The sequence below is a fragment of the Canis lupus genome, chromosome 2 (assembly GCF_003254725.2).
Source record: "Canis lupus dingo isolate Sandy chromosome 2, ASM325472v2, whole genome shotgun sequence".
In the NCBI taxonomy this organism is placed as follows: Eukaryota; Metazoa; Chordata; class Mammalia; order Carnivora; family Canidae; genus Canis; species Canis lupus.
The window spans coordinates 75,524,713-75,629,299 of NC_064244.1; the positions used below are offsets into that span (position 1 = coordinate 75,524,713).

General features: G+C 52.6%; 1 long non-coding RNA gene across 5 annotated transcripts; it reads right to left on the reverse strand.

The window, feature by feature from the left end:
• Window positions 1-5,305: 5,305 nt before the first annotated feature.
• On the reverse strand, window positions 5,306-85,427 carry LOC112660230 (uncharacterized). 5 transcript variants are annotated; one of them, XR_007408443.1, is made up of 8 exons: window positions 85,108-85,311; window positions 82,204-82,313; window positions 61,161-61,244; window positions 36,618-36,757; window positions 30,870-31,034; window positions 27,865-28,065; window positions 6,086-6,152; window positions 5,306-5,603 (listed from the first exon to the last, which is right to left on the reverse strand). It is a non-coding gene; the product is annotated as an uncharacterized LOC112660230 (long non-coding RNA). The 5 variants fall into 5 exon arrangements; XR_007408441.1 differs by lacking the exon at window positions 30,870-31,034; XR_003136778.1 differs by lacking the exons at window positions 27,865-28,065; window positions 30,870-31,034; window positions 85,108-85,311 and adding an exon at window positions 85,389-85,427.
• Between the last annotated feature and the right edge of the window lie 19,160 nt (window positions 85,428-104,587).

Consider the following 104,587-nt stretch of genomic DNA (forward strand, 5'->3'; position numbering starts at 1 on the left):
TCCGTGCCTGTTTAGGTGTCTGCCTCCCCAGCCAGAGGGGGGTCTTTGAGGGCGGAAAGCACGATGATGCATCCATACCTTCAGCAGATCCCAGCACGGGCCTGGCTCAGAGCATGGGCCCCGGAAATTTGTTCTCAGAATGTGAGAATGGGATGGGAAGGGCATACAGGGGCCTGGACCAGTGGCCAGGGTCCTGGGTCACTCACTACTTTGCTTGTGACCCTGGGCAAGTCACCCACCCTCTCTGTCCTGCCATCCCTACCAGGGCTGCGGGGGCCTGTCCCTGAGACCACTGTCCCTTTCTCCAGGACTGCTGCTGTCTCACCCATTATTGTGCCAGCACCATCATGAGCACCCACACACCTTCTACATCACCCTGTCTGCACGCAGGGGTTTTGTTTTCCAAAGCAGAGCTGCACCTTGCCCCTCTCTGGACCCCTATCAACCAGCAGAGATCCCAGCACATTCTGGAAGCTCCATGTTGTAGACAGAAGGAAGCACCCTTAGTTTGGTCCCATTCCCTTGAGCTGGCATTCCCAGTAGAGAAAGCTAGAACAGGGCAGGGCCCAAGCTCTAGGATGATCCCAATGACCTCATGTTGCTGCCCCGGCCCTGGCTGCCTAGGACCAGCAGGGCCACCAACTGAACGATTTCTCTCGGAGTCCCTATGTTATTCTACGGGAGCTGGGGAGAACCTCCAGCCCGAATTTCCAGACTCACAGAGCATGTGAGTCACAATGAGAACTCAGAGAGTGAAGCCCCCAGCCTCAGTTTCCCTGTCGGTAAACCAGAGGCCATGTTCCTGCCTTTCAAGGCTGTTGGGAAAATGAAGGAAGTGACAGCAGAGGAGGCAGCTGGCCCAGTGCCTGACATCTGACAGGAGACACCCCTCAATCCTCCCAGCCCCTCTCCTCAGTGCCGCACGACTGCTGGCAATATGAGTACTGGTACTTCTCTAGGGTTCGGGCTCTGGGTGGGGGGGTGTTACACCTTAAAATGCTTTATTCTTGTCCTAGACATGGTCCCTAGATTATCTCATTGGCCTGTCACATCAGCCCTAAGAGGAAGAGTCTGCATCCCCATTTTACAGATAAACAAATGGGGACTCACTCAAAGTTACCCAGCCAAGAGCAAAGAGCCTGAGGCGATCGGCTCCCGTGACTGCCTCGGCAGGGAGGGGGCTCGAGGGATGTCATGAAGGCCAGGTCAGACCTGGCGCCTGGACCCAATGCCACCACCCTGCTGGGCAGCAGGACACTGGAGCCTGGAAAGATCCAGCGTGGATGCCGCCTAGGAAAGAGGTCCACACAGCTGCTCAGACTGGTGAGCCCAGGCTGCGTGGGGAAGCTCTTCCCACCCAGTAATCTCAGTCAGGATTTGGGCAACTTGTGGTTCGGGGGTCATCCCTGCTGCCCCCGACCCTCACATTCATCAGGGCGACAGGAAGACAGAGATGCTAAGCCAGGCCCCACCTCTTAGACCACTTCCTCTAGAAGATTAGGATGCCTGGGTACCCCCACCCCCCACCCCACCCCACACCCCCCCACACCCCCCCGCCTGCCTCTCCCACCATCAGTGCAGGAATAGCTTCCTGTTTTGCCAGGATGGGCGCCTGTTGCTACGGTGACGGCAGGAGGTGCCCCCTCCAGGTGGCTGATACCAGGCTGGGCCCCTCCCTGGACCTGACCTATCACTGCCGCAGCCTCTCTAGCAGCTGGGCTGGCAAAACCATCTGGTCTGCGATCAAAGGGGCCGCAGACGGGCACTGCCCTGGGGCCTGGGCAAGGCACCCCTTATCTCTCCCAGGCCTGGGGAACTTTCCAGACTCAGGACAGCAGGAGCCCAGTGGGGCAGGAGGGGCAGGCTGGTGTGCACGGGAAAGACACTCCCTGGGAGTGGCAGGAGGGACTTGAAACTTGCCAGGAATGAGGCCTGAGCCCAGAGACAGGACAGGTCGGTGGCTCGTCCTTGTGGTTCTCTGTGCCCATGTGCTCCTCATCCTGCGGGAGCCCCAGCCAGCTGTGTGATGTAGGGCACAGCACTCCACTTCCCCGAGCCTTGGTCTCCTCTGCTGCTAAGTGGGAATCAATGCAACGGTTGTGAAGACCCCAATGTGAGAGGTCTATAGGACATTGGGGTAGGGGGACTCAGCTGTAATAATAAAGATATTAGTTACCATTCATTGATGATAAGCCCTTAAAGAGCATTATTCTCATTTCATCCACATGGCCACCTGAGATGTGGTCCCTACCATCACCCACATTTTACAGAAGAAAACACCAAAGGTCAGAGATGTCAGGAAATTGTCCCAAATAGCACAGATCCTAAGTGGCTAGTAAATGTTAGCTGCTAATACTGCTTTTTCCCTTCTACCATATTTTGGCTAAACTCACAGCCACCCTGAGTGGTCCCTGACTCCATCCTCTCTCCTCAGTCCCTCCTACTAGACCACCCACACAATCCTCATCCATTGGTTCATTTTTTAAATCCACCTAACAATAATAATAATTATTATTATTGTTAATGAATAACAATGATTAAAGATTGATATTTGCTAACCCTCGATAATAGCCGGCAAGTGCTGAGCTCAAGCACTGAGCTAAGGGCCCTATAACCTTAGTGACAGCCCTAGGAAGTCAGAACCATTATAGGGCATGAGGGATTGGAGGCCCAGTGTCTACACACACACACACACACACACTGCTCCAAATGGACTGAACTTCCATTTCTGGAACATACTTCACTCTGCCTCACCTCCTGGTCCTTGCCATGCTATTGTCCCCACCTGGAACAAGCCATCCACTGGCAGTCTGCGTCTAGGCTGGAGGCTGGGCTCCTGGAGGACAAGGAGGATGTTTTCACTGTGCACCGTGCCCCAGTGCAGGACCTAGTGCAGAAGCTCAGGCAGATGAAGTTTTGAGTGTGGAAACAGTGCAGGACTAATTAATAAAGGAATAACAACTTTGGGATCTTATTCATAGAAACCTGACAAAACCTAAGAGACAATACCCAAACCCCTGTGTTTTCTGAGTTCTTTCCAGATAAAACAATCTCAGCTCCTATAGCATTTCCATATGATAACGGTCAGGATGCTGAGATTCCAGCAGAGGAATAAATGAACGAGTGAGTGAGCGGCGGGACGAATCCTCGGGTGAGTGTGTTAGGAAGCAAACAAGTCTGTGAGCTAGAGCATGAACTAGAAACTTGTTGAAACGGCAAAGTCAGTGGGTGAATAAAAGATGAGCCAGTGAATGGATGGGGCGGGAGGAAAAGGAAATGAAAGAAACCCCAGCAGCGTCAAGTACACGAGAGCAGGTCAGGGGCCTCCCCTCCACAAGCATCGCAGAGGGTCACCCCAACACTGCCCAGGGAGTCCAGCACCACAGGCTGTATAGGGTTGGCAAACTACAGCTCCTGGGCCAAGTCTGACCCGCTTGTAAATAAAGTTTTATTGGAACACATTTTTGCCTGCATTCTTTTTTATGTGTTGTGTGTGGTCACTTTCATCCTGCAACAGCAGAGCTCAGTAGCCACAACCATGACCATACGATCTGCAGAGCCTAAAATATTTTCCACCTTGCCCTTTCCAGGCAGAGTTGGCCCGTCTCTTTAGCAGAGCCCCTTGCTGGAGGGACCCGAACAGGCATCCTGCCTGGGATCCTCCCAATGCTGGCTGGACTCCTCCCTGCCTTCAGGGGGTCCTCGGGACCCCACCTGCACGTCTCCGGGCCTGGGCCCACCTTGCCTCTCAAGGCAGCCCTTCTTGCTCTAGGGCAGCTCAGGCCATCAAGAGCTCTTCCTTCCGCTGAGTGGAAATGTTCTGTCCTCTTTCTTGCCCCCACCCTCATCCCGACCTCCCGCCTTGACCGCGGGTGTTTACCCTGACCTCTGCCCTGTGTCTCGTTCCCCACCAGCCAGGACGGCTCAGGCCCGGCTGGATCCATTTCTCAACCAGGGAGGCAAGTGAGTCACCGAGTCCAGAGAGGGGACATCTGCTGGGCTCCGGCCTTCAGCTAATCTCACTAATTCTCTGAGGGAGGCCCAAGCCACCCCTGCTGCTCCGTGTATGCACTTGGACATGGCGTGGAAGCCAGCCGGCTTGAGAGGATACTTACTTGCCCAGAATTGTGGGGTGTTTCGGCCCCGAGTGTTTATTTCAAGTTTGGTTTTGTCTTCGGCTCCTGGGATCATTTCCCAAAAGAGCTGCAGAAATCTGGTCTCGACTGGGCATGTGCACGGGGAGGCAGAGGGGCTCCCATTTGACCCCCACAGACTTCCTGGGCCCACTTCACAGAAGAGCACACCCCAGTTATCCAGTTACTGGACAAGGGTGCCTGTTTTCCTGTTGCCTCTCTCATTCTGGAATCTTCTAGAATCATTCGAGACCCATACAAGCCTCGGTAGGTTGCTTCGGACCCATTTCCATGGTATTCTACTGACACCTTAGCCCCATGGCACAGATGGGAAGCCTGACTCATGTGATAAGCGTGGCCTCAGGACCCTGATTTCCATGAGCAGGTCACAGACCAGTGGGTACCCAGACAGAGGAGCAGGGTGTGCAGAGGCAGGCTGGGGGTTACAGAGCATGAGGCCCGGGATCCTAAACCCAGTGGGAAGAAGCGAAGGCATGTCAGGAGGGAGCAGCCCGGGGAAAGGTGTGGAGGGTCTGAGGAGCTTCCTTCCTCACCGACAACATGCCCATTGCCTCTGTAACCATGACTACACGGAAAGGATCTGGAGACAAGAGGAGGGAGAGAGAAATAAGAGAAGGGAGAGCATAGTAGTGATGCACACGGGCTCTGGGATCAGACCGACTGGGCGCAGGCCTGGCACCGCTGCTTTTCAGGCGAGCCTCACTGGCCCCGTCCGTCCAATGGGGCTCATAATGCTGAGCTCACAGCTTTTCTCAGGGCGAAATGAGGTAATGCGTGTCGAAGCCTGGGCCCAGGGGCTGGCACGGGCCAGGCGCTCGGCCAGTGGACACCCTTTCCTTCCCCACGGACTCGGGGGATCACTTGCTGTTCGAATCTAAAGCTTATCCAGAGCCAGGCGCTATCACCGTGGTGTGAACCCTCCACCATCACCCATCCGACCCAGCGAGTCCGGGAGGGGGCCACGCCGCCGCGAGAGCATACCTGGCCTGCGTCTGCCCCCGTGGCGTCACCTGCGCACATTAATGAAAAATTCACGGCGCGGAGCAGAGCCAGGCCAGACCAGGAAATTGCAAAGTCGCGGGCGCCTTACCTCAGCCCCGCTGCACACTCTCTGCTTTTATAGCTCCACGTGTAATAACATAAAAGCATAATTTATTAAAGTATCACTTTAAGTGGGGATGGCAGGAGGGGGTCCATGCCCGAGGGACCGTGAGTGCCACATTGACTGGAGATGCCAAGGGAAAGCGGGGGGGAGGCAGTCTCGGGGCGCTCGGGCTGCCTGCCCATCACGCTCACCGTGCAATGGGTGGACAGCCCGGGAAGTGTCCAGAAGCAGTGAGCAATAAGGGCAGCACGGCCGGGAGTCGTGAGCTGGGGCGTGTGGGTCTGCGCCCTGTCTGCGTGACCCTGGATGGATCACTTCTCCCCTCTGAGCTCCAGTTTCCTCATCTGTAAATGAAAGGGTTGTGGAGAGCTCCTGAGTCCCCCGTCAGCAGCTCTCCTACTGGGCCTGCTCCTCCCATAGCGAAAGAGACTTCCAGGCACTGAGCCGTGCCAGGAAATGGCCCTGGGATTGCCTCATTAACCACGGAGGGGTATTTACACTGGGAGAAACAAATATTTATCTCTGGACCAAGTAGGAGGAAGGTCTTTGGAACCCCAGTCTCGTATCTGGCTCAGCCCCACTTGGGAGAAAGGGACCAGGTGGGGAGGGGAAGGGAGGAGGGGGTGGGAGGGAGGCTGCAGGGACAGAGGCAGGGCTGGGAGTCATGCAAGCCTGGGTTCAAGTCCCAACTCTGCTGCCCTCCAGGGTCGTGACCCTGAGCGCAGGTCCTCATGCCCCTGTGCCTCTGGGCCCTCCCAGGAAACGTGGCTCTCAGGACACAGTTAGCTTTCAGGGCGAGTGGACGTTTCAAGGAGATAACGTGTACCTGAAACAGGGTAGGTGTTCAGTTATTACTGACTCTGTGCCAGGCACTGTCCGGGGCTCTCAAGATCCTGCGAGGGGGGAAGGCAGGCAAACAGCAGGTATTATTAGGAAAAATGAGGTGGGGGGAAGGAGGGTCTCACCCAGAGACCTACAATACTCTAAGCTGGAAGCATCAGGGGGATAGCAGCCCTTTAGCACATGGACCACACAGACTTTTTTTAAATTTTATTTTATTTATTTATTCATGAGAGAGACAGAGAGAGAGAGAGAGAGAGAGAGGCAGAGACACAGGCAGAGGGAGAAGCAGGCTCCATGCAAGGAGCCTGACGTGGGACTCCATCCCGGATCTCCCAGGTCTCCAGGATCAGGCCCTGGACTGAAGGCGGCGCTAAACCACTGAGCCACCAGGGCTGCCCCACACAGACTTTTTAAAAAGCGATAAATATACACCAAATGATGAGACACACAATAGCCCCCTTCTGACTTTCATTCGCCCACCTTCCCAAAAGGCATAGTGGATGGGGTGCCTCACAGGGACAGGATACAAATTTTCCGAACCGAATTCAGGAGCCTTGGTTTGTCCAAAGAATTATATGGTGTTTCCTGCTTGGGGTCTGGTTAGTGAAATGGGAGAACTTCTGGAATCCGGCTGGTTCTCTCTACCTGCACCGGGGCTACCTCCCCAACCCAGGCCAATATCCTCTCCTGCATGGCTACATGAGCAGCATCCTGGCTGGTCCCCCCACTTCTACCCCCACCCCCAGTCTGTTCACAGATGTAGTGTGTTCTTGTACCTTGAAACCAGTTGAGGGTGGTTGGGGTTGGCTGACAAGATGCCCGTGAAAGGGCTAAACTAGGAGACATGGACACAACACTGGAGATGAGGTGGTTGGACGTGGGAAGAACTTCTTGACTTCAGGGAAGAAGCACCTGTAACGTACCCTCAGGGTAGCTGCAGAGACTTGAGCTCCCAGTTCTGCACGACGGCGTCAGGTAGCTTCTCGGTGGGTCCCCGACATGGGGTGAGCCCAGCAGACCTCAGAGTGTTGTGGACACCAGAACAGCGCCAGGCTGGACAGATGGGGGCAGAACTCTTTCCCGAAGCTTCTGGGGCTGAGCAGTCACCTCACGTACCAGAACTTATTTATTTAAAGTTGTGGTTGTTGAGTTTAGTGTTTGTTGAAATGACTCTGGGGCCCTCCTCCCGCAAGCTCCGGGCCCCACTGAGAACTTGAAAGTGACATTCCTCAGGCCAGCTAAGAGGAGTGGGGGGGAGACACCTCAGGGTGCTAGCAGAAAACAGACTCGTGCAAAAGGGATAACAGAAGAGGGGTTTCAGAGGAGTGGGTCCATTCCCATCCAGCAGGGGATGGTGTGGTGCCCAACTGGCAACAGTGGGGAGCTGTTAGCACCCGTCTGCCCCAGGCGGGTGCCAGGACTGGGGCAACACACCATGTGGAGAGCTGCAGAGGACTAAGGCCAGCCCCTGGGAGGGAGGCCGCAGGGAGGGAGCAGGCCCCCCTTCCTGCTCCTACCCACCCTCCTCCCCTCCCCCTGCTGGCTGGACCCAACCGGAAGCCAGAGAGCAAGGATCCCGGGGATGCAGAGTGCTGTCAGGTCCCAGAGCCAGGAGCAGGCCCGGACGGGGTGGACTGGGGTGGGGGCCGGGGGCCACTCACACAGGCCCCAGGGCTGCTCCTTTTATGGAGTAGCTTGAACAGGGCCTACCACACGTCTGAAGTTTCTATTCTACCATGGTTCCCGATTCTAGGTCTTTCCCAAAGACCCCGGGCCACAGGTAGCTCTGTTCCCCGGGGGACTAATTAGAAGCCCACCTCCCTGCTTTTGCTCAACCTGAGGCTTCCGCTGGGGTCCCCTCTCCCCTAGGCTCCCCCTGGAGAACCTGCTCCTTTTGTACAAACTGGTTCGACCCTGCTCAATACTCATCGCCATTGCACAGAGGGGTCAGGAACCCATTAACGGCCAAGCTCACCTGAAGTCAGTCCGGGCTCCGCCCTTCCAGGCAAGCGACCTCGCCTCCAGAGCCTTCTGTCTGTCCCTGAAATAGTCCCGCCTCCCTCAGGGGTGGATACGGGACTGGGTGGGGATTGGGTGAGGCCCCAGCACTGGCCTCGTGTTGGAGGTGTAGGAAGCTCAGGGCTGTCGGCTATGGTTACCGCACTCCCGTTCCTCACAGGGGAGAAACCGAGGCTCCTAGAGGCCCGTGACTCCCCCGGCGCACACGGCCAGGGGACCAAGCTGCGGGCCCGATCCGGTCTCACCCCAAGCCAGCCTTCTCGTGGCACCAGGCTGCTGCCTTCTGCGGGAAGCCCTCCCGGGTGGCTCAGTGAGAAGAAATCTCTCTGTCTGGGTGTGGTTGCTCTAAGTACAGTAACAGCTGTCACAGCCACGGCCTTACGGCGCAAGGCCCCGACACCTGGATGCTTCGTGACAACTCTCTACGGTTGTCCCGCCGTCCTGCCCTTGTGAGGACTCGGGCGCGCAGAGAGGTTAAGGCGCAGCGCCAGTTGGATCAGCACTTGAACCCGGGCGGCCTAGCTCCGCGCCTGGACCCCAGCCGGCCTGCCGCCTGCCACACTGGAAGGAAGCTACCGGAGGGGAGAGCAGCTCCTGCGCACGGCCTCTCTTGGCTATGGCTGGGTCCACCTGTCTTGGGGGGAAGCTCATGCGGAGGCGGTGAGCAGTGACGAAGGCCACAGCTGGGGGGGCCTCCACTCGGCAACCCTGTCTCCCCAGCCCATCAGACCCAGCTCTTGCCCAGAGCGCGTGCAGCCTCCTTGGCGGCCAAGCCATCCCTCACCCCACGGACGGCAGGCTCGGATCTGCAGCGGCCCCAGCCCCCCAGCGCCGCCCGGGAGCCCTCGCGGCACCCCTACGACACCCCGCATCCGCCCCCTTCTCTGGAAGCCCCTCCAGGTCAGGGATGATGCTTCTCAGCCAAGCAGCCTCGGCCCCTTCCTCCGCCCCGCCCGGCCCGCCCACGGGAGCCCCCGCCCGGAGAGGGGCTCTGGGCCGCCTGGTGCCGCTAACTGGTCCGGACACACCCCCGCCCCTCCCCGAGCCTCAGTTTCTCCCCACGAACCAGGAAGGACGGGAACAGCATAGCATGCTCCTTGGGTGGCTCCCATGCTGCGGAACGCTCTCTCACCCACACTCTCTCTCACGCACATACTCTCTCCCACACCCCCCACACACACACAGTCTGCCGCACACACTTTCACACTCCCACACACACCTCGCACACTCTCACATACACTCACATACTCTCACACTCATATACACACTCTCCCATACACGTTCTCACGCTCAGCCTTACACACTCACTCACACTCACATATACACTCTCACACACTCACATACATTCTCACTCTCACATAGTCTTACACACTCACTTTTTCATTCACACAGTCTCACACACTCACATATACACACTCTCCCACACACATTCTCAGTCTCACATACAGTCTTACACATTCACACTCTCTCACACTCACATAGACACACACACTCACATACACAGACTTACACACACACTCTCACTCACACAGTCTCTCACACTCCCACACACATTCTCATTCTCACATACACACAGTCTTACACACTCACACTTTCTCATTCACACAGTCTCACACTCACACATATACACACTCTTCCACACACGTTCTCACTCTCACACACACAGTCTTACACACTCACACTCACTCAGTCTCTCGGGCTCCCACACACATTCTTACTCTCACATACACAGTCTTACACATTCACACTCTCTCACACAGTCTTTCACTCTCTCATACACACTCTCACTCTTACATACACACAGTCTTACACACTCACAGTCTCTCACACTCATGCACACTCACATCCTCACTCTCATACACACACTTTCTCACACATACACATGCTCTTTCTCACACACACACACAGACCCACACATGCACACACAGCCCATGCCAACCTCTCCCCAGGACACTGAGTCTCTCCGTGGATTGAATTACCAACATTTCCTAGTGGGAGGAAGGGAGGCAGGACAGGGGAAGGAACTGTGAATTCCGCACGCCAAGCCTGTCCCCAAAAGGCCTGGACCAAATGCGACAGCGTGTCTGTGCCCCTCTGCCCCTGGGTGGGGAACAGCGTGGACAGAGCACAGACAGGAGAGGTTCCCCAAAGCCAGAAGGCCAAACAAAAGATGCCCAAGGAACCTCACACAGATTCACACTCACTCCTTCCTCGTTGATATAACCACACACCCACACAGTCACACGTGTGCACACACGGGCTTAAACACACATGTATGTACCCTACACACATTTACCCACATACACGAGCCTCTCTTTTACTCAGTCAACAAATATTCATTGATCCATTCTGCTATGAAAACCTCACTCCCCATTTCTCACTCTCAACCTCACACTTGGTCAGACCCTTACACACACACACACACGCACACGTTCCCCACACAGACTCACGCATCCCAAGGCTTAAGCTGTGGGCTCCTTCCAAGACCCTGCAAGGGCCTAGCAATGAGTTCACATGATGGTCAAAGCCAAAAAGAGGTAGGGAAATCGGCAAGACAGGAGTGTGCCAGGAAGTTCATTAATAAAAATATTATGATATTTTCTGGATTTGGTCATGTTTGTGGTATCTGTCAACTTTAAAAACCATCGTAATTTGTTGTGGTTTCTTTACTCATTTCACAGTTTTTAGCATTCACAATTTGTATTATTTTTCACAAAGGAAATCCCCAAAACTGAATACATTTTTGGCCACACCAGGCCTGATCTGCCCCCGTAAAACCCCAGATGTTCAAACAATCATACTCACCATCTCTCACATCCGCAGTGTCACACAGGTATTCACATCACCACATCCTCTTTCGAGTCAGAGCCAGTGTCACACACACACCCTGGACACACTCGATCTCTCACACCTGCCTTCTCATTCCCACTTCAGGCAGGTGGACAGGCAGGGCACCTGCGGCCCACCTGGCATCAGGGCAGATCCCATCACTCCATCTTTCCCAGGCTACTGTCCTGACCTGCGAACATTTGGCCGTCCCTGAGCCACCCCCAGCACTCACTGAAGCACACAACTAGTCCCCAAGATGCCAGCCACTCGCCCTCCCACGTCATCCCCAGGACGGGACCATCACACACCCTGACTCTGCCCCCACACTGCTATGTGCCCACTGCCACCTCAGCAGGAAACTGCCAAAACCCACAGAACTTCTGGAATTTTCTTGGAGACCCCCCTCATTCCCCAAAGGCAGCGGTATTGATAACAGGATCTGAGAATGGGAATTAGACAGTCTTTCCTGACTCCAACACCTGTTCTATGCTCACCGGGAAGTGAGTCAACCTCCCAGAGCCTCCGTTTCCCCGTCTGTAAAATGGAGCCAATAAGCATACCTCATAGGCATGTTATGAAGATGAAGCAAACCCATGCAAAGCACAGAGCAAGAACCCAGTGCATGGGAGTACCCATTCTATTTTCCTCTCATGACGGCAGTAAGGCGAGATGGGAGCCCTGGCCCCTCCGGACCGGCTCCTCCTGCGTCAGTCGGCCAGTCCACACCCGCCCCCCAGCCTGTTGCCTCAGCCACATCACCCTCTCGGCCACCCGAGTGCTGGGATCACCAGCGCACCTGCTTCCAAGGGCTCTAATTTCCTGTAAGTGTAAGAATTCAGGTCAGACACGGCCCGCAGCCTGGGGCCCCCCTCCCGGCGGAAACCCATAAATAGCCGGGCTCAGGCTGCTGGCCCGGGCACGAGACTTTCTCTCCTCATGCACGGGCACCCCGGGCCTCAGCACGGGTGTACAGGCCTGTACACAGACTGCCGCTTACACGTGGGGACACTGAGGCTCTAGGGAGGAACCAGTGTGAGAGCCTGACCACCCTTAGGATATCCCCCCGCCACCCCCCGATAGAGGCCCTCCTGTCAGCCCCCAGCTGGCAGCGACTTAGGCCTGAAAGGGAAACTATTCTATTTTCAGGGTTTGAGGGCCACACGGTGTCACAATGACACAACCGTCGATGGAGCCACAGACGATCTGTAAACGAGCGGACGTGAGTGTATGGTAGGGAACGTTCTTAAAAAACCAGGCGACAGGTCTGAGCAGCCTGGCTTGCCCACCCTTGGTTGGTGCGCCAGGCCCCCCACCACACTGGGTAGAAATCCAGTCTAGAACTTGGCTTGTGGGGCGCCTGGGTGGTGCAGTGGTTGAGCGTCTGCCTCTGGATCAGGGCATGATCCCGGGGTCCTGGGATCGAGTCCACACATGGGGCTCCCCGCAGAGAGCCAGCTTCTCCCTCTGCCCGTGTCTCTGTCTCTCTCTGTGTGTCTCTCATGGATAAATAAATAAAATCTTTAAAAATAAATAAATAAAGAGAAGCTTGGCTCGTGAGAGCCCAAGGGGCCCTGAGAGTTAGAGGTTTCAGTTCGGCGCTGGCCAGAGGAGGACACAGCTTGTCCCCCCAACACCTTCCTCAGCGTCACGGATCCTTCTTCAAGCAGAAGATGCCTGCTGGCTCCTCTCTGGGCTCCCCTGCTCTGGGGGTCGGGAAGGAGCCGGGCCCCTGTCTGCCTCTCACACTGGTCGGGGGCGGAGGAAGCAGGTCCTGAGCACCAGGATTAGACATGGGGCCGTCTTGGGTCTCCAGCATCCAGTTCGGGGGTTCACCACAGCGAGAGGCTTAAGGAGAAAGTGCAGAATGGGGGCCCCAAGCCGCTGCTCTAGCCCTAGGCCTGGATTCCTCAGGTTTGGGGTTACTGACATTGGGGGCCAGCTAATTTTCTCGTGGGGGGTATCAGTATAGGAAGTTTAGTTGTTCAGTATAGGAAGTTTAGCTACTGGCCTTTACCATCTCGGTGCCAAGAGGACAGTGTGTCTCTCTCTCACACACACACACACACACACACACACACACACACACACACACGGTTGTAACAACCCAAAATGTCTCCAGACGTCTTGCCCCTCACACCCCCGGTTGAGATTCACTGCCCTAAGCCGAGGTGAGGGCAAAAGCACACCCCACATGAAAGGTTCTCCCCTTCCCCTGACTCTGCCCTGGCACAGCTGGGAAACCCACCCCGCGGGGCCTCAGTCTCCACAGCCTGGGATGGGTCCGCAACGTCCGGGGCAGCTCCGGCCAGAGGGGGGTGGAGAGGGAGGAGGAATGTGGCCACAGCTGCAAGGTCCGAAAGTGCCGAGGAGACACGAAGACATTTCTCTGTGAGTCAGGAGCCAGGAATGTGTCGCCCAGGGTGGCCACGAGCCAGAGCCCCCCGCACGCTACCCCCGTCCGCCCCCCAGAGCATCCGCCTTTAATTAGAACAGAAAAGGCGGCAGGTGCCAGGTCTCGGAGAGCCCGTTAAGGACCCAATAAAGGCTGAGAGCGTCAGGGAGGAGGCGCTGGGGGGTGGCGCCCCAAGGAGGAGAAGCATCGTGGGCGCAGAGATGGGAACCCCCGATCCCACTCCTGCTCAGTCCTGCTCCTGTCCTGGCCTTGCCACCCCAGGCCAGTCGCTTTGGCTGCCTCATCTGCATTTCCTTCTTTTTAAGACTATTGTTTTTAGAGATGCCTGGGTGGCTCAGCAGTTGAGCGTCTGCCTTTGGCTCAGGGCGTGATCCCGGGGTCCTAGGATTGAGTCCCATGTTGGGCTCCCTGCATGGAGCCTGCTTCTCCCTCTGCCTGTGTCTCTGCCTCTCTCTGTGTGTCTCTTGTGAATAAGTAAAGTCTAAAAAAAAGATTACTGTTTTTAATCTTTAACTGGGGATTTTTTATTCCAATTTTGCTATGACAAAGCCCAATACACCACAAGCTGAAAGCCCTCCCCATCTCTGTGGGGCCACAGGGTGACTAGCTACCCGAGAGCCCTCTGTGGGCCACAGCTTTCATACCTGTGAAAGTGGGGATCACGCATGTGTCACCCCTCCATCCTGCTCCCTGTTTTCAGACAGAACCCAGCAAGCCCATCCTCTTGCTCCCCACATACTCCTCAGGGCCAGGCCAGCAACTCCTGGACCTCCCCAGAGCTCCCCACCCAGGAGTCTCCTGCCCTGCTCCTCCTCTGGGCCTTATCTCCAGGGGCTCCCACCTGAACCCTTAGAACAGCTCCAAAAGCCACACCTCCTGGGAGGAGCCTATCTGGATGGCTCGTCCCCGACATAAGTCAAGTAGAAACTGCAGGAAGCATCTCTGAGGACCCCGACCCTCAGCAGGGACATGGTCCACATGCCAAGTGCCAAGCCAGGCTCTTCCCAAATACCACCTCCCACAACCTTAACATCACGAGGCACAAACCACTCTCCCCAACTTCCAGATGTGAACACTGAGGCTCAGAAAGGTAGAGTGACTTGCTCACAATTCCATTTCCCATGGTGCCAGGAGGCCCAATCCAAAGGTTTCAAAAGTTCCCACTATAGAAACTTCTGATTGTTTTATACTATTTATTCAAATTAAAATATTTCTTAGAGCTGCATCAAACCCTTTATGAAGCCCGACAGATTACATTTAAAGACACTACAGATAGGTGATAGGGTAAGAATGATAGGCAGTCAGGGGCTCCTGGGGGCTCAGTTGATTGAGCATCTGACTCTTGGTTTCAGGAGTCACCCTCAGGTCATGATCTCAGGGTCAGAAGATGGAGCCCTGCATAGGGCTCCGCACTGGGTGTAGAGCCTGCTTAAGATTCTCTCTCTCCCTCTCCCTCTGCCCCTTCCAGACCTCCTCTTCTAGAAGCAAAAAAAAAAGAAGAATTATATGCAGTGAGTTAAGATAGCACTCCTGTGTACACACACACACACACATGCATGCACACCTGAATGTGCCCCAGGACATGCCGGGGCTCAGCAGTCCCCTCCTACTTCTCAGGGTCTCAGAACCACTTGAAGATTTCCAAGTGTTTCTCCTGGTGGGTCTGCCCCACACGGCAGATCCAAGAATCGTATCTTCAATCGGCTGCTTAGACCCAGCCCCACAGCCAGCTCCTCATGGACTGGTTAGTGGGGAGTTTTCACCAAAGGGAAAGGCAGCTGTGGGGCCTCCGGACCGAGTCCCAGGCCTTGACAAGACAGAAGGGCTGAGGCCTGGCCCTGCCGCATGGGAGGCACTGGAGGTCACGGTTCTGAGGCACCTCAGCTGGCAAGTCCCCCTTCCCTCCCCATAGGTTGCCCCCATCTCTACCCTGCAGGGTCCCATGAACATTGGGTCTGCGAGCCATGGTCCTCTGTTCAGCTCACTTAATGCAGGAATGTCATCCCCATCTTACAGATAAAGAAGTAGGGGTTCCAGAAGGGTCATGTGGGTCATGTGCCTGGGGCATGGGACAGGGGTGGGCTGGGCAACCTTGGGGCCTCTCCCCCATACCACCACCCCAGATCTCACCCAGGCCAGACCACTCTCCCCTTCTCCCAGAAGCCCTGACTCAACGACATTCAGTGAGATCACAGGCCCAAGGAGACTTTTCCTGGGGTCCAGGTGACCCCCGGGAAGGCAGCCAGCACCCACCCAGAAGGCTACAAGGGAGGGGCAGGAGCCCGGCCGTCCCTAGGGGCTCCCATGTCCATGCTAACGCTCTCACTCTGCGCCTCTGGCGGGCACTACCCCAAAGCGGCAGCCCAACGGCAGCTGGGTGGGTCCTGGCAGAAAAGCCGGGGCAGGCAGCAGCATCAGCTGGTTTCCTGGCCTCAGCTCAGCACCAGAATGGGCCAGCCCGTAGGGCCCATCTGTGCCAGTTGTGACTTCCAGAAACCAACTGGCCTCCGCTGACCCTGCTATCCCCACGTCCCCCCACTCCCGGGGCCCTGCACTCCTCTGGGCTGTGCTCTGGAGGCACACATGCCTTCTGGACCACCTAGTGACTGGAGTCTTAGCTACCTAATCATCCCCCCTACAACCCAGAGCATTTGAATTATTCTTCTTATCCCTAGTCTTAGAAAGTCAGAATTCTTCCGTTGATCTTAAAATATTTTAACCATCCCCTCTGTCTCTAGAACCTTAGAGCATGAGGCTCTCCTTCTTTGTCGCCAAGATGATGGAAGCCCAGAGCTGGATAGGACCAGAGATCTCCCAATAATACCACTGAGGCCCAGAGAGAGAGAGCGACGTGCCCAAGGTCACACAGCGAGATGGTTGCAGGGTTAGGACAAGCACCCAACTTGGGCCCAAGGCTGGTTGGTGATTCCTCAGTCCACACATGTGGCCCTGGAGCCTCCAGCCCCTTGAGCAAGAAAAACTTTCTCTACGGACCCCTGCCCCACCTGCCAAAGCTTCTCAGCAAGCACCAGGAGGAGGTTCCCACTCCCTGCGCTTGTCCTGACCTTCTGGAACGGCCTACGGTCCAGGGCCTACATCTTATGCCTGCAGCAGGGGCAAGAGACACCCCTTCCCCCAGTCATGATGCCTGGGCCTCCGGTGCCACCCCCAAAATAGCCCAGCTCTCCGGCCCACAGATCATGTTGCAGCCTCCCTGTCCAGATGGGGCGCCTGGCAGGGCGGGAAGCGCTCCCCCTCGCATTGCTTCCACCTGCTCCCCTCTCACGCGTCAGCGCTTGGGCCCAGCCTTAAATCACGGCCTCCCTCCGGAGGACCAGCCTATTTTGGAGGCTGTGGGGACCTGAGTGTCTAGAGCTCGGGGAAGGGTGAGGAGTGTGTGTGTGACTACTGACAAGGGGAGCACTCCAGAGAGACCAATTTAAAAGTTCCTGTGCGGCCGAGGATCTGCTGTGTGGTGGCCAGAGAGCCAGTTGCCCTCTCTGAGCCCGGGTTTGGCCGTCTGTACCATGGGGAAAGTGCTTGGGGCTGTGATACAGCAGCGACCAGATAAAAGGCCCCATCTCCAAGAAGTCCACAGTCCACGATCAGCAAACTCTGGCCCAGGCTGGCCGGGCTCCAGAGCCCACGTTCGTAGCCCAGGTAACAATGGGCCAATGGGATCTGGGAGCCAGCAGGAGAAGGGGTGGTGCTATTTTATTTAGAGTGGTCCAAGAAAGATTTTCTGGAGATCCCCACCCTGGACCAGGGAGGTGGAATTATGGGTGGGCCCCAAGGGACCTTCTCCCTTCCCCCGGACCAGCCCTGTAGGGGTGTGACTTCTGTTTGCAAGCCTGAGCTGCCTTCCAGTTCCCTGAGACTCAAGACTCAGCAATGCCTGGCCCCTGCTGTTCAGAGAACCTAGCTAGAAAGGGGCTGGAGAGTCCAGGTCCAATGGACTAGAGCGCCCAGTCCTGACTGTTCCCAAGGCCCAGGAAGTAGTTGGAATCCCAGGTGAGAAGTCACCTGGGGAGAAAGCAGGAGGCCACAGCGTGAAGGCAACTAGCCTCGAGGACACCCCTGCATTACAGGGCTAGGGCCCCAGAGCTTCAGGGGTACAGGTGTCTGCGGTGGGTGGGAGCTGGGACAGTCCCGTAGTGAAGAGCTCCTACCCTCCACAAGCCTCACCCCTACTCCAGGGGCTTGAATGCAGTATCAATACCCCCAAATTCAGTCATTGCCCCATGCGACCCTGTAAGGTTACAGATGGTTTGGAAATTCAGACTCAGGGAAGCAAAGTGACTTGCCCGAGGTCACACATCTGGGAAACAGCGGAAGTCGGAGTCCAAAATTTACATGCTTTACTTTTTAGGGAGAAAAAAAGATGAATGCAATTTTTTTTTAGATTTTTTAAAAATTTATTTGACAAAAAAAAATTATTTGACAGAGAGAGAAACCACAAGCAGGGGGAGCGCCAGGCAGAGGGAGAGGGAAAAGGAGGCTCCCTGCTGAGCAGAGAGTCCCCCCCAATGACCCTGGGATGATGACCTGAGACCAAGGCAGACATGCAACCGGCTGAGCCACACAGACGCCCCTGAAGAATGCAATTTTTAAAAAACTCATGCTGGGGGGTTTTGTTGTTGTTACCGTATTTGTTTATTTAACCTCTTTTTGATTTGAAGATTTTCTTATCTGCTTGTTCAAAACACAAAATAACAGATGCATTTTGGGACAAGTGGCCCAGCGTCATACCAGATGCAGGAAGGCAAGTTAGCCATCTCTTCCCCACTCCTGGTGTTAGCAGCCCGTGAGTCTCCTTCCACACCTTTCTCTGGACCCAAGCACCCCCAGCTCCACCTGCCTTCCAGAAGGTTCTTTCCCTCTGCAGTAAGGAAACTTTTCCTAAGAGCCTTCTGTGTGTCCAGCTTTGTCCTGAGTACTGGGCAGGCTCACAGCAAAATCTCCCCTCCCTGGAGGCTGTGGGGGCAAACGCATGAATAGAAAAGCACTAGTGGGTCAGCGCCCCAAGGACAGGACATGTAGGTCTGTTTGCTCCCTGGTGTACCCCACGCACCTAGAGTGGGATCCAGCACATGATAGGTGGTCAATAAATGTTTGTTGAAAGAATGAATTCGCTGAGATGGAGAACCCAGAATGTGAGGCAGTTTAGGGGGGTTGAGATAGAATTTGAGATTCCCAGGGGCCATCTATGGGGTGGGGCCGTCAGGTACCCACAATGTCGCATGTCCAAATGGGGCTCAAACTCAGCTTCCCTCGCTGGCCTCCAACACCAAACCAGAGCTGTCCTCTCTCCCTGATGCCCCGCACCCCCCTTCCCAGGGAACCGAGAGGGGGTTCTGAACACTGCCCCTCCCTGTGGAGCCCCTCCAGCCCCAGACTGGCCAGCCCTGCCGCCCTCCCTCCCCTAAGCTGCCCCAACAAAAGCTGCTCTTGTAGGAGCCAAGACCATCGTAATTAAAAAGGAAACATAATAAAGCCTCGCTCCGAAGCCAAATCCCCAGCCCTAGAGCAGCCGCCCGGCCGGCCCGGCACTGCCCATGGAGGACACATGGCTCTTTTGTGAGCCCCCCCCCGGGTGAGGGCCACTCCTGCCCTGCCCCGCCCAGCCACCCTCCTCCCTCCCCTCCCTTCCTGCACCCGACCCCTGATGGGCCTAGCTCCCCTGCTGAGAGGGCCCAGCCTCCTCTTTCCACAGGTAAGAAACTGAGGCCCCAAAGAGGCCTCCTGACTCTCTGCTCAGTATCTACCCAGCGAGTATCCTCTCTCCTGGGCTCCATGCTCCAGAGCAGGGGACCTAGATGGATAAAGAAGAGCTCAAATCATGGAGCCCTTCTCACACAGCCAAGCTGAAGGGGACTTCAGCAATTGAGTGGCACCCCCCACCCCAAGGGACAGGATGCTAAGGTCACAAGCAAGGAGGAGGAAGCCCTAGGACCAAACCCCTAGTGGCTGGCTTGTCCTGAGCACAGAAGCCAGAGAGCCGGGCTCCAAGCATTGGCATCATCAGGTCTCTGGCTGAAGAAGAGGGTTAGAGAGGAGGAGAGCTTCTAGCCCTCTTCCTGTGGCTGGGGTCAGGACTCTTGCAGAAGGATACGAGAACTTCCAGGGGCTTCCAGAGCTGCAGGCAGGCCTCCCCACACTAGCAAGAGTGGAGGGCGGACCAGGAGCTTTCAGTGAAGACCACCCTGGGTCATCTCTTCTGAACTCCCAGAAGCTAAGGAGTCCTTGCAAGGCCCAGCTCACCATCTTTTCCCCAGATCTGCCCACCCAGCCACCCTGGCCACCAAGTGGCCACGGACAGGGAGATCAGAGCCACCTGGCCCTTTGGCTTCATCCCAAAGGGTCCTTTCCCATCATCCCTGGGGACACAGCTGGGAAGAGCCTGTGGCAAAAGTGTGCCACTGGCTGAGGCTGTGTGGGTACCAACTCCCTCTTCCCTCCCCTTGACCCCCGCCTGCCTCACATCCTGCCACACCTAACACCCACTCTCGTATCCTCCCTAGGCTGTCAGGGACCCCACACACAGCGGTCACAGCCAGCAAGGAGACACCATAGTCTTCATTCAAGTGACCAGGGAACAAGCTCCCTCCCTCATGGTACAATGTTAAGGGATCTCCCGAGGCTGGTGCACCTCGGCCAAGCCAGGTGAACACATCCAAACAGGTGTCTGCCTGAGGTGGGGGCATCAGTAGGCATGTAGAGAGGCAGCTGCGTCCCGCACAATTAATTAATAAACTAAACCACCACCGTTTATTTGCATTTACTCCAAGAGCTCTATTTTGCATTTATGTCCCCCACCCCCACCCTTTGGGGGAAAACACTCTCATTATTCTCAATTTATAGAGAAGGAAACTGCCCAATGTCACAGAGCAGTGGGTGGGGGAGTCTGGAACCAGAGTCAGGCCTGTCTGACCCCGGCCCCTGCAGGGGTTCTACAAGTGTTTGTCAGCAGCGCATCTGGTCCAAGCTGGTGTCATCTCACCAGCCCTTGGTACTGCCGCCCCTTCAGAACTAAGTATGGGCAGGGGGGCAGGGACAGAGATACCAGTCACCTGCCCGATTTATTCATGCCAGCCCACTTCCCGAACCCCAAGACGTGTGCTCAGGGAGCTGCTGGCTGGGCCTGGTACTCAGAGCCCATCCACAGCCTGCCAGTCCCACCTCTCCCCATGGTCCAGCCCCCTTGGCCGGAAGGAGTGAGGAGGGGACACCTCTGGGCACCCAGGGCCAAAAGCAGCCAGGAGGGGGGACCGCATGGGCCCCACCTACGCCTGCCCCCACCCAAGGGGGAGCCAGCCAGGGCGGGTAGGGATTAGATAGATAATGCCTCTTGTACGAACAAGGGATTGATGCAAAGGGGATGCGAGAGTGGGGGCGGGGGGGCAGTTCAGATTTCTCCTGGGGTGAAAACCGAGCCCCCCGGAGGAGGTGCCCCGCCTGCGGGGCCCTAATCCCTGTCGTTCTTACCAAAACCCCAAAGAAGTGGCTGTTCACAGGCAGCAGATTCCTGGGATTCATTAATTCGGGATTTGCAAGAGGGATGGCCTGGGGTTCCTCCTGCAGACAGTAGCCTGAGCAGAGCAGGTGGGTGCTGCTGGGGGGTGGTGTGGGGAGCACCCTGGGAGCCATGGTGAAGGACCCCGGGGCTGAAGGCTCAGGCCTTTCTGGCAGAGCTGGGCCCTCCTGGGCTGCCATGAGAGGTGTGCAACAGGTGGCCCGAGGGTGCAGAGTCCACTCCCACCCTTGACCACCCCAGTCTCCAGCTACCGAATGCACTTCATAAGCTATGATTTCCACCCGGGAAAACACACAGGTCTTAGACAGTTTGAGGAGTCTTGAAAAGTCTCTGTAGCCAGGTAACCACCACAATGAAGACTGGAACATTTTCAACCCCGTAGAAGGTTCCCATCGATCCTCCAAGCTGGCACCCACCCACCTGCCTCCTGTGCTCAGCTGTGTCTGCAGATCCACCCACGTGGTTGCATGAGACACCGGGTTTCTGTGGAAGAGCTCACCTGAACAGAGGGCTCCCTGGCTAACATTGGTCCGCAAACCCTGGGATCTTCCCCGGCCCCAGGATTCTGGGCTCCTATGTGTCCAACCCTGTGGGTTCACCCCCTGGATTTTTTCCAATCCTCGACCGACGTCTGTCCTCACACCAGGTCCAGGTCAGCACCTGCTCCTGCCACAGCCACCTTGACCTACTGCACCCCTGCCAGGAACCCCCGCTGCTCACCCCATCCCTGCCTCAGCTCTCCCCATTTCCACCCCAGAGCAGCTTCTCAAATGCGTGTTACTCTCCCTTCTAGACGCTTCAGTGTTTCTCCACAGCCCATACAAGGTCCACACTTCTTTACTGAGCAGGCCAGGCCTTCAGGGTCCGGCTCCTCCATCTCTAAATATCACCCTCACATCAGCCTTGGGCTCCACCCACAGAACCACTCCAGGAGGCCAAGCCACTCTGTTCTTTTTTTCCTCTCTTTTCCATGGCTCTGCCATGCTGTTCCCTCTGCCAGGAATACCTTCCCCAGGAGCTGTCCAGACCGAGCTGAAGTACTGCCACCCCAGGAAGCTTGCCTCTACTCCCTAGCCCCAGTAGGGTCAGGGTCCCACCCATCCCTCTCTCTGTCACCAGGCCTTCCGTGCCAACCCCGCCTTGGTCTGCTCCCCTCCCCCAGCTTGACTTCCAGCCTCCAGGGATGGTGTCATGTTCAGATCTGGATCCTGGGGCCCAAGCCAGGGTTGGCACATAATAAGTCTCACCAAGGTCCTGCCCTTACCCTCTCCTTAGCTCTGCCTGGCACATGCCTGGACACAGAGAAATGGAATGGAATGGAATGGAATGGAATGGAATGGAATGGAATGGAATGGAATGGAATGGAATGGAATGGAACTGAATTGAATCAAATCGAATAGAATCAAATTGAATCGAATTGAACTGAAACATGGCATTGGGGCAGAACTGAGACCCAAGAAGGAAGGAAACGCAGGAAGGAGGAGGGAATCATGTCCCATTCTCCAAGGACCTGTGTTCAAATTCTGCCCCAGCATTTGCATGACTTGGGGAAGTCACTTCAACTCCCTAAACCTCAGCTTCCTCATCTGCAAACTGGGTGTGCATATAGCATCTGCTTCACTGTTTGGTTTTACTTGTTTGTTTTAGGATCCGTTGCTACTCAGTGTGCAAAGTTCCTGGCATCATGTTGCCCCTGACTGTCACTGTCAAATGGATAGGAGAGAGAACAGGGAAGGGAGGTGTGGATGCGAGTGGGAACAAATGAGGAGGTCCCACCCCCTCGGCTAGCTACCCCTTCCCCCCCAGCCTCCAGAATCCCGTTGATATACAGAGTCCCTGCTTGTCTAACTGTCCTCCATGACTGGCCTTCCTGCCTCCTAACTTGGTTCAGAGGTCAGAGGCTAAAACGATCAAGTCAGGCATAATCAAGTGGAAAGTAAGGGCTCAGTATTCATAACAGTGCTCTTCACGGTAGCCAAAACCTGGAAACCACCCACACGGCCATCAGCAGGTGAGAGGGTAAACAAAATGCGGTACATCCATACGGTACCCATAAGAAGGAGGCCCTGAGGCAGACTACAACATGGATAAATCTGGAAAACATTAAGCTCAGTGAAAGATGCCAGCCACGTAAGAGCACATATTATATGATTCCACTTACACAAAACGTCCAGAATAGGCACATCTATAGAGATAGAATGTAAATTAGTAGTTGCTCAGGGCCGGAGCGAGGCGCTGGGAGCGAAGGGGGTGGAGGAGACGAGGTTCCTTGTGGCGGTGATGAGAATGTCCTAAAAGTGACTGTGGCGATGGTGGCACTATCTCTGAAGATAGTGAAAGCCATTAAATTGAGTGCCTGGGTGGCTCAGTCGGTGAAGCGTCCGCCTCTTGATTTCAGCTCAGGTCATGACCCCAGGGTCGTGGGATACAGCCCTGCATTGGGCTCCCTGCTCAGTGGGAAGTCTGCTTGGGATGCTCTCTCTCTCCCCCCTCCTGCTTGTGCTCTCTCTCTCTCTCTCAAATAAATAAATAAATAAATAAATAAATAAATAAATAAATAAATAAATTTTTAAAAAATTGTGTGCTTTAAAAAAAATTATCGGTACGTGAATTATAGCTCAATAGAATTGTTTTTTAAAAAGAACATATGAGGGCAGGGGAGGGAGTCAGCCTCCAGCTGAGGGAGAAGAGAAACGGGGTGCCGGCTCAGCAGGAAAGCTAAGCTCTGGATTTCACAGAGTCTTATTTCGTTCTTCCACCACCACACAGGGAGTGTTGTCATCATACTCATTTTACAAAGAGGTAAGCTGAGGTTCAGGACATGCCAGCCAAGATCACATGGGAAACTGGAATTTGCAATTACAGAGATGGGTCTGGCCCATGCCTGCCCACCGTGCCCGCCCTCGGGCTTCCCCAGCACTCCAGGGGTGTGAGGCTGGGGTCCCCCATCGGGCAAGAACTGCCCTCCCTAGGCTGGCACCAGCCCCAGGCAGGTCAGCCCAGGTGCAAGCATCCTGGCACAAGCATCCTGGCTCGGCCACACAGCTGCTACCCAGCCCCGCACCCCGGGCCAGGGCCGTGTCTGCAACCTGGGCCAAGCCCAAGCAGCTGGAAACCCCTGCCCCACCTGAGGGGAACCAGCCTGGTGCCCGAGTTGCCCAGGGCCCTCCGGGTGGTGGCCACCAGTGAGGGGTTCCTGGGTGTGTGACTCGGGAGGAGACATGGGCCCTATATCTCGGGAGTGTCTCCTCAAGGGGAGGGCACCAGTGATGTGTGTGGACACGCGGGTGAGGACAGGTGTGCCAGCTTGAGGGTGGGAGTGGATCTGGGGTGGCAGGGCCTTGAGGAAAGGGGGGAGGGATCAGAAGTATGCACCTGCCGGGGTCTAAGGCATGAGTGCAGGATCCCAAGCGTGAGCACGTGTGAAGGGGTGAGGCTGTGGTGTGCCTAGGAGATTGGGTACCCTGAGCACCCGGGGTGCCAGCGGGCCAGGGACCAGTGAGTGTGGAGTGAGGTGCGCTCTCAAAGATGCCTTGGGACCTCCATACTCACTAGTGTCTCCTCCTCTAATTGCCATCACCCCGCAGGGCCTGCCCAGTGGTTTTCCCCTTCCTCTTGACTACCCCTCAGGCTGTGAGCACTCAGAGGTCGGACACATCCCTCCAGGCCCACCAGGTCAGACACATCCCTCCAGGCCCACCAACCACCTCTTACAAACTGGGAAAGCACTTGCCCTTTGGGTCTCGGCTTACACATCTGTACAATGGAGATAAAACAACTCCTTCTTTACGAGGGTGCTTGAGACAAGGACAAGAGTAAATAGCGAAAGCAGGTAAAGAATTCAGCAACCAGGGGCACCTGGGTGGCTTAGTGGTTAGGCATCTGCCTTTGGCTCAGGGCATGATCCCGGGTTCGGGATCGAGTCCAGCATTGGGCTCCCTGCTCAGCGGGGAGCCTGCTTCTCCCTCTGCCTAAGTTTTTGCCTCTCTCCTTGTGTCTCACATGAATAAATAAATAAAATCTTTTTTTAAAAAAAAAGAATCCAAAAAAATCCAGCAACCAAATGAATGAACAGACAAATGACTGAACAGAGGGGCCAGTCAGCAGCAATCTCCTGCCCTAATCTGGCCCTGGCCACCCCCCTATAGTCAAAGCCCCAGAAAGTTCGAGGCTCCAGCTCTCTCCCTGCCTAGACAGCTCAGGGAGGTAGGAGATGTCTGGGGTCAGGACCTACCTCCAGGGAAGACAAGGACAGGCCCCGCAGAGCCAGGGCTCCTGGGGACACGACGCCCAGAACCCCAGGCACTCTGCCCCAACAGGGACAGGTGGAGATCACAGGACAGGCTCTGGGCTCATTACCAGCATGTATTCATTCAGCAAACCCCTCCTGGGCACTAACTCTGTGCCAGGAATTAGGGATGCCAAAAACAGGGCCCCCACCCCTGCCCTCAAGGGGTCTGGCAAGGGAAGGTACACATAAATGGAGGTTCTAATCCAGTGGGGTATGTGATGGAATCGCAGGAGCCTAGAGGAGGGCCCAGCCCCAGCCTGGCATGGTCTGGGAGGAGGCAACACTCCTGAGTGGCAGGGAGCCAGGTGTTCTGGCAGAGGGAAGAGCTTGAACGAAGGCCTGGCACCACCTGTGCATCCATCACAGAGCGAGGAATTGCTGGGGAGGCCTTCGGGCCTGCACATGGAGCTAAGGCCTGAGGTTGGGTCCCAGCCATGAGACTAGACACTGATCTGCAAAGTGCTTCCACGTGCAAGATCTTACTTGGTCCTGGTGGCAATCCTTCCACGGAAGTAGGATAAAAAGCCCACTTATCCCTTTTTACCTTGGCCACTAGGGAACTCGAAGACTAAATTGAACCCTTGCTTGAAATACAAAGACTTCCCAGAAGCCTCTTCTCTTTCTGAACCCTCTCTGATGTCTCCTTTCTCTCTTACTTCGTTTCCCTGGAAATCTTTTGGGGAACAAGGGAGTGAAGGAGGGGGTGAAGGAGGGGCCAAATCAACTGTCACCTGGTGGTATATGTTGCTGGGGTCAGGGAAGGCTGTGTGTACGCCCAGGTACACACGTGATCATTCATATGAGCATGTGTGTGTGTGTGTGTGCAGGGGTCCGCATGGAACTGGGGCACACCTCTACTCACTGGCAGCATGTGCATATGTGCACGGGCACTCAGGCAGCCATGTGACTGCAGGCGTGTACAGCTGTGTGCAGAAAGGCCTCTCCAGAGCTACACGCAGCTGAGCTTGGGCTACACCATTGCATGGGCGATAGTGTCTGTGGGCCTGGCGGGGTCAAGGGACACGCACCCTGTGGCGCCCGGGGGTGCTCAGTAGGTTAAGCATTTGCCTTAGGCTCAGGTCATGATCTTGGGATCCTGCGATCAAGACCCACGTTGGGCTCCCTGCTCAGTGGGGAGTCTGCTTCTCCCTCTGCCCCGCCCCCCACTCATGCACGCTCACTCTCTCTCAAATATAGATAGATAGATACATAGATAGATAGATACATAGATAGATAGATACATAGATAGATAAAAACTATCTGTAAAAAGAAAGGGACACACACCCTGACCCACCCAGGCTCCCAAATCCCTCCTGCTCTATCCCACCATTCCCTCTGGTGGACCCTCATTTCACTCTTTGCCTGGCACATGGTCAACTCCAAGGGAAACAGAGAGGCCCAGAGAAACGATGTCACCTGCCCAAATCCCTCAGCAAAGCCATAATCTGGGTCTGTCGAACCCCGGTTTCGGGGTGTCCTACCCTTCACCTATAGGACTAGCCCTTCCCCGCTGTGTAACCTCTCTGAGCCCCTGATCTGTGCTGGCTTCCACGTGGACTGGAAGCCATTCAAAGAGCTTGGAGATGCGGCTTGTTAGATGCTGGGTGAATGCAAATAATGAAAATGCCCCCCTGTTCCTCCTCCAAAACAGTTTTCAGCCCCACAGCTGTGAAGAGGGTGTCTGCAACCTGGCATAGAAAAAGCCCTGGCCAAGGGGCCACAGGACCTCAGGCTGTGGTTCCCCTCCTCTGTGCCTCAGTTTCCTCATCTGCAAAATGGGAACGGGAATGCTCTCTAGGTACATGCATGATCCTTCCTGAACTTTTTGCAGATGGTGCCTCATTCCACCCTCCCCAAAACAACAGAAAGAGCTGCTACGGTGCCGCGATGAGGAACCCGAAGCTCAGAGAGGTACCATCACCAGTCCAGGCCACACAGCTGAGTGAACTCACAGCCCACTACCCTACACCACCTCTCAGAGTGGAGTCTCCTGTACACAATGGGGGCTCCCTAAGGGTCAGAGGCCCCTGGGTTCCCCACTCCCATCCAAGAACCTCAGGGAGGGAGCCACTGGCCCCATTGCGGGAGCCCCTGGGCTGGGCACCACATGGGCTGAGCCCCATTAAGGACTTGTCAGCCTTGAATGGTGCTGGGCAATTACACTGCCTAATGGGGAGAAGGTGCCAAAAACACATGTATTTACAAACCAGCCAAGCTGCAGCCCAGGATGGTTGCGAAATGCAGCCTGGCAGGCACTCCTCAGAGTGGCTCCTTCCCGGGCCAGCGCCGGAGCCCAGACTGGCACCATCTGAGCCAGGGAGGCTAAGAGCTGACCAGGGTCATGGCAGGCAAGCAGGTGACACCCCGAAGGCAGTCCCACAGGGAGGGCCAGGCACAGCCGTCCCCATGCTCTCGGGCTTCGTGGGCCCCTCGTCTCCCAGCTGGGAGGCTGGAGGCAGAGCTGAGTCAGAGGGACTCCTAAGGCTCCTTTTGCCTCCATCTCTTCAAATGTCAAGTCCAGCCTCCATTGTGGGGAGAGGGGGACAAGGGAAGGGTCAGGACCTGGAACATCCCCAGCCACCCCTCACTGGACCCCCCTCACCGGAACCCTCCTGCTCTGCTGCTTGTTCTAGACGGAGCAGATAACCTAACTCCCTGGGTGCTAACAGGGCCGACCTTCCAGGATGACGCTGACGGCACGATGCCCGCAGAGCCTGATGCCACCCGGATACCGGGCTCACGGAAGCTGTCGCTGAATATCATCCAGTGGTGTGACCTGGTGAACCACCACCGACAGGCTGTGGCTGTGCTTTGCACCCCGGGCCCACGTCCACGGCATAGACACTCTGCAAGCTGAGTGCCCCTCTGAACACGAGGCTGGGGGAAGGGAAGGCACGTTCTGTTACACGGTGTTTCTACCCCACAGATAGAAGCAAGCCGACTTCAGAGGACAGGTAACCATTAGACAACTAGCAAGTAATCAGCTTTGAAGTTTACTTTTTCTTGGTAATGCAATTTGTTTAATTGTAAGTGCATATAATTTAATTTTTAGTGATAGCTACGCCTAACAACCAGTGTGCAAATACCTGCACATTTAACCAGCAGCTCAAGCAAGCCAATGCAAGCCACCTCCAGCCCATCGTGGATTTTTGCTCTTCATACTGTGTCCCACCGCTCTGCCTCTGCCATGAGCCCTTCCCTCTGCTGGGAATGCCTTTCTGGCTTTCCTGTCCTCTTGGCAAGCTCCCACCGTTTCCTCAAGGATACGGTTCTCTGTGAAGACACCAGGTAAGGTTCATAGAATCTCATGACCCTGTGAGGTAGGCGTTTGTGAACCCATTTTTCAGATGAGGAAACTAAGGCTTGGCAAGGTCTGTCCATTGAATGGTGAGCATCCTGGGTGGGGATGGACCTTCCACACTGACCAAAGAGGCAGATGCCTTCCCGGCATGGTTGGAAGAACGTTCCACTTGCCCATTTGCGTTTTCCTCTCTCACGCCTTTGACTCAAGCATTGGGCCTCCATTCTTCTGGGCTAAGTGCTGGGCCCAAGAAGCTGCGGGAGGCTCCCGGGATGGATCAGGAGAGCCCTGCAGATCCTGGATGAGACTGAGAAGCCAGGGGAGCCCTGGGACCCACCGCCAAGACCTGGCAGCAGAGTGGGAGGGGAGGGCTGTGCACAGGGAGGTGCTGACCCGCCCGCCAGCCTGGGGGAGAAGCTTCTGGAGGAATGTGAGCTATGAGGAAGGAGGGGCAGGCAGGCCCAGGCAGTCAGTCACAGTATGGCCCCCTGGGGAAAGTGATGGGGGAGGGGGACCGAAGGCTGGGGAGGGGGGAACCCTGGCAGGGCCTTGGCCTTGGCAGCGGCCCTGGAAGGAAACATCCCCAGACCCATCCATCATGGGGGCTGGGAACCCTGGCTGGGCCTGAAGGGAGAGGCGCACCCAGTGGGCCCGGGGCGGCCCAGCAAGGGTAGATCTGCCCTCCTCCGTCTCTGCTGAGGTGGGAGGTGGCACCGGGTAGCCAGCCAGGTGCGGCAGACATAGTCAGACCCTGCCCAGTCACCTCCTGGCTATGTGACCTGGAACGTGGTACCTCCCAGCCTCAGCTTCCCCCTCTGTAACCCACCTCTCAGAGTCGTGGGGGAACACTCAGGTGACATTCAAAGTGTCCAGCCCATGGCAGATGATGATCATAGCCACACTAACAACCACGCCAGCCAGCCCCTCTAGACAGCTTACCTGGGCATGGCCCCATGCCGGGGACCTCACCCAGGTCCACGGCCTCCAGGGAACACTAGGAGGTCCTCCCCCAACAACTGCCCCAGACAGGCGAGAACACAGAGGCACAGAGCTCACGTGATGCTCCCATAGTCCCGCGGCCCAGCAGGGAGGCAGCAGGGAGTCTGGCCCTGACCCAGGCTCTGGAGCCCGCCCCCCACAGGCTCCCCCACAATAGAAATGTCCCATTTCTGAGTCCTCAACCCTGAGCATAGGACCCGGCAGACAGCAGGACTCAGTGACGTGGAATGAGCAGATGTACCCTCCCCAGATGTGCTCCCTGGTGCCCACATTATTAGACCCCTGCCCCAAAGATCCTCAAGACCTGGGACCAAGTCTGTTTGGGTCTCCAACCCAGCAGCCAGGCCTTCCTTTGCCAACGCAGACCTAGCCTTTTGCCCCCAAACCCAGCCACGGCATCGAGGGGCTGTGCACCCTTGGCCAGGTCTCATCCCTTCTCTGGGCCTTGGCTGTGGGTGTTGTGATAGGAACTTTAGACGGGGTGGCGGGGGGAGCTCCAGGGGGGCTGCAGTTGGAGAAAGAGCCAGAGGGGGGTGAAGGGACGTTCTTCCTGACAGGGACTCAGAACTGAGCAATGCGTCACTCCCCAACACAACCTGGCAGTTTCCATGTCATCATTACAAAACCCAGAGATGACCCACAAGTGCCCCTAGCCCCTGGGGGACAGCAGGAAGCTGGCTGAGTAAAGACAGCCCAGGAGAGGGGGAGGAAAGGACGGCAGTGAGCAGGAATGACCGTGGCCACCAGGCCCCAGCCCTCCGTGCATGAAACACTCACTGGCTCCCACATTCAGAGTCAGGCCTGGGGACCCCCTTCTAATGTCCTCCAAGCTGTCTCTCCTTTCCATTCCATACTTCCTTCTAAGGACTGGGACCCCAGGAGCTCTCAGCTGTGCTTCCTGGGGGCTTTAGGGGTCCTCACAAATGCCTTAGGGGTTGCCAGCAAAGGGCAAGGGGGTGGTCTAAGAGATAAAACACCCACTCAGCTCTTATGGGACCAAGTCCATGGTTAGCAGCTCTCTGTGTTGAAATCCAATGTACTGCTTCCCTTGGAGAAAGAAATCTGTGCCCCCAAATCTGAAAGCCACCAGGCCGGGCTCATACGAGTCTCTCCAGGCAGGGAAGAGGCCATCGTCCTGGTTAAACACCACCGGCTAATAATCAGCGCCTCCATGCCTCAAAATGCATACACATAATCTGAGTCTTTTTATTCCTCTCCACTTATTCAGGGAGCATCTATGAACCAGGCACAAGGCACATGGCCCTTTGCACATCTTGTCCCATCTCCGACTTTTGTTCTATCCTCCCGGCAGGACAGGTGCTTATTCCTCCCTATCCACTGATGAGGAAACTGAGCAGCTCAGAAAGGTGAGGTAACTCACCCAGGGTCACACAGCAGGGAAAGAGCAAAGCCGAGACCAGAACCCAGGTCTGTCCTACTCCAAACTTGTGCTCCATCTGCCAGGTGACAGCTGTGGCCTTTGGGGGCTACTTGTGCTTCCTGGACCCTCCATCGCGTTCATGTGGCATGGGCTCTCGAACTGCAGCTGCTTGGGAGGGAAAGAGCCATTCAGCCCGCCTCCACCCAGGCGACGATGATGATAGTATTGAAGGACCAGGATATGAGCCCGGGGCAAACTTTGTCTAAGCAAGTGGCTTCCGCAGGCACTGAGATAACAGAGAGGGAACCTGGTGCCAGTAGCACCCATAGCCCTGCTCAGTTCCTCAAGGCTGCCCAGCCTTTAAAGACCCAGTGGGTGTCCTCAGCCTGAACCAGGCCCCTGTCCCCATGAGCTGGCCTGGCGGGAGAGCCAGGCACAGAGCCCCCACTAGCATCAGGACAGGATAGAAGGCGCCCTAGGGTTGTCAGCAGCCAATCTGTGATTGGGGGCTGTGGTTCCTCCCACGGGCTTCCAGGAATGACAGAGGCACAGGCTACCTCTGGGAGCCTCCATGGGGCTGGAGGGCCACGAGCCCAGAATGGGAAAGCAGGGTGCTGGTGGCCACAGGGTGCTGCTCCCACTATACCTGGTCACATCAGAGCAGCTACCAGAAACACTGCCCCTTTGCAGAGAGGAAGGGACTTTGGAATGCAGGCATCTCTGGACCCCTAGGGCCTAGGATGGTAAGCAGCAGCCAAGAGGACTCAGGGGATGATGTATGAATGACAGACAGATGGATGGACAGATGGATGATAAACAGAGATGCACAGACGCATGGACAGATAGATGATCAGATGGATTTAGGTTCTGAAAAGCCAGTTACGAACACTTCTGCAGCAGAGGCTGCTAGCACCCAACCTGCGCCCTTCAGGAATTCACCATCCTGTGAGTTTCTCAACACCTGTGACGCTGCGTCCCCAGCCACAGGAACTTGCTGGGTCCAGAGGGCCTGGAACAGCCTTCAGCCACACAGATGGGAATCAGGACAAGTACCCCAGTGCCTCCCCACTTGCTCCTTGGAGCTCCAAGGCATGTGCCACACTCTCCCACAGGTCCCCAGGGGGACCCGGCCCCATCTGCCCACAGCACCCATCTGCTTTTTAACATGCCCTTTGTCAGCTTGTTTCCCTTCCTCTCTCACTTCCAGATTGGCCTACCTATACTTCTGGAAGTCACCTCCCAGGCAAACTGTTTTCATCAAATTCATGACTCAGGGTCTACTTTTGGGAGACCCAATGGAACAACCATTTCTGCCACTTGCCTGTTCTAGAACTTTGGATGAGCCAAGTGATTTTCTGTGCCTCAGTTTCCTCATCTGTAAATGAGGATGATTATCTAACATTCACAGCAGACCCATAATGGTTGGCACTGGGCAGGGTCTATACCACATGACCCATGTACTGAGTGCTGAGGGCCCAGAGGGAAGAGCCACCACAATTCCTCCCTGGAGGGGACTCATCAAAGACCATGGAGATGGTGGGTCTGAGCCCAGGCCATGGGGTTGGAAGACCCAGAATCGAGCCGTGGTGCCAAATGGCCTCACTGAGTGCTCCTGGGCAAGCTACGTAACCTCTCTGTGCCTCGGTTTACCTTTCTGTCATGTAGCAGTAACACAACCCACCTCATGGGGCTCCTGTGGAAAGAAAGTAAGATCATACCAGAGGAGTAGCTAGTGCAGGGCCTGACACACAGTGCTCAACAAAGGGAAGGCAGGCCGTCGTCCCTTACGAGATGCATAAAGCAACGCAAAGTGTATCCCTAAACCCGAGGGAGACCATCAGTGCCCTAGCGTTCAGACAGGAAAGGAAGCAGGTGGCCCAAGAGTGAGGCTGAGATGAAGAAAGCCTTTCGGGCCTTGAGCTAGGCCCCCAAGAAGGCGTCACGAGCTCAGATGAAGACAGGGTGAGGCCCTTCACCATTGGCCTACCTGTCCCACCCTCCTTCCACCAGCACCCCCATCCCCCACCCATTCTCCCACCAACTTCCCAGAAGCTCACCAGGCTCCCTGGCCTTGCTCAGGCTGCCCCCTTTGCACACGCATCCTTCCCCCCAGCCAGAGCTGAAAGAAGCCCATGAATAGAGCCCTCAGTGACCCCGGAATAGCCAGAGGGCTCTGGACCAGCTGCATTGGTGCTCGCCACGAGCCTTGGTTACACACATTGTCCTGGGCCTTGTCCCCCTCAGATTCTGCTTCAGTGGGTTTGAGATGGAGCCCAGCAAGCCCAGGGAATGAACTTACTCGGACCCCTGTACACCCTCTACTACACATGGGAAAACTTCAGCCTAAAGAGCTGATGCATAGTGTTCAAGGGGACACAGCAAAGCACTCAGACTAGGGTTCCTAATTCCTAGGCCACCAAGCTTCCCCTGCCCTCGTGGACAACCCCTGCCCAGTGGGGCATCAGCATGGTGCCCTGGGGTCCTGCTTCAGGAGGCACATGCACCAGCCCCCTGCCCCCCCCCCCCCCATCCAGTCTAGGAGGATGCAGAGCTCTGTGAGAGGCCACCAGGTGTGCAGCCCCAAGACGCCTCCCAGAGGCTCTGCCAGCGTTTGGCAGGTGGCAGGGCCGGGCTGCGGGGGCGGAGAGGGCCTGCCTCGAGTATTTAAATATTTACTTTCTTACAGAATGGCATTCTTTGGAATATTAGCCAATTTGTATAGAATTAGTCAGTGCCTACCCCCCACTCCCCACCACAGGAAGATTCCAGCGGGGAGGAGCGTACCTGCATGTGGATGCCCCGGCAAGCCCTAGCACACGGTCCCCACCTGCCTGGAACAAGGAGAGGAGGTAGGCGGCAGTTAGGCAGGCGGAGACCCAGATGCACCTTGGGCAGCCTGCGCCCTACACAAATCAGGAGTTGCAGCCACCAGAAACCTTCTCCAGAGCAGCAGGGTGAGGCCGCCACCTTTTCCTTCATGTATGTGCACACACGTCCTGGCCAAACAAACTCAGGACCAGCCCTCGGGCTAGTGTCCCAATGGGCCAGCCCAGGGGCCACAGGTGAAGAACACAGGAAAAGCCAAATTCTCTTCCTGATTTCCAGAAGTCCCAGAGTTTATACTAGGGCTACATCCAAATCCCAACACGGCCTTTTTAAACTTGCTGTGTGACCTTGGACAAGATACTTCACCTCTCTGGACCTCACCTTCCCCCTTATAAAACAGAAAGACTAGAAGTGTCTACCTGCAGTCATGGAAATGAACGTGCTTTTGGACACCATAGAGTGGCATGCCCATGCTGGCAGTCAAGGCGGTACTACTTGGGGCTCGGCCAGCGAGCCATGTTCCCTCTGTCGACTATAATGCATTGGTGTTGGTTCAACCACCAAGCGCTTGGGGAGCACTTGTTGGGTGACTTTGAGCAAATTATTCCTGCTTTCTGGGCCTCAGGATCTTCTTATAAAATGGGCAGGTTAGAGCCTCTGACATTCCTCCTCTGTAGAGAAAACACCGTGTTTTGCCTCTGACAATCATTCTTGCAAAATTCTCTTACTACGAAGAGAAAAGATGATGAGAAAGGAATTCTTGAGAGGACAATCTTAAGCAAAAGGAATGCACATCTAAGAGTGCAATTTCAGGCGCCAAGAATTTCAGGGTAGCGTGTGACTAACGGGGAAATCCAAGGCCAGCAAGGATCTCATCCTGCATGCTCATCCTCCAGCCCAGGAGCCAACACCACCGGCTGGGGTAGACTACCACTTGAAAGCTGCAGGGCCGTGGCCAAATTATCAAACCTCTACTCCCTGGTCTCCTGGTCTGTAAGGAGACGGTAGGTAATACTACTGATTTCATGCGGGTGATTTAAGCGTTAGGGGAGATTACCTGATACTCAAACTGAGCAGGATCACCCCACACACACCAGGTTTTCTCCTTCACTCCTCCTTAATTAACAACCCTTTCATGTCCATTCACTCACTCAGCACATATTACTGAGAACCCACAGTGCATTGGGCATTTTTCTGGAAACAGGAATTGCCAGGAGTGCAGAAGATGATGCCTCTGCTCTCAGGGGTCTCACATCCCAGTGGGAGGAGATAGAACAAGGAAAAGCAACAAATGAGATCAAGACACAGGGTGATGTGACAATGTGACTATGGGGCCTCTGGGAAGGTCTCTTGGGGGAGGTGACATGTGAGCCGAGGCCTGAGTAATAAGCAAGAACAGCCATGTAAGGATCAGGGGAGAAACATTCCAAGCAAAGGGAAAGCCTGTGCAAAGGCCCTGAGGCAGGGATCTACTTGGTGAGTTTTAGGCCCAGGTGGCTGGAGCCTATCAATGGGTAATGAGGTTAAATAGGAAGCTCACATGGGACCTTGGAGGCCATGGCCCCCAGGCAGGTCTCTATCCTCTCCAGCATCCCTTCACCCATTTCTTTGATGGAACACCAAGGCCCAGGACTCAGTGGGTGGAGACCATGTTTCCTTCGAGGAAGCAGTTCAATCACTATGGCTTCTCATGTAGCCGTTTTAACTTTTCTTGAACTTGTGAATGCCTTCAAGTCTTTTTTTCCTCCAAGGGTGAGGAGCACTATCTGGGGAGGGGTGAGATCCTGAGGAGTTCCCTCCTAGGAGCGGGGAGGCTGTGGGCAGGAATGTGGGCCCCTCTGGGAGCCTTTCAGGCCAAAGTCAGATCTTGAAAAGGCTCAGCCCCACGGGTGGGGATTAGACAGGCTGCAGGGAAGGCCTGGGATTATGGCAAATCCCTCAGGCACAAAGCCAAGCAGGGCTCCCCCTGCCCTCACTGGTGCCCTGGGAAGCCCCCTCAGCTGACCCCAACCCCGACTGGGGGCTGAGCCTTTGTCCCTTCCTGTCCATCAGCATGGGGGACTGTGGAGGTTAGATCTGAGGCCAGAGCCCTGGGGAATGGGAGGTCCCAACAGAGCCCCCCCACTCCCACACCCCCCCAACCCCACATCCCAAATGCTGGCCTTCCCTGCTCTGGCCTGCTGGGAGGTTCCAGGCCTGCAGCCTCCCCTCATTACACACCCTCCAGCTAGATGTGATTCCGGATGTGCCTGGTTCACCCTGCACCCTGCACATGTCCCATTCCAAACTGGTGGCTTTTTTTTTTTTTTTAACTTTTTACTGGGGTCTAACATACAGAGACATGTACAAGCCATAAAAGCACAGCTTGGTCAGATTTCAAAAACTCCTCCATGTAAGCAGCACCCAGATGGAGAAATCGAAGCAGCCCCAAGAAACCCAATCTTCAGATCCCCTCCGGGTCACTGCACCACCCCTGCCCAACAGTATCCTTTATCATGACTTCTTTCACTGTAGATTAGTTTTGCCTGTTTTTGTACCTTGTTTGAATAAGGTCACACAGCACGGGTTCTCTTTGGTCTAGGCTTCTGTCACTCAGTGTGTCTGTGAAAGTCACCCACCTTGTTGCCCGTGGCGATGGCCCACTCCTTCGCATTACCGTATAGTATTCCATCGTGCCAAAACACTGTCATCTGCTGCTGACGAGCGTTGGAGCAGCTTCCACCAAAATAAGTGTATAAGTGTATTAGCTACCTGTTGCCGTTTAACGAATTAGCCCCCAACTTAGCAGCTCGAAGTAACAGTAAACATCCATCATCTCACAGTTTCTATGGGTCGGGAATTCAAAAACAGTTTAGCAGAGTGATTCTGGCTGAGTGTCCTTTACTAGGTATCAATCTAGACATCATGCGGGGCTGCACTCACCCGAAGGCTCAACCAGTGCCAGAAACTCTGCTTCCAAAGTGGCATGCTGCCCTGGCTGTTGGCGGGGGGCCTCAGTCCCCACACGACGGCTTGAGTATCCTCACGGCATGGCAGCTGGCTTCCTCCAGTGCGAGCGAGTGCTGTGGAAGAGGGCAAGGAGGTGGCCGTGATGCCCATGCTCAAGGAAAGCAGAATTAAACACTTCTCTAAGGAAGAAATACCAAAAAACTTATGGGCATATCTAAAAGTCACCATAACAAGTGACAGCTCCTTTCTGCACTGAGTCCAACCTTCCCCTTCCAGGAAAAGGAAGCCAACACCCTCCCCTCCCTATTCCCTGTCCGCCTCCCCCTGCTCAGTCAGCACCCAAGAGACACAGCCAGAACTGAGTTCTGGTGTCGGCTTGGCCAAGAGCCTCTCTGAGCCCCAACTTCCTCCCGCGAAAAACAAAGAGAACAGCAGTGCCCACTCCAGGGCCATTGGAGGATTGAGTTCCCTCTGGAGAAGGCCCATGCCTCTGAATTCCATTCCCTCGTGCCCCTTGTTTTCTAATTCTTGGTGTGAAACTGAGCCAAAGGCTTTCAGAAGGTTCTAAATAAGCCAGGCAAATCTTACAGAAACCTCATCATCTCTCCTCCCTCCCTAGGGGCAGGGGTGTAGACTAGGATGCTCACTGACTCCGCCCATTATTGTGCTCCTGGTTCCCTCATCTGTTCTGGGACTGAGACCCCAGGTACGTGGGACCCATGCTCCCCTTGGGACTCTGCTCGTGCCCAGGTGCCAGCCTGGCCATCCTCTACTCAGTTCCTCTCCTCGACACCATGCCGGGCACCTGCAGATGCCACTGATGCTCAGCAGAATCATCCTCCCAGGGCTAACCTATTGACAGAGAAGTCGGATGCAAACAATTCAGTTATTACTTTATACTGTGAGAATCTCTCCCTTAGTCATGACAGCTTAAGCCTGGACACTTGGCTTGCCAAGGAGGGGTGGGGAGCACCCAATGCCAGGCTCTAGAGGGCAGGGGTGAAGCCAAGGGAGGCGAGCCTGGCACCGAGAAGAACCCTGGTGGCTGGAATTTAGACAGTGAGAGTCATCAATCGTAGTGCCACCTGGGGCTGGAAGGGTGGCACGGCCCAGGCCAACGGGGTGTCAGTTCAGGTGCTTGGGCTCTATCCTGGGAGCAGTGGCGGCGGCTGCTGAGTTTCAAGCCAAGAAATAACATGATCCATTTTGCACTTTTAAGTATGTGAGGAACACATTCTTCAGTGTGTTCCTGATTGCTCTGAGTCCTGGTCATTCCCGCCCAGCCAGGGAGCCGTGTGATCCAAAAGAATCTGTTGCTTGACCATTTCCTGGCTGTGTGACCTCAGGCAGGTTGCTTACTCGCTCTGTTCCTCAGTTTCCCCATCAGATAAGAGCAACCCTCCAGGGTTTCAGGGTGACAGATGAGGGAAGGACATGGAGCACCTGCTTCAGTGCTCAGCATCATGGATGATGTCTTGGCAGCAGCCCTACCCCCACTGTCTCCCCTAGCCCCACCTCCTCCAAGGCTCCAGGGCATCATAATGGGCTACTCTTCCCTCACCTTGCCAATGCCTTGAGCAAGGTGGCTCCTTCACCCTTCCTGTACCCCTCACCCTATTGATCTTCCTATGTCACCCAACTCTCCAAGACTGGCAGTGATAAGACACAATGTAAATTTCAACCGGTTGACTCCAAGTACATCTGCCAATCAGTGGAGGGAGGCAGTTACTGTAAATAGAGTCTTCATCCTGGCCACACTCTGGCTACTGACTATTGTTACTGTTTTTTAGGGGCCCTGGGTGCTGCTGGGCATCACGCAGGCACTTTCTATGTTTTTTCCTACATATGATCACCTTTATCCTCACGACAACCTAGAGATTGAGACTGGGATATTATCTGACCCTACCTTTCAGGTAAAGAAACAGAGCTCAGGGGGACAAACCTGAAACAAAGTTCACATAATGAGACTCAAGCCCAGGTTCATTTGCTTTAAAGCATCTCTCTCTCTCTCTCTCTCTATCTCTATCTCTATCTCTATCTCTATCTCTATCTCTCTCTCTCACACACACACACACAAACACGCATACACACACGCACACACGCACACAGGCGCACGCACACATTCCTTCACACAGCCACGTGTATGTTGCTGCCTCCACTGCTTCAGGACATCGCGATTTTATCAAATGCTTACTATATGCCTGATTTCATTTAAGCCTCATCACAACCCTGTAAGGAAGACACTGTGTCACTGCCATTTTGCAGATGGAGAAAGTAAGTCCCCAAGGGGTGGAGTCATGTACCCAAGTGTTTGCAACCACAAATCCAGTGTTTGCACCAGGTCCTTCCGACTGTGCTGGGAGACCACTTATGGAGATGGACTCGCTTGGCCGATGCCAGGCTGCCAGGAGCCTTGGCACACCGCCACAGCTATGCCACCTGGAACTCAAAGTCCACGAGTGGGGTCCATCAGGACCTCTTCTCCAAGCCTTGCGGTGACTTAGCTGGGATCCACCAGGCCCCAGAAATGGCTGACCCAGTCTTACCCTACCTGGCCTGTGGGGCTCGCTCTCACTGCCCATGAGGCCCTCCACTCACAGGTTCCCGGGCCCCAGGCTCTTCTTTTCTTCTTTCACTCCGAGCCAAGCAGGTTAAAAACACGCCAAAAATGAGCCCCCTCTCGCTTTAGTGCACTCACATAATGTGTGGCAAAGAAGGCTGCATTAATCGCTCGGGACCCACATTTTTCAGTGACATTAATCTCTAGCCGGAAAAGCCTCTCTGGACGGTTCTTTTCAGACTGAAGGCACTTAACGTTGGCCAGGGGAGCACAAGGGGCCCGCCTGGAATTCCTCTCTAACTCCCAAACACCACACCCACCAACCCAGCCTGGCCAGCTTCCCTGCTTACGGCGGGGTGGGTGAGATGCCTGCAGGGGATGTGGGGGGACAGAGGGAGGGCAGGGTGGCGAGTGAGCCGTGGGTGTGCCGCGGTGTCTATGCACGAAGGTGAGAAAGGCTGAGTTTCAGCTGTGCTTGTTCTGTGAGCAGGGCATCTGCATTCACAGCCCTGCATCTGCTCACTCAGAGAAGTTATCAGTGTATGTGTGCACCTGGACACACACATGAGGGACTGAGACACCTGGATGTAAACATGTGTGTGATGTGTGTGTGTGTGTGTATGTGCATGAGCGCCAGTCAAGGGCGAGCACGGCTGTGTATATACCCATTAAAGAATGTATGTAGGAAAAACACAACTATGTACACGAGCCAAACTGTGTGTGACATTCTTCAGGTCTATGTGTGACTTCTGTGTGTACACATCATTGTGAGCAAGGTGTGTGCAAGAGTGTGTTTGCACTGGAGCGCGCCAGTGAATGTGAGCTGGCGAGGGTACGTGTGACTCTGAGTGTGCACCAATGTGGGGGAGGTAGTGGTCCAGTCTGGGGTGAGTCAGCAAGACTTGGTGCCCCTCATGGAGGCACACAATACATTTTGACACACATTGCTTGAGCCCTAACTCCACGCTGGCCGTTGCGTCAGGCAGTAGGGGGACAGTGATGAGATCAGTGGAGATAGTGTGGGGTCCTGGAGCCCAGTGGGACTTGATCCCAGAGCTGATTGCACATCTCTTCCAGCTCCACATTCAGCAACTTCATGCTAGTAGCTTGAAATTCACACTGGGGAAGAATTTACACCATGGAAATAAGAATTTATACCATGGAAATGGGCAAACGCCAAAGCAGGCCTTTCTTGACCCAGAGAGCCTGTTGTTAAACATTTATAGCACACTGCTAAATAAAATACTGTGCATCCTCAATCTAACAGGAACCCATGTGTGCTGGTGTTCTTGTACGTGAGTGAGCACGTTTGTGCATGTGTCTCTAGGCACCATAAAGTAGCTCTGGAGCTGTGCAGGACCAGCACACAAAATTAGCAAATATTTAGAGAAGTGGGAGAAAGAGGAGGATCCAGGAAGCTTGAAGGACACCAGTTTTCAATGCTCCAGTGGGTCGATCTCTTTGTAGCCCATGGTCTACTTGTGAAATTCCCCCAAAATGAAAACAACCACCAAGGAAAACAATTTCAATTCATAAACATGAAAACTGCCATGATCCTCTCTCAACACTGGAATTGTCAAACCAAACTGACAGGGTCACTAGGCTGTAAATGATGAGTCTGGGTTCTGAGTCCCACTGCTCTGGCTCCAGAGAGCAAGCTCATTGCCATACCGACCACAAGTGAGTAAAGAAGACAGAAGGCATTGCCAGAGAAGTAGGAGGGAAATGGGAGTGTCCTGGGTCACCCAAGCCCAGAGGAGAAGGAGTTTTGAGAAGCAAATGACGTGCGAGCCCTTTCCCCCTTTTCACACAGGAGGACCCAAAGACTCTGGGAAGTCGGTGTCATACAGCTAGTCCAGGTTCAAACCCAAGGAGGTCTCAGGCCAGAATGCCCAGAAGAGGGCTGGGGCAAGAAAGAGGACTCCAGACTCTCCTTAGCTTCCCCAAACCCCAGACCACAGGCCCAAATTCTCTGCTCTCCTCTGAGCTTGGTTACCAGCCCAGCTGTCCAATCACACTGACCATGACCCATAGCCAGGCAGGACCGAAGCTCAGGGGGCCCCTTTGGGAACATCAGCCCTAGCCAGCTCCCAGGGAGCCAAGCAGCAAGGGAGCCAGGTGGCCCTGGGGGAGGCCACTGACACCCCCATTCCCTGGCTCCCCCACTCCTCTCGGCCATCATTGATCTCCCTGGCAGGATGACATCAAGGGATGTTTTTAATAAGAGGGCAGGAGGCCTTGGGAGCTGACCGGGCCGAGGCAGTGCCGAGCAATTAATCACCCGGTTGAGAAGCCACAGCCATGGGTAACTGGATCCCCGGAGAGCGGTTAGGCACCCCGCCTTTCATCTCTGCCCATGGCCACTCTGCGTGGGCTCTCTGTGCATCTTCATTAACTCTGGGCCCCAGGGAACCAGGCAGGCGTGGGGGGGTCTATGCATCTATCTATGTGTGGACTCCTCTGAGTGTGCACGAATGCACTGATGCACACAGGTATGCGTGCACAGGTGTGTGTCCCTGCACGTGTGGGCATGCTTCCCTGTCCACCCACGTAAGACACACCAGGGCACTGGCTTCAGAATCAGACAGATCTGACTTTAAGTTTAGTGCCCACCTCTTTCTAGCTGGATCACCCTGAGCAAGTTACTTGTCCTTTATGAGCCTCCATTTTTTTCATCTGTAAACTGAGGATCCTAATAATGATAGTAACTGCCACACATGCTTGTAGGGATCAAGTAATAGTATTCATATAGAAGTGTCTGGAACTTAGCACATGTTTAATAACCATGCGCTCTTATCCCTATTACACAGATGGGTGTCCACATCTGAGTGGTAGGCAGGATCCTAAGAACGATCCCCAGTAACCCTTGTATAGTCCACCCTCCTGAGTGGGGATAGAACCTGCAGATACAGTGAAATATCACGCCCATGATTATGTTCCATCATATGGCAAAAGGGAGATGATCTGAGTAGCCGAATCTAATCACATGAGCCCTTTATTTTATTTTTTTAAGAATTTATTTATTTATTCAAGAGAGACACAAAGTAAGAGAGAGAGACAGAGAGACAAAGAGACAGAGACACAGGCAGCGGGAGAAGCAGGCTCCATGCAGGGAGCCCGACATGGGACTCCATCCCAGATCTCCAGGATCGTGCCCTGGGCCAAAGGCAGACGCCCAACTGCTGAGCCACCCAGGCATCCCTCACGTGAGCCCTTTAAAAGCTGAGTTTGCTCCAGCTGCTAGGCAGAAGTCAGGGCGATTTGAGTCATAAGAGGGATTGGCACAGGGAGCGCACTTCTCTGGGGCTGAGTTGGAAGGGGCCCCCCGTGAGTGACCCCTAGGAGCTAAGAGTGACCCCAGTCCATAGCCAGCAAGAAGATGGGGGTCTCGGTCATACAGTTGCAAGAATTCTTGCAAAAATTGAATTCAGGGGATCCCTGGGTGGCTCAGCGGTTAAGTGCCTGCCTTCAGCCCGGGGCGTGATTCTGGAGTTCTGGGATCGAGTCTCGTGTCGGGCTCCCTGCAGGGAGCCTGCTTCTCCCTCTGTCTGTGTCTCTGCCTCTCTCTCTCTCTCTCTCTCTGTGTGTGTGTGTGTCTCATGAGTGAATAAATAAAATCTTTAAAACAAAACAAAACAAAAACTGAATTCAGCCTAAAAATCTGCATGAGCATGAAAGCAGATTTTCTCAGGAGCCTCTAGATAGAAGCCCAGCCCTTCGGACTCCTTGATGTCAGCCTTATGAGTCTAGAGGAGAGAAGCTAGCCAGGCCCGTGCAGACAGCTCAGGTCAAGGTGCCACTAGTGAGGTTTCATCAGCTCTGGGAGCATCCTAGGCAATTCCCCAGGGCCCCTGGTAACTCACAGTGACATGCACATGTCTGCTTTGGGCTCTGGAGGACACATGCTCTAGTTTCCAGTCCAAAGCTGTCAGGGACAGAGAGGACAAAAAGGGAGGTACAGAGCAGGGGGAGAGGCCTCTGTGTGCTCATCTGAACAATGGGACACCAGCCCCCGTACCACCCTCATCTCGAGGATAGCTCAATTGAACAAACGGACAGTGTATTCAGTGGTGGGTGGGCTGGAAGGGCTGTCCAGCAGCAGGAGAGGCAGTGGCCCAGCCCCTGAGTCAGCAGTCAGGCTCAGGCCTGCTGGCCAATCTCCGTCTGTACCAGGGCACCCATGGGAGAGGCCTGGGCCTTGCCCTGACCAGCTAGCTCCCTGCTCCCCCACTCCTCTTACCCACTTAGCTCCATGGCTGCCAGTTCCACCTCCCCAAATCTCTTCAGTCTCCTCCTCCCCCCTGCCCCTGCCTGTGGTCCCATGCCCGAGTCTTGCCTGGATGACCACACGGCCTCCTCCCAGCATCCCTGCCGCCAGCCCCAGCCCCTCGAATTCAACCGCCACTCCCCGCTCCCGGCCCTCACTGCGCTCCTACTGTTCTTGAGGTAAAGCCTGAACTCCCCTCTGAAGATGAAGAACCATTTTCATTTTGCCAAAACAAGAAAAAATAATACTTCAATTTCTATTTCCCTGATTCTGGTTCAAGCCACTTTGCATATGTTTATTTCCCTATTCCCTTCTTAGCCAGTAATTCCCACTCATTTTTAAATTTCTTAAGTATTCTAGTTTTTAAATGTACCACTTGTGCATGGGACCAAATTCAAAATGTATAAAAAGGCAGACACAGGGGGCACCTGGGGGGCTCAGTTGGTTAAGCATCTGCCTTCTGCTTGGGTCATGATCTCAGGGTCCTGGGATCTACTTCCCCCTCTCCCTCTCCCTCTCCCCCAGCTTGTTCTCTCTCTCTCTCTCTCTCTCTCTCTCTCTAATAAGGAAATTTAAAAAAATAAAAGGCAGACCTTGGAGGGTCAGCTTCCCTCCAGCCTCCACCCCCACCCGTCCAGTTCACCACTCCATACAAGCTGCTCTTACTGGCTTTCAGGGTGTGCATCTAGATTTATCCTAAACATATACCAGCAAATATGTACACACATTATTTTTTATGCAATTAATGGCATATCATACCTAACCGATTTCAGCTACCAATACACGCCAGCAGTTGTCCCTCTTGGAACATAAAGAATTCCTCCTTTCTTGTTAATGGCTGCATGCTGTCCCGTGGGAGCAGAATGATACGACCCCTCTTCTCCCGATAGGTTTTTAGGCTGTTTCCCACCTCTTTCTATCAGAAACAATATGTCACTGAAATGTCATTTCACACACATGCATTGAGTTTATTTCTGAGAAAAACTCCTAGCAGATTGTTGGGTCAAAGGGAAAGATTTTGCCAAGTTGCTTTCCATGGGAGGTGCAACAATTTGCATTTCTACCAACAACTTATGAGCACTTCTGTTTCTTTGTATACTCGCTAAGCCGGCGATTTATCCAATTTCATAATTTTCATCTGATGTGTGAAAAATGACATCACACTACAGTTTTAATATGCAGTTTTCTCATTTTGAGTAGGGTTGACTGTCTTTTACTAGTCTTTTCTGAGAACCATTGTTTTCCTTCTCTGTGAGTGGTCTGTTCATATACTTCACCTATTTTTTATGGAGTCATCGGCCACTCATTATTGATTTACAAGAGCTCTTCCTATATGAAGGAAGTTAGCCCTGGAGAAATTTAAACAATTTAAATCATTTCAGTAGTTCCTTAAATGTTGGCTCTGGTGAAACCATCTGGGCCTAGTGATCTTTTTAGGAGTACGTATTTCTCTTTCTTCTATGATCATTGGTCTGCTCAGATTTTTAGTGACTAAATGTACTTCCAGGTACATTTTTATAGTTTATATTTTAAGAAGTATCCATTTCAGGGTCACCTGGGTGGCTCAGTTGGTTGAGCATCATACTCTTGCTTTCAGCTCAGGTCATGATCTCAGGGTCGTAAGATCGAGCCCCGTGTCAGGCTCCATGCTCAGCACAGAATCTGCTTGAGATGGTCTCCCTCTCTCTGCCCCTCTCTCTGCGTGCTCTCTCTCTCTCTCTCTCTCTGTCAAATAAATAAATAAATAGAATTATCCATCTCATCCAAGTTCTTAAGAATATTTGCATACTTTGTTGATTTCCTCTGAAATTGGGGTTATTCTCTATAACCACTTCTTGCTTTATGAATTTATGCTTTTTCCATTTTTTTCTGGAGCAGATTACCTAACACCTCAGCTGTTTTACTTGGCTTTTGAAAAAAATAATCTTTGTTAGCTCTAGTATTTTCCTGACTTCCAATTCATTAACACTCATTTTTATCTTTATATGTTTTCTTTGTGATTTCTTTGGGTTTATTTTATTGCCATGTTCCAAACTTTTTGGGTTGGACACTTAATTTGTGAACTTTCAATCTTTATTATTTATCAAAGTATTTAGAACTGAGAATATTTGCTACAATTATCTCTGTTTTCTGGACTTTTTAATTCTGTTCTGATTTTCTTTCTGATGAGAGAGATGTTTGAGAGCGAGTAGAGGAAATTTACCCCTTGTCAATTTGTCATATTAAACTGTGAACAGCGACCATTATTAGGAGTAATGATAGAATTAGTTTATTCCTTCCTCTTGCCCTCCCTGACTTGAATTTATTATTTTATATTCCTTAATGTTTACTTTCATCTCTGTAATAAAATTATATCTATCACCTTATTTTTCATATTTAAATTATGTCCTTTGCCCTCTGGCTACAGAAGATGAGGAAATCTGGATATTTACGTTATTCTGCACCTCCTTTCCCCCTCTTCCCTCCCAGTATTCGTTTATTACATAATTTCTTTTTTTTTTTTTTTTTAGATTTTATTATTTATTCATGAGAGACACGGAGAGAGAGAGAGAGGCAGAGACACAGGGAGAAGCAGGCTCCATACGGGAAGCCTAATGTGGGACTGGATCCCAGGTCTTCAGGATCAGGCCCTGGGCTGAAGGCAGGTGCTAAACCGCTGAGCTACCGGGGCTGCCCCCGTTACATAATTTCTACACAATCTCACTGGATTCTCCGTGTTTCCCTCTGCTGCATAATCATGACCTTCACCCAGTTTTAGGCTTAGACTTGGAGACAGATGAATTCGATTCCCCACTGAGTCTGTAGTCCTTTTGCCACAGTTTTTCCTTTCCAAGTTCATCTTTAAGAAGGGCATCATGGGTGTTTATTCCCTGAGTTCTCATATATTAAAAAAAACGGATTGATTTCTGTAGAGCCCTATACTCCCTGACCGGACAGAGGGGGAAGCCGAGACCCAGCACCAAGAGCCACGGCCCAAGTCACCCGCCTGTGCCAGGGACGGAACGGGGACAAGAACCCGAGGCCTTCCCCCCAGCCGGCCCTCACACTCCATCCTCCTTCTTGGACAGGGGAGGGAAAGGTAGGTGGGTCCCCCTGCTGAGCTGCAGGGACCCTCTTCCACTAGTCCCCTGGAATCTCACCTGGGACCCATGGGAAGTGACTGGCAGGAGCATTCTTACCGCCACCCCCCAGGATTAGCAGCCATGGCTGGGCCCCGGTGGCACAACCTCCCGGGAGAGGGGGAAAGTGTGAGCTCATCCCTGCCGCTGCCGCTGCTGCCGCCGCCAGGCAGACCGGGTGGGGCGAGGGGCTCCACCTGTTCCCGATAATCTCTCTAATCCAGCCCATAATTATTCTTTATTAACGGAGGCCGCTGCCTTCGTTACGCGCTGAAAGGAGGGCGTCAGGAGTGAAGACACGAGGATCAAAAGCTGGTCACATTTTCCAAAGGGGTTTATTTGCCACGACCAAAATAACCTCACCAGGGGACGGCCGAGTTCCTGTCTCACCCCATCCTGGTGCCCAGCGTGGGAGCCCCAGGCCCCCTCGTCTCCCGGGCCGGCCCAGAAGTCCCTGCCAGACTCCACGACCCCCCAGTCTTCCTCCTCCCACACCCCCTAGGAGCGCGGGTCACACGGGCCTTGCACTGGGCTTTGCAGATATACAGTAAATAAGCTACGACACCCCCCCTCCCCCGGGCTCAGCGGCCACAAGGGAAGGGGCTGAGTACCACAGTGATTGCCACGCAGGCTGCTGAGTGCCACATGGAGCAGAACGGGTGACTGCGGAGCCAGGGCCGCCCCTGAGGCCAGCCGCAGGAACAGGGAGACAAGCCTTCCTGGGGAGGGACATGTTAGAACCCCGTTTTAAAGTGCAGCTAGAGGGATCCCTGGGTGGCGCAGCGGTTTAGCGCCTGCCTTTGGCCCAGGGCGTGATCCTGGAGACCCGGGATCGAATCCCACGTCGGGCTCCCGGTGCATGGAGCCTGCTTCTCCCTCTGCCTGTGTCTCTGCCTCTCTCTCTCTCTCTCTCTGTGACTATCATAAATAAATAGATAGTTTAAAAAAAAAAAAAAAAGTGCAGCTAGAAGCTCCCCAGGCCATCCTGTAGAAGAAGGACAAGTTAAGACCAAGTTGAACTGCGGTTCGGTGTGGCCAGAGCAGAGGCTGGAGAGGGAGAAGAGTCCGATTGGGGCTGCAGGGGGGCCAGGGCTGGGCCACACAGGACCTGTGGGTACTCGGGAGTCACCGAAGGTTTTAGGCAGGGAGGTGATATGGTCAGATTGTGCTTTAGGAAGATCCTTCTGGCTGCAGAGTAGAGACTGGATTGGGGATGCTCTGGCAGCAAGGTGTCTTTGAGGACACTTGCAAGGGCCCAGGTGGGAAATGTGGAGTTTGGAACCTGAAAATAACAACAGGAGTAGAGAAGGGAGGCTGACTGGGGGCCTCAGGCAATGGGGGCACAATCCCTCTGACTCTAGTGGCCATGTTGTCCATCGGGCCCCTAGTCAGACAAGGGATCACAATGGTCCGTAGCCCATTTGTGCCCTCAACCCTCTCACCATCCCCCTACGTTCAGCCTGGCACCCGATCTGTGGCCTGGGGCCACACTCCCGGCCCAGAGGCCCTCATAGCCTGGGGAGATGAGGCCTGGCTCTCTGGCCTTCCCAGCCCACCCTCCCTCTCCTACAGACAAGCCCTGTTCACTGCTTGCTCTCAGTTCTTCCCAACTCGCCCATCCTGGCCCACGTCCCATCCACACCCAGGTCCCACTGAATGGGTGGGCGTGCAGAGCCCCCTGCCCGGAAGCCCTGTCCCCCAGCCAGCAACGGCCACCATCTGCCTCCCCATGCCCCTGCCTCTCTGCCTCCTTCACTTTTCCTGCCTCCATCACCAACAGCTGTCCTCTGCATTCCCTCATCAGGGTGTGAATCCCAGCTGCAGCTTGGGGTCCCCCTCACTGGTCCTCCCCGCCGGCTCCTCTCCATCCCTCTTTCTCAATCCACACCTAACCTCCTCCCTGGGGGTCACAGAGATGGACATGAGAATGCAGCTCTGGCCCTCGCTGCCATCCCCCGCTGCTCCAGCTCCAGCAGGCAAGAGGGGGCGGCGCTGGCCAGAGCTGTGCTAGAAGGGAGACCAGAGAGGTAGGATTGGGGTGCATGGGGCTCTGCGAGGCGGCAATCACATCGGAGCCCCAAGCCTCATTCCAACAGCCAGCAAAGGGGTTGGCGCTGGGGACCAGGGTCAGAGAGGAGGGCAACCTGCTCTCTGCCCTCCAGAAGTTCAAGACCTGGTCGGGGACATGGAAACAGTGTGGCCTCATGAATGCTCCCCAGGGGCCCTGCAGTGCCGTCTCACGTGGGGGATCACAGGAGCCCAGGGGGACCCAAGAGGCAGTCTGAAATCAGGAAGGCTGGGCTCAGTCCACCCAGCTGGCCTTGGCAAGCCACCCACTTCCCTGATCCTTGGCTGCAGCATCTGTACAATGGGTGTATCATAGTTCCCCGAGGTTAACACATGTACAATAAACAAGATATGGGCCAAAGTATACAAAAGTGGCTTAGCAAAGAGCCAGGTGTGGGGGCACATTCAGTAAATCGCACCTATTATAATTTTCATTGTTACTACTGCATTTGGGCTGTGGAGTCGCTTTAAGAGCCATATCTGGTTCCAGTCTTGCCACCACCCAGCCATGGAACCCTGAGTCCCTTCCTCACCCTGCCACTGTTTCTGCTGAAAAAGGAATTCAGATGAAGCTTCCGCCTGCCCTGGCCCCTGAGACCTGTGGGGAAGGCCTGCCTCCCAATCTTGTCTCTCCTGCCGCCCCGATCCCTTCACTCAGGCCACTGGGGCCTCCTTGCTCTTCCTCAAACTCCCCAGCCATGCTCTGGCATCGCAGCTCTGGCACTTGGGGTCCCCTCTGCCCTGAACGACTCCCGCCGGCCTGCCCTGCCTGCAGGGCTCGCTCTGTCTGCAAACCCCACCTCCTCAGAGGGGCCTTTCCCAATTGTCCTCATCACTTTCTCCTTCACTGGCTCCATCTTCCCTCAGAGCACTTATCCAAACCTGATGTGCCTGGTTTGTGGACTTCGCACCGCCCTCACCAGAATGCCAGCTCCGTGAGATGGGACAGTGTGTGTTTGGCCTACAGCTGGCACTCAACAGACAAATAAGGACTAGGGCATGCCTGACGCTCTGGAGAAGCTGGGGGGGGAGAATTCTCCAGAACCCCCTGGATGCCAGCTCCCGGCAGCCCCAGCACTCTGAGACTCACCTGCTGAGCCTTCTCACAGCCTGGAAAAGCACAAAGCTCTCTCCATCCCTGCCAGGCACATGCCCCCTGCCCTCGGGGTCATGGACCTGAGACGACCACCCCTGGCCCCAAAGCCTTCAGATGTTTCCAGGTCAGGCTGGGGAGGAGGGGGTGGCAGTCTCTGGGCCCCGTCCTTTGTCCCAGGCCCCAGCAGAATTTAATTCCAAGGTTCAAAGCGCCTTTGCCCCTTCCCAGATAAAAGGCCGCTCAGCCAGAGAGAAGAACTGGTTAATAGAGGACAGGAGGGGGGCTCTGGACAGGCGGGCCCACCACCGCCCTCTGCCCACACCCTCGGCAGTGAATGCTCTCAGCCCTCTGCCGCCGTTCCGGCCCGCTGCCCCACAAGAAAAGCCCATTAATTTAACACTAATAGGATTTTCAATTTGTCACAATCCTTGGAGATCCTGGGGAGGTGGTGGTGGGGGGGATTCATATCAAGTCTGTGTTAAAGGAAATCTTTGCAGGGACACGGAGCTGACCCCTCCACAGTTCCCTACCGCCCAGGGCCTTGAGGCTGGCCACAGCCTCTCCTGGCCTCAGTTTCCTTGGTGCAAAGCAAGTTAGTAAGACCTACTTCGAAAGGAAGCTGCAAGGATTAAGTGAGATTAGGAAGAAATAACATCCAGCAAAGGCTGCCTGGCCAGTAGTAGGCGCTCTGTAGCCATCACCCTCTCCCAGGTCTGCCCCCCTGGGCTGTGGGCATCGCAGGCTGGAGATGTGCTCCCCACCCCGCCACCACCGCCCCCCGCCCCACCCAGCCACTGTGTCTCCAGGTCCAGTGACAGTTTCAGCCAAACACCCCTGGGGGCGGGGGGAGGTGTCTGGGAGCCCATGGCCTTTTCATCCTCGGTGGGATCAGCGTCCTGAATTCCTCGTTGTTCGAGGAGAGCCGAGGATTTGGAGCTTCCAAACACTGCGGGCCAATCGGAAGGCCCCAGCCTGTGCCAACCAGCTGCGTCTCGGTTACAGCTAAGAACACAGCACACCAGCTGCCTGAGCCCTGCTCTCCGGGTGAATTCCTCCTGGATCAGGAGATGCCAGACAGCGGGGACTGTGTCTGTGTCGCCCCTGGCCATGGGCTCAGCTCGGCACTTCCCCTGGTCTGAGAGTGAGGGGCACGCCAGCGCAGGGAAGGGGCCGGGGCTGGGGGGTCTGGGGGCAGGGGGGCCGTGCCTGTCTCTGCCGTTGACGAGACATTGAAGTGGACGTGGTGAAAGCGCTGCCCTCCAGGGCGCCCAAAGCCAGCGGACAAGCGCACCTGGCCGGGCCCCACGCCTGGCTCAGAGCCACACACCCCGGCTTGGCCGCCACCACCCCCACCAAGGAGAGAGAGGTGGGGAAAGAGGACGCAGAAGCCCAGCCCCCTCCCAAGCCTGGCTCTGGGCAGCTGCTCCCTCAGCAAAGCCCTCCTGACCAAGCTGGACAGGCCTGGGGCCGGGATGCTGCAGCCAGCACTGCCTGTGGTCCCCGTCTGCATTTGCCTCCAACCAGGCCCCAACCATGATTTACAGCATCTCGATTCCTCAGCATCACGTGGTCCCAAGCCAGACAGAGATGGGAAGGAGACATCAGGGAGACAAGACCGAGGGTGGTTTCAATTACTCTATATTTCAGTCGCCGCAGACCTACTCAGGTGCAAAGAGAACCATATATCTTGTGAATAAAAGAAACAGAAGAAGCAAACTGTTTGCTCTCATTTTAATGGTCATAGGAGAAAGCCTGATGGGGACCTCACACATGGGAATGCTAGTGAGCCTTCACGAAACCAGCACGAATGAAAGTTTGTAGGTCCTCAGACCCAGGACAAAATGCTGGGTGGAGGCCAGGGAGAGGATTCTAGAAAGGAACGCTGTCCAAGTGCCCTGCTGGGAAGACTGTGGGAGGTCACTGTGGGTTCCAGGTGGAATTCTGGAAAGGGCTTAGGAAGATGGGCAGCCTACCTGTTAGAGGAGGAGTTAAGTGCTGCCCATGCAGCTGATGAACAAGGCAAGGGAAGGATCCCTCACCCCTCGGCCCAGGCCCAGAACTTTTCAGAACATCTCTGCTTAGGCCTGGGTCACATCCTGGGCTTGAGCTGCGAGTGTCTGGCTCTGTTCACAAGTGGGAAGTGGAGCCCCAGGGAGTCAGTGGTAGCACATGCCCAGGCACCAGAGGGACAGTGTCACCATATGCAAGAGTCCCCAAAGCCTCCCTCCTCCACCAGACAGGATTCAAGTGCCCACCCACCACTCCTCACTCTTCTGCAGGAGCCCCCTCAATTGCCAGCTGTCACATCAAGAACGACTCCCAGGGATCCACCCATTTTCCAACTGCACTCCAATTGGGCTGTGTGAGCCTAGATGAGTTGCTCACTCTCTCTGTGCTTTCAGTTCACTGGGTGAAAAATTTGAAGGAGGAGGAGGATTAAGAAAGATTTGCCTATAGAAGTGAGTGTCCTTTAGAGAAAAGCTTGGTGAGCCGTATTCAGGATGACAAGTATAGTCTATCCCTATAATGAAGAAATGGTGGTATTTATTTCATTAGAAAGGATTTTAAGGAGGGACGAAAACTATAGATTGAAAGTGTTATTTCTGTTGTTCCTTCCTCATATCACAGCTATTTATCGAGCTTCTACCTTAAGTCAGACCCCACTCCAGGGGCACAGTGGAGAATCAAAGACACCCTTCCATCAGGATCCAGACAAGTAAACAGGAACCTACCAGGGGATAGAGGCTCTGCCAGAGGCCACCCAGGGGTCTGGGAAACACAGAGAAGGGGGCCAGTCTTGGGCAGTCAAGGAGCCTTTTAGTAGAAGTGACCTCTATGCGACAGCTTGAATGATGAGCAAGAGGGAGCCAAGCAAAGGGAGGGTGGTCAGAGGGATCAAGGTGTGGGCCTGACATGAGCAAAGACGGGGAGCATCTTCCTCCTTCCCTCACTTCTTAAACACAATGCAATACCTCTCCAAAAATGAATGAATGAATGAATGAATGAATGAATGAATGGAAAAGTAATGAACAAAAAGCAGAAGGGTTACAGATATACATATTACAGAAAAAGCAAATACCTAAAAATACCTAAAAAATACAAAAAAAAAAAAAAAAGAAAGAAAACCACATCCCACCCCGTGTGGACAGTGAGCACTTTCCATAAGGGGGAGCGCACCATCTGGTTATCTCAGCACCAAATGGAATGGCCCCATGCTTTGACTTCTGATTTCTTCCACAAACCCTGGGAAGGAGACAAAGGTTCTGTCTCCTCAGCTACCAATGTGACCTCTGCTCCCACATCCAGTTCCCTTCCATTCAAAGTTCAGGCCTGTTCTCATCCACTGGTTCATTCAGAACATCTCTTGATCATCAACCACGTGCCAGGCACATGGAGTGGTCACCAACGCGAAAAGCCAGACTTGGTGCTGCCCCTCAGTATGTCCTCCCACCTGTGCCGGTCTCCGTGATCACAGCGGGAACCTGGCACCACCTGGGTGGATGGCGGGCCACCGGAGCCTTCCCAGTAAGTCACCAGTCAAGGGCAGGATCGGGCCTGTGATGGAACATTCCTCCTCTGCTCTCCCGCCCAAACTCGTGGCCAAAGGCAAGGCACACGCACGGCTGAAATCCCATCAGTGGCACCCAGCCAACTGGCTGCCACTTGCTTATTTGGCTTGGAACAGGAAATACATTTTTCTACTATTTATACTGCTGATGTCAGGAATAAACTAATTACTGCTGCGAAGCTGCATTCCCACACTGTCCGCCTCACATCTGTAACCCCCGGTGGAGACCAAGGCAGAGGAGGTGCCAGGGGGCTGCTAGGTCTGGGGTCCCTGGTCCAGTAGCCACTTCTGCCATGCTCCCTCGGTCTTCAGGGGTAGGGAGGAGAGGGACTAAGCCCACAAGTCACCCCCTGCTAGATCTTCAGCTCCAACCGAGAAGAGGTCTGTCTGCTTCTTCCCTTCCCCTTGAGCTGCTCCCATCTCCATGTCTCGGTTTCTTGATCTGCACAATGGAGGTGTGGTAATGCTGAGCTCAAGGGACTGTCATTTGGAGTAAGTGACACCATATCTGAGAAAAAGCTTTGTGTAAATGGGATTACCCCCAGAAGACCTACCGGCCTGAACGGCCGAGCCCCAGAAGGCAGCGTGGCTCAGGCAAGCCCCACACCTGGGCCAGCAACAGCATCCAAATGTGTTGCTGATTCCACTGCAGTCTGCACGTCCTGACCCTGCTGCCCACAGCAACCAGGCCAACCTCCCAAACCAGCTATTTGGACACAGATAGGCAGGGCACTATCAAAGAAGGGCCAGGGAAAAAAAAGGAGGGGGGAGGCCAGGAAATAAAGGCTGAATGAATGAATGAATGAATGAAAACAATGATAGCCTAATTCATGACACTATTTTAACTGACTTTTTTTTTTAATTTACTGAATTAAACAACTATTTTGCTCAGGAGTCCACAGACTTAACCATAAAGGGCTGGATAATAAATATTTTAGGCTTTGAGGGTCGTTCAGCCTCGGTGACAACTACTTAACTGCCACAATGGTATAGAACCAGCCACAGACAATACATACATAAATGGACAGAACTGTACGCCAATAAAACTTCTCATTTATGAAACAGGAAACCAGGTTTGGCTCACCCCTCTGGTTGAACTAGCCAAATAATTCCTATGTAACCTCAGCAGCATCCTCGATCCTTCCACATCACCCCTTCATCTGATGGGCCACCAGGTCCTGTCAATTCTTGCTTCTAAATGTTCTAAATGTCCCCTCCTTCCCACACCACAGCCATTGCCCTGGTCCAGTCCCGTCATGCACTACCTAGACACTCCAACAGCTGCCTACCCTACTTCTTCTACTCAGAAGCAAGAGAGATCTAAGTTGCCTCTCCTGGCTCCCACTGTCCTAACCCCACAGTCATCTATGCTCTGGGTCTCACTGCCCCCTCGACCCCCTTTATCAGCTCTAGCCAGACTATCTTTTAGTTCCCCAAACACATCATGCTCAATCTTTCCCTGTACCAGGAAACTTTTCTCCCTCCTCTTCCCCTGGCCAACTCCTGTTCATCCTCCAGATCTCAGGTCAGATGTCACCGATCCTGAGAAGCCTTCCTGAGGTGTTTCAGCTTACCCCTAACATAAAAGTGATCACACTTATGGCACAAACTGCCATATGTTCCACAAACCACATGTCCCTTTCTTCCTGGGCACACAGCTATACTACATTTCCTAGCTTCTTTTGGAGCTAGACGGGGCCACGTGACTGAGTTCTGGCCAATGAGAAGAGGGCAGAAGGCTTGGCTTTGACCTCCCACATGATCCTGCATGCCAGCTCTATTTCTCCAGATGAATGGAAAGGATGCTGAGGAGCTGTAGGAGGGTAGAGACACAAGATGAAACGATCTTGGGTCCCTGAGTCACTGCTTGAATGAAAGCAGCTGAAGAGAGTCACCTGGCCAGAAATTCCATGTTGTATTAAGCCACTGACATTTTATGGTTGCTTGTTACAACAGCTGGCCTACCCTGTCTAAACCAATATTCAAATGAAATTAACTGCTATTTGTCCACCTTCCTTACTAGACTGTGGGGACATATTAGGCAGGGACTTATCTATTTATACAACACCATATTCCCAGAACTTAGCACTATGCCCTGCGTATGGTAGGAACTCAGTAACTATTTGTCAGTTGGTTGGATGAATAAATGAATGAATTTAACCTCAGTGGATGGGGTAGCCTCCTATTATCACCAGAGGGATGTTTGCAGCAACCCAAAGCCCAGGCAAGCCAGTTCCAGGCTGAGAGCTTAATTTAAAGCCTTGCCCTAAAAATGTCCACAATAGCCAAACTATGGAAAGAGCCCAGATGTCCATCAACAGACGAATAGATATAGAAAATGCGGTATATATAAACAATAGAATACTATTCACCCATCAAAAAAATGAAATCTTGCCATTTGCAATGACATGGATGGAACTAGAGGATATTATGCTAAGTGAAACAAGTCAATCAGAGATAGACAATTATCATACGATCTCACTCACATGTGGAATTTAAGAAACAAAACAGAGGATCATAGGGGAAGAGAGGAAAAAATAAAACAAGACAAAATCAGAGAGGGAGACAAACCATAAGAGACTCTTAATCACAAGAAACAAACTGAGGGTTGTTGGAGAGGAGGTAGGGTGGGGATAGGGTAACTGGGTGATGGGCATGAAGGAGGACCCCTGATATAATGATTGCTGGTATTATAGGCAACTGATGAATCCCTGACTTCTACCTCTGAAACCAAGAATACATTATATGTTAATTAATTGAATTTAAATAAAGTTTTTTTAAAATAAACTAAAATATAAACAAAAAATAAAGCCTTGGCCTAAAGCTTTGGAGAGCAGCATGTGCTGATTCCATTCCAGGGAGCTGAATTCAAGCAAAGCCAGGGCCAATGATATCAATCAACATGAGAACTGAGGGCACCCATCAGAAGCTGACAGTGGCAGTAACAAGAAGAGTCAGGGGGTTGGGATAATCAGGAAGCCCAGACTCCAGGACCCTTTATTCCCCAACTCACTGCATGATATTGGTAAATAACTTCCTCCCTTGGAGCCTCAGTCAGCAGGCTTGAATATAAGATTTTCAAATGGCTCCAAGGGGCAGAACTCCCATATCACCCTCCTGCCCCAAATACCACTGGAGTCTCAAAATATAAAATAGGTATAAATGGAATGGTTCTAATGAAAGCTGGGGAGAGGTGTCACAACTGACCCCAATCAATACCCTGAGGCACATTGTCAGAACCTTGAGCTCCATCCTCTCTCAGCCAGATTAAGATTTTACCAGATTCTCAGCCTAGACAAAAACTTCCAGATGCTTGAACACCTCCAGTGATGGAGAGCTCACTACCTCCTGGGCAGACTCTAAGACAACCCTAATGGTTAGATTATCCACCAGCTTCAGTCTGCATCCCTAGACCATGCATCTTAGGTCAATGTGCCTCATCCACCACAGTCTCTGAGCAACCTAGCTAGAGACTGGGCCTTGAAAAGATGGCCTCTGAAATAATAGTAATAGCTAATAGGTTTTGGCCCTGCACTTTTCTAAGCACTTTATATATATAACACATTTAATCTATCCAGTAACTTCATGAAGTAGGCACTGTTACTATTTTATAAATGAAAAAAAATTGAGGCATAAAGAATTTGTCACTTATCCAATGTCATACATCTAGTAAGTGACAAAGCTGAGATTCAAATCCAGACCATCTAACCATCTGTTCTCAACTGCTTCTCTGATGTGTAGAAATCTGGCTGCGATAAAAAGGAGAGGACCATACTCGTATAGTACTTACTATGTGCCAGGTGCTTTTATAATAAGCATTTTACAATACTCGTTGATTTCATCCTTAAGCACTTCTATGAAAGAGCCACTATTATCACCCCCTCTTACTGATGAAGCAGCTGAGGCACAGAGAGGTTAAGTAACTTATTCAAGGTCATACAGCCGATAAGTGGTGGAGTCAGGGTTTGAAACCAGGCAATTTGGGTCTGTCTGCTTCATGTGCCAGATTACCCTACAATTACAATGTATATTGAGCACCTCTCACGTGCAAGCCCCTGTGCTAGGTGCTCTAGATGTATTAGCTCATTTAACCTTCTCAAAGCCCTACATGGACAGAAAAAGTGTTTGACAAAATCCAACATCCATTCATGATTAAAAAAAAAAAAAACCTCTCAGCAAACTGGGAAATGAAGGAAACTTCCTCAATTTGATGAAGAACTACCATATGCCTACAGCTAACACTATACTTAATGGTGAGAAACTGGATGCTTTACCCCTAAGATGGGGAATAAGGCAAGGATGTTCCCTCTCACAACTCCTTTTCAACCTTATACTGGAAGTTCTAGCTAATGCAATAACATAAGGAAAGGAAATAAAAGGTATATAGATTGGGAAAGAAGAAATAAAACTATCTTGGTTTGCAGATGACACGATTGTCTATGCCGAAAATCTCAAAGAATCAACAACAACAAAAAACTCCTGGAACTATTATGCCAATAGGTTATAGCAAAGTTTTAGGAGTCAAAGTCAATGTATAAAAGTCAATTGCTCTCCTATATACTAGCAATGAACAACAATTAGTATTTTAAATGAGAAAGTGCAATACCATTTACATTAGCACCAAAAATGCACTACTTGGGTATAAATCTAACAAAAAAACATACAAGATCTGTATGAGTAAAACTATAAAAGTCTAATGAAAGAAATCAAAGAAGACACAGATTAAATCTCAGAGAGACTGTCCATGTTCATGAACAAGAATACTCACTATTATTAAGATGTCAGTTTCTTCCAAGATCATCTACTGATTTAATGAAATTCCAATTAAAATTCAAGAAAGTTACACGTGGATATCAACAAACGGATTCTAAAATTTATATAGAAAGGCAAAAGATCCAGAATAGCCAATGCAATACCAAGTAAGAAGAACAAAGTTAGAAGCCTGACACTACCTGACTTCAAGATTTACTATAAAGGCACAATTTTCAAGACAGTATATTGGCAAAACAATAAGCAAATAGATCACTGGAACAGAATAGAGAGCCAAAAAAGTAGACCCACATGAATATAATTAACTGATCTTCAAAAAAGTAGCAAGGCCAATTCAATGGAGAGAAAAGATAGTCTTTTCAACAAATGGTGCTGGAACAACTGGACATCCATAGGCGAAATAGATTAGATAGAGAGATGAGAGATAGATAGATAGATAGATAGATAGATAGATAGATAGATAGATAGAACAAAAGAAAGGGAAAGAATCTGGACATAGATCTTACACTTCTCAAAAAAATTAACTCAGAATGACTCGCAGACTATAATGCAAACTAAATGCAAGATGTAAAACTAAAACACTTCTGGAAGACAACATAAGACAAAATCTAGGTAACTCAGGGTTTGACCATGAGTTTTTAGATACAACACCAAAAGCATGATCCCTGAATGAAAAACTTGATAAGCTGGACTTCATTAGAATTAAAAACTTCTGGGAGGACACCTGGGTGGCTCAGAGGTTGAGCAATCCACCTTCAGCTCAGGTTGTGAGCCCAGGGTCCTGGGATATAGTCCCTCATCAGGCTCCCTAGAGGGAGCCTGTTCCTCTGCCGATGTCTCTGCCTCTCTCTTTCTGTCTTTCATGAATAAATAAATAAAATCCTTTAAAAAAAAAAGAATTAAAAACTTCTGTGAAAGACACTGTCAAGAGAATAAAAAGACAAGTCATGGATTAGGAGAAAATACTTTTAAATATCTGATAAAGCTTCTTATCTTGATGAAGTCCCAATAGTTCATTTTTGCTTTGGTTTCTTTTGCCTTCATGGATGTATCTTGCAAGAAGTTACTGTGGCCAAGTTCAAAAAGGGTGTTGCCTGTGTTCTCCTCTAGGATTTTGATGGAATCTTGTCTCACATTTAGATCTTTCATCCATTTTGAGTTTATCTTTGTGTATGGTGAAAGAGAGTGGTCTAGTTTCATTCTTCTGCATGTGGATGTCCAATTTTCCCAGCACCATTTATTGAAGAGACTTTCTTCCAATGGATAGTCTTTCCTCCTTTATTGAATATTAGTTGACCATAAAGTTCAGGGTCCACTTCTGGGTTCTCTGTTCCATTGATCTATGTGTCTGTTTTTGTGCCAGTACCACACTGTCTTGATGACCACAGCTTTGTAGTACAACCTGAAATCTGGCATTGTGATGCCCCCAGATATGGTTTTCTTTTTTAAAATTCCCCTGGCTATTCGGAATCTTTTCTGATTCCACACAAATCTTAAAATAATTTGTTCTAACTCTCTGAAGAAAGTCCATGGTATTTTGATAGGGATTGCATTAAACGTGTAAATTGCCCTGGGTAACATTCATCAAGATAAGAAGCTTTTGCACAGCAAAGGATACAGTCAACAAAACTAAAAGAACCTACAGAATGGGAGAAGATATTTGCAAATGACGTATCAGATAAAGGGCTAGTTTCCAAGATCTATAAAGAACTTCTTAAACTCAACACCAAAGAAACAAACAATCCAATCATGAAATGGGCAAAAGACATGAAGAGAAATCTCACAAAGGAAGACATAGACATGGCCAGCATGCAGATGAGAAAATGCTCCGCATCACTTGCCATCAGGGAAATACAAATCAAAACCACAATGAGATACCACCTCACACCAGTGAGAATGGGGAAAATTAACAAGGCAGGAAACAACAAATGTTGGAGAGGATGCGAGGAAAAGGGAACCCTCTTACACTGTTGGTGGGAATGTGAACTGGTGCAGCCACTCTGGAAAACTGTGTGGAGGTTCCTCAAAGAGTTAAAAATAGACCTGCCCTATGACCCAGCAATTGCACTGCTGGGGATTTACCCCAAAGATGCAGATGCAATGAAATGCCGGGACACCTGCACCCCGATGTTTATAGCAGCAATGTCCACAATAGCCAAACTGTGGATGGAGCCTCGGTGTCCATGGAAAGATGAATGGATAAAGAAGATGTGGTTTATGTATACAATGGAATATTACTCAGCCATTAGAAACAACAAATACCCACCATTTGCTTCAACGTGGATGGACCTGGAGGGTATTATGCTGAGTGAAGTAAGTCAATCGGAGAAGGACAAACATCATATGTTCTCATTCATTTGGGGAATATAAATAATAGTGAAAGGGAATATAAGGGAAGGGAGAAGAAATGTGTGGGAAATATCAGAAAGGGAGACAGAACATAAAGACTCCTAACTCTGGGAAACGAACTAGGGGTGGTGGAAGGGGAGGAGGGCGGGGGGTGGGGATGAATGGGTGACGGGCACTGAGGGGGGCAGTTGACGGGATGAGCACTGGGTGTTATTCTGTATGTTGGTAAATTGAACACCAATAAAAAATTAATTTATTTTTAAAAAATGAAAAAAAAAATCTGATAAAGGACTTGTACCCAAAACATACAAAGAATTCTTAAAACTCAGTAATAACAAAAAAAAATCAATTTAAAAGATGTATGAAAGATCTGAACAGATACTTCACCAAAAAGAAGATATCCAGATGGTAAACACACATATGAAGAGATGCTCAACATCATAAGTCATTAGGGAATTTCCAAGTAAAACAACGACACACCACTACACACCTATTAGAATGGCTAAGACCCAAAACACTGCCAATATCAAATTCTGGTAAGGACATGGAGTTATATTCATCGTTGGTGGCAATGTAAAATTGGACGGCTACTTTGGAAGACAGGGTGGTAGTTTCTTATAAAGCTAGCAATCATGTTCCTAGGTATTTTTACCCAAATTAGCTGAGAACTTTTGTCTACACAAAATATTCCACACAGATGTTTATAGCAGCTTTACTTACAATTGCCAAAAACTGGAAGCAACCAAGAAGTCCCTCCAGAGGTGAATGGATGAGCAAATTGTGGTACATCCATTTAATGGAGTGCTGTCCAATAAAAAGAAGTGAGAATTAAGCCATGGAGAGACATGGAAGGTACAAATGCACAGGCTAAGTCAAAGAAGCCCGTCTGGAAAAGCTACATATTCTGTAGTTTCAACTCTATGACATTCTAGAAGAAGGCACAGTTATGGAGACAGTAAAAAGATCAGTGGTTTCCAGGGTTTCTTGCTGCAGGAGGGGAGGAGAGGGGGATGAATAAGTGGAGCACGGGATTTTTAGGGCGGTGAAACTATTCTGTGTGACACTGTAATGGTCGATACATGACATTATGCATTTATCAAAATCCATAGAACTGTCAGTGCAAGGAGTGAGCCCTAATATAAACTATACACGTTAGTTAAAGATAATATATCAATTATAACAAGTGTACTGCACTAAAGCAAAATGTTCATAAAACAGGAACCCATGGAGGGGAGGGTGTGGGGTCAGAGTGGGGGAGTGGAATTCTCTAGACTACTGCCCAGTTTCTCTGTAAATCTAAAACTATCTTAAGAAATAGTTAATTTAACAGAAAAGCCCTATACAGACAGATTATTATTACTCCTATTTTATAGAGATTGTTATCACCCTCATTTTAAGGAGGAATATTTTATTAACCCCTTTTTACAGAAGAGGACGTTACAGCTTAAGGAAGCTGCATGCATCATTCAAGTTCACACAGATGGCAAGGGGCAAGGTCAAGTTTTGATTAGCAGACAGGTGGCCAGAAACCCACCAGGGGTGGTACCCAGAACCTAGTGGTACTTCGAACAGACACACAGACAAATGTCTGAGTCCCTGTTAGTTCCCTTCCACCCATGTCCCCCTGCACCACAGCTCTCCTGAAGGACCAGAGTGGGGACCTGCGTGCGCCGTCATCACTGGGTTCTTTCTGCTCACCATTCTTCACCTTCTACATTCAGGAAACCCAGCAGGTGTGTGAGGATGTCTATCCCTGTCAGGTTGGTTCAGTACCAAGAGGTGAGTTGATGGGCAAAACACAAAGGTAGCTTAGGGTGGAGATTAGGGCTTTGTTCCAGTTGCCATGGCACTGAACAGGCTAGAAATTAGGCTGCGGGTGTAAGTGGGACTGCCACCACTTCTAGCATGGAAAGCCTATCATGGAAGGGGACCTCCAACGGCATCAGGTCCAAGCATCTCCTCTCATTATGACCAGGACTGAAGGGGTCCCAGTTCAGGGAGAAAGTGACATATGCCATGGGGGCCACCAAAAGCACCCTTGGATGGGAATCAGGAGTGGAGCCAAGGGCAGTCACCCTGATGCTCACTGGGAAGCCAATCTCAGACAAGTGCAAGATACCTAGAACAACTGGCAAACCCCATCAAGCTATTGACCTTGAGCCCAGCTAGGTACTGAATGTGTTCCCCCAAAATATACATGTTGAAGCCCTAATCCCAGTGTGATGGTATTTGGAGATGGTGTCCTTGGGAGATCATTTGGTCATGAGGGTGAAACCCTCATGAACAGGATTATTGTCCTTACAAGAAGAGACACAAAGATCTCTCTCTCCTCCACGCAAGGACACAGCAGGAAGATGGCTGTTGGCTAATCAGGAGCTGGGTCAGCACCAGAACCTGACCATACCAGCACTCTGATTTCGCACTTCCCAGCCTCCAGAACTGTGCGAAAAAACTTCTGTTGCTTAAGCCACCAGGTCTATGGTATTTTTGTTATAGCAGCCTGAGGGGCACCAGGGTGGCTCAGTCAGTTAAGCATCTGCCTTAGGATCAAGTCATGATCTCAGGGTTCTGGGAATGGGCCCCGCATCGGGCTCCCGGCTCAGTGGAGAGCCTGCTTCTCTCTCTCCCTCTGACCGCCCGCCCCCCCCACTTGTGTTCTTGCTTGCTCTGCTCACTCTCTCTCTCAAATAAATAAGCAAATAATCTTTAAAAAAAAAAAAAAAAAAAAAAAAAAAAAATATATATATATATATATATATATATATATATATATATATATATATATATATATAGTAGCCTTAAGATTTGCAGAAGAAATCTGGATTGGAGAAGAAACAGGAAAGAATCTGAGGAGGTGATGAAAGACTCTTTTGGCTATAAGAAAGTTTTTCACCCTGAATACCTGTTTCACTCCAGGCCCAAGCCATTTACAAATGCCTTCCTTCCGCATAATCTTATTTAAATACTCACTAGCCTGGAGGAGGGAGTGGGGGTTGGGGGGGATGTATTTGTTCCCATTTGACAGATTAGACAACCAAGGCCCAGAGAACTTTAATTTTCACCTCGTGCTCAAGGTCACACAGAAGCTAATGACCAGAACTACTCCTCAGCCCTCCTGACCCCCCCCACCCTCCCTCTTCCATTGCCCCCACACTGCCCAGCACACAGAAAGTGTACAGGAAATCTTGGCAGAGTTTTACCAAAAGGAATGTTGTCCTTCAACCCCAATCCCACAGGGGCCCAGCAAAGGGCTATCTTTTCCCACCATGACCCTGACCGGTGAAGGAGAACAGCCCCATCCACCACACTGGGTCATAGTTACCCTCCGCAGGGCAGCACAGGCAAACAAAGGAGAATGACCCCAAGCCAGAGGGAAGGAGGCCATGTGTCTTCCACTGCCTGGAGCCTCAAAGGTCAGTGGACTAGGCCCTTGAAGGAGAGGACTGGTCAGGGTCAGGGTCAGGGCTGTGGCGTACAGTCTAGCTCTGCCACCAGCTGGCTCCATAACAAGGATCAAGAGCCTTAAATTGTTTAGAGGTTTGACCCAATAATTCCATTTCTCGATTATGGCTTTGACAGGTTATAGAATATCAACTCATAAATGACCTCCTAGTAATTGAAATTTGTATCTATAAAGATTTGAAGCAACACGAACACTTAATATTGTAATGTTAAGTATAAAGTGGGATACATAATTGTCTACTAGGTATAACCCCAACTATGTCAAATAAACTGTGTAGAAAAGAAAACCAGAGGGCACCTGGGTGGCTCAGTGGTTGAGCGTCTGTCTTTGGCTCAGATCATGATCCCGGGGTCCTGGGATCAAGTACTGTATCAGGCTCCCCACAGGGAGTAAGTAAATAGAAAGTGACTTCTGTCTACACGGCTGCATTTACAACTTTTGCGCCTTATCACTTCAGTGAAGGAAAATACAAAATTAACTTCATTGTTAAAACACAATACAATGGATCAGAAAATTCAATATCATAAAGATGTCAGTTCTCCTCAAATTGATATGGAAATTCAATGAAATCGCAATAAAAATCTCAGCAGGTTATTTTTGTGTATGCACAGATATGTAAATATATGTGACGAGCTGATTCTAAAATTTGTTTGGAAACGCAAAGGGCCATGAATTACCCAGTCAAATATGAAGACCAAGCTGAAGGACTTTACTTGCTATAGACTGAATGATTGTGTCCCCCAAAATTCGTGTTGAAATCTTAATCCTCGGTGTGATGGTGGTATTAGAAGATGGGGCATTAGGTCATGAGTGTGGATCCCTTGAGATTGGGGTCAGTACCCTTATAAAATGGAGCCCAGAGAGATCCCTCATCCCTTCTTGCAGGCGAGGACAGAGTGAGAATATGGCTGTCTATGAACCAAGAATCACCTTGATCTTGGATTCCTCAGCCCCCAGAACCACGAGAAATGAATTTCTGTTGTTGGTAAGTCACCCTGTCTGTGATATTTTGTTAGAGCAGCCCAAAAGGATGAAAACACTACCACCTTCAAGACTGTTAGAAAGCTTTAGGAACTAAGACAGGGTGATGACAGGAAAGACAGACTAATAGAAGAGTCCAGAAACAGACCACACATGTGGTACCTAATGTAGAGCATGGATGAAGGGCAGCGCAGCGAGAAAAGGAGAGTCTTCTCAATAAGTGGACCAAGTGAGTATCAGTATGAGGACAAAATCTGGACCCCTACTGACACAACATGTGAAAAATTATTGCAGATAAAGTATAGAGCTAAATGCAAAAGATAAAACAATGCTTCTAAACATAAGAGAACACTTTCAATGGCTTTCAGGTGGACATTTCTTAAACAGGACCCAGAAAGCCCTAACTGAAACGGAAAATAGTTGACAAATCTGGGCACATTAAGATTAAGAATGAAAAAAAAAAAGATTAAGAATGAACTTCTATTTTGAAAGCCACCACTAAGAGAGTGGAAAGACAAACTGGAGAGTAGGGAGAAATACGGCAACGCATATATTAGATGAGGAATTTGTATCCACAGTAGATAAAGAATCCTGCAAACGAGTAAGAAAAGGACAATGGCCCAATATAAACATGGGCAGGAGAAATGGGCAAATCCTTTACCACAGAGGCTGTCCATGGTTAAAACCACAGTAGGATATTGTTTCAAGCCCATAAGAATAGTTGGAATGAAGAGACTAACACGAAAGTGTGAGCAAGGAGTGGAGCAACTGGAGCTCTCCTTCCCTCTTGGTGGAGTGTAAGAGTGTATATCCGCTTTGTTAGGCTGTCTGGCAAAGTCTACTAAAGCGAATGTGTACCGACTCCATGACCCACCAATCCCATCTATAGGTGTAAACCCAACAGAAATGAGTGGCCATGTGTCCCCAAAAGGCATATACAAGAATGTTCCTAGCAGCATTAAAAACCAAAAACTAGAAAGAGCCCACACGCCCATGAACAATGGAACAGATCAATAACCTATAGGGCAGTCACACAATGAATACCACTCAGCAAGGAGAGTGAGTGACCTACAAAGGCACATAACACAGATGACTCTCGTGGACATGAGGTTGAGAGAAAGAAGCCAGACGCAAGAATGAGTGCCTCATGATGGCATTTCTATACAGTACAAAAATAGGCAAAACTAATCTATGTTGATGGAAGTCAGGATGGAGATTCCTTTTGAGGGATGGCTAGAGAAAGGAATAGGGTCCAGGGGACTCCTGGGGGTATGGAGGATGTCCTTGACCTGGGGTGCCGGGTGTTCAAGAGAGAATGCTCACTCTCATCTGGTCTTCCTCCTCAGGAGCCTCCCTACTTCTAAGCCAGAGCCCTCTCCCCAGACAGCCTGTCATTCTAGAACATTCCAACCTCAGCCCGCAGACTCCATATCAAGGTTCTTAGACAACTTTCTCAGCTGAAGGCCACCTCAGATACTCCTGTGACCCTCAGCAGTGCCCTCACCCTGTCCCCCTTCCTGGTCTCTCTGTTCCTGTCTCTCCTCCCCATCGCTGTTTCCTGAGCTTCCCAGTGCCACAGAGCCACACTGCTCTCAATCTCTGTCACCATCCTCCTTGGGTCCTCTCTCCCTCCTACCCACTGCAGATGGAGAGAGCTGTTTCCTTTCTCCTGGTCCTCTCAACACTTTAGCCCATCTGCTTGGCATGCCCTCCTCCCCCTGCACCACCAGACAACTCTTCCCCTCCTTCAGACTCAGCTTAAATATCATCTCATTAGAAATGCCTTTCTCAATCCCCAATACACCCACCTGGAGTTGCATGCCCTCCTCCCCCAGTGTCACCCCGGGGTTCTTATCATCCCTTGATATTCATGTATCTTCCCACTAAGCTCCATGAACACAGGGACTGTGTCACGCCCACGGGCTGGCACATAGTAGATGCTCAATAAGGACTTTAGAATGGCCAAATGAATGAATGATATGGAGCTATTACCACCTCCTCTGCCATATGACCCTTGTGAAGGCTCCTGCTTTGCCAAACTGCACTCAGAGAACCATATATTTTGGCTTACCCCCTGATTGTGTCTGGTTCAGTCCCCCAAAACCAGACCTTTCAGAACAAAATCTAGCAGCCTTGTGATGGCCTTGAATTGACTTTCATTACTCAGGATCATTTTGATTACAAGTGACAAAAATGGGCATTAATAAGCAAAGATTATTGACTTGCACTCAGGAGTCGGCTTTGGCTCCAGACAAGGCTGGCTGGGCAACATCAAGGCATTACATCAGCCTCAGTGTCCCTCTCTTCCCCTCCAGACAGCCTACTCCTCAGGTGGACAGTCTCTCTCTTTGTGGAGACAAGATGGCCACCAGCAGCTCCAGGCTGGCCACCTCTCCTGTCATCGAGCCCAGCAGAAAGAGGCCCTCTCTGCCCCAGTACTTCCGAGAAAAGTCCCAGAGCTTGGTTTCATTGGCCAAACTCGGGTTCTATGTCTATCCCCGAATCAGTCTCTGTGGGGCAAGGGATGCAATGCTCTGATTGGCTACTTCTTGGGGATGGAGACCCCCGCATGCTGACCTCACCAGTGACAACCCCTGGTATGAATCATAAAAACAACAGCCACCATTTATTCCAGGCTTGGTATGGGCTAGACCTCTCACTCACTCCTACATCTGTGGTCCTGTTTCATCTTCACATGCATCCAGCCAGGAGAGAATTATGATCTCTGTCTTAGAGACAAAGAAATGGAGCTTTGGGCAGGGAAGTGCCTTTCCCAAGGTCAGCAGCAGGAGCAGGATAAGAACCTGACTCCCAAGTCCACAGCTTTGGCCAGGCCAGCCTCTTCCTGCCTCCCTGATCCCAACCCTCACACAAGCCCACTCGCCCCTGCTGTCCATGACTCAGCACCTCCCAGACAGCAGCAGAGCCCTACAGGAAACGCTGCCAGATGAGAAGGGCAGGCCCTCCATCTGCCCAATGCCCAGGGTGCCTCCTGCTCAAACAAGCAGGTGGAGACTGACAGGGGCAGAGTCACCACAGGTCAGGCTTGACCATTTCCCACTCAGGTTTTGCTGCCCCCTACCTGTCCTGGGGCCAGCTGCCAAGGCCGGGGGAAGGGTGCCATGAGCCCTGTGCGGGCAGCTAAGGGGCTCCCAGGGCCCCCATCTTGAGCAGGGGCCAGCACTCTGGGAAGGGCCCGTCCCAGCTGTCCTGGCCGTATGGACTGACTCCCACCACCTGCACAGAAGAGTGCAGAAGAATGGCTGAGCCCAAGGCCAATCAAAGAATAAAACAGAAATAACACGTTTGGATTTGACTCATGTCTTAAACGTTTCTGCCCTTTCAAATCCTCAAGATAGTCCCCATGCCCCCTGCTGACATCTTTCCTTGAATTAAGTCCCAGAAATGAAGTTCTAGCTCCAACCACAGGTGTGGGTTTGCCTTTTAGTAGTAATAATTAATAACAGCAGCAGCTTTCTCTGATACTGGATCAAGTCCATGCCAGGCACTGTTCTGAGCCCTTAGCATATCCAGTTAACCCCCTTGACAGTTCTATAAGGTCAACACCATTTTGTCCCCATTGTACAGATGAGGAACCTGAGACCCATGAGTGAAAGTTGTCAAGCCCCTCTGACTTCCCCATGTCTCCAGTAGCTCAGCCTCTGACAGCCGAGACTCCCATATGAACGAGCCTAACACACACTGGGCCTCTGCTGACTCCAGGGCGTTTTGCTGCATTTCCATCTTTAACTATCTCCTCACATCATGTTTTGTTTTGCAACCAATCCCCAAAGCCTAGACGTAGGTGTGGTATAAATCCTAAATGATTCTTGAAATTAATTTCTTCAATTACCTGTACATTTAATTAATTCATCCAACAAATGACATCTGATAGCAAGGCTTCTAGAGATGCTGCAGGGGGCAGCCTGGAGACCCAGTACAGACAGAGGCCAGATCACACGGCACTCGGGGGGCCACGAGGAGCATGGGTTCTGGAGTCAGATGGTCTGGGTTTGATTCCTGACCCTACCACTCATCAGATGCAGGACCTTGGGTGAGCTACTCTCTGGGCCTCAATGTACACATCTGTAAAATGGGGCTTAAAATAGTACCAATCTCAAAGGTAGCTGTAAGGACACTGAGCTTGCACACGTGAAGCATTAGAACAGGGCCTGGCACAAGTGCTCTCACCCTTAAGGTTTTTAAGCTATGTCCACTGGAAAGAGCAAGGACCCCCATTTGGCCACTAGAAGACGGGCCCTGGTGACGTGGTCATCTCTAAGGTCACAGGGGTAAAGCCACTCAGTATCCCGGTATGGGAGCTTCCTGCACACCTGGGCCTGTCTCAAGTGCTGGAGCACCTCACTGCCACAGACCTCATCCGAGAAGTCTCAGCCCAGTGGACCTCAGGAGGGGGTTCCAGTGCCTCTGCCTGAGCTCAGCACAGCATCCTAGGGTCCAATTGGCAAGTCCTTCATGCAGGGCAAACCTCAACAAGCACCTGCTATACACCCAGCACTCAGAGAAGAGGCTACGGTGTCACATGCGTGATCCCTCCACATCCCTCCTGGCTCCTCCGCCGAGACAACAGAAGCCAGATACCATGTGTGAAAGCACCAGGCCAGGCGCCTGGCATGCAGTAGGCACTTTGGAAATACTCAACCTCTTCACTGTGAAAAATACCTCCCTGGGCAGGTATGAAGAACTGACTGCACCCACCCGGAGGAAGAAAGCCTGGAATGTGATGGCATCTCAGGATAACTCAGCTGCCCAAGCACTGTCCCATCCATGGCCTCTTAGCATCCTGGCCTTGGGCTCTGATGTGTCAGACTCTGAAATGGGATCCAGGCACTTGGAGCTGAGTCCTGGCTCTGCTGCTAATTTCATTTGAGACTTTGGGCCTCTGAATCCCCATTGGTAATACTGGTTTGAACTAGGTGTTGGAGAGCTCCAACAGCCCCTTGGCTTCTACAGGCACATTTGCTGGTATCCTACTCTGTGCCAGGCCCTGGGCTCAAGGGTCCCGCCATGCTGGAGGGGAGCCTCCGCACTGGGGGCACACAGAGCACTTGCTCAATCCTGGAGGACTTCCTGGGGTGGGTGTCATGGGATGAGTAGGGAGTTGGGCAGGTGAAAGAATGAGGATTCCACACGTGGCACTGAGCAGTCAGTCAGACTAGTGTGACTTCGCGAAGGAACTCTACAGGGGAAGAACTGGAAGGGATGTCTGGAGTCCAGAGAACACTTGGGGGCAGTTGATGGGATCCAGGTGGCCAGTGGACATCGCAGCTGGAGCTCATACAATGTTCTGGCCTAGAAAGGCTGAGGACTCCTCAGGCCACGGTTGGAGGCAAGGCCAGGGGAACAGACAGAACAGTCGAGAGGGGCTACAGAGAGAAGCCTCCAAGCAGGAGTGAGGCAGAAGGCCAGCACCCACTGTCTGGGAGCAGGAACAGAGGTGCAGACCCAGGACTGTGCTCCCCGCAGCTCTGTTCCCCCGTGTCCCCCACTTGGCACAAGGAAGACACATGGCAGGTGCTCCACAAATGCTTGGGTTTTTAAAAATCCTTTAAGTTGGATGAAGGAAACCAGGAGGGGTGGGAGAAAGTGAAGCCTAGGAAGGAGGATCTGCCAGGAGGAGGGAGCAACCTCCAGCCTCAGCGCTGTGGGGCGGGGCAGGGGGGGACCATCGGTTTGGGCTGCAGGAAGCTAAAGAGGGACTGGCAGGGGCACCTGGGTGGCTCACTCGGTAAAGCATCTGCCTTTGGCTCAGGTCATGATCTCAGGGTCCCAGGATCGAGACCCGTGTCAGCCTCCAGGGTCAGGGGAGTCTGCTTCTCTCTCTCCCTCTGCCCCTACCCTACCCCCAGCTCGTGCTCTCTCGCTTTCTCTCTCTCTCTCTCACTCACTCTGTCTCAAATAAATAATATCTTCAAAAAAAGGAAAAAAAAAGATGGACTAGCAGACAGTGAGTACAGAAAACTCTCTCTAGATCCTCTGATGGAAAATAGACCAGGCGGAGGGAGGGAGGAGGGAGTGGGGGGGGGGGTGAAGGAGTCAGGAGGGAGCAGGGGAGGGAGAGCTGCTGGTGGGGAGCCTGGAAGGGGGCGGTCTAAATACCAAACTGGCTCCTTGCTCAGGGACCTAGGAGAGTCAAATCAACTCTCTGAGCCTCGGTTTCCCCAACTGTAAAACGGAGGGAACTAGCCCCACCTTGAAGTTACAAGTAGTATCTAGCAGTGTCCAGTGTACCAGGGAGAAAGTCTCCAGAGAAGGTACCACTGTCGTCCTCTCATGTGAGCCCCACTCTGGCTTCCCCATCTACACATGAAGAAACTGAGTCACAGACAGATGAGCAGCTTGCCAGCACCCAGGCTCTCACTCCCACCCAAACCCGCAGCCACGCCAGCTCCCCGCTGCCATGGGAAAGGTACCTGGCATGAAGCCCGGCACAAGAGACATCTGTTGATTGAATGAACGGGACAGACTGAGACAGAAACCAGAGGGAGGCTGCCCTGGCCTGGTGTCAGCGGTGCTGCAGAAGAGAAAGAGGGACCCCAGAAGGTAGCCAATCAGAGCCAGGCTCAGGGTCACAGGGACCGTCCACCCTAGAGACTCTCACTCTGCAGTGTCCCTCAGGTCCACCCGGAAAGCCCATTAAAACTCAGAATTCTGGGGTTGCTTGGGTGGCTCGGTCAGGTAAGCATCTAAATTGGGCTCATGTTATGACCCCAGGGTGCTGGGTTCGAGCCCCCGCATCAGACTTCCTGCTCTCCCCTCTGTTCCTCCACTCGCTTGTGCTCTCTCACTGTCTCTTGCTCTCAGATAAATAATAAATAAATAAACAAACCAACAAACTTTAAAAATCTGAGATTCTGGGCCCCACCCCAGACCTCCTGAGTCAGAGTATCAAGGGGAAGAGTTCGGGAATGTGCAGTTCTAATCTGTGCCCAGGTGAGACCAAAGTAGATGGCCTGTGGGCCACAATATAAAAGAGACGGGTGGACACGCCCTTATTTTATGGAGGAGAGCACCAAGGTCCAGAGAAGGGAAGACCTAAGAATGAGGTCGCAGGCAAAGCTGTACAGGGCTTGACAGACACGCGAGCTGGGTGTCCAGGCTCCGAGCCACTGTCACTGCAGTGCCAGGAGGGCAGAGTGGGATGCGGGCAGGGACAGGAACAGCAGAGGGAAAGAAGGAAGAGAAAGTACAGGGTAAGAGCTCACATCTTAGGCAGGTCCAGTCCAAGAGGTAACGCCAACTGCCCAAGACCTCAAGGCTGCCACGTGTCAGGACACTAACCCAGATCTGTCTGATGCCAGTGGCCCCCCTAACCACCTGTCCACACTGCCTCCCAGAGAAGAAGAAGAAGAAGGGGCAGCTGCAGAGGGTCCGGCAGAGGCCCCAGGAGAGAGAGGGGGCAGCATGCCCTGCATGCCAGCCCAGGTGGCCGAGCCAGACCGGCGGCTGCGGGGCAGGGAGCGCCTGCCCATCCTGGTGCCCCACGGTTGCCATGCCGACCCCCAGGCTGTGTTTGCGGATGTTGTATTTGATTTCACACGTTTGGAACTCCAATTACGTCATTTCGCAACACAGGGTTGCCATGACAGCCAGCCCCACGTTCCCCGGGTGGCTCACACCTTGGGAGAGGGGGAGGGGCCAGCTGGCTCCCCCCACCAAGAGTCAACCCAGAACCCTTTGGGGGGGGAGGCCAGGAATGTGGGGCTGGGAAGCACCTTAGGGATCAGTTAACATCTACACTTTGTGATGGGGAAACCGAGGTCTGGGTGGCAAGGATACACTTCCTGACACACACCCCCACCAATGCACTCCCCCCACCACACGCCACACGCCCCTTCTGATGGAGTCTTTGCACACCTGGTTACCCGTGGGCTGAGAGGCTGGCAGCTGGCCCCCAGCCCTGACCCTGCTCTCTGGAGCTTCAAAGCCCCTGGTCAATATGCTACATTTATAGGCTCCTGCACACACACGGGCGAGCATGGAGGTGGGACAGTGTGGCTGAGAACACCAGCTCTGGTGTCCGACTGGGTTCAAATGTTGGTTTCCCACTAACCAAGCGTGAGCTCTAGAGAAGTGGGGCCCCCTCGCTGACCTTCTATTTCTACCCCTGAAAACCCTCACAGAGGTACTTACCCCTGTAGGATGCTGGGGTGATTCCCTATCTCACTACATGTAGAACACCTACTACCTAGTAGACCCAACTAGTGTTGGGTCAACGACTTTTTTTGTCGTTGCTTTATCATTGTAGTCAGCTCTGCCACCAACTGGCTCTGTGACTTTGGGCAACTGACCTTCCTTCTCTGGTCCTCTAAGCCAGTAATGTGGTGGTCTTTCTCTAGTGCTCACTCCCTCACCATTGGACTAAATTCCAATTATTTAGCCTCTTCTCTGCTGGCTTCCAACTACTGGGTAAAGGCAGAAAGGCTGCTGGGCTTAGTTCAGAAACCTCAGCATAGGTCCCAGCTCCCGCTCACTAGCTGTGGGATGAGAGCAAATCCATCCATGGCCAGATGTCCACAGCTCCCGTCTTTCTTGTCTGTAAAGTGGATTAGCAATCCTTCCCTCACCTCTGCGCCAGGGGCTTCTCGAGAGGATGCAAAGCCTCTCAAAAGGGCACAGGACTTTTTCATCACCAAGGTCAGCCCTCCTTGTGAAGGATCTGTCCCCCCCCAAAAAAAAAAAAATCTGAGAAAGAAACAGCTATTTAAATTTCCATTTTTTTAGATGAGGAAAATGAGAGCCAGAGAGGTGACAGGAACTGCCCAATTTTAGCAAAAAGAAAAAAATCCTTAAAAATGTGCATAGTTACTGCAGAGGAGGCCCTGTCCTGGAGGCAATATCACCTCGATGACCAGGGAGACTGCTTAGGGTCCCTGATGCTGCCCAACTCCCCACCCAGCCTCCGTGGCCCTGGATGCTTCCCCAGACCTGGAGCCAGGACCAACACAAATTGTTTCCCTTTGGTACCGCCTCCAACTTTCGCACACTCCAGTTTGCTGGAAAAAGTCAAACACTGCCACATGTGCAGGTGACAAGCTCTGGGCGCGTGCTCACACCGGCCAGTATAATCCTGCGAGTCATTCTGGGGCCCAGCCTTTGGACAAGGGCAGAGCACAAGCCTGTGAGTCTGAGTGGTCTGGGTTCAAGTCCTCATTCTCCCCACCCCAGATTTGCCACATGGTCCCTTGACCATGGTCCCTTGAAGGTCCTTGACCTTCACAGGGGCAGCCTCCTCATCTGTAAAGTGGGAATGATAAAGCTCATTTCTGAGTTGTCCAGGGGATGAACTGACACAGCAGGTCCCGGCACAAAGTTGCTCACTAAATGTCCACTCCTGCCTTTCTTCCAGGCGACCAGCTCCATACCCGGGGCTGGGGACCAGGAGAACTGAGGCTACGGTCCCCGCTGCTGAAGAGCTTTTTCACCAGCTCTTGGGTGTGGCCAAACTAATCCTCTTGAGAGAACGAAAGACGGACAAGCTCCAGTCAAATGCTGAAGTGGGGCACCCAGTGAGTTTCGAGCCATCGGGGGCTCACAGAAGGTGGACGTCACTGTGGGCTGGAGTCAGGAAAGACTTCCTGGAGGAAGAGGAGGGAAATTAAAGGATTCCTGGGAGATGGACTTGCAGGTCTATTGTCTCAGCACAGCACGATGTGCGTGGTAACTGATAGCGGTGGCAAAGGAGTGGTATGGAGGCCAGAAGGGACAGTGCAGCAACAGCGCCACAGAAGAAGAGGCTCTAGAGCAGCATGTGGATGGGTGACTCGGCCGTGCAAAGGACAAAAGGCAGCCACAGGGTCATGGTGAGCATACAGGAAGGTGGAACAGTACCTGCGGAGGCACAGAGTGGGAGACAGCCTGGGCCCTCAAAGAAGTACTGGGCCAAAAAGAAGGAGGTGCTGGCTGGAAAAATAGACATAGTGCAGATCAGGAGGGCCTGGAAAGCCAGGAGGAGGGACTCAGAATTAGTCCCATAGGCAATGAGGAGTCATGGAGGCCCCCAGGGAAGGGACTGACACAAACAGATCAGGGGTTTAGAAAAACAATGTGATTAAGAGGGGTTGGGCTATGGACAGAGTAAAATTGGAGGCAGAGGACCAGAGGGAAGGTTCTGTGGTGGTCCCACTGACCATCAAAAGCTATCAAGGAGGGACGCCTGGATGGCTCAGTGGTTGGTCTCTGTTTTAGGCTCAGGGTGTGATCCTGGAATTCAGGATCAAGTCCCGCATCAGGCTCCCTGACGGGGGCCTGCTTCTCCCTCTGCCTGTGTCTCTGCCTCTCTTTCTGTGTGTGTCTCTCATGAATAAATAAATAATATCCTTATTTTAAAAAAGGTATCAAGGAGACACAGAATTTAGGAAGTAATACTGTTAGATCTGTTTTACTGTGACACACCACACATAACACGGACGCTTAGGCATTTCTAAGTGTAGAGTTCTGTGGCATCGATTAATTCACATTGTTCCATAACCACTGCCACCATCCACCTCCACAACTTTTTCTTCCACAACTGAAATTCTGCCCCCATTAAGTGTTAACTTCATCACTGCCTCCCCTAGCACTGCCCCCCCGCCCCCTCATTCTATCTCTGTCTCTATGGATTTGATGATTTTTAGAACCTCGCTTAAGTGGAATTATACAATGCTACTTGTTTTTTGTGACTGGCTTATGTCACTGAGTATAATGTCTTCAAGATCCATTCATATTGCAGCAGGTGTCAGGATTTCCTTCCTTCTTAAGGCTGAATAATATTCCGTTGTATGGATATACCACACTTCGTTTATCCATTCATCTGTCCGTGGCCACCTGGGCTGCTTCCACCCTTGGGCTATGATGAAGAGCACTGCCATGTACAAATACCTCTGGTGTACAAATACCTCTTCGAGACCCTGCTTTCAATGCTTTGGGGGTTACACTCCGAAGTGGAATTGCTGGATCGTACAGCAATTCTATGTTTAACTTCTTGAGGAACTGCCATATTTTCCGCACTGGCTGCGCCACTTCACACTCCCACCCAGCAAAGCACACGGTTTCCAATTCCTCCACCACAGCCTTGCCAGCGCCTGTTATTTCTGGGTTTTGATAACAGCCGTCCTCATGGGTGTGAAGCAGTAAATTGCTAGATCTTAATGAATGACAGCACAGGAGGAGCTGAGGGGGTAGCAACGGGAGGAAGGAGAGAAGGACTCTTGAGTTTGCAACCTGGCCGCCAAAGTGGGGGAAGATGTACCCGCTGAGCTGGGGCCCTGAGAGGGGAAATCGGCATGAGAAAGTCTGCAGGCCCCTGAGCTTGAGGGCTCCCTGGGACATCCTGGTTGAAGACAGGAGTCTGTAGGTCTGGAAGCGTCTGCACTGCAGATGGGAAGTCACCGCCATACAATGTAAAGCCACAGGAAGAACAAGATTACTTAGAAAGTAAGGCACATAGACAAAAGGGGGAGACCAAGAACAGAAGCCTGGGGTCCCTCTATTGTAGGAGCAGAGCAATGAAGACATCCACAAACAGAGACAGAGGAGGAGCAGCCCGAGAGATAGGAGGAAATCCAGAAAGCCATTCTGAGGTTGCGTGCTCTAGGATGGGATTCTGCTGTGAGCAACAGAAACTCTAACTGGGGGCTTAATCATGGTAATAGTTTCCATTTTCTCTTGTGTAAAAGAGGTGTGAGGGACTCAGGCTTCTCTGTCTCTAGCTCTGCTACCCTTAGCCCTGATCTCCACATTCGAGGTCACTTCGTGGTCACAAGATGGCTACTGTAGGTCTAGCTGTCACGTTCACGTTCTGGCAGCAAGAAGGAAAAAGCAAAAGCAGATTTACCGCCTAGCTGAGACTGCCCAGACTCTTGTAAGGAGCTTTCTGGAAGGCCTGTCCCACTCTTCCCCCAGAGCTGACACCTCACTGGCCAGCCCCAGGTGCGGGGCAGGTTGGAGATGTGGCCCTTCAGCAGAGCACAGTGCTTTCCTGGAGGTCTGGGTTCTGTCAGTAAGGAACCTGGAGAGAATGGTTGTAGGGGGGCCACCAGCAGGCTCTAATACAGAAGGGAAAAGAAATCTCCAGAAGGGAAAAAAGTAGTAAGATGTGTTAACTAAGGTGTGAAGCATTAACCACTGGATTTGGCAATGAGGTCTGCAGGAGGATGGAGCTGGGGAGACGGCAGTGGCCTGAAGCATGAAGGGGAAAAGGGAGACATGTTGGCTGACCACAATTGGGACCAGCCAGGTCCCCAGAGAGAAAATGCCGGACCAAGGGACGCTGGTTTGGGGGTGGTCCTTCACTGGGAGATGTGAGGACAAGGCCTGACAGGCTGTGAGGGTGGGAAGGGAGCAGAGGGGAGGGGACGGAGAGAATGGGAATTAGTGTGGGTGTGGGTGATGGGGGAGAGCAGGGCTCCAGAGGAGAGAGGAGGGAGCAGCTGGCCATGCACCATACAGGTGGCCTCCCCCTGGGGACTGGAGGAGGACAGAGGATGGAATGACGGGGGTGGATGGTTGGGGTGGGAAACCAAGCATACTCCCTCTAAGGCCTCAGTTCTTGGGGAGGAGGCAGTGGGCACAGTCACCTATTCCCTGGGGATGCTGGGGGTTGGGGATGCAGATGCAGCTCTGCGGGGCCGAGGAGGGTAGCGATGGCCTGGAAAGGAGACCACCTGCCACACGGAAGGGCTCAAAGGGAGTGCTGAAGGCCCACTGAGGCTGGAAACCATGGACAGAAGTGGCTACGACCTACTGGGCAGCAACTTCCTTCAGCCACACTCGGGTGAGCGAGCAGTGAGAGGAAGGTGGGTGACAGGGCCTGGGACTTCAGGTACATGGAGCTCTGGTCAAGGGTCTTAGTACAGGAGCCGGGTTCCAGGAGGCTGGGAAGTGGGCACCTTCGGGATGGAGGGTTTGGAGGTGGGTTCCAGAAGGCCAGGGCCCAGGGAGGCAAAGGCAGAGGGCAGCTGATGGATGACTGCCCGGGGTAGAGGGAAGGCTGTGAGCCAAACCTTCACGGAACGTGGAGGGTGGCAGGCAGGGTCGGGGGGCAGGATCAAGGAGGACCCCAGCCTGACAGGAGATGGCCAGCTTACAAAGGAGTGCCCCCAAGGGAAGCAGGGTCCTAGAGGGGTGGGGAGCCAGGGTCAGGAGAGGAGGTAGAGCATGTGAGCTACAGAGACACCCAGGACCCGTATCTGGGTCCAGAGGCCTGGGCAGGGACACAGTCGATGGTGAGGCAAGAGGATGAGAGAAAACGAGTCTGTGGGGCAGACCGGTTATCCCACTTAACAGATGAGGAAACTGAGGCCCAGAGAGAAGAGACTCACCCACGGCCACACAGAGTGACTGAACCTGAACTGGAGCCGGGCCTGTTTCCCCGGCTGGAAAATGAGAACAGCTGGTGTAGTCGCAGGACCCTAGTTGTGGCCCGTGAAGATGTGGGGAGACACAGAAGGTCTGGGGTGAGAGATCCCTTCCCCTGGCCCTGCCCTTCTCACTGAGTCACCTTTAACATGACAGGACTTTAAAACTTCCAAGCCTGGGGGCAACCAGGTCGCTTAGTGGTTGAGCATCTGCCTTTGGCTCAGTGCATGATCCTGGGGTCCTGGGATTGGGTCCTGCATCAGGCTCCCTGCATGGAGCCTGCTTCTCCCGCTGCCTATGTCTCTGCCTCTCTGTGTGTGTGTGTGTGTGTCTCATGAATAAATAAAATCTTAAAAAAAAAAAAAAATTCCAAGTCTGTGTTGAGTCCTCAGAGGGGCGGAGTCCCCAGAAAGCTGGAGGTCAGAGGAAGTTGGTGACTGCTGCAGGTGACGTCGCACTGCCTCCAGGACCATGACCCAGGAGCCCTCTCTCACCAGGGGCTACATCGCACCCAACCTCGGTACCCAGCTTGCACTCATGTGGCCACAACAAGACCCCTAGAGTGAACCTGTCCTCTACACCAAGCACTCATTCCCCTTCCGTGCCTGTCGCCATCCCACCCTGGTCCATCTGCCTCAGGCCACAGGGGCCACCTTCCCATAGCCAGTCTGCTCCTCGGCCCTCCCATGCTCTGAAGTCCTCCACAGCTCCCCAACACTGAACAAAAAAGTCAAGTTCTTACACAGCCTGCCTGCCAGGTCCTTTGAGACCCAAACCCATTGCCCTCTGCAGCAACACCCCCCACAAGTCCTCCCCTCCAAACTCTTGCTCGGCAGCTCGGCCAGGGTCACACCATCCGCCCACCTCCACCCAATGGAGGATGCTCACTCCTCTCTGCTGGTCCAAATAGTACATACAGCCGTAACCCCAATGTCTCCACATCCTCCAGGTTCACCATGGCCTGAATTTCAAAATACAATCATTCCAAACTCCATGCTCCATCCTGCAGGAAGTCCAGTGCCCCTCTGGATATTTCTGACACCCTGTGTGTGCAGAGGACCTCAGGGAAAGGAGAGGGTTCTGAACCCTGCCAGCAGCAACATCAAAGTGAATGTTTCACTTACCCTCCAGAACATTCCCTAGCTCTGACTGCCCTCATGCTCCTAAGGCCCTCTCCACTGAGGAACTCCCTGTTCATGTCCACTCTGTTCCCAGTCCAGGGCTTTCCATAGTGACCAAGAAATCTCTTCAAAACTCCTGCTCCTCTTTACACAGAGCTACGTCCTTCACTTGTGATGACCTTCTTCCAGACCAGGCCTCGCGAGGGGTCCTCCGTAGCAGAAGTGCAGGCTCCCTCTGTTACGGCCCCATCCCAGGCAAGGAACAGCTAGCTGCCTTCAGCCCCTTACTTATGCAGCAATGTTTTCATGTTTCTTATTTTCACAGAATGGAATTTAAGAGTCAGAAACAAGACCACCGAGTCCAAGGTCATTTAACAGACGACAGGAGGACGGAGACCCAGAGGTCAGGATCGCACACAAAGAAAGCCCAGCAATTTAGTGCCGAGCCTGGGCCAGAACCTAGTTCTCTGACTCTGACTCTGAGGCTTCTCTGCTCCCCGCACCACACGCTCTTTCACATCCAGCACAAAAAGGGAAAGCAGTAAGGAGGGAACTGGTGTCTATTGGGCACCTACTATGTGCCAGGCTTGGTGCTAAGCACTTTCTGTCAATAATGCCTTTTAAACCTCATGTCTACTCTATTATCCCCATCTTACAGATGCGCAAACTGACACCCAAGGGGGAAGCCCACAGTCAGCTGCCCAAGGTCTGTCGGTCTGTCGGCTCAGAGCTGGAATTACAACCAAGCCCAGTTCTTAAAGGCATGTGCCCAGCTTGATCTGAAGTGGGGTTCCTCTTCTTCACAACAATAGAAGCAAACATTCGTGGGCTCCTTGCTGGTGCCCAGCACCACATGAACGTTTCACATGATTCACCCCGGGCCCAGGAAGCTGTAGGATTATTCCCATTTTACAGACAAGCAATCTGAGGCTCAGAGAGGTGAGGTAACTCTCACTGTGGATTAGTGATGGAGGGAGACTCAAACCTAGATCCGTCTGGCTCCAAGGCAATATTCTTTCCAACCCCTTCTCCCTTCCTGCTAGGGCCTGCTAGGGCCTGCCTCTCTCCTCCATCCTATCAGCTCCAAGGTCTCACTTTTCCCCACTCATGGGTTCACATCCCTTCCGGGCACCTAGAATGTGCTCTGGTCATTGTGCCAGCCTAGAAGGGGCAGTTCCTCCTCCCCCACACAGCTCCCCAAGCCCTGCAGAAAGGATTGGGTCTGTGGCTAGAAGATCTCCCTCTGCAAAGTCCAGGCTGCCTGGCTTAGGCTGTTCCTGACAATTCACTCAGGGACTAAACCTGACCCTGGAGTCCCAGCCGGGCCAAGATGGGACACTCCCCTTCCTCCAGGCGCCTTCACCACAGCCCTCCCCTTCCATCCAGCAGCAACAGAAGGGGCATTCAGCTCCTCTATCCCAGGAGGTGGGATAGATCTGCAGATCTGAGAGATGTCTCCCCTAGAGCTCCTGGAATGCCAGCCTCAGAATCCAACTTGGCTTCCTTCCGCTGGAAGGGCATTTACTGGGAGGCTGCAAGGGAGCTCACAGTGGAGGACCACTGGGAGAAGCAGGTGCAGACTAAAGTCCAGGAGGAGAGCTTGAGGCTGTCCCAGCAGCCCTAGCAAACTCTCAGCTCAGAGTCGCACCAGCTCTGAGTGAACCAGTCCCTGTGGCTGAGAGAACACAGTGCCTAGGCTGGGGCCTCTGCAGGTCACCTGTCCCACCCCTGATGGGGAGAAGCACCATGCAAAACAGCATACTAAGAGCGGGCAGGGGCGAGTCCCAGGGATCTTGGGTGCTGGACAGTCAAAACTCAACCAACTGCCTCTGCAACAGGCCTCAGACATTGCCTCTTCCACACACGCAGACTAGAGGTTTCTCTGGCTTGGTACTGTACCTCTCGTGGCATCCTACGGTTCCACCAGAGCTAGGAGGACCACACCTCCACAGACGGAGGGAGGGAAGTGTGCTTTTAAGCACCAGTTACACGTTTAACCCAGTGCTGGGCTTTTTCACACAGGTTATCCCTGCAAGTAACGAACAGTGATCCTAGGAGAGCAAATGGCCACGCACAGGTAAAGACTGCTGAGCGGCTTAGGTCTGGAGGCAAGGCAAGCAGGGCAGGGGAGGAGACTGGGGGGCTGGAGCAGTCAGGGCCCAAAGGTGCAAAGCTGGCCTCTTGCCATAGATTGGGCAGCCACCTCCTCCCTCCCAATCTCCAGCCACCTGCTACCCAGCCCACCTCACAAAATAGGAGCCTGCCTGGGCCCCACGGGGTCTTTCAGGAAACTCCTCAGCACCCAGGTGCACCGCCCCCACTTGGTGGGACCTACATCTGACACAGCCTATGCCCCTCCCCAGCAGGGCCGAACCTATAAGCAGATAGAGCCAGGCAAAGACACGGGCCCAGCTGCCATGGGGCGCTCTGAACAGAGATGAAAAGACAACAGTGTTGATTTCTGAACTAGTTTTACGAAGCTAGAATAAGCTGGAAAACATAGTAAGTCACTGCTTTTTCAGCCAGACAAAAACATAACTTTGTTCTTATTTTTAACTTAACTAAAATGATTCTTGGCCCAGTGGCCACAGATTCATTATATGATTTGACAGTGTGTTAATAACAGCCAGCCCCGAATCTCTCTGCAATTGATCTGTACAGATGGCCTCATGTCCGTAGACTTGTCATCTCCTGGACATGTCTGTCCAAGCTGCCCATGACCTGTAAACATGCTATAGAGGCACACACAGGCCTGATCCGCTAGGGTGCGGCAGCAAAGTCCTGGGGTCCTGAGCGAGTGGGATCTGGGCAGATGTGGAGCAGGGGCCTTAGGACATACCTGGAGACCGTAAACAGCCAGGGAACAACCTTGACTCCGATCACAGCTCTATTTCAAGCCACGAAACCTTGGCCAAGTCACTTCACCTCGCTGAGCCTCAACCTCCTCACCTGTAAAATAAAGAGAACATTGACCCCTTGGAATTGTGAACAATTAAGAAATTGGATGCAAAGACACACAACACGATGCAGCCCACATAGCAGGCCCACGGAAAAAGGCCACTTTTCTCTCTTAATCAATCCCATTGGCTGACTGAATCTGTTCTCTTACCTTACCCAGAATGCCCACTGGTCTCATCCTCAAAACCTGGGGGAAAGTAACATCTCCTTATAAGGCGACTACAAGAGCAGGGCTCCCTGGGTGGGTCCTACCAGCCTCAGACAGAGACACCTCCAGGGCACAGCCTGGAGCCCAGGAGATGTGACGGCTGCTGCCAGGTGATGACCTGCCCTGAGTCACGGCAACAAACAAAGCCTGCAGCTTCCCCAGCAAGGGCCCCCCCACCACGTGAGCCCATTTATCTCCAGCATCTGGGCCCAGCCAGCTCCAACAGGGCCCTTGAAACCCAAGTCTGAACCTGCCAGGCCTCATAGGAAGCAGAGCCGCTGGACGCCCCTCCCTGGGCAGGGCCACATGCGGCTGCAGAGATGCTGGAGGCCCTCACAGATAGCAAGGGGCTCTGTTCTGCATTCATCCGATGAGTTCTGATGGCAGCAGGCGGGGAGCTCCCCAACCTTTGCCCACTCCCACCAACTAGGACGCTGCCCCAGGCTCCTCTCCTCTTATTCACCCACCAGAGGCCACAAAGTGCTGGGCCCGGGGCCAGATCCAGACTGCAGACAGGTTCCGTGGATAAAAGCATGGCCTCTGGAGCCAGACTGGCACTTTCTAGCTCTATGTCCTTGGGTGAGTTACACAGCTACTCCGTGCCTGTTTCCTAGTCTGCAAAGTTGACATAAACACCTCCTGCAGTTGGTGTGGCGGGTAAGGAGCTTGGAAGAGTCCACAGTAAATACTCCCCAGTTTTGCCTTTTGGTAAAGTGGAGCCAACATTTTAAAATAAGGAGATCTCACAGAAAAAAAAAAAAAATCCAGATTTCTGGCTTTTCTTGAAAAACCAAAAGATTTGGGGAGATACATTCCTGCAAGGCACCAGCTGGCATTCCTTTGGAACCAGTGGTTCTCCGCCCCGGCTGGACCTTAGAATTAAATTAGATTCAATTTAGTAGCTGCACCTGGGCCCCACCCCGGACCAATTAAGTCAGATTCCCCAGGATGGGTTCCAGGAATCCTAGGTCATAAAAGTGTCCCTGCTGATTCTAGTGGGTCGCCAGGGTCCAGGGCCTCAGCTTTAGGCAGGCTGTGGACTTTCCAGTTGGCTATGGTGACATTTGCTCTTTATCATTTCACAGTGGTTTATTTTCACTAGAGAACAATTATTGGATCCCTGCCCTTTTAAAACTGGGAAATAGAAGGAGACCCAGAAGGCCACAGGTTCTCGCTCATGCCTCACTGACTCAGTATATTCATGCGCCCAACTGGCCCCCCAAAGCAGCAGCCTGTGACCCTTGTCTCTGCCCTCTCCCTGGCCAGCCTTATCCACATGTCACTTCAAAGCCCAGTAACTTCCAAGTCCTCACCTTTAATTCAACCTCCTCTGTCCCCGAGCACAGCAAGACCTCTTGCTTCTCAGGCCTTCATCTCCAATGCCTTTCCTGCCTTCTTCCCTGGCAAACTTCTACTCATCCTTTACCGCCCCGCTCAAAGGCCACCTCCTCCAGGAGGCCCTCCTCAACAGGCCAGGGAAAGCTGAAGTCCTCCTCCTTGACGTCACCCACTAAGCTGGGAGCTCGTCAAGAGTGAGGTCATACCTGGAGCCCCAAGACCTAGTTTGGAGCCTGGCCTTGTGACCTCAGAGCCTCTGCACCCACACAGCTTCCCTCCCTCACCACTCCCCTTTGCACAGGCCTCTCAGCCTCTTTCCAAATCTCCTTCAAGCTTCAGTTCCTACTGCTGACTGCCCCCAGCTCTCCCCACCTCCAAGCTCAGGATGGCATCTGCTCAGGCCACTTCAGCTTCGACCTAAGTCACAGTCAGACCCCTGGGTTGGCTGCCCTTGGGTCAAGGGCCCGTGCTTGTCCACCTGGGGCTGGAGGGAGCGTCATGAGGTGCAAACATGGACTCCTTGAGCAGGGATGAGGCCAGGAGAGCTTCCTCTTCAAGGAGGTAGTGGCCACTGCAAGCTCACCGGCTGCCGTGCCTGTGTACACGTCCCCTGCTGGGCCTCGGGGTCCCCACTGTCACCCTCGGTGACCCCACTCCCCTCTGTTCTCTTCCCTTGTTCAGCTCCTCCCAGCCCCGTGTCACAGCTCCAGGCTTCCACGCCACCCAGAGACAGCTCCTGTGCACCGTGCCTGCCTCCTCCTCCCTGTCCTATTGCCAACAGACCCGACCGACCACCGTGGCACCTGCTGGAACAAACACAGGACGCTCAGTTAAATTTCCAAGTTCACATACGTGATGAGTAACTATTTAGTATAAGTATGTCCCAAACATTGCATGAGACATACTTATACTAAATATATATATATATATATATATATATTGTTTATCTGAACGTCAAACTTAAGGAGATGGGGACGCCTGGGTGAGCGTCTGCCTTGGGCCCAGGGCGTGACCCCGGGGTCCCGGGTTCGAGTCCCGCGACGGGCTCCCTGCACAGAGCCTGCTTCTCCCTCTGCCTGTGTCTCTGATGAATAAATAAATAAAATCTTTAAAACACAAGTTGAAGGAGATGCCCTGTACTTTCGCCTGCTGGATCTGGCCACCCTAAACGGAGCCCCCTCGGTGAGGCAGAGGCCGGCGGAACCCAGAGCCCGCGAGAAAGGCTGGGCCCTGCCGCACCTTGGTTGAGTTACACCGAACGTGCCTCTTCCAAGAAGCCAGTCTATGGGGTGAGACAACGGGATGCTTTTCTAAATGCGTCTCGGAATTCCAGCATCACTCCTCCCACGTGTCCCTTAGGGCCCTCGAGCGGCTGGCGAGAAAGGGCGTCCTCGGCTCCTGCAAACCCAGGAGCCAGTCCGCGATACCGGGCCCCAGCTGCTCGCTCTCCGGCCACGCCCTCCCCCTCCCCCGGGCGGCTCCCCGCAGAGCCCACCGCCTGCACCTCGGCCGCTCCACACCTTAAATCGTCCGCGCCATGGTGGGCGTCTCCTTCCCAGCAGCCCCAGCGACACGCTCGCCGCCTCTCATTGGCTCTGATCGGGTCATTCCTCCATCCGTGAACCAATCACGGGGGCCAGGAGAACCCAGTGCTCTGATTGGCCAGCCCTGAGTCACATGCCACCTCCAGTGGGCGGAGCCAGGCCCCCAGAGCTGTACCAGGATGCTGTGCTGCAGAGAGAGGGAAAGTGGATCGTCTTGGGTGTTGGGGTTGGGGGCGGGGCGGGGAGTCCTGCCGGCGCCCTGATCACGCGGCTGTTGTGCCCAAGATTGCAAATCCGAGAAACCACCGAGGAGCCGACACCCATGCAAGCGCACGAGGGCTTATTTGCAAGCTCGAGCTTGGGTCCAAGTGTACCCGACACAGCAGAGCTTGCAAATAAGCCCTCGTGCGCTTGCATGGGTGCCGGCTCCTCGGTGGTTTCTCGGATTCGCAATCTTGGGCACCACATTAGCCTGCACCCTAATGCTCATTGCATCCTCCTGCTCATTGCATCCTCGCATCTGCGGTTCTGACATTTTCAAGAACAGCACCCCTTCCCCACGTGAACATTTCCCCAGATTTTACATTTAGTATTGGTTAGATGAAAAGCTACCTAATAATTTTTTTAAATGTGAATTTTCAGGAATTCGCTGAAACTGATCTGTGTTTCATGCATCACATCGGCATCAACATATACGTACGTATCCAGTCTGCAGACAATGTCTGATGCATGACAACGCACCATGACTTGAGGACCCTTCACAATTTGGCCAGTCTGCCTTCCCAAGAATGGATCCATCTCATCATAGCCAGGATCCGGTGCAAAATCACCCTTTACCTGTGTTTGACGAGGCTTCTCGGAGGGTCACAGGCCCCTCTGCCACATTGTCTCAGCCCCTTCTGCAGGTGTATCACCAAGGACTCTTGGGTTGCAAGCAACAGAAATGAACCTTGCCAGCTTCAGCAAGAGGAAATATATTGGAAGGTTACTGAGAGCTCACAGTATCCGTAGGAGGCTGGAGCACCAAACTTGGGGACCAAGGATGCTGCAGAGATTAGAATAGCAAAAGGCACAACATTGGCCAGAATACTGTGGTGAGGATCCTGACTCGGGGATGGATGGATCAGGCTCTTTGGTTCAAGATTCCATCCCAGTAACGGAGCTTCTGTTGAGCCTACCTTTACCTAGGGAAGGTGAGACCCCTGCATTCCAGAAGAGGAAACCAGAGTGCTCTCCTGCAGGGGAGCTGATGCTGGCACCCAGAAGCGCCGAACATTCCCTGCAAAGAAGACACACCCTTCAGGTGGTTTAGATGGGGATACGCCCTCCTCAATCAGGAGTGTAGTGGTCAATTATTTTACTATTAGAGTTGCCACCACTTTTTTTTTTTTTTTGACTTTTTGGTTATTCTGGAAGCATTCACTTGGATTTTTCCCTGCTCTGGTTTTCTTTATGTTTCCATAATCTTTCGGCTCCTGGGTGGTCTGGTTTCCGACAGGCAGCAGCGTCAGCTGGTTCTCACAGAGTCCATGTGCTCATGGAGGAAATGTGGCCTGAGCCGATGTCACCCCACCCACAGAAAGGAAGTGACAGCTACACAAGGTGGAGAAATGTATGGGTTGTATCCGTAAGGATGATTTTGGTTACTAGGAGCAGAAAACCCAATTCAAATAGCCATAAATAATACAGGCAATTTATGGGCTCGCCTTTTTTGAAAAGTCCTTCAGGAAAAGCTTGATCCAGCAGTTTAAACAGTGCCAGCAACGACCCAGTTTCTCTCACTCAACTTGTCTTTTTCAAGACTGGCTTCCCTACAGTCTCAAGACACATGCCAGCAGTTCCCAAGACGAAGATCAACTCATTCTTGCTGAGTAGGGTCTCAGAGAAGCTTCTTTGTCCAAGAATCCTCACAAAAGTCCTGAAGTTCACTCTGATGTGACAGACATGGGTCACCTGCCCAACTGTAAAACTGATCACTGAGCCAGAGGGTTGAGATGCACTTGCCCCTGTAGCCCCAGTTTTGCCTGGTGCCAGAAGCAGATGGTTCCCCAAATCAAAACCAAGTCTATCCAGAAGGGCAGGGAGCAGGGAGGAGAAAGATACTGGGAAGCCACCCACACAGGCCCACTGCCTTGGGCAGCCGCATACATGGGAGTTAATGATTGATTGTCATAATTGCAGCTCCCATCATGAACCACATTAAGCATTTCACATGCATGAGTCCTGTGATTTAATGAATCATCACAGAACCCTGGGAGGTGGCCTTTTAATCCAATTTTCAGAGAAGAAAGCAGGTTAAGTGAAGTGACTTGCAGTATCATGGCTTTTCTGAGTCAGAGGCAGCTTATGAACCCAAAATCTGTCTGATGCCCAAGTGCATTTTCTTGACTTTACCCCCATCCCGGATCTCAATCATGGGCAAGGTGTTGCCAGGGAGATCAAGAAGGAAAGCATATTTATTCACCAGGCCTTAGGTGAGCACCTACTATGTGTCGGGCATTCTTCCCAACTCTTGAGTACTCAACCCAAAGGGGAGGTGGGGTTTACGGCTCTGTTGGGCCCTTCATCTGCGTTACCTCACTGAATCCTTAAACACACTCTGGGGAAGACAATCTTATCTCCTCTGGATCCCTGAGTTTACAGGTGACAGAGTTGGTTGAGCAGCTCTACTTGCTCTTTCTGGGAGCTGAGTGGTCATTCGCAAAGATCAAATCAGCAAGAAGACAGCCACATCCCCCGAGGTCCACTGAGAAATCCAGCCTGGAGGAGCGCAGGCACACGTGGATCAGGGTGTGCCGAGAAAGCTTCCCGGAGAAGAGCAAGTTTCCTGAGCCATAGAGAATAAGGCTACAAGTTCAAGATGCCCAGGCTGGCCCACCACGTCCTCCAAGTGCTCTGGGTGTTTGTCTGCAGTATCCCCACCTCTGGGAATTCCCGCCCCAGAATCCCAAACAGGGAAACCTGCTTGCCTCTCTCAGTACGATTCATACCCCAAGGTTAGCATAAGAGAATTTTAACAACTACAATTTACAGCCCCCTTCTCAGGGCCAAGGCTCCATCTCAGCCTTGCAGTCACCTGCAAGGTAGGAATTGTAGACATCATTTTGCAAGCAGGGAAACGGAGTGTTCGAGACAGAGCTCAGGAGTCCTGGGGCCAAGATTGAATCTCCAGGTCTGACAATCTCCTTGCTTCTCATGAGACACTGAGATTCCCCAGGCTACACACACATACACACACACACACACACACACGCACACCTTTCTACAACAGAAGAGGCTAGTGCACTTCCTGAGTACCCTCCACTAGGCTGCTCTCTGGCCCTCTGACGTGGGCTCTTGGCTGTGGACTTTCTAGAACCCTCAGGCAGCTCATTGCAGGTGTTCCCTCCATAGGGGGCTAGGTTGCCCAAGCTTTTCTAAAGCTCCCACTCATTTCTCAAAGCCTTAATGGAGGAGACTTATTTCACTCAGCATTAAACTCTCTAGCTCCACTCATGTCATTGCTAATGGCAAGAGCTCATTCCTTTCATGGCTGAGTAATATTCCATCGTGCGTAGACACCGCGTCTTCTTTATCCGCTCACCAGTCGGTGGACACGAGTTGCTTCCATAATTCGGCTATTGTAAATAATGCTGCAGTAAACACAGAGGTGCATGTATCCCTTTGAATTAGTGTTTTTTCATAGTCTTTGGGTAAATATCCAGTAGTGCGATTACTGGATCATAGGATAGTTCTATTTTTAATTTTTTTAAAGGCTTTTATTATTATTTTTATTTATTCATGGGAGACATACAGAGAAAGGCAGAGACACAGGCAGAGGGAGAAGCAGACTCCCTATGGGGAGCCTGATGTGGGATTCAGTCCCAAAACCCCGGGATCCCAACCTGAGCCAAAGGCAGACGCTCAACCGCTAAGCCACCCAGGTGTCCCTCTATTTTCAATTTTTTAAGGAAACTCTTTCTATACTGTTCCTGCAGTGGCTGCACCAGCTTGCATTCCCACCAACAGTAAACAAGGGTTCTTTTTTCTCCACGTCCCTGCCAACTCTTCTTGTTTCTTGGGCTTTTGATCTTAGCCATTTTGCCAGGTGTGAGGATACCTCATCGTGGTTTTGATTTGCATTTCCCTGATGATGAGTGATGCTGAGCACCTTTTCCTGTGTCTGTTGGCCATCTGTATGTCTTCTTTGGAGAAATGTCTGTTCATGTCTTCTACAAGAACATGGGTTTTGAAGACACAGACCTGAGTTTGAATCTGGGCTCGGCCACCCACATGCTGTGTGACCCTGGGCAAGTCATCTCCTGTCTCTGGGCCTCAGTTTCTGAGCTGTTAAATGAGAACCAGTAATCCCCATTCCGTGGGTTGCTGTGTGAGCCAGAAACCTAGAAACCATCCTTCAAGTGTTTCTCCCCCTACCCGACACAATCCATTCAGGTACTGAATTCTACTCATTTCACCTCCAAAATATATTTCAAATTCATGCACCTCTCTCTGTCTCCTATGTCACTCTCCTCATTCAAGCCACCATGGTCTCCTGCCTGGACAACTCATGTAGCCAGAGAGATCGTTACAGAATCATACCTTCGATGATGCCAGCCCCAGTTACAACTCTCCAATGGCTTCCTGTTGCTCTCAAGGAAACTCCAAGATCCCTACTGTCACCTGCACAGAGAGGCCCACGTGGGGAGAGCCCACCACCCTACCCACTCATGACCTGCCCTCTCCCTGGGGCTCCCAGCACCCAACCTTACAGCAATACCGTTCCCTCTGCCTGGAACGTCCTTCCCCTTCCTAAGCTGGTTAATTCCTGCTTATGCATCAAATCCCTATTCAAAGGTCACTTCCTCAGGGAAACTTTCCTTGATTCCTCAGACCAGATCAGATTCCCTCATTTATTGATCTCATCCTGTGCTTCTCTTTGGTGGCACCGATCACAATTACTATTACCTAAGTGTTGGTCAAATGGGTCCTTGACCGCGTGTCTCCTTAGTCACGGGCACATTGTTTTTGCCTTGTCCTCAGGAGAACAGCCCCTCTCCCCCACCTAATGATCCCAGAGCTGGGTCCAGATTGAGATTGGATATATGAGTGTTGCTACAAGAGGGGGAGTATGGGAATGTTGGTCGGGGCAGGCATCTTCAGTGCCCCATGGAGAATGCCCCGACGAGAATGAAGCCCCAAACAAAGAAAGTAGAACCAGGAGACAGAGAGCAAGCCCCTGCTCCCGAGAATGTTCTTTCGCCCTGGAGCCAGCCGGGTCTGAAAGTGTCCCCTATTATGTGATTTCCCCCCATCCCCACCCCTGGGTGCTGCTGTGTTTGGCGTAAGCCGGTTTGACCTCACAGACAGCAGATGGGAGCAGGCCAGTACAACTTTCCTAAACTGGATGTGGGTGGGGATGAGGACCGTGGGCCGGTCCTCCTGGGCACCCCGCTCAGAGCCTGCTCGCTCACTATGTGCTGCCCGGAGAACGAAGTGGAAAGTGGACAGGCCACAGCACAGGATCAGGAGGGAGTCGTGGTTATTGAGCAATGTGAGGCCTCTTGCTCTCCTGTCGCACAGACGCTGCCAGCTTGACCAAAGCACGAGCCTCCCTGATGTCCTGACTCCAGGACCCTCCTCCCCGGAGAGGGGACGATGCCAGCCGCGCCCAGCTGTGGCCCGCTGCTGGGACTACGGGCTCCTCTCGGGTCCTCCGGCTCCTTCCTCCCCCTCACTCTCAGAACCTGAGGCCTCTGCTCTCCCTCCTTCACTTCCCAGAATATTCCAGGGCTGACCCATCCCCCCTCCCCAGGCGCACACCCAGCAGCCAGGGTGACTGTTTACCCTCTGCCCTTAGAAGCCATCTCCGGCTTGTGGCAGTGGGCATCCCACACAGCCGCCCTCTGCCCACAGCCTCGCCAGACAAGCAAAGGTGCTTCCTGCAAAGGGCTGGCGCTGCCGGGCTGAGTCTCCGCCCCCTCCAGGCGCACCCCCACCGCTCCCTGCCACCCCAGCCCCCACTGCCTCAGCAGGCTGCACACTCACCTTCTGGTCTGTCTGGGAGCCAAGGGGGATGGGAGTCAGAACTCACCTCCTCCTGCGCCTTGGGCAGTGTGGCCAAGCCACACTGGTGTTCAGCCAACACCAGGGGGATTGTAGGGGGTGAGCCCTTGGGCTCTGGAGTCAGAGAGACATGAATCCAACCCCCCACCCACCTTGCAGCTCTGTGACCTCGAGCAAAGCACTTGGTCCCTCTCAGCCTCAGTTTCTCCATATGTAGCATGAGCACAACTGTCACCACCCTGTGGGCTGTTGTGACCGTGAAGTTAGTGTGGTACCTGGCATGTGATTAAACACTGACTGACTTGAGGGGCTCAGGCAGGGGGCTCAGCACTTTCTTGAGGCGATATTAGTGTTGGGGACACTGCCTCACCCAATGGTGAGTCCCGCCTCTAGGGGCCACCTGGGTGGAAGGGAGCCCGGGGTTGAGCTGCATTTGTGCAGTCTGCACCCTTTATTAATTTGGTGTTTATCTGGGGAGGCCTTCAGGTCTGAAGGGCTTCCAAGTGTCCTTGGACACCGCCGACATCCTCCTGTGTGACTGGGCCTGTCCTTGACCTCTGCAGGGCACTTTGGAGCTATCCCCACCCCTTCTCCCCTCATCACATCACCACCCTAGAAGTAGGCCCGCATCAGCATACGCGCCCACCCAATTCCCCAGAGTTTTCTGTCTCCTAAGAAATAGGTTCCCCTGACCTATGAGCACTGGCTTTGGAGTCACTGATGGAGGGTGTCCTACCAGCTGTGTGGCCTCAGAGGAGTCACCTCACCTCTCTGGGCGTCATAGGATGGGGAAAACATTACCTAACCCCCTGGACACCTTGAGGATTAACCATGGAAACTTAAGGCAGCTCTCGACACGGCAGCAGGCGCTAATAAATGATGAGCAGACACGGGAAGGAAATGACACATTTGCATCCTCCACCCCCAGCTCCCTGCTTGCTTTCGAAGGAGGGTGCAGCTCTGAAGCCGAGAGGCTGTGGGGAGAAGGATGGGAAGGCCGAGCCAGGCGCCAGGCCCCCACCCCGCGTGGGCTTTGGCAGGATGAGCGGGAGCAAGACTTGGAGCTGCAGCCCCGAGGCCTGTCTCCTCTCCCCACGACGGGCTTCGCATGTGGATCCTGCGGCCCATGCATCCACAGTCTGCTCCACGGCTGCTCAGCCCACTGGGCTCACACCTGCGGGATGTCCACCTGGGGAGCATCTGCCCTAGGAAGCCCCGCCTGTGTAGACCTGGGAGCGGGCTCAGGCCTCCGGGGCAGGGCGTACCAGCCTCTGGAGGATGGGCTGTGAGGGTGTGAGGCCCCTCAGCCTGAGGGGTGCCATGTGGGCCTGGAGAGGACCAGGGCAGGGCCCGGGGTCAAGGTCAGGGCCTCACTTGCCTCAGTCTCAGGACAGTTGGGAACTGATGGATCCCTGCCCTCTGGACCCTTATAGTCTAGGAGAAAGAACAGATGCTAAACAAGGAATTCTAACAAAGTGGGATCCGTGATACAAACGCCTGTGGGGAGAGAACCTGGCTGGGCCTGGGGGGTCCACCTTCTGATACCCCCAACCTGAGGCCCCTCAGGCCCCTCCTGCTGCCCAGCCCCCTCTCACCACCCCCAGGGCAGGGTGTTCAGGGAGCTGAACACACAGCTCAGCACCAGCCCTGCCGCGCTCTGGACCGCACTGAGGCCCACAGTCCCTGAGCTCATGTCTCCCAAGGGGAGGCCCCCAGACCCGCTGAGAGTCCTACCTACCCCAGACCCACTGAATCACATTGTCTGCGGCAGGGCCCCAAGTCAGCATAGTCAGCAAGCGTCTGGGGGCCCTGATGCCCCTTGAAGTCTGAGAGCACTGCCGGAGGGAACATACTGCATTTACACATTTATTCAGCAATCAACTCTTGATACCTTCTGTGTACCTGGCGCTGCTCTAGGTACTGGGGATCCATCTGTGAACACACACAGCCCCTGACCTCAAAGCTGACATCTTACTGGGAGAGATAGTGAGACAAATAAACATACGATGAGGTAATTCAGATAGTGATAAATACTGCAGGAGGCAGAGTGGTCAGGGAAGGCCTCTTGGAGGAGATGACATCTGAGCTGAGACCTAAAGGATTCAAAGCCAGGTGTATCTGCGTCTGCACCCTAACCACCATGGCCCTACCTCGTCTTGTCCAGTCGGCCTCCCTACTCCAAGGGCTCAGGAAAAGCAAGGGTGATGGTGGAAAGAAGGCCATGCTTCCTCCTCTTAGAGAAAAACCTTCACAAACTAAGCGTAGGGGGAAGTGGTGATATAATGCCCACCACATATAAATAGGCCCGTCCACTCCAGAGTCATCCTGGAAACCTGCGGTCAGTTTGGACTTTGCTTAAGGCCGAGCTCCCTGCCACCAGGAGCCCAAAACGGCTGAACAAACTTCAAGCTTCACATGGGGCCTGCCCTCGATGAGTTCAAGGCCCGAGCATTTCTCCAAAGTCAAAACCGCAACAGGAAGGCACAGAAACGGTCTCCTGAGGAGGCCCGGCCTGGCGCAAGGGCTCTGGTCAGCTTCCCGAAGGCCATGATGGAGCAGGAAGGAGGGAAGCCGGGGATGTCCCCTCGCTCCAAAGTCTCTACCCTGCCCGGGCGCCCGTGTACCTGATATGAGAATTGGGGATTTGGGTTAAGCGTTGCCCTGCATCTCCACTCCTGGAAGAAGCAATGCATTTAGTCCCCGACACGGAGCATGGAAGAAGAAAGTGTGTGGTTGAGTTGTGCCGTGTGTCTCGAGTTGTTCTTGACAGTTCTGAGTTCAGATCATCTATTCCCATTTCCCACAGAAACCAACTCGTTGGGAAGTGGGATCGTCCTGGTAGTTCTACAGGCGGAGGGGCCCTGGGCAGGGAATCTGGAGCCCACATCCTTGGTTCTGGCTCTGCCACTTGGCAGGTCTCCCTTCCTGGGCCAGGGGACTGTGGCCTAGAAGTGCAGGGATCCTCGAGCTGACTCTCTGCCCTGACAAGAAGGAGGGATGTGGGCTCCAGCATGAAGGTGGTGGTGGTCCTAGTGAGAGGCCGAGAGGGAGAAAAGAGCCCTGTGGGGACCAATGAGGTGTGGGAGCAGCCTGCTAGCTCCCCAGTGCCGCCGCCACCTGCTGCCTCCCCCCGACCCACTTCCTACCTCCTTCCTTTGACCCTCAGGCTGGAATCTTTGCTCCATCTTTTATTGGCTGCATGATCTTGACCAGTCCCTTGGCCCCCATGAGCCTCAGTTGCACCACCCATAGAATGGAGCTAACAACCCCTCCTAGGGCCTATGCAAGTCTCCCAAGAAATCCTGCACCTACTGTGCCTGCCTCAGCACTTGACACACAGGAGAAGTGTAGAATAGAATAATTCTCTATCCCTAGTAAATGTAAATTGAATTGTGTCCTTGATCCTGGTCCCAACATTTAACCCAGGGGCTAAGCTTCCTCCAAAGGAAGGACTGGATGTACTCAGTTCAAAAGTATAATCATCACCATCACCCCCACTCCTGATATCAAATCCTATACATTCATCACTGAGTGAGGTCCTGTCCCGAGCACATAGTAACTACAATTTACTGCACACCTACTATGTGCCAGGCACTACACACATGTTCGCTACCCCATCATGTTCTCCAACAACCCTTCAAGCTGAGGAGACCTCCATTTTACAGAAGTGAAAACTGAGGCTCAAAGATGAGAAGTTTCTGCTCAGGGACCACATAGAACCCCACTGTCTACCTGCAAAGGCCAGGCATTTGCCACCAGGCCACCCTAAGGGTGAGGGGAGCTTTTGCTCTCTCAGCACTTCAGCAAGGACAGCTGGGGAGACCCCAGAAGACATAGCAGAGACCTGAGTGGCTCCCCTAACTAGCCAGCTCTTGACAATTTCACTAAAATACAATTTTCTCTAAATTAAAGTTTCCTCTTCCTTTTTTTTTTTACAAAATAAGACCTGGGTTTCAAGGTAGATCCCAAGGCTGTTCCAAATTCTGGAAGAGCCCAGAGTGGACCTATGATTCTAGGAGCACATTTCCCAAGCCTAAAATGGGCACATGAGGCCTACCAAGGATGAGGGTCCCTGGATATGTGAATTTGGGGCCCTTTTGGGCTAAGTCCTAAGATCATGACTGGTAAATCCCACAATGCCTCAGTTCTTTCTGGGAAAGCACAATTGTGCCTCCAGACCATGACTCAGTCAATACATCCACAGGCCGGCCATGGTGATCAGGGTTCTGTGGGCCTCTGCAGCCCCCTGGACACCCTGGCTGGGGCTGGGAGTGTGTCAGGGAAGTCTTGAGGAAGGAGGGTTGACCCAGCCCTGCGGACAGAGACAATTCAAGCAAGCAGAGAGAAGGATATGTCTTCTCCAAAGGAGCATCTTGGCAAAATAAAGAACATTGGTCTTCATGGTCAAACCAACCTGGGTTTGAATCCTTAGGTAGACAGATTGATGGATGGACAGATGGATGAATAGATGAATGTAGGGAGAGCTGGGCATATAAGTGAATGGATGGATGGATGGATGGATGGATGGATGGATGATTGAGTAGATGGGTGGATGGACAGACAGAAGGATGGTGGGTGGATAGATGGATGGATGGGTGGTTGGATGGATGGTTGGGTAGATGGACAGACAGAAGAATGGTGGGTAGGTGGGTAGATGTATGGAGGGAGGGAGGGAGGGAGGGAGGGAGGGAGGGAGGGAGGGAGGGACAGACAGAAGGATGGTGGGTAGGTGGGTAGATGGGTAGATGGACAAAAGAATAGTGGGTGGAGGGAGGGAGGGAGGGAGGGATGAATAGATGGATGGATGGATGGATGGACAGAAACACGGTGGATGGATGGGCAGATGTATGGATGGATGAATGGCTAAATAAACATATGAATAAATAAAAGGAGGAGGGAAAGCCTGATCAGTTAATGCCAAGGCTGCTGTGTCTCCTGCTGTGCCACCTGTCTGCCCTCTCTAGTCAGGATACACAGGGTATGGCATGGTAACAAATGACTCCAAAACCTTGGTGGCTCCAAATGGCATAGGTTTCATTCTTGTTCACTTCACATGCTTGTGGGTTGGTGGGGACCCTGCTCCACATTGTCTTCACTCAGGACCCAAGTCAACACCATCCTGCCAGTTGCCAGTGGCTGTCACATTTCATTGGCCAAAGCCAGGCACTCGGGCACCCTAGTTTCAGGGGAGGGGGCAGTGCATTCCCACCAGGAAGCTGGCAAGAGGAGAACCTGGATATTTGTGAGAAGCCCTGATGCTGCCCCACGTGCCAAGCTTCCCTCTGGCTGCCCAGGGGCACGGTCCCAGAGTCAGTGGGGTGAGGACTGGGCGCAGAGGGGAGACAGAGTGTAGCGGCCCTCACCCCATTTCCTCCATCTAGGGACACCCAAGGCCCAAGGGGACGTGGTCACTCCTCAGTTCCCAGGTCCTGCTCACTGTGAAAGGAAATTTTGGGACCAGCATGGACCCAAGTCCCCCCAGGGGCTGGATCATAAATCTTGCCTGGTCCTGCCTCAGTTGGGCCATTGCTCCCAACTCTGCCCTCTGGGGCCCAAGGACAGGCCACAGGGCACCCTGGAGGAGAAGCATGGGGCGTCCAAGCTGAAACGTCCAACCCTTGCATTCACAGAGAGAAACTGAGGCTCCGAGAGAGTGAGTGTCTTTCCAGGGCCCAGCTTCCAGGGCCCAGCTTGTAAAGGGCAGAACTGGGTCTTCGGAAACTCTGTCCAGCGTCCCTTCCACCCGCAAATGACAAGCAGGCATCTTCATAGCAGGACCTGAGACACAGGAGTGAAATGCTTGCCTTTCCCTGGGCCAAAGCACTACTGCTGAGCCTGACATGCCAATAAGAGCCTTAGGGGCAGCTCGGGGCCCTGGGGGGCTCTCCCCCGGGCCCGGGGCCCCTCCCCATCCGCAGGAGAAGCACTGGATTTGAAGTTGGGCCATCCTGTGTTCCAGGCCCTGCCCTACCGCAACCCAGCCGAAGGTCCTGGGGCAAGTCCCTTAGCCTCATTGAATGTCAGTTTCCCAATCTTTGAAATGGGATGACAGTGGCCCTGCCTAATTCTCGGCGCTCTGGGAAGGCACAGGAATGTTTGCTCCATCACGACATGTCACACAGATGTGTACAAGCAAAGGCTTCCATCCTCTTCCCCCACCTCGCCCGTCAGCCCCAGGCCACTGAAGCCAGTACAAGTCTTGCACAACTTAGTGCCCAGGCAAGATTTTGATGAACTGAATCGATTTGTTCTTAATTCATTTCAGCAGGTACCTGCCGACACCTAGGCCAGTGCTGTGGGTGACAGGATGACAAGAATCCCTCAGTCCTAGGAGGAGCCCAAAAGTGGCCAAATGCAGGAGGACAGGAGATCCCAGGCCATGCTTGATGCTAGGTGCTCGTCTGCGTGTCCCTCCTTCACTGACGGTTGGCCCGTTCTCCCCACCGGGCTGCGAGCCCCGTGGACACAGGGACCCACCAAATCCCCAGTGACTGGCCATGGGGCACATGGCTGATGTCACTGAAGACTTACTGACCAGGTGAAGGACCTTGTGGGCAGTCCCTTCTCTCTGAGCCTCTGGGTCTTTATGTGCAGGACAGGGTGGCGGGGGAAATAACCCCGGACAACGAAGAGCTTAGATAACCCAGTTGCCCAAGTCCCCGGATCGTCACAGGCCAGCAGCGGGCATGGCTGGAACCACCACCCTCATCAGTATTAGTGCACCATACTACGGGGGTGACAGGGGTGTCCCGGGGCTGCGGGGGACTGCGGGGACCCCCAGCCCTGCCCAGAGTTCGCTCACACCGCCGGCCACGGCCGCACCTGCAGTTCCCTTCCAGCCTCGAGGTGAGAGCACTCACCGGGCCGCAACCTCCGAGCTTTGACCATGGACAGAGCATCGCCTGCCGCCTGGAGCTGGCCCACCGGCGCGGGAGCGACACTTGCCTTGCGTCGCCATCCTCCCCTGTCGCCCAGGGAATGGGGTAGCAAAGGAGCACCTCCCACCCCCGCCCAGAGGCTGCTCAGACCTGCCCCCCGCCCCCCCCCCCCCCCCCCCGCCGGGATCTGAGCAGCCCGGCCGCCCTCTGCTGCTCCCGGAAGTGCCCTGCGTCTGCACCTTGATCTCCACACCCACGATGCCAGGAAACCCCAGCAGGGGCGGCCAAACTGGGATATTTATAGCGGGCGTGCAGAAAAGCTGCCACCCCCATCTGTTTACCCAACAGCGCTCTCCGAGCTGGGCGCTTCCAGCCCCGCCGGCCACAGACAGACCCTCACCGCCGCCTCGTCTATTTTTTCCTCCCCACTTAATTTTGCATCATCCCAGCTTCCAAAATAAACTTCCCCAAACCAGCCAGGCTCCCTCAGGCCCAGAATCCCTAATGGAGCGCCCCTTCGGCCCCAGCCCCCATCAGCCCATACGGGCGAAGCCACCAAACCCAACCCGGCCCCTTGGCTGCCCTTGGCCTTGATTTAGAAGCAGCTGCTCCGGCCCTGGCGGCTTTCTGACACTCCAGTGCCGGGGTGTCTGCATCTGTGGGGATGCCGGCTGGGCATCTGTGTGCGTGGTTCCTGGCTGGAGGCTGAGGGTGCTGCCCCTCACATGCACATTCATACACATATGCGCACACATACACACATACACAATGCACACATGCACACGCATGCATATGTACACATACATATGTGCATGTGTGTGCATGCACACACATACACCCATGTACATCATGCATGTGTGAGTGCACACTTGTGTGCATGTGCACGCGTAACATGCATGCATGTGTGTGCATGCACACGCATGCAAACAGTGTCCCATGAGCTTCCCTGATGCCTGCTGTCCTCCTCCAGCTTCATCATAGGACCCACCCACTCCCCCATCTCTGCCCACCCACCCCTTGAACTTTATTCTCCTAGGGCCATGCCGTCTCACCTCAGGGCCGATGCACGTGCTACTTCTCCTCTTACCGTTTCTTGAGCTAACCTTACTAACCCTTCAGGCCTGCACTTCGGTATCACCTTCACCAGGAAGTCTCTCCTGAGCAGCGCAGGGGGGCAGGTGCTCTGGGTCATCCCTCATCTCCACCTCAGAGGCCAAGGGAAACTTAGAAACCACTCCCAGGCTGAAATGAAGGCCCCCCCAACTCTCCGTGGACTCCTCAGCCATGCCCTGGGCCCCTCAAACTGGCCAACCAGCTTTCTCATCCCCAGAAGAAAGTGCTCCTCCACGCCAGAGTCTAGGAGACTCATTTAGCCCATCCTCCTGGGGCAGAAACTGAGGACATCTCCACCATTCCACAATTACAATTCCGACTTTGTGTGTGCTCTCCTAAGCTATGGGTTTTCAGGCTAACAATTCAAAAGATCATTTATTTCTTCCGAATTGTCTTTTTTCTTTTTCAAAGAGTAAGGATAGGAAAGAAACCAATACTCGTCAGGTATATTTGACATTTAAAAGAAAGGTATATCCTCTATTTAAGAGAAAGAGAGTCATGGGCCCATTCTTTGGATAAACAAACTGAAGCTTAAAGAATTGCACCTCATTCCTTTATCCAGCACTCTGTGCCAGGCACACAGTGGCTTTAGGAACACACAAGCATGATCCCCACTGCCTTGGAGGTCATAAACCACTGGAAGAGACACACCACATAGACAATTTTACAATTAATTATTTAATGAGCATTTTGACTAGGTTGATAGTGCTTCAGAGGACCCGAGGGAATTAGCTCAGCAAAGGACCGGTTGAGGAGCATTCCCGGCAGGGAAAGAGCACACGCAAAGCCCAGAGGGGAGGCAGGGGGGAGATGGGGGACAGAAGAGATGATTTGTTAAAAGCCATGCAGCCAGTGAGGGATGGGCCTGGGCCGGAGCCCAAGGCAAGCTGACCCCAGGGCCTTTGCTTATGCCTCTCCAGCACGAGGGCAGGTTGCTGTTGATGGAAAACAGCACTGGGAGCCGCCTGCGTTATTGTCTCCTTGTCCTCCTTGGATTTCAGCTACAAGCATGACAAACAAATTAACATCACCAGTTCTAACTGGGAATGTTTAAGAAAACTAAGTCTTCTATTAAAACAGCTTAACAATCCAATTTTTTAAAGGTTCTAATAAACACAAGTCAAGAAGATAAACATTCAAGAGCAATCTGGTGCCGTATGCAGTAATCCTTAGCTGTCGATCACATTCCTTGCTTCCATGAACTTAACAGCATGCCTCTTCTAACTTCCCTCGAATATTTCCTTACAAGTCGGGCTTTTTCTCTGAGACTGCGGGATTACAAGCGTCTGAGGACTGGTAGGTAATGCGAATTACCTTTGAGGAAAAGTCAAGTCCACGCCACCCACACCCCCGCAGGTGCAGGGGACGCTCTGACAGGGCCTTCCCACCCTGAAGAGCTCATTTCCTAGCTTGATTCCTGCAGGCGGCTCGAACACAGGCTCGAACTCACACTCCTGGCAGGAGGCAGGGCACTAAAGAAGCTTCCAGGTTCCCCAGACACCACTCTGCCTCCCAAAGGAAACGGCGTCACTTCTACCCCAGGCCATCTTCAAGATGCTCAGCCACAAGTATTTTCACCACCGTTCCCTGTTTCTGGAAGGAAGGAGGAAGCTCCCAGCCGCGTCAGTGAGTGGGGTCAGGAGCAGACAAGAAGACGAAGGTGGGGAGGAACCAGCCTCCAGGATTCTCTCCAGACAGGAAGGGCGGGAAGGACCGGCAAGGCCAAAAGCCCTGTCGGGAACCAAAGCCACAACTTGAGGTTGGTCAGTAGACAAGACCCCAGACTTGTGAGCCAGGGTACGCAGGGGGATCCCAGGACAGATGCCCTGTGCCCTGGTCTGTGAGGACCCCCATCCTTCAGGGATGTGGAGAAGTTATGCCCATTGTGTCCTGGGGCTGGGGACAGAGCGAGGCTTCAACCACCCAGGGTAAAATGATTATCGTGTCAAGTACAGGATCCAGAACCTAGAACCACAGGACATTTCGGTTCGTTTTTTCTCCCAGTGCTAGTAGAGAGCTGAGAGAGGGGAGGTTGAGAAATGCCAAGGTTGCAGGCAGAGAAAAGGGCTTTTCCTAAAGCAGGAAAGACTACAGTTAGACACGAGGTAGGAGTATCTGACCATCCAAGTGACAGCGTGGTCGTGGAATGAGCTCCCGAAGGCAGTGCTTCATCCCTGAGACCGGAATGTAGAAAGACCAGCCCAGACTGGTGAGGCCCAATCAGAGGGGCCGACTTTCCTGACTTTGACGGCCCTTCCTTCTAGCAAAAGATTCCACAGTGGCTGTACTTATAGTATAGGCTGATGGTGAAATAACAAAAGGCCATCATAAATTTAAAAATGCTTTTCAATGACTTCGCGTTTGACTTGTCACAAATCATCTAGAAGCCTTGAAAATGTAAATGTGCGAACCAGCACCATGGAAGAAGCCTTCTGGTCCCCCCTCCAAGAAACAAACAAGGTTGAGCTGAGTCTATTCAGACTTTAAAGACGAGAAATAAGGGGAAAGAGGAAGGGGCACAGTAGCTGACCGAACATATAGCCGACAGAGCAACAGAACGGATCGGCCAACCTGATGTCCACAAGGATCAAGAGCGTAAAAGGCCACAGGTGGGGGATAGAGGACCACGCTCTAGATTTAAAAGAAAATTAAGAGACATAACACCCAAAGGTCAGAGGTGGATCTTGTCTGAGCCCTGATCCAACAAACCATCCAAAACAGACATCTTAAAAACTGTCGTGGACATGTGATAAGAATGTAAATATTAATTTCAGTAGGTGACATCCTTGCACGGTGGTTATATAAGAGAACGTCCACGTGTCTCGGACAGTGGCATACTAATCAATGTTTAACCCCGACTCAGGGCTGGGGAGTCGTAAGGGAACCCTGTTTTGTCGTGTTTGCTGATTTCCGTGGTGTAAATACTCCCACGTGGCAGATTTCTAGCTACTGACACCACATCCCTGAACTCGGAAGTGAGAAGAGGTGCTCAGTCAGCTCTGAGCAGCGGGAACCAGCTGGCTCCAGCACACCACTGATTTTAGAGACCTACACCAACGTATTCAGATGACACGGCAAGATATCTGGAATGTGTCTTGATATAATTCAGTAAAGAAAAAGAAAAACAGGGGCACCTGGGTGGCTCAGTTGGCTAAGCATCTGCGTTTGGCTCAGGTCATGATCTCCGGGTCCTGGGATAGAGCCCCATGTTGGGAGAGGGAGAAGTCTGCTTCTCCCTCTCCCTCTTCCCTCCCTCCCTTTGCCCCTGCCCACCACTCATGCTCACATGCTCTCTCTCAAATAAATAAAGAAATAAATAAAATCTTGAAAGAAAGAAAGAAAGAAAGAAAGAAGAAGGAAAGAAAGAAAGAAAGAAAGAAAGAAAGAAAGAAAGAAAGAAAGAAAAGGAGAAACAAACAAAAAAAGAGTAAATGAAGCAAATGGGACCAAATTTTGGTAATTGCTAAATCTGGATGATACACATATGGAGGTTTACTATACTATTATTGCCTTCCATTGTATCTATTTGAACATTTCTCTCTTTTTAAGACTTATTTATTTATTCAAGAGAAAGAGAGCAGAGGAGGGGAGGAGGGAGAAGGAGAGAGAGAATCCCAAGCAGACTCCCCAGTGGGCCCAGAGCCCGACTTGAGACTTGATCCCACAACCCTGAGATCATGACCTGAGCTGAAACCCAAAGTCCAATGCTAACCAAATGAGCCATCCAGGTGCCCCTGAACATCTTCATGATGTTCATTCAAAATGTTAAGCTACAATCATCTTATATGTAGGCAGGAGAGTTTTATTCCAAGAATTCTAAGTGTGCACATCGATTCCTGGACCCCTACCCTAACTCCACAAGCCCTAGGAGTCTGAAGGTAAAGGATGGAACCCTGGGCATTGACATCACATGCCTAATTTCTTCCATCAGTCCATCAACAGGTCATAACTGGGGTTTCTCCATGGACCCAAAGCTAGGCTGAGGCAGAAAGAGAGACTAAATAGAGATAAGTGACAGAGGTCCTATTGGGAGTCCAGGTGGTACCACCTGCTAACACCGTGTGACCTTGGCAGCTCATCCTAATCCTCTGAGCCTCTACTTCATTGTTGGCCTCTACTCAATGCACCATGTAGACACAGCTCCTGACCCACGGTAGGATGCTCAGAAACTACTGGCTCTGTATTGGGGGCTGCAGAGACATAAGTGAGCCATTACAGATGCGCAGAGATCACCCTTCTTCCCCAGAGAATGTGGGTACCTTGTTGCCAAATCTCCCCATTTTTAAAGAAAAGCCGGGAAATCTCAATCTGTGAAATTTCCCAATCTTGAAATGTTGCCAACAAATTATATATATTTAAAAAAATACTTGGTGGACCAAGCAAAACACTACAGACCACTGGAGTGTGATTTCCGGTTTAAACCATAGAACAAGATGAAGAGCCCTCTTCAACACTCAGTGAAGCTGGGCCCCATGCTTGGGAGTCTTTACACACATCATCCCATTGATTCCTCACAGTATCTCTTCTTCTTTCTTATTAAAAAATTATTTATTTATTTATTTATTTATTTATTTATTTATTTATTTGACAGAGGGAGAGAAGGAGAAAGCACAAAGAGGGGGAGCTGCAGGCAGAGGAAGAGGGAGAAGCTGGCTCCTCACAGAGCAGAGACCCCAAAGCAGGGCTCAATCCCAGGATTCTGACCTGAGCCGAAGGCCGATGCTTAACTGACTGATCCACCCAGGTACCCCTCATGGGTGAAGAAACTGAGGCTCAGATTGAGGAAAAGATCTGGCCGGGCTGGAAACAAATACAGGATTCCCGAGAACCTGATGTTCCCCTGTAAATTCTCTCCAAATTCCTAGAAGGGAATTTAGGGAGCAAATGACAGACCCAGAGAGGGGCTGGGAGCTGCCTAGGGCCACACAAAGGTGCATGGCTGGCTGAGACTGATCAGGTTTCCTGCCCCTTCTTGGTCAGGGCACCAGGTGGACGGCTCAGAGCAGACGGCTGTGCAGATCTGTCCAGCCGAGCCCAGGAGAGTGAAGGCCGCGGTGTCAGCAGAGGAACCCACTGCTTTTTATCTCCCTGAACAATGCATGAATAGGCTTAAGAATATTCTAGACTCCAAGCCTAGGC